The sequence below is a fragment of the Scomber scombrus genome, chromosome 1 (assembly GCF_963691925.1).
Source record: "Scomber scombrus chromosome 1, fScoSco1.1, whole genome shotgun sequence".
Taxonomy (NCBI): domain Eukaryota; kingdom Metazoa; phylum Chordata; class Actinopteri; order Scombriformes; family Scombridae; genus Scomber; species Scomber scombrus.
The window spans coordinates 34,874,422-35,018,600 of NC_084970.1; the positions used below are offsets into that span (position 1 = coordinate 34,874,422).

At 39.0% G+C, this 144,179-nt stretch overlaps 6 protein-coding genes across 7 annotated transcripts; 4 read left to right on the forward strand and 2 right to left on the reverse strand.

The window, feature by feature from the left end:
• The first annotated feature begins 923 nt into the window (after positions 1–923).
• Positions 924–25,901, forward strand: jph3a (junctophilin 3a). The gene is made up of 5 exons (XM_062417002.1): positions 924–1,293; positions 17,573–18,353; positions 19,245–19,369; positions 22,653–23,899; positions 25,821–25,901. Exons 1-5 carry the CDS (start codon positions 987–989, stop codon positions 25,899–25,901), a joined length of 2,541 nt encoding a protein of 846 aa, XP_062272986.1. The 5' UTR covers positions 924–986.
• Positions 25,902–34,213: 8,312 nt separating this feature from the next.
• LOC134004231 (zinc finger protein 319) lies at positions 34,214–38,326 on the forward strand. The gene is made up of 2 exons (XM_062443827.1): positions 34,214–34,479; positions 35,528–38,326. Exon 2 carries the CDS (start codon positions 35,683–35,685, stop codon positions 37,450–37,452), a length of 1,770 nt encoding a protein of 589 aa, XP_062299811.1. The 5' UTR covers positions 34,214–34,479; positions 35,528–35,682; the 3' UTR covers positions 37,453–38,326.
• Positions 38,327–44,330: 6,004 nt separating this feature from the next.
• On the forward strand, positions 44,331–58,548 carry LOC134005338 (casein kinase II subunit alpha'-like). Its single transcript, XM_062444614.1, has 13 exons — positions 44,331–44,523; positions 47,254–47,630; positions 50,023–50,134; positions 50,864–50,965; positions 51,189–51,239; positions 51,430–51,489; positions 52,687–52,770; positions 53,422–53,532; positions 53,672–53,773; positions 55,164–55,264; positions 56,190–56,338; positions 56,985–57,072; positions 58,025–58,548. Exons 2-12 carry the CDS (start codon positions 47,524–47,526, stop codon positions 57,056–57,058), a joined length of 1,053 nt encoding a protein of 350 aa, XP_062300598.1. The 5' UTR covers positions 44,331–44,523; positions 47,254–47,523; the 3' UTR covers positions 57,059–57,072; positions 58,025–58,548.
• Positions 58,549–67,540: 8,992 nt separating this feature from the next.
• On the reverse strand, positions 67,541–83,747 carry kiaa0895l. 2 transcript variants are annotated; one of them, XM_062420193.1, is made up of 7 exons: positions 83,575–83,747; positions 78,556–79,331; positions 78,313–78,456; positions 73,676–73,808; positions 70,485–70,790; positions 69,293–69,390; positions 67,541–67,749 (listed from the first exon to the last, which is right to left on the reverse strand). In XM_062420193.1, the coding sequence occupies exons 2-7, from the start codon at positions 79,291–79,293 to the stop codon at positions 67,588–67,590; spliced, it is 1,581 nt and encodes a 526-aa protein (XP_062276177.1). In that variant the 5' UTR covers positions 79,294–79,331; positions 83,575–83,747; the 3' UTR covers positions 67,541–67,587. The 2 variants fall into 2 exon arrangements, with proteins under 2 accessions (XP_062276177.1, XP_062276097.1); XM_062420113.1 differs by lacking the exon at positions 83,575–83,747 and having other exon boundaries at positions 78,556–79,438.
• Positions 83,748–100,717: 16,970 nt separating this feature from the next.
• LOC133978723 (beta-1,3-galactosyltransferase 1) lies at positions 100,718–102,678 on the forward strand. The gene is made up of 2 exons (XM_062417027.1): positions 100,718–100,823; positions 101,111–102,678. Exons 1-2 carry the CDS (start codon positions 100,789–100,791, stop codon positions 102,357–102,359), a joined length of 1,284 nt encoding a protein of 427 aa, XP_062273011.1. The 5' UTR covers positions 100,718–100,788; the 3' UTR covers positions 102,360–102,678.
• Positions 102,679–113,625: 10,947 nt separating this feature from the next.
• On the reverse strand, positions 113,626–115,420 carry LOC133996619 (interleukin-17F-like). The gene is made up of 3 exons (XM_062436258.1): positions 115,346–115,420; positions 115,017–115,255; positions 113,626–113,985 (listed from the first exon to the last, which is right to left on the reverse strand). Exons 1-3 carry the CDS (start codon positions 115,418–115,420, stop codon positions 113,751–113,753), a joined length of 549 nt encoding a protein of 182 aa, XP_062292242.1. The 3' UTR covers positions 113,626–113,750.
• Positions 115,421–144,179: the final 28,759 nt, after the last annotated feature.

Genomic DNA, 144,179 nt, shown 5'->3' on the forward strand with positions numbered 1-144,179 from the left:
GAGAGGAGAGAGGAGCCTCATCTTTAGATCACAGCAGAGCACACAGACAGAGAGAGAGGAGGGAGAAGAAGAAGAAGAAGAAGAAGGAGAAGGAGAAGAAAAAGAGGAGGAGGAGAGATATTCACACTCCGTTATGTCTTTTGAGGTGTGTGTCGCTGATGTGCTTATGGATGTGTGTGTCTGCTCGTAGCCTGGATCGCTCGTTTCCAGGCCAAGCTATAAGAGAAATATCCTCAACTTCTACTGCTCCTCTTCTTTTTTTTCTCTCTCTCTCTTTTTTTTCTAATGGCGTACCAGCGCGGTAGCATCCCTGCCCCTGTGTGCCTCTCTGTGTGCCGGTGCGGCAGGGATGTTGGGATGCTGTAATGTCTGATTGAGTTGAGCTTGGTCGCCGCCGCTGCTGCTGCTGCCGTTGCCACTATCATCGCCGCCGCCGTCGCCGCCACTGTGTGGGCCTCTGGGACTGCTGGAAAAAGCCTAGGCCTCGCTTGTCTGGAGCACCCCGCTTGCACGGCCGAGGCAGGCAGGCGACTGGCCGGCTCGCAAGGCTGCGTGGAGCAGGAAGGTGGAGGAGGAAGTGGAGGAGGAGGAGGATGAGAAGCACTCTGAGCCTGCATGCCATGGGAAGCAGCATGCACGGCAGCTGCGTTCGTCACTCCAGACCCTCCGATGAGGCTTACATTGCTTCTACCATCGTAAGGTGATGCACTTCGGGCCCGCGTCCTGCTGTCTGGAGCCGGTATTTTCACCACATCCTAAACTAACAGGAGGAAGGGAAGAGTCTGGGGGGGGCCTGCAGCTCCATGCTACCTGATTCAGACGAGGCCTCCTCCCTCCGTGCTGCTCCTGAGTGAACCAGGCCCTTGTTTTTTCTTTTTCTTGACGTTCTAAGATTTGCCTAAACCTGTTTCATGCATGTCCACTGAGGCAGGTTTGACTTTGATGACGGGGGGTCGTACTGCGGGGGGTGGAGCAGGGTAAGGCCCATGGCAGAGGGGTGTGGCACGGGGCCCAGGGTCAGGGGGAGTACGCGGGGGCCTGGAGCCACGGCTTCGAGGTCCTGGGCGTGTACACGTGGCCCAGCGGAACAGCTACCAGGGCACCTGGGCGCAGGGCAAGCGGCATGGCATCGGGGTGGAGAGCAAGGGCCGCTGGAGTACAGAGGGGAGTGGACGCAGGGGTTCAAAGGTCGCTACGGGCAGCTGGAGAGCACGGCCAGCGGCGCCCGCTACGAGGGGACGTGGAGCAACGGTCTGCAGGATGGATATGGCACTGAAACCTACTCTGATGGAGGTAAGAAACACCTCCTCTGCTTTTAATCTCACTCAGTTTAAGTTCAGATTCACACCTGAAACTGAAAGCCGAAAAACACCCTCCTCCCTCCTCCCTCCCTCCTCCCTCGCTCCTCGCTCCTTTAACTGATTCTCAGGCTGCAAGTGGAGCAACTTGCTTACAGAGCCTCCACCGTAGGCTACATAAATAACATGTAGGTCACATCCACGCGCATATATCAGAGAGGCGAGACGATCACAGGGAGAGCTTCACCTTCAGGCCACGCCGCTCGCATCTGCTGACCAATCACTGCTCGTCAATACACGTTCCCTGTTAAAATCGGGAGGCGATCGGAGCATTTTTTCCCCTCTATCAGCTGATATTCTTAAAATGTCTTCAGCTTGAGCTTCACTCAACGGTGACACCAGGTTCATTTTGCCTCATTTTTATCTATTTTTTTCTCCACTTTTATTAATTTCCTGTCTGTGTTTTCTCTGTGAAGCACTTTCAATCAACTTTTACTGCTTTTAAATGTGCTCGATATCAATAAAATCACTCAATTTAGTCTAATGATCAGCTTATTAACGATGTGGGACGTGAGTCTAATATTAGAAATTAAACCGAGCTCTGTTTTGTTTGTTTTTTGGAGACACATCTATACAAACACACCTTCACCCCCCCCCCCCCCTCCTCCATCTCCATCTCTCTCATCCCCTCTGCATCACACTCTCCGTGCTGCCATGGTAACGGGAGACAGCAGGTCAGCGTGTCACTAGAGACAAGCTCGCGCGGCTGTCTTGCTCTCTGATTGGCTGTCCTGCTCTGTCAGTCTCGTGTTTTTTCTTTTTTCTTTTTCCCCCTCCTCCTTCTCCTTCTCTCCTCTCCTCACTTCGGGGGCTTTTAATCTAGGCCGTTTGATAAGCGATGCTGCAGGAACCCGGATGATGGAAAGCGAGGTCAATACGGGATGCAGGTGGGATGAAAACACGACGGGAGCGCGCGTGTGTGTGTGTGTGTGTGTGTCGGTGCTGCATTGAATGGTTGTTTACCGGCTCCCAGCGCGCGCATTATTAAGGCTCCCCGTGCTGTTTTAACACGAGAGTCTAAAAATAAATGTTAAAAAAAAAATACAGCGATGTTGAGCAGAGGAAAACATGAGAAATATAAAAAATAAAAAAAGACTGCGTCACGCGACAGCTCTGCTCCTTCTCTCTTCCGCTCACGTGGAAGACCGCCGACAGATGAATGTAGCACGCACGAGCTGACACATTTTCCACAACCCAATAAATGTGCAGCAGGCCTGTCAACAGAACAAGTGTTCATTAAAAAATGATCATCACCTGATATAAGGATCATGTTTAGAGGCCGGGTCTGTTTCAGCACCGCGGACAGCTCCTGGTCCTGGTTTGTTAGTTTCTGGAGCCTTAAAGAGCTCGATGTGAATCACTGAGATGATTTAGAGGGAAAATATTAATTTAGCAAAAAGCAAAATAAAAGAAATAAAGATGTTAAAGTTGAGTTTGTTTAGTCTGGACAGCCATGGAATAAATACACAGATCATTTACTGACATTAAAGGAGCAATACAACAAAAATACTTCATTATAAGTAAAAGTCATGCTTGATGTAGTATGCAGTATTACAGTAAAAGTACTGCAGTATTATGAGTGATGTAGTATGCAGTATTACAGTAAAAGTACTGCAGTATTATGAGGGATGTAGTATGCAGTATTACAGTAAAAGTACTGCAGTATTATGAGCGATGTAGTATGCAGTATTACAGTAAAAGTACTGCAGTATTATGAGCGATGTAGTATGCAGTATTACAGTAAAAGTACTGCAGTATTATGAGTGATGTAGTATGCAGTATTACAGTAAAAGTACTGCAGTATTATGAGCGATGTAGTATGCAGTATTACAGTAAAAGTACTGCAGTATTATGAGTGATGTAGTATGCAGTATTACAGTAAAAGTAGTGGTTTGGTCCTCTGACTGATATATTATTATTATGACATCATTAGATTATTAATAGTGAAGCATCAGTGTCAGAGCAGCATGTTACTGTTGTAGCTGCTGGAGGTGGAGCTAGTTTACACTACTTTATATACAGTTAGCTAGTTTAGTCCAGTGGTTCCCAACCTAGGGGTGGGGCCCCTCCAAAGGGTCAGCAGATAAATGTGAGGGGTGGTGAGATGATTAATGGGAGAGGAAAGAAGAAAAAACTAAGTTCTGATACACAAATGTGTTTTCAGTTTTTTGGACTTTTTCTCTAATCTTTGATTTTTGCTGAAATATTGGATCATTTGAACATTTATTGAAATGAAACCATGTGAGAAGTTTAGAGGTTTAAATCACTATTTGGTGGATCTGTTAACAACTCATAGACATCTGAAATGTGAGCCTGACTACACACTGCTTTTTTGGTTTCATCTTTCACAATGTGTTGTATTTTAAAAGCTTGTTATATTATCCATTGTGTCAAATCTTCATCTGAAAAGTTACTAAAGCTGTCAAATAAATGTAGTGGAGTAGAAAGTACAATATAATATTTCCCTCTGGCATGTAGAAAGTAGCATCACATGGAAATACTACAGTAAAGTAAAAGTGTGAAAATAGTATTTAAGTTAAATTATACCTATATTTTAGAACTGCGCCTGTATGTTTGATTTCAGCACCACGGTCAGCTCCGTCTCTAATCTGAACTAATCACTGATTCTAAGCAGGTTTTCAGTCTGTAGTTTGTTCACACTGCTGGAAAAATGACAATAAAATATACTCCAAAAAACCTGCAGCAGCAATATGAGCGATTTTTATTTTAGTTGTGCTTTAGTTGAGGGGGACTATTTTCTCACAATGCAATGCACAAAAGAAAAGAAGGGAGCTGCAAAAGATTCAAATAAATTGCAGGTGATGGCAAGACAGTTAATAAAATACTAAGGAAAACAAAAGTTCAACTCTACATTATTTATATATTGATTTATAAGAAACCTCTGAGCTTATAATAAGGTTTAAAGTCTAATAAGTAAAAGTGTATTTTAAAGTCTTGGACATTTCAATAGAAGGGGAGAATCGTATATCGCAGCAGTATAGAGAACGATATTTAATTGGCAATCAGGCAAAACAGTAAATTATGTTCATTTTATTAATATATCTGATATATTAAATAATCAGTACATTAAAATGCTGCATGCAGTTAGTATGTAGTAAAGAAATGGGGCACAGGAAGTGTCCCATTTCTTTACTACATACTAATTATATTCTGGTTTTTAAAATATAGTGTGCTCTTACTGGCATGGCCGAATTAACTCATTAGGGGGGCCTCGGGGCAAAAAAGGAGCGGCCCATATCTCTGATTACCCTCCATACCTCCACCTCCACCTCCACCCATCCCCCACATTCATCCAGCTCTCTCTCTGTGAAGTGTGAATGCAACATGTTGCTTTTTAAGGCTCCATTTACACCTCATTTTAACATGTGACCTGTATATATTTTTAACTAGTGCTCGACTATGCAGATGTAGCTTTACATGCATGCTCGATGATGGCGTATCTCTTAGATTTATTCTAGGTGACAGTTTAAGGACCATCATTTTTTTTGTCCTCTATGAGAAAGTGGGGTGGACATCATCTACCACTTATCTGTCTTATTATTTATAAAGCCATCCTAAATAAGATACCATTTTATTTAGTCTTATTTAAGACTTAGAACTATATGCCTCGTTCACAATAATGCATTACACAGACTTACAGGCCTCTTTATTAGCTCTGCTTTAAATTCTACATTTATGACGTTTATACATTTTCAGTTTTTCTTAACATTGTCCTAAAAAGGTGATAATTCTACTTTATGTTTATTATCGGAGTCGCATTAAGTGGTGGTAACGTACTGGGGTTCATTATATTGAATGGTGCCTCCCTTCATGTATGTTAATGGAGAGGACAATATATAATGCAACCTAATACACCACCATCACCCATTGTGACCTCAATAATAAACATAAAGTAGAGTCTTCATCATCTTCCTGACAATGTCAACAAGAACTGAAAATGTATAAACGTCATAAGTGTAGAATTTAAAGCAGAGCTGTTTGAATTGGATTGAATTAGTTTGCACAGGTGTTCCTAATAAAGAAGCCGGTGAGTGTTCATCCCACAACACAAAACGCTGCTCCTGAAAGGTGGAATAAGCTTAACCTTTGTGTCGTCCTACCGGGTCAAATTGACCCCGTCTGTTTTGACTGTTCCTTCTTTCCTCCCTTCCTTCCTTCCTTCCTTCCTTCCTTCCTTCCTTCCTTCCTTCCTTCCTTCCTTCCTTCCTTCCTTCCTTCCTTCCGTCTGTCCTTCCTCCCTCCCTCCCTCCCTCTTTCTTTGCTCCCTCCTCCTTCCATACTTCTTTCCTTCCTTCCTTCCTTCCTTCCATCTGTCCTTCCTCCCTCCCTCCCTCCTTCCCTCTTTCTTTCCTCACTTCGTTCCTTCTCTCATTACTTCCTTCCTCTTTTCCTCCTTCCTTCCTTCCTTCCTCCCTTCCTCCCTTCCTCCGTCTTTCTTTAATTTTTCCTTTGTTCTTCCCCTCCTTCCCTCTTTCTTTGCTCCCTCCTCCTTCATTACTTCTTTCCTCACTTCCCTCCTTACTCCTTTCCTTCCTTCCTTCCTTCCTTCTCTCGTTACTTCCTTCCTCCCTCCTTACTCCTTTCCTTCTTTCCTTCCTTCCTTCCTCCCTCCTTACTCCTTTCCTTCTTTCCTTCCTTTCTTTGACTCGAGGACAACAGGAGGGTTAATGACTCCCTTAAATTAGACACATTTTTATCACTAGTGCATTTTAAGAAGTTTTTCTTAATTGTGACTGTTTTGATCCCATGTAATGTCTTTTTTTCTGTTTTGTTTTGCATTTTTTAAGTAATTTCGTCTTGTATCTCTTTGTATTAGATTGTCGATTTTACCCTTTTATTATGTGGTGGTTTTAGTTGTGTATATTTCAGGGTACCATTGGACAATGAGAGCTTGCTTTGCTGCTGTCAGTTGATTTCTATCCAGATACATTACCTAGATAATGATCCACTGGTCTTTGCATTTACTACTCCATCTTTCGGCCTCTCTTGTTTGGGGTCGCTACAGCAGATCGTCCGTTTGTCTCGAGCCCATTTTAAGATTCATACAACGAATGGTTGAGTTTTTCTTAATTGTTGCTGCTTTGATCCTGTGTAATCTTGTTTTTTTCCCTATTCTTTAAGTCATTAGTATGAGCTTTGCTGTCAGTTGATTTCCGCCGGCTAAAATAAAAGCTATCTATCTGCCCATCTAGATACATTACCTAGATAATGACATCTGATCTATGGGTCTTTGCATCTACTAATTCTTCTTCTTTTGGCTGCTCCCATCTGTTTCCATCTCTTCCTGTCCTCTACATCTTCTTCTGTTGCACTAACCACCTGCATGTCTTCCCTCAGTGTAATCCATAAACCTTCCTCTTTGGCCTGGCAGCTCCATCTTTAGCATTCATCTCCCAGTATAAGCAGCTGCTCTCCTCTTTTCCTCTCTCACACATGTCAAAACCATCTCAATCTCTCTTCTCTCTCTCTCTCTCTCTCTCTCTCTCTCTCTCTCTCTCTCTCTCTCTCTCTCTCTCTCTCTGTCTCTCGCCTGAGCTGGACGGTCCTAATTCCTAATCATGTCCCTTCCTCGTCACTCCAAATGAAAATCTTAGCATCTTCAACTTCAGCTCCTCCTCCTGTCACTATCACTGATCTCACTACATCTCTTGTAAACCTTCACTTTCACTCTTGCTTTATCTGCAACCTTCCTGTCGCAGATCATTCCTGACAGTCTCCTCCACCCTGCGCTGCGCTGCTCTCTCTTCTTCACGCCCTTTTGAATTGAACATTTGACCCCACGAGTATTTAAACTCCTCCACCTTCCCCCCTCCTCTCCTCCTTGTTGCACCCTTCCAACCATTCCTCTGTCTGTCTCTGTCCCCTCCCATTCACACATTTCATTCTTCCACCTCTCTTGGCTCTCCTCCACCTGCTCCCTACTCTCATTATATATCACAGCGTCATCTGCAAACATTATAAACCACAGAGACTCCTGCTTAATTTAGTCCGTCAACGTCTGACATCTCCTCTCAATTTAGCTTCCACGACTCTTTTCCAATAACTTTACGCTGTGGCTGATCAACTTTATGCTTTATTTTACCCGTACACTTCCTCTCTCACCCCTCAGGCATCCTCTCACTTTCCAAAGATCGTGTTAAATAGTCTAGTTAAGAACTCTACTGCTCTCATGCATCCACATTTATGTCTTTATGTTATGGCTGTCCCATCCGTACCTGGACCTGTAACTGATGAAATATTGAGGATTGTTAAATTTTGTTCCGAGCGTTTTCTATTTTAACGGTCGCAGCTTCTCCAGCTATTACGGTAAATGTTGAAAGGCTCTCGGAAACTCACAGACCACTGTGCATAGCCAATCTTCTAACGTGACACTAATCAGCCAATCAAATCCATGCATTCGGACATGTGGAGAGACTCGACTGTCAGTGAGATAAACACGGAGAAAAGAGTTAATATGTGTTGTTTTGTTATAAAGTTATTAGATGTGAAATTAAGTGAATGGTTTAAGTTTAAGTTTAGAAGCAAAAAGGGATTCATTTTATTGTCACTTTATTCAAGAAGCACAATCAAAAGCTTTCTGTAATGCACGTTATTTTAAAATTCCATCTTTATTTGATATAAGAAAAGAAAATGTATTTATCTTACTCTTATATTATTCTTATTTTAATTATTTCATTATTTATTTGAATCCCACCAGTTCAGTGTAAATACTAAAAAATGAATTCTACTGTATTTATTGAACAGTCTACAATCTAGCCACTAGACAAGATGCTGATGTAACTACAATGCTACTTCAAGGTACTGAAAAATAACACGGACATTATGATTTTCCAGACCTTCACTTGAGGAAATGTTCACAAATTGGACTTCAGGGAATTTTAATTGAATACCTCTGATCTCGACCAACCGCCTTTCCACTTTTCATCCTCTTCATAGATTCCTCTGCGCTAATCCACCACACTTCTTGATTCACTATACCAACATTATCCAATCTTCTCTCTCTCTCTCTCTCTCTCTTTTTTCTTCACTCATCATCCCCTTCAAAGTACTTCTTCCACCCTCTCAACACGCTCTTATTTCCATCTCCTTCATCACCCTAAACCTGCTGCACATCCTTCCCAGCTCAGTCTCTCTGTCTAGCTAATCGGCACCGGTCCTTTCCTCCTTCATTAGTGTCCAACCTCTCAGACAACTCATCATACACCCTTTCCTTAGGGCCTTCATCTCCTTGCACTCACGTCTACTTTTCTTCATCTCTCTGGCTATCTCACTTCTTCTTCTTCTGTATCCCTTTCCTGTACATCCTCATTCCACCACAGAGTCTTCTAATCTTCCTTCCTCTGTCCAGATTACACATCGACTACCTTCTTTGCTTTCTTCCTCACCTCTTTTGCATGAGTCACTCTCACTACCACCCGGCACTTGTCTTAAATCCTTTCCTGAACTCAAACTCAAATTTTCCTTTTTTCAACTTCCACCATTTGATCCTTGGCTTTACCTTCATTCCCTTCCTCTTCTGGGTCTCCAAGTTCATCCTACCAACCACTATCTGATGCTGCTGCCTAGAAGTCTCCAGTCTCTTTCAGATTGCACCTCCTGCATAAGACATTGTCCACCTGGGTGCACTTTCTCCTCCACCCTTCTCCCTTTTTTTTGAAATACATATTCACCACAGTCATCCTTTCCATCCTTGTTTTGCAAAGCCACCACCCTCTCTCCTTCCGCATTCCAACTCCTCATCTCCTCCTCTGTTATCCTAACAAATCAAATGAAGTTCGCTCCGATCATCACTCTCCATCATTTCATCCAACTCACTCCAAAACTCTTCTTTCTCTTCCATCTCCCACTTAACTTTCAGAAGCATTTGTACTTGACAACCTTCATCCTCAAACCTTCAATATCCAGCTTCTGTCTTCACCTCCAACACACTCTGGACCTCTACCTCTTTCCCCTCCGATCCCCGCCATGGTAGACCAGTTTGAACCCACCTCCTATCATCCTGGTCTTCTTCCCCTTCCCCCTTGGTCTTTATGCACAGACAGCATATCTATCTTCCTTCTTTCCATCATATCAACCAGCTCTCTAACCTTCACACTCCTACCCTTCCTGCCTCCTAACATACCTTCCCCCCCTTTCTCCTTCTCCTTTGTGTAACAATAGCATAGTTACCGTTGGCAGCTGTTGCTAGCTCAAGCCTCGACCAGTATAGACATGTGATTTATGATCTGCAGATTGGATTTGGCGTAGATTTTAAGACAGATGCTGTTCCTGATGCAACCCTGCCTATGTTTCCAAGCTTGGGATCTGCACTAATAACGTCTTTGCATTTAAACCGGGTGTTAAAATGCATTCTCGACATTATGAGTGGATCTTTTTCAATCTGGCCAATCCAGTCGTTTTCAGCTCACAATGCAACCTGTGATTTCCTTATCCAAATATCCAGATACAAATCTTATTTAAACAGCAGGTGTAAATAGGATATAAGTGCCCTTTAAGTACAGTATAAAGCCTCAAGAGCCTTCAGCCACATAAACCAGCAGAACCTCTCTCCTATAACACTACTTGTCCCCATGCTTTCCTTTATTGGATAACTCTTAGACTCTATTAAATAGTAATATACAACAATATAAATGTGGATAAAGGTTTTAAAGGTCTTAAGCTCTTCTTAAATCTTGTCTTCATTTTGAAACAAATGCCCGATGGTGGTGAAACATCTCCAGGAACACTGAATATGTAACAGCAAAGCAGATTTCTTTTTTCAATTTTTGTGCATCTGATACGCATTTTTATATATGCAAATGTGCAAATTTGACCTGTGTTAATTTAAAAAGAATTCAAAATCTGCATTAAAACATGTTTTATTCATCATATTATATAAAATGTTCTCCTGGACCATAAAATAGTGATTATGAATGTCTTTTTTCCTTCCATAAATAAATAGATTACACTTTGTTCACTCTGCCAGCTTCATTAAGGATTAATCAAACATTTATTAAAGACTGATGGGGAATTTATGAATGTGAATTGGTGTAGAGAATAATTATGAGTCATAATATGAGCAGTATGTAAAGGGTTGAAAATGATTATATATTACATACTGTACACTGTTATATTATGTTTACGACATGTTAAAGTTGATTTAGGATTCTGGGATGTTGAAAACAGAAAAAAAGTACAAGAAATACACACAATAGTCGAGGCAGAGAGAAGATGATACACAGACATTTAAAGAAGAAAAAAGAAGAAACAAAGATAGATCTTGCATAGAGCATAGCCTCAAAATTTGAGACTGGGCGGCTGTGGCTCAGAATGTAGGAGGTAGTCGTCCTGTAATCAGAAAGTTGGTGGTTTGATCCCTGACTCCTCCTTTCATTGTTTTGTCAGTGTGTGTGTGTGTGTGTGTGTGTGTGTGTGTGTGTGTGTGTGTGTGTGTGTGTGTGTGTGTGTGTGTGTGTGTGTGTGTGTGTGTGTGTGTGTGTGTGTGTGTGTGTGTGAATGGGCGACTGAGCAGCAGACACATTTGGATATTGACGCAGCCATTTACCATCCACCTCACTGTGTCTACTGTTGGTTTCAGCACCATGGACAGCTCTGTCAATCTGTAGCTATGTCCCAGTTATAATAATAATAATAATAATAATAATAATAACGTTATTTATATAGCACCTTTTAAAAAGAGAGTTTACAAAGAGCTTTGACAGACGAAGCAAAGGCATACAACACAGAGAGCAGTAACAAGGCCGACATTAATAAGATGAAAATACAATGAGGAGATGATGAAAAAGGTCAAATTAAAAGTGAAATTAAAATTAAATTAAATTAAAGTAAAATAAAATAAATAAAAATAAAAATAAAAATAAAAATAAAAATAAAAATAAAAATAAAAATAAAAATAAAAATAAAAATAAAAATAAAAATAAATTAAAAATAAAATAAAATAAATAAAAAAATAAAATAAAGAATAATTAAACAAAAATAAAATAAAAATAAAAAGTAAGATAAAAACTAAAATAAACTAAAATAAACACTAAAATAAAACAAAATAAATTAAATAAGAACCAGAATAAAATAAAAATATTCTAGTTCAGTTATTATACTACTACTAATACTTTATATAATACTACATAATATTACTAATACTACTCAGTAGCTACTACATTTTATAGTGTACTGTTTTTGCAGGTTTACAAGAAATCAGTGTACTTAAGCTTTTTGAAATAACAGGAAATGATGCAAATATGAAAATGTCGATCAAACTGCATATTTGTGAATTACAAATTAATGTAAACTATTTAATACTTAATAATTATTGTTTTCTTGGATCCAGTATGTGGTTTAGAGTAGCTCTTTGTTGTTCCCATTGAAGTCAAAGTCAATGAAATGACCACAGAAACATAAATTTAGCTGCTTCAGTGTAAATGTCAGAGCAGCGAGTCTCACAGTGACTGAGAACAGTTAAGTTATTGAATCTTTTTAACAGTTTTTATCTGAAACAGGCTGTAAGCTTCTCGGAGAACAGCAGGAACACTGAGAGCCTGTCGACTGCCCATTCATTCGTTTATTGATGGAGCCAACACCCAAAATTGTGTCATTTCCTGCAGAGTAATCTCCACATCCATTTATCTAAAGGCTGTAATTGTACGATTACTAGGCTGCATGTTCCCGGCCCTCCGACAGAGCAGATCATTGATATTTATCCACATGTGAAGCATAATTGCAGGAAATGCTCGTAACGGAGACATCGGGGGTGAGGCGTCGGACATAAGACATCCGTACCTGAGAAACTGATCCATTTATTTTCATTCAGCAGTCGTGTTGTTGAGCGTAGTTTGGAAAGAGCCACGTGAGGTCCCTGTTTAACATCACATTTATGATCTGTGTGATGTTAAATGAAGTTGGTTATATGACAAAAGAAGCAAAAGATTTCATGATTATTCGACTGACTGGATGATGTCATGTGTCGAGCTAATTTTCCGCATGATGAAATATTAAGTTTGTTGTCTGTAATGATCTTTAACCCTCCTGTTGTCCTCGAGTCAAGGAAGGAAGGGAGGAAGGAAGGGAGGGAGGAAAGAAAGGAAAGTAAGGAAGGAAGGACGGAGGAAAGAAGGAAGGAAGGAAGGTAGGAGGGAGGGAGGAAAGAAAGACAGAGGAAAGAAGGAAGGGAGGAAGGAAAGAAGGAGGGAGGGAGGAAGGAAGAAAGGGGGAGGAAGGAAAGTAAGGAAGGAGGGAGGGAGAGAGAAAGGAAAGAAAGACAGAGGAAAGAAGGAAGGGAGGAAGGAAGAAAGGGGGAGGAAGGAAGGAAGGACAGAGGAAAGAAGGAAGGGAGGAAAGGAAAAAAAAGAGGCATTTTGTTTCCATTTTTGTTTACAGTGGGCCACATTAGGAAACGTCTGGCTAAAGGAAATGTGTATATGGTGTTTTTACAGCTCTAAAATGTAATAATATGTCATATTTGACCCTGAACAGTATGTAAGGGTTAAATCAAAGTTCAGTCCTTTCTCTTTTTTTCCTTCTTTTTCACATCTCGCCTTTCTTTTGATTGACTTTTTAACTTTCAGACACCTCGTTTGATCGATGAGCCCGCTGAGTTTTCCTTTCCTTTTTTACACTGAGTCAGTCGTACTTGCAGGTTGAGTCCAGGCTGCAGACTGAAGAGCAGGCAGACAGCTGTTAAAACGCCTCTCATGACATTAAACTCACCTCACAGCTGCAGGAGAAAAACCACTGCCGAGCTCTCCTGTAAATGAAACTAATGAGTCACGGGTTGAGCAGGGAGAGAGACGACTGAAATATGAAACCCGGGATCTGCTTCACCTCTTGCTCTGTCCTGCTCGGGGATTTGAGGAGAGGATGGAGGGTATAAGACAGAGATCTCTTCTCTACAGCAGCTAAGTTGCTCAGGGGAGCTCTCCTCCTTCCTGGAGGTCTGGGTGTCGATTGCAGTTTTTTTCATGCAGACAGAGACGAGGACGGGAGGGGGAGGACATGATATTTAGCTCCTTACCATTCACAGAAGTTTTAAAGAGAATTGACAAAGGATCTTTTTTAAATGAGTTTTTTGTGTCCATGTGGTTTAGTTTAAATTTAAAGGGGTTCAAATGTGAAAATAAACGTATGAATAACTTGCACACATTCTTTTTTTATGGACCCAGCATCAAATTTCTGCTTTTAATCCATTTAGAGAGAATATATTAGAGGATTATGGCAAAAATGTCTAAGTGGTGTAACCATAAAAACTTTGTACCAAATAATTCAACTTGCTTAAAAACTGTAAATTCTCAATAAAACACCATATCAACTAGTTTGGCATGATCTTACATTATAACTTTATATTAAATAAAGGTAATGGAATACAATTGTTCTAAATATTACATTTACTCTGGTAACCATGGAGATCAGGAAACATTTGAAGTCATTATTAGTATAAGTCCACTTAAATACACTGTAGGTGATACAATATGTAATATTTATCATTCTTTTGTGGTTACACCATTTGACATTTTCAGCATTCAGTCTTACTTTTGATTAAAAAATGGTGCAAATGTCATTTCAAATGATATAAAACCAACAAAAATACAAAATGTACATTTTAACAAACCTGATGCTGCTTTTAAGACTTTTTTAAAGATATTTTTGAACTACTCATCTTTCCATCCCTTATTTATCACTGACCCATATACTGTATGTAGTCCTCTCTTCCACTGTGCTGTACTGTGTTAGTTTGTCTTCTTCACACCCCCACCTGCCAAATCTTAACAGCTCAGGGATAAAGACATCAGATTCACTCGATAAATGCTTGTGCTCGGCCAGTTTTAGAAAGTACACATGTACTTTTCTGCAGTATAAGAAATGCCAAACATCTTGTGGTATTCTGGGTTTATTTCAAGTCGTTTCTTTGATCATTTATTTCCACAGCTTGTATTGTTGTGCCAATATGCTTCAGTCTGGTGTTGAAATATTTCAGAGCGATTTCATTCCTGGTATTGTTTAGCAACCACATAAACATTTAAACACAAAAAAACTAGAAGAAAAACTAGATAGATGAATGCAAATTGATCCCACGGTCAATTTTAAAGAGTTAAAACACAAAGACTAATATTACACAGACGCATTAACAGATCTGAGCACTCTGAGATAATAAAACATCCCTTTGTGGCTTTTACTGGTTTTTATAGCTTTGTTAAATTTTATGTTTTTGTTTTTATTGAAGAAGCAACGTCAATGCAGTGTTGTACTGCCCGAGAATAAACATGAACATTCGTGATGAGCTCTGCTAGTTTGAAAATGATGTATGAAAAAAAAAAAAAAAAAGCTGAAATGATGATGAAAAATGACTCTCAGTCTGGATTAGGAGCTGAGATCTCTGGCAAGTCAAAGTTAGTTTCTGCCAACTGGAGTAAAGTCAAAAACGCTGCAGCACAGCAATCAGGCCCAAAAGAGCCTCTCCAGCTGTGACACATGTGCAACAAAAACCTCTGAAATCCTGCAGACTGAGAGAGAGAGAGACCGACAGAGATACTTTGAAATTTATGATGCTGAAACAAGACTGCAGAGACACAACCCGAAGGATAGGAAAGGCCCCAAACGTTACAGGTTAGATTCTTAAGTACTGTTATGTTTTGATAATAAGCTGTTAGGTATCTGATTCAGTGCTGCTCATTTATAAGGTTGAGCCAAGCCCCATGATAGTTATATTATAAGTGATGTCACATGGTAAAAAGGTTTGTGTGTCACTATGGCAACGATAGCCGGTTTCATGTCGGCACGCTGGGTCAAAATATGTCAAGTTCACGATGTACAGTCATGCATTTATTACCTGTTATTAGCACTTCTAAGAGTGTTTTATGATTGAGTTAAAATGTGCAAGGCCTGGTGTAGCTTCCTGTAGGTTTTCACAATAAAAGCATCCTCTAGCCAGTTCAGCAGTGGGAGGATTTAATTTGAAACTGTAAATAGCACGAAGTCTTAATCTATCATTAGCGGTAACTAATCATAAGCATCTTATTACTTCCTGAAATCATATTATTATCATAATTATTATTAGTTATTATTATAGTTAATTCAATAGAGGACAGATGCAATATGTACATCGACTGTCTGATGCAAGTATCACAGTGTTTATAGCTAATGCTCATTTCAGACACCTTTCCTTAGAAGGGCTTTTGTGAAAGTCAGAGATGAACATATTTAACCCTTTTCATGCATAGCAGTCTCTACAGTGAGTGGACAGATATTCAAAAGCTGTTTTCTTATATATGCATAATGATGGAGTTTGATGGCTAGTTGGACTTCAGGCACCACAGTGACTTTTTTGGTTGTAAATCAGTTGTTACGTAATGTTATGTAATGTAATTTGATGAAGAAATCACCCAGTTGAGCTCCACCTGAAACCCAGCCAGAACCCACTTGAAGTCCATATGTGCAAACACAGGTGGGGAAACCATGGAAACCCACTTGGGAACCATATTTGCAGCCCAAATTTAACCCTCATGGGACCCACAAGGACACGCTGGCTGGTTTCTTTTTCATTGGTTATCCAATATATTGATCAGAGTTATATCAGTTAACAGTAAAGAAACCAAAACCAGCTGTAAATGAGGCCAAACCAAGCGGGGAGTTCCTGTCCTCTGAAATTATGCCAACGCGGAAGTAACTTAAAACTGCATTCTATCAAAAGGCCACCAGGGGGCGACCGTTTTGGTGTCAAAAGGACTTCCGTCTCTATACAAGTCAATGGAGAATTCACCAACTTCTCACTTGATTTCTAACCTCAGTAAACGTTTTCAAAATGTGTTTATGGTCTCAATCGCTAGTTTAAAGCCTTCTTCAATGCAGTATGATGTTCATTTGTGAAATTTTGGCCTCCCTGATTTTATATGTGACGATAAAGCAGGGTATGCATTAGGGCGTGGCTACGTCGTGATTGATAGGTTGATTGGTTCACAGGTTCAGGAGGGCGCCTCATGCTCCTCTTGATGCCCATATAAGTAGAATCCGTGTTTTTATTTTTCCCAGCATGCATCTGAAATTTTCAAGATGGTGCTGCTCAGATCCGAAACTATTCGCTTCCAAGCAGCAGTCCACAAACCAATGGGTGACGTCAGGGATGTTACGTCCATTTTATATACAGTCCATGGGCCAAACACAAAGAAATCCTGACCTGCAATTAAAAATCTTCTGGTGCTGCTCATTTAAAAAAAGACCTGACGATTGCACAACATTTCACCTGTGTGGCCATTTTGTTGTTTTGCCTCCTCCTCCTTCTCCTCATCATCATCGTCATTATCATCGTCATCATCACCGGTGACTGCATGAGTCCTGCTCACTGTCTGCATCTCCTGCCGTGAGGAAAACCAGGTCCAGGTCCAGTCCCTGTGACTCACTGAGTGAATGCAGTTCATTAGGAAGCAGTATTCCCTCGTTACAGATGAGACGTCTCAACATTCAACCAATCCTCCACTGTTTAAAGTTTATTTATCTATTGTTATGTTTCTCTGACTGCCACTGTGTCACATTTTTAATTTCAGTTTTTATGGTTTGGATTGTTCCAGCAGAATATTATCATCATTATTTTAACACGATCACTCTATAACAAGCTATTTTTCATGTTATGACTTATTTTCTATTTATTACGAGACCAAATTATTCAGTTTTTGTGAAAACATTTATCTTCCTCCTGACAACAACATCTCACTTATCTCTTATGTATCATAAAACTGTTCCCATTATGATGAGTCACTCAGCAATTAATACTTTGTGAATGACACATCTGTTGTCATGGTCGCAGTAGTTTGGGTCAGACTAGAAATAACTTTTATCAAAACAAGTCTAATTTTAGTTAAGTTTGAAATAAAATCATAAAATCATTTTAAACAATATTTAAAACAAACACTGAGAGGAGCACGATAAGCTGCAGCAGATGTAACTGAGAAGTCCAACCAGTAAAACATCACAAACCTTTCATCCCTCCATCTTTCCAGCTGTTCTTTAATTCATCTTTCTCTTCATATTGTAACTAAAAGCTCATTTATTTGACCCTTCAATGACCTGAAATACATCACATTAAGAAGGTGATGATTTCATTCATGAGGGAACCGCTGACCGTTGATGTTCAATAAAAACAAGGAGAAAACTCCCATGAGCCTTTGTCAGATGTCTCCCTCTGACTCTCGTCTTTCTCTGTGTTTCAGGAACCTACCAAGGCCAGTGGCTGGGTGGGATGCGTCATGGATATGGCGTGCGGCAGAGTGTGCCGTACGGCATGGCGGCCGTCATTCTCTTCCCTCTGCGAACATCCATAAACTCCCTGCGCTCCGAGCACAGCCAAGGCCCTCCCGCTGCGCTGGAGGACGGCTCGGCCACCACCCCCACAGACGGGGTGGTGGCCGGGCTGGCCGGCAGCCCCGTGGGTCGAGGAGGGTTCGCTCTGACTGCTCCGAGTGAGGCCGAACGGCAGAGGAAGAGGAAAGGCCGCTTTCGCCAGTCCATCCTGAGCGGCCTGAAGCTACGGCGCTCCGAGTCTAAAAGCTCTCTGGCCAGTCAGCTCAGCAAGCAGAGCTCCTTCTGCAGCGAGGCGGGCATGAGCACCGTCAGCTCTGCAGCCTCTGACATCCACTCCAACGCCAGCGAGAGTGAACAGGGCGCCCCCGTGGACGCCACTGTCACAGAAATGTACGCTGGCGAGTGGCGGAGTGACCAGAGGGCTGGCTGGGGCATCAGTCGGCGCTCGGACGGCCTGCATTATGCAGGTGAGTGGTCGGCGAACAAGAGGCACGGATATGGGTGCACCACCTTCCCCGATGGCACCAAAGAGGAAGGAAAGTACAAGCAGAACGTGCTGGTGAGCGGCAAACGCAAGAACCTGATTCCACTGAGGGCCAGTAAGATCAGAGAGAAGGTGGACCGAGCTGTGGAGGCTGCTGAGAAGGCCGCAGGCATCGCCAAGCAGAAAGCACAGATCGCCATGTCGAGGTGAGACTTTACAGCCGGTGATGTATGGACTAATTTCTGTGTCAAATCTACCTTTGTGTCGTCCTCCCGGGTCAAATTGACCACGTCTGTTTTGACTGTTCCTTCTTCCCTCCCTTCCTTCCTTCCGTCTGTCCTTCCTCCCTCCCTCCTTCTCTCTTTCTTTCCTTCCTCTATCTTTCCTCACTTCCTTCTTTCCTCCCTCATCCCCTTTTCTCCTTCCTTCCTCCCTCCCTCCTTATTTCCTTCCTTTCCTTCCTCCCTCCCTTCTTACCTCTCTACCTCCTTCTCTCTTTGTTTCCTCCCCCCTACCTTCCCCCCTTCCTTCTTTCCTGTCTTTCTTTCCTCCCTCCCTCCTTCTTTCCTCCCTCCCTCCTACCTTCCTTGCTTCATTCTTTCCTCTGTCCTTCCTTCCTTTCCTGCCTCTCTTCCTTCTTTCTTTTCCTCCCTTCCTTCCTTCCTTCCTCCTTTCCTTCCTTCCTTCCGTCCTTCCTCCTTTCCGTCCTTCTTCCTTCCTTCCTCCCTTCCTTCCTTCCTTCCTCCCTCCTTTCCTTCCTTCTTCCTCCCTTCCTTTCTTGACTCAAAGACAACAGGAGGGTTAATTAAACTTCTTTATTCCATATCGGCCCATTTTCTTCTTTTAAAATTCACCCACTGAAACCTCGAAAAACAAGAAAACAAACTAAACCAACACATTAAATGCTTCAAAAATGTTCCATATTAGAGTTTACTGACTATCTAAGCTTAAATAAATTAAACAAATCTCCTGGATGTGATTTTAAACGTGTAAGGCTGGGGTGTAATTGTGAGTCTGAACAACATACTGTAGCTCCAGAGTCGATAATAACCTTTAAAGGCTGTTTTCACTGCAGCGTTTCTACCTGTCCTGTTCAGGATGAGCCACGCTCGTGGGAAGGCGGAGGCAGCTGAAGGAGTGGCGCAGACGGCCATGGAGGAGTGTCGACTGGCCCGGATAGCTGCCAAAGAGCTTTCTCCCTCTTTTCACATCTATGGAAACGGTGAGTGGACAAACGGAGGCAAGAGCGTATTGCATTTTTAAATTATGGTATATTTCAGCTTTCACACACATGCTGGACAGTGTCTGTTTTTTATTACATTGAGACTTCATCAGCGACACATCAGGCAATAAAAACGTCAGATAAACAAATGAAGAGACAAAAATACAACAAAATCTTTTTTCTTTTCTTGTGTCATCAGACAGACTCATGTGTGTTATATAATATTAATAATAATAACTGTATTTATATAGCAGCTGTCATACAAGAAATGCAGCTCAGAAGAAGGACCTAAAAGGAGCATAAAGTAATGTATAGAAAGAAAATAAAAAGAAACATTAATGAAATACAAGATGGAAAATAAAAATAGCAATAATTTTAAAGCCTGTAGGTTATATACTGTTTAAATCCTTTACATGGAAATCAATTTAAAATAATTTAAACTTAACTGAGTATTAAGTTAATAAATGTGCAAATGTTCAGTTTGCAGGTTTTAAACACAGTAAATGAGCTCTTCGTGAGTCCAAAACTTCCTGTTTATGATCAACAGAATGTGTAAAATTTGGAGTTTATTAATGATCATACTAAAAGTCATGATTATAATAATAGTGATAAGTGTGATAGCTCTTATCCTGCAATGTTTTAATTCAAAAGCTGTTTTCATTTAGTTGTTTTTGCCATTTAGTGGCAGCAGAATCAGTTATAAACATTAACATATCATCAGCATATACAATTATTCTGCCTGATTATGTTGTTGTCTTTTTGTCCCTCATTATTTTAATTTAATTCAATTCTGTTTGTCTTGTCTTAAGTTTTTAGGAGAGGTCTTTGCTTCTAGCTTCCCTACTCACAGACATCCGTTCATTTTAAATTCATGTTCAGCCGAGTACACGAATAGTTAAAAATGCTTTTATATGTGAATGTCTTTGAGTCGTATTTCTGTCCACCTGCTGAATATAAGTCCAATTTTCACTGCCTTTTAACTCTGTTTTTTTTTTTTGCTCTCTACCAACTACTGAGGGAAATATCTGGCTCTTTAGCTGTTAAATGCTCCACTATGTTCTCCAGTTAGTCTCCAGCTAACTGTGTCTATTTGGACGCTGCACAGTAGGGGTTTTTTTGGAGCTTTTTTCACTCACTGTTGGCTTACCTGATACTTGACAGAAATGCTAACTCATTACACTCCATTTCCATTTTCTGTCTGACATTGTCTCAACCATACAGACAATCTGGGCAAATGCCAAATGGTCCTTGAGCAGAAAGGGACACTTAATGATAAAAGAAAAATAATGATGGCTGCTTGTTGTAAACCTAGTATGTCCAAAACTGAATATGGAGTAATGAAGCTTCCACCATCAACAGCAGTGTGATCCAGTTAAGATAAAAGTTGTTTAAAAAGAAAATTAAGACTGTTTTATTTGCCACTTTGATGGCTAGGAACGTGATCATTGATTAGCAGGTCACAATGCACTGTGGTTAGGTTGTATCAACTATAGTATTGGGGGGAAAAATGTTCAAGTAAAGGAAAATGGACAACTAAAAGTCTAGCAGGACCTCCAAAAGAAAGAAAAACTAAAAGAAAAGGAAGAGACAGAAGCTGCAGCAAGTCCAGTAAATAAATAGCTTTTTCAAAAAGGTTAAAAATGAAGAACAGGAGGTTGGAATATATATTATTTATATATAAATTACGTAAATTAGTTTTAGCTCATCTGTTTTTTAACATAACAGCAGAATCACAAACCTTCTCATATTACAGCAGAGCACTAAAATATGTGTCTGAGATGAGAGACAGACAATGCAGAGCCAAAAGCTTTTATTCTCTTTTTGTTTCCGGCACACAGCTTTTGACAGCGTTTGACATCAGCTTGACAACTTGCTTTAGCCCTGCTGTGATGCTGATTGGCTGATTGTTATTCCCCCCGCGGCTCTCACTGGATCGATCGTTTTTTTATTTCAACCGAGAAAACTGCTGTTTCATGTCATGATGCCAGACCAGTATCAGCCAACTCGAGTGGAGTGTGCAGATTCAAAGGTCTGGACCCAGAGAGAAAGCTGCCTGCTGCTGCTGCTGCTGAGAATTTAGTTGATTAGAAAGTGAACAGAATGGTAAAAAGCTGCAGGTCGTAAAAAATTAAATAAAACGAAGAGCTGAAAGATTGTAAAATGCTTCATAGAGTTGAGGAGAGCTGTAAGGTTGGGTGATATTTCTCTGTGGTTTCATCTCTAACAGTGAAACCTCATTTCATCAATTATTAATATAAAACTATTGATTAGTGCAGCTTTAAAGTTATCCACTATTATAGTCGTTATTCTGCGAGTTCATATATAAATATTATAGCTAAAACATGAAAAACTAAATTATGTAACTTAACTCAAGGATTGAAGGATTTTATTGTCATTCACCAAGTCTGGGTGATTGTAATAACAACAATATGATATATTAGAAAATACAGAACATCTACATAATGAGTCAGTAAATAAATGAGTAAATAAAGTAAAAAGATAAAGAAATAAAGTGAGCAGTGCAGCATACTATAAAAAAAAAATGCCCAGAGGGATACAATAAATAATTAAAATCATGATAAAAGTATAATAAAAAAGTATAAAAAGTAAACCAAAGTGATGCTTTCTACTACTGTAAGTCATCAGCTACAGTACTGTTTGTGTAATTATGTCATACTTCTAGAAAGGTAGTAGCTCACATTCAGAAATATATTTGTACCTCACCGTTGATCCCTCACTCTCTAATATTTGGTTAAAGATCTTATACAACAACGGATTTACTTTATTGCCAAATTTCTATCCAGGTTGTGCTATTAGTCGTAAACCTAAATGAAAAAAAAATAACACACATGCACTCATTATCTTAATTTTAAATCTGCATGAAAGCATGTATAAGTATCTGGGCTTTTACAGATTTAATAAAAATATATAAAGTATGTGTAGTTACGGTGCTAGGCTCAGTGTTTTTCATTCATATTTTGATCTCATTATAAACAGCAAACTACAGAGGATTAGTGTCTGGAATTTAAGTGTGTTCACTTCCGTAATCCTTTCTGAGCCAACTGTACAAGATTCAGTTTGTTTCCCTCCTTTTGTTACTCTGCATGCTAATAACACTGCAACACACACACACACACACACACACACACACACACACACACACACACACACACACACACACACACACACACACACACACACACACACACTGTAGGTCTGATGGGCTCGATGTGGATTGCTGCCAGATCACTTCATTGGTGCTACTCTCTGACTGTTTTCATAGGGCTCGAGTGTCAGAGGCCCAAGCACCAGGACGCCAAGGACAAAGACCACGAGGTCATCTCCACGGGAACAGACAGTCCGGAGCTGTGCACGCCGGACACCACGCCGCCTGTAATAACACCTGATCTCAGCCCCGTGCTGAGCGTACCCACCTCGCCCCCCCACAGCCCGCAAAAGCACGCCCATCGCCCCAGAAATGCTTGCTTCATGCGTCAGAGCGCCGTGGACGATCAGGGCGGGGCCGAGATCCAGGTGCTGGTGGAGGGGCGGGGTATGGATCTGCCAAGGGGAGGGGCGAACAATTGGACTGATGACATGTATCCGGACCGAGGAGGCAGCAGCCGCTCCACCACACCCTCCCTCCTGGAGGAGCAAGAGGGCCAAATTAACGGCCACGAGCAAGCCCCTCTGTCCAACCACAAACCACGGGAGAAATCCTCGTCCAATCACAAGTCCCGGGAGCACGCTTCCTCCTACAGAACGTGGGAGCACTCCATGTCCAACCAAAAGCCCTCCAAGCATGCCTCTTCCAATCACAAGTCGAGGGAGTACTCGTCGTCCAATCACAAAACATGGGATCATTCTTCCGCCAATCACAAGGCCTGCGAGCATGCCTCTTCCAACTACAAGCCGCAGGTGCACATTTTATCCAATCACAAGGCCTTGGAACATAACATGTCCAATCACAAGACTTCTGAGCATGCTTCTTCCAATCACAAGTCCCAAGATTATATCTCCTCCAATCACAATGCAAAGGACCACGTCTCTTCTAGTTACAACCCTCGAGAGCATGTCTACTCCAACCACCATCCAAAGCAGCACAACCCATCCAACCACAAGCTTAACGAGCATGCTGTAATTGACCAAAGGCTAGATGGCCTCACCGGGGGCTGGACTGCTGAAAGCACCCTTAGGTGGAGCCCTGCCCACTCGCGCCTCACGGAGCAGGACGAGGAGCGGATGAATGACTATACGGTTGATATGAGGCTACAGTGTCCAGACTCGCAGTCGTCTCGGGGGTTGGGTCAGGACTCTCCGGCCCCCAAGAACAACAGGCTGCGATCCCGTGGCCTCCGGCCGGTCAGAGAAGGTTCCATGGACTCTGTACAGATGCTGGACAACCTGAATGTGGGGGCAGAGCTGGAGGAGTGGCCGCTGCACAGGGACCTCACCCTCTCCCCTCCCCTTAAGTCTCAGCCCATCACTCTGGAGCAGGAAGGAGAGCATCTCACCCTCAAATCAAACTCAGTAAGTCTTCTGCACACTTTCTATCTTTCCTTACATTTTTGACTGATGACAATAACAAAAGAATTGAGGATAATTTTCCAACAGAGCACACTGATAAGCATGAGAGTGAAGCAAGAGGGAATACTAATTTCTAACTATGCCACAAAGTGAAAGCCAAATTTAGACAAAAAGGAAACGTGGTCAGCAGGGTGTAAAGAATCAGGCTGGTGATTTCAATATAATCCTTATTGTCAACAAATCTCATGTGCGGAGACAGACAACAATGAACCGATCTACTAACAAGTATTGTGTGTGTATCCAAACCCTGATATATCCTACTCCTCTGTGTCGTAGACCACTGTTTTCCAAAAACGATTAAAAGCACTGAGTGACATGTTCCTGCATTACGAAGAGTTTGGTCATGTTAGTTTGATTAGAAACGGCTCTAAAAGACTAATAACAATGATCATGTTTTCAATCTCCAGAGAGTAGTTCTGTGTAAATCAAATGCTACTGAGCATTTGCAAGGATGCTTCTCTATTTACAGCTTCATTACCTTGTTGTGCTACATATCACAACCTCCTGACTTCATTTTACATTTCTAAAATGACTGTAGTTTGCTTAAAAGCTGCTAAAAACTACAGCTCTCTTGTACAAATTTAATAGTGCAGCAGTGCCATTACTTACACCATCATTAACTTGGTTAAAACTCACCAGCCATTATTTCACCTTTTTAGTCTTAATCTCTGCTATCTAAAAATATTGGTCTAAGGTTTATGGGAAATGGTGTTTGTTAAAGGCCTCAGAAACAATGTAATTAACAATATTAAATTGACTGTCTTTGCCTAAACATATGGAGCGAACAACATGACCTACTGTTGAGAAAGGTTCTTTTTCCAAGGCTGGATTTTGAGTTATTTACATTACTCTGGATGTCAGTGGGATTATGAGTGAGGTTTTCTTGCCCAGATGAACTTCAGGTCTCTAGATGTTACTTAATAAAAAGATCAAATGAAGCTGCAGCAAGTATTAACCCTGTAAAGCCCGAACCATCAAATAATTGCCAGAACATTGTAATTCTTTGAAACTGAAGTGTTTATCGGACCTTCTGACAAATAATTGAAAAACAACAATTGCATATATGAGGGTTTTTTTGTATCATATTTGATGCAATTTATTTTTCATAAAATTTTTTTTAAACCAATAAAAAACACTGAATACATCATGTTTAAAGCCCTTACAGGTCATGCATAAAGCATCACATCACCACCTACTAAATGTTTAGTATACTGTTTTTCTTTCAAACAAACAATAACATACAGAATATAACATTTTTAAGCCCTTAAAGGTCCTGCATAGAGCTCATATCACCCACAACATGAAATAATGCAATACAATGACAGCTGACAGATTTACAGATAAATGAGCTTCTATACCTGCTGTATCTAATCTGATACACACATTTTCAACAGGAATTTACCATAAAATAAGCTACAAAATATTTAGTAATTCAACATTGCAACAATCCAGTTATTATCCTTATTGAAGTATCAGTAATTATTTGAATGTTTTTCTTACCTTAACTTTTTCAAAACTGGCAAAAAAATATCCAGGCCTCTAAATTGTGGCTCACTCATTGACGACGTTCAAATAAACGGTCCCCTGGTGGTTTATCTGTGTACTACATGTATCTGATCGTATACGCCAGGTTTTTATACTGATTATGTAAAGCTCTCTAAAACCCATGCATTAAATATGATTCACTTGGCATTATAGGGTTAGGGAGATATGTTTATCACACATACTTAATCACTTTTTATTAGCCATCTGATGTTTTTTGGGTTGCAGTAATGTGATCTTTGACTTCAGATACTTTACATGCATGCTTTTTTGTGCTGAACTTGACTAATGTCTTTCTTTTTTCCTCTCTTGTCTCCTACAGGGCTCCAGCTCTATTCTGGTGGTTATGGTCATTTTACTCAATATTGGAGTAGCCATTCTTTTCATTCACTTCTTTATTTAAGCTTATACAGGTATGATCTACTAAGACTTATTGATAACTACGGTATATTATATTATTACTTACTGAGACGGACATTCTGCCTATTTCGACTGGAGCCCACAGCCCGAGTGACGGACAGAGCAGAGCCTTTCTATTGTTGCTACTGGTCTTTTCACCTCTGTTTTGAAGCCCATTTGAGTTTCTAATGCGAGCCGCTGTTCCTTTTTCAAAATGCTTACGTTGAGCTTGCAACCATAGGAAAGGAGAGGTGATTGATTAAAGAGTCACAAGAAAGTACAGAGCGCAGCTTTAAACTATAGTGTGGTGTATCGGTACACACATGCATGGATAATGATACACGGACTGGAGATGGCACAGGCAGTTTTGCCCATTTTTCCACCACTCTAGTCAAAAAAATATAGCAACCTTTGTTTCTTGGTTATCATGAGAAATATTGAACATGCTAACCAAGAGCATGGCACCAACACTCCATCCTCAACCACACAGACAACATCCCCTTCCTTTTTTGCCTTTTAACCCTTTCCCCCGCCTTTCAGTCCCATCCACCAGTCTCCAACCCTTATTCGCACTATGCGCTACATACAAAACTATGCTGCAAGAGTAGATCCATTTTAAAGGGCTCCGTCATTATTCTTTTCTTCTTCTTTTTTCTTTTTCTTTTTTCACTAAGAACTTCACAAACACACGCAACCATTGCATGAGGCTGTGTGGGGTTTTAAAAGTGCATTTTCTATCCCTTTAACATCACTGTTCTGTCTTCATTTATATGCACTCCTTCCTGATTATCACCTTCTTGTCACTTTGGCAACCTGTTGGCAGAAATTTGAAAATCAGCGCCATGCCACACGCCACCACCATCACACAACGCCACTTCACCTCCAAAACCAAATCACAGGAATCTGACCGCGAATCAGATTCACGTTTGATCGATGAGCGAAATCAAACGTTTAATCCACCAACACGCTCCGAGACCCCCCCATCTCCACTCGAGTCAGAGTCTCGAAGAACTATCCTGAATTTTATTGTGAAGTGAAGTGGATTTTCATGTCGACCCCCTTCCCACCACACACATTCGCACGCAAAACAAAGACGAAAAAAAAACAAAAAACGAACAAAAAAAACACATACTACACATTTAACTGCTGACATACTGAGGAGGATTCAGCCTTGCCCCTTTGTACAGCCTTGAGACTGTTATGTTATAACCACTAATTCTACTATATATGTGTATGTGTCATTATTATTATTCCAAGTTTGTTACTTTTTTGCAGTTTGCAAGACAGAGAGAATGCTGAGTGCCTCGTATTTATTCATTTTTCCGTCTCAAATTTATTTAACCCCCCCAAAAAACCCCAGACTCTCGATAAAACACCCCACGTGGGCAGGCTAAGAGGAGACGAATAACCTTCAACATTAAAGAAAGGTGACCCCCAACCCCCTATCCTTCTCCACCTTCCCTCTTCCCCCACCCTCCCTTCCCCCTTCCCCTGACACACTCCCCTCTTCACCCTGAAATGGCATGCACTGTTTTGTCTCTCTCTCTCTCTCTCTCTCTCTCTCTCTCCCAGTCCCCCTTTTGGACCAGTCAAAAAGGGAAAATGGGGTTTCTAACGGTGTCATTTCCAGACACTTTTTTTTGGGCCGGATGAGATTTTTTTCAGCATGTTTGTTTAGCCTGCTCAAATCTGGTGTCAGTTTGTGAGTTTCTCCCTCTCGTCTCTTTTATCCAGCAACACAAGGCTAAGTGAGACAATGGAGAGCAGTGTAAAATAAACGCTAGCTTTTAACTCTCAGTGGATACCGAAAAATGTCCTGAGTTTAATGAATGATATAAAAAGAAACTCTCTCTGCTACTGTATGTTTTATACTTCGCACCCAGTGGCATCATCATGTTGTGACATCATTGCATGCCCGAGCATGCTTTTTCTTACTCTTTGGTTTATGAGGTTGTTTCGAACTTAATGTGGAGAAAATAATGAAATGTTTGAAATTAATGAGTTTGGTGTGGTTATTGCTGCAGTCTCCCCCTTCTTTTTTTCTTTTCATCAAATGACTCAGTTTCATAAAAGAGGTGATGAAAACTATACGTATTGCAGCATGAGAAATGGTAAAAATATGGTGAAATAAACTGAAACCAGGAGTTTAGGCGCCTTTTTACACCTGGTATTAAAATGCAATTCTCATTTGATCAGGTGTGCTCACATAGTGATGGTGTCTGACAGCCCATTACTCCCAAAGCCCAACAGTTTGAAAAACTTCCCATTGGACCAAAAGCCCATTAGTCTGAAGGTCAGTTACCCTGAAAACAAAAGCCCACTGCTCCAAAAGCCCAATGCTCTTTATTCACCTTTAATGTCTTAGTTTATTTTGACGTGCAACCACAAGGACACCTTTTACAAAATGGTCATTCTTTTAGTAAGAAAATTGGCTAAAAATGTCAAGGATTTTAAAAGTAGATCAATTAAATTACAGAATACAATATACAATGTGATACTTACACCTTACCTATTGAAATTCCTCAGTTTGACCAGATATCTCCTAGTAATCTGCATCATTAAGCTTCAGCAGCATTACAAAGGAGCCAACTAATTCATATGAATAGGTATAATGTTAAAAAAAAAAGCACTTGTGAGAATGTCATGTGTCCTTCACCAGAAATGAAACGTTTCTTTTATTTATCTTTTAATGTGATCCAACAGCTGTCAGGTGATTATGACAAGCAAGTTGGCTAATACCAATCAAAACAACCTGATCATCATTGTAGTTTTGCTCAGTGTAATGGAGAAAACAAACCAGAACAGGAAAGCGCTGTGTTTGGCCAACTGCATCTCACTAAAGCCAATGGCAGTTATCCAAATTGCCATGGATTTCTGCACGCATTTCCGTAGCCTGCCATGCATTAGGTACAGACCCAGAAAGGCACAATTCCTTTGCTCACCTCTATAAGCTCTGCCAAAAGTGGAAATATCAGCCTGATGACCGACTATTGGGCAGTTTGATCTGAATTACCAGCAGCAGTGAACTCTCAAAGTAATTTATTATGCGCTATGATCGGTTCTCAATACCTTTAAGGTATTGACTGAAATAAATCATCGATACCAAGTAGTATCGAAACGTCTCACGTCAAACGATACCTGCAATTGATCCTTTTTGCACTTTCATGACTTTCATTTGCCAGAGTATAGGTCTATGCACATACACATGGATTTATAAGTGAGTGGTGGCATATTATGCAATTAAATGCTTCTATTCACATAATGGGTATCGAATTAGGTACTCAATTGGTATCGGTATCACTTTAACGGTACTTAGATTGGTACTGGTATTGTAATTCTTTTAATGATACCCAGCTCTAGTCAGTACCTGCCTGTATCAACCAACCATTTCGCTGGTCAACAAATATATAACCCAGTGGTACTGCTTTACCCAGGTACACAGCATGCATTATCACAAATTGCTAGTATGGCCTCAGGGGAACTTTTGAATGTGCCATCAATGTATCTTGGCATCTTCTGAGCCTGTAAAAACTCTTATCTGTACCAAAAATTATGGTGTGTTCGGTTCCCAGTTGAAAATTGAACTGGAATGCCACCCGAAGTTGGATTTCTGAGTTGGAAGGGCCCCCTTTAAAATCAGTTCCACGCCATGTCTCAGCCAACTCATTTTCAATAAGCACCTAATTCACACTATGTGGTATCAGGGGGTAAATGTGAGGCACGTTTCCTGTCCGGTTCTCATATTCTTCATCAGCTGAGGTGAGTTTATTATACAGTGGCCAGCCAGGAGCGTGCATCTGACGCTCAGGCCACACATGTGCGTACTGTAAATGTGGGTTGTTTCAAGCTATGAGAGATTTTCTGCAATCATGGAACATTTTGGGATTGGATAGTAAAGGTTTGATCTTCTTTTTCAGGATTCGGGAAGTACACAAACATTTTCTTGACAGGACAGGAGGGAATTTTAAATCTGGATTATGTTTATTTGTAAGAAATAGAAAGTCTGAGTCCTAAATGACTCTCTATTCACTATATAGTGCTCTACATTTACCCTCTGCCATTTAATTTGTGTGTGTAAATAGAACCACTATATTTTGACCTCAAATATTTAACCATGGAACAAAAAAGGAGCATCCATGTCATGTACACTACTTTCTGCCAAGAATCCCACAATGCAATACTCTACAATTTAAAGATGTGAAAACTACTATCACGTGACTCTACAGCAGACGGTGACAACACAAAATAATGACAGGTAGTATGTGTACAAAATCTTAATTTGCTGCTTACTACTGGTTGAACTATTTAGTGTTTATTATACAGGGATTAATGAATGATTGAATAAAGGGGTGATTTCAGACACAGCCAATATTTCTCCAATATTTCCTGGCTGTTTGGAAGCTATTAGGCACCTTGGATCAAGATAAGAGATAAATATAAGAAGATCTTTCTGGTGAAGTAGAGACACAAGTGCAGCCCATCCTCACAAGGCAAAAACAATATTATATTATAAAAAGAACTAGCTTGAATGAAGAACAAATAAAATTGTTTGTAGATGTTCTGAGTGGCTGTTATAGGTATAGTTTCACTACGGTGATTGAAAAGTGACAAATAGTTATGTTATGATATTTTTAAAAAGAGAGTCTGAGAAGTTTAAACCACTACGCCTGGCCAATCTTTGCATGACGTGGGTGTAAAGGTGAGATTGTTGGTTTCAGAAGGTTATAGAAATTGTCTAAAGTCACAAAGGTGTTGGGCAGCAGGCTTCAGACGTTGACCATCCAACAAGCATCTCTGTTGACGTATAGTGGTGCCTTCATAGTTCCTACAGCAGCTTAGAGGGGCTTTGTCATTTCACTGTAAACATACGTTTTACATTTGCTGAAATGATTCATGCTGTCTGTGTTTTTTTATTGGGACGACATTGTCTCAATTACATTTACTGCTTTGTTCAACAACAAAAGAAAAATCTGCTTATAAACTCTAAAATAACCCAAAACTTTGCCTGAGTGTTGCACAATAATTACAACCATATGACATATTTTTCTCCAAGAAACTTCCAGGGAATCAACAACATTGTGAAATAAAGCTTTATCCTTTTTTTTTTTTTTTAACTTCCCAACATGAAGGTCTGAATGCTGTTTCAAAGCCCTTCTCGGCACTGCCAGAAATACAGCTCCGGTGGGAAAATACAGGGTTTAAAAAAAAAAGAAAAGGTGCAGGTATTTAACTATAGAAGATACTAAAAACCCCCAAAAGTCCCAGAATAAATCCCGAGGATAAAACCTCCGCAGAGGCAGCTACAGCTCTGCCTGTGACGTGATGTAAATCTATCTAATCTTAAAATATCTCAGATTGTATTTGCTCACTGTGGCAAATGTAATGTTACTGTTTTTATTAGTTATTCAACTTAAACTTGAGGAAGTGCCTCATATTCACTCAAGACTAAAACAAGAGTCAATAAAGGACAGGTTCCTGTTTTTAAATATTATAAGTCACAAATATCTGAAAGAAACCGTTTAAACAGTGCATTAAAATACTTAAATTACAGTTTCAGTTATGAGTGGCAAGCGAAAAGGTTCAAGCCAATATGAGAATATTAAGATAAGCCTGTCATTATTAAAACAAGTCAATTTTTGTTTAGTGTTAATTAATTAGTGTTTTCTGGCATGTTTTCATCTCTTCAGCACTTCTGCCTCCACAAAATGTAACACTTTAATTTCAGCTGATTGGAAACATTGAGTAAGTATAATAAATAATACCATAAATATTTGGACACCTAGTTTTATGGAGTACAGAATATTAATATTATTGGCAGTGATCAAATCTTAATGGCTAAATTAACCGTAATCATTTAAGGTTAATATAGCTTGTTTTAAAGTATCACTGGGTTATATTTAAGTAACACTGGGTTAATATAATTATATCTTCAGTTTTAACAACTTTTGTAACTAATATAAAACTTTAACATGAGATCCGACTCAGTGCTGACATTAAACATTAGTCAGACAATGTGATGTTAAAGATGAGCTTGTTTTTTATGATGATTTTGTGTTTTGCAATAAAGTAACTGTGCTGTGACCTTGTTATCCTGAGTGGGAAGGAGTTGAAAAATGACTGGACCCTCACCTCTTATTGGACCCTCTCTATCGTCAAGTTATTGTTCACAGGAAATAAACATCTTGTGTTCAACAGCTGTACTGAATAATGGAGGTAAGTGAAGGCAGCCCGCTCACATCGATCAAACCACTGAGCTCTGATTAAAGAGACACTGTAAAAAAAAAAAAGTGCTGCATGAAAATAAAGATTTTATCATTGAAACACGAAGACAAGACCCAACAGACAGACTAACTTTACAACATGTGTTCTCTCAAATGAATCCATCCTACAGTATAGAAACAACTGAGATGTACTCCACATCAGCTTAACTAACTAAAAAGCAGAATAACAAGAAAATTAGATCATACATCTGTAAAATATCAAATTTTGATTTAGTTTATAACTCAACAGGAAGACTGTGCTCATTGGAAATCTGTCAAACAAATAAAAGTGATCCCTCTAGCCTCTAGCCAATGAAACTGTAGTTTCCAGTTAGGTTGAAACCTCAGAGGTCCTTCAGTCAGGCTTTGCTTTATCATTCAAATAAAGACTCGCCCTTTACTTCAAGGTGTGTGAGGATTTCCACAGCGAAACATCTATAAGGACAGGTTTACAGTTTTTCAAGTCTCCCTTTAATCAACAATCAGGAGCCCAAATGAACATTAAACCTGTTTTTCTTGCTGTAATCATTCCTCCTGTTCATACTGACCATTAAAAGATCTCTTTATAATGCTCTTACAATGGAAGTGATGGAGGACAAAATCCACAATCCTCCTTCTGTGCTAAAATGCATTTAAAAGTTTATCTGAAGCTAATATGAAGCTTCCTATTGTTCAACAGGAGAAAAATTGTTTTTGAGTGAATTTTCACGCTTGTGATTCTGAATCCAAGATCAAATAATACAATAATAAGGCTACAGACTGACACCGGGTGAAACAGCGCCCCCTACTGTCACATTTAATACATATAATTACCTAATATCTCACCAGCTTGTGTTTGTTTGAATGCATTTCCAACAAACTGTAGGAGCCATATTAAAAGTAACTAAAGCTGTCAAATAAATGTAGTGGAGTAGAAAGTAGAGAAGACAAGATATACACACTGCTTTTCATAAGAAGGTAAAATATTAAAATTAACTGTATGGGAGCATATCTGCACCTTTATTCAAATGGCAATGCATTATGCAAAATGGCAATTCAATGTACAATTTTGTCATGCAATTTGAAAACCTTAAGCTTACCCTTACATCTATACACCGGGTGAAACAGCGCCCCCTACTGTTAGATTTAATACATATGCCTAATGTCTGTCTAAGATCTTACTAGCTTGCTTTAACCTTGAATGCATTTTTAACAAACTGGGAGCCATCTTAAAAGTAACTAAAACTGTCAAATAAATTTAGTGGAGTAGAAATTACAATATTTCCCTCTGTAATGTAATGGAGTAGAGTCAGTGTTTACATCTACACACTGGGTGAAACAGCGCCCCCTACTGTCATATTTAATACATATAATTTCCTAATAACTCACCAGCTTGTGTTTGTTTAAATGCATTTCTCTTAAAAGTAACTAAACTGTCAAATAAATGTAATGGAGTAAAAACTAGAAAAGATAATATATTTTTAATAAACTGCATGTTAGAGGAGAAGAAAGTCAGTGTTTACATGCACACACTGGGTGAAACAGCGCCCCCTACTGTCACATTTAATACATATGTCTAATATCTGTTTAATATCTCACCAGCTTGTGTTTGTTTGAATGCATTTCCAAAAGCCCTGGAGCCATCTTAAAAGTAACCAAAACTGTCAAATAAATATAGTTGAGTAGAAAGAAGAGAAGATTAAATATTTAAATAAACTGCAGTTTAGAGGAGAAGAGAGTCAGTGTTTACATGCATACACCGGGTGAAACAGCGCCCCCTATTGGCACATTTAATACATATAATTTCCTAATATCCTACCAGCTCTCTTTCACCTTTTGTGTTTGTTTAAATGCATTTCTCTTAAAAGTGACTAAAGCTGTCAAATAAATACAGAGGAGTAGAAAGTAGAGAAGATCAAATATTAAAATAAACTGCATGTTAGAGAGTCAGTGTTTACATGCACAAACAGGGTGAAACAGCGCCCCCTACTGGCACATTTAATACATATAATTTCCTAATATCCTACCAGCTCGCTTTCACCTCTTGTGTTTATCTGAATGCATTTCTAACAACTCTACTAGCTTGTTTTTTTCCCCTTATCCTATCCTTCCACCTTCTACCTAACATCTCCGTGCTTCTCCTCTCCTGCTCGGCTGCAGCGGGGAGGCAGCTCAGCTCTCTGCGTGGCGGCTTCCGGTGTCCGTCCGTCTGCAGGAGGATGGCGTCCGGCTTCACCCAACACATCCCCTCCACCTCCACCACCAGTCCTCCATAGCCCCCTAAAACACACACCGAAGATTGTCGACTCCAAGGGATTTTGATGCAAAAAAAAGGAAGCTCGGGTGAGTTGTGTTATTTTGTAGAGGAGGTGTGTTTTTTTTATGTATGTGTGTATGTGTGTGTGTGTATATATATGTGTGTGTGTGCAGATGTGAGAGGCTCAGTGTGTTGCAGGAGGCCCAAAGTCTGATCTGAGGTCCGTTTATAAGGCTTTCATGGTGATAGACTCCGGTTAATTCCTGGATGTTTTTTCCCCTTTTTTTGACCTTGTTGTAAATCACCTGGTTGATTCCTGCAGCTCATTGTGACACACAACCAACATGTGTACTATTTACATTTGCATTTATATCTCTAATGTGCAGAAAAAAGAAGCTGTAGTCGTTTTAAAAAAGGAAGTCCGGTTGTTTTAGCTGCAGAAGCTAATGTCGGTGTAGCCAACTACATCCTGCAATAGAAACTAAACCCATTAAAACACATTATATAAACTACTATCGCTATTAATGAATGTGTATGGAGCATTTATATCAGCGTCGTTGTTAATGTTTAACAGATTAAACTGATAAATTGAGCCCCAGTTAAAGCTAAAATGCTAGGTGCTCAGATTTGCATTTCAGGAAATAGACCGAGCCCGATTCTGCTTTTTTTTTCTCTCTCCCTTGATGGAGCTCTGCAGCTAAGGGGGGTTTTCTTATTAAGGATGTGTACATGTCACCATTATTATGTGCATTTTAGATAATATGTTATATTATAATATTTACACATTATTGAATTTTTTTGACATGAATCGAGATATGCTTTTTTTTTTTTTTCTTGCTCCAGCTGAGCTTTAGCTGGTCGACTTTTTAATTCCTCCACTCATCACATTATAAGCAAACAGACACATTAATCTGACAGTAGATAACTTTACTGTGAAGTTACATTCACACCGGGCTGAGATGAAGCCAGTAGACAGTAATGTTTATAAGCTGGTGTTTCTGTTTGTTTCAGTGACATTAACACTGGATAATGTTTGGAAACAGCAGCTCTGCACTTTCACATCCTGCAAAAAAATGCAACATCTCATTTATTTTCTGTTTACTGAGTTGTTTTTGTTGTTGTTTTTTCCTGCAGGTGTTTACGGCTATCTCTAAGGACGTGTGTAATCACAGAAAAAGCAGTCGGCTCCTCTCTCTGTGTGTTTTCTGGTCAGTCTTTAAAAACCACATCCATCGTCTTAAGTTGGGTACAGAAACTCCCCACACATCTCCTGCGTACTGAATCCCTGCATGCGAAGTGGAAGGATGACGGAGGCGTGGCAGCAACAGCATGCAGTGGCTCCACCTTCTGTAGTGCACACGCTCCCCCCAGGGGCCGACAACGCTCTGGGCTGCACTGTGTACGGAGTCGTCCTGCAGCCAGATACCTTGCAGCAAACCCAGCATGGCCAGCAGCACGCTGTGCAAGCCCAGCAGCCCTCCTTGCAGGTAGGGGGCGAGAGAGGGCACAAGTGTGGAGCCTGTGGCCATGACATATCTCACCTGGCCAACCCTCATGAGCATCAGTGCATGGTGAACCAAGACCGATCCTTCCAGTGCACGCAGTGTATGAAGATCTTCAGCCAGGCGACGGACCTCCTGGAGCATCAGTGTGTGCAGGTGGAGCAGAAGCCGTTCGTGTGCGGCGTGTGTAAGATGGGCTTCTCGTTGCTCACATCTTTGGCGCAGCATCACAACTCGCACGGCAACGGCAACAACCCGATGAAGTGCTCCATCTGTGAGAAAACCTACCGACCCGGCTCTGGAAACGTCACCCCAACCTCGTCGGCTGCCAACCCCCAGCAGCCCTCCACCGGTGAGACGTCCGGTGGCGGTGCGGCGATGAGTGCCTCGTCTCCTCCTACGTTTGAGGCCTCTTCACCCGACAGGCCATACAAGTGCTCCGTGTGCCATAAATCCTTCCGGCATTTGTCAGAGCTGACCCGCCACGAAAGAGTACACACTGGTGAAAAGCCATACAAATGTGACACATGTGATAAAAGCTTCAGCCAGTCTTCGCATCTGGCGCACCACCAGCGCACGCACAGTTCTGAGCGGCCGTACAAGTGCGCTGTGTGCGAGAAGAGCTTCAAGCACCGCTCTCACCTCGTACGGCACATGTACGCTCATTCGGGTGAGCACCTTTTCAAGTGCAATTTGTGTGAGATGCACTTTAAGGAGTCGTCTGAGCTCTTGCACCATCAATGCCAGCCAGAAGGGGAACGGCCTTTCCGCTGTGGCTCCTGCGGAAAGAGCTTCAAGCGCCCGTCTGACCTGCGGCAGCATGAACGCACCCACTCAGAGGAGCGACCTTTCCAGTGCGAGGAGTGCCAGATGAGCTTCAAACAGCAGTACGCCCTCGTACGCCACCGGCGCACTCACAAAAACCCGGCCGATCGCCCTTTTAAGTGTAACCTGTGCGATAAAGGGTTTCTGCAGCCATCCCACCTGCTTTACCACCAGCAGGTCCACGGCATGGAAAGTCTGTTCAAGTGTGCGTCCTGCCAGAAGTCGTTCAGCCAATCGGGAGAACTGCTGCGGCACAAATGTGGCGGCGAAGTGGAAAAGCCCTACAAGTGTGACGTGTGCGGCAAAGGTTACAAAAAGAATTCAACGCTGCAACGCCACCAAAACTCGCACTGCACAGAGAAGCCGCTGAAGTGCTCGCTGTGCGACAAGCGCTTCGTGTCGTCCTCCGAGTTCGTTCAGCACCGCTGCGACCCGACCCGCGAGAAGCCGCTGAAGTGTCCCGATTGTGAAAAGCGCTTCAGGTATTCGTCCGAGCTGCAGCGCCACCGCCGCGTTCACACCGGGGAGAAACCTTTCAAGTGCGCCAGCTGCGACAAGAGTTTCAAGCAGCGCGAGCACCTGGCCAAGCATCAGAGCGTGCACTCGCGGGAGACGCAGTTTAAGTGTGTGTGGTGCGGCGAGCGTTTTGTCGACCTCACAGCGCTGCAGGAGCACACGGTGCAGCACACCGCTGAAGGGGAGAGTTTCCCCGAAGCTCCCTGCATCCCATGAATCGCACTGCTCTGTCAACCGACAGGGCAGCAAATATGACATTCGCCCTGAAAGCAACGTGTGCCAGCCTCCGCTCTCCCATTTCTAGTTTCTAACATGCACCTGCTAATTATGTTTAATAATTTTTAGTAAGTTAAGACTTAAATCATCCTCATTGTTCTTTGAGTAAAAGGCAGAACACCCTAAATCGATAGGAGGGATTAGGATCCCTTTATTTAGTTTCAAACTATAAAAAACTTGAACAGAACTGAATGAAAAAAGGCTTGTGATGTACAAATGTGGCAAGATCATGATTTTGTTTAGTACTGAGTGTGGGACCTTCTTCTGTGGTTGCATGTGATCGTCTGTTTTTGTAACTGTTGATTCTGTTGTTGAGAAAGTCGGCGAGAACCTTTCAGACAGTCGTCAGATACGTACGTGCGGGTGTGTGCTCATGTGTAAGCTCCTCTAAAAATCCATGTGCCTTTTTTTTTTTTTTACCGATCACTCATTTTTTTGTGCGTTTATTTTTTTGTTGTTAAAATTTTCACATCCAGTAAAAACCTGGAAAGAAAAGAAAAAAACAACCGTTCTCCCATCCGTTACACAGCGGCTGGCTCGTGCAGCAGTATCTTTTACAACATTACTTAGATCCTTAGGTAGTTATCATCTGTTTGTGCATGAATATTTATCACACTTTAATATCACTATTGTATTATAGGTTTGGTTTATTTAGGAAAAAAACATCCTAAGAAGAAGAAGAAAAAAGAAAAAAGTGGATTTGTGAAAAATGTATAGCCTGTGTCCTATGAAATCTGTGTCGTTGCATCTTTGTATTAAAACAAATGACGTCTATAGGTAACTAACCCGTACCTATCGAGTCATACAAACACTTGACCTGTGCAATAGAACATGCACAATGTAATATTTATGACTACTGATTAATGGCATAGTCTACTCTGTTATTATAGATTGTGTGTATATGCTTATGTAAAACATTGAAAACTGTATAGTGCTTATGTTACCTGCTTTTGTATTCACTATGAATGAATGCTTGCTATTTTGCGAGCACTTTTAGTTTCACTTGGAGTTGGATTACATGAAAGTTTAACCCGAGGAAGAAGAAGAAGAAGAAAAAAAAAAACTTCATTATAAGCATTATATTTCTCACTTTTGCCACAAATTAGCCGCATTAGTTACTGTGCGATAGATTTAAAATAAGTAATTTTATTTTTTGTTTTGTGGAAGATTTGGCCTTGTTAATAATCCTCACAGGATTCAAACCTCCTCCTGGTCCAGACTTCAGCAGATTTTTATCCCAATAGCCTCAAAGTTGCAACTTATGTGTTGTTTCATGCCGGGGAGGAACGGAGGGAGGGAGGGAGAGAGGGAGGGGGAAATGTGTGTACTTTTAGTTTACTGTGTGGATTTCTATATTCTGTACAATCTTTGCAGTATATTTAAAAAAAAGAAAGGAAATCACGGACAAAGGGAATAACAGTGTGTGAGGGAGGGAGGGAGGGAGGGGGGGGATGGGGGACGGAGGACGGAGACTGTGTGTTGAAGTCCTGGTGAGTCTGCTTCAAAAAGCCTCCGATGTGACATGAGGAGGAGGAGGAGGAGGAAGGAAGGAGTGTAAATGAGCGTTGGATTTACACATATGGATATCAATATAGACTCCTGTTCATACTGTATACAGACAAGTAAAATAAACCACCCTTATGGAAACGAAGGTGTACATTGTTTTTATCACAGCTCATTCAGATTGTTTTCGGCTGTCTGGGCTGTAAACGATTTTTTTTTTTTTTTAAAGTAGTTTAAAATAATGCTTCTCACTCGTTCCTAAAGTCTTCATATTGCCTGCAACTATTTTGATAATCATTTAAGATCATTTTAAACCTTACAAACTGTTCATATTTTACACCTTTGCAGTGTGTTCAACAGCACAGATCTATTTAAAAAATGTTCCTCCCCCTACCTCCCTCCCTTCCTTCTTTCCTCTGTCCTTCCTTCCTCCCTTCCTCTTTTCCTTTCTCCCTTTCTCCCTCCCTCCTTCCTTCCTTCTTTCCTCCATCCTTCCTTTCCTTCCTCCTTCCTTCCTTCCTTCTTTCCTCCGTTCTTCATTCCTTCATTTCCTTCCTCCCTTCCTTCCTTCTTCCCTCCTTTCCTTCCTTCTTCCTCCCTTCCATCCTTCCTTCCTTGACTCGAGGACAACAGGAGGGTTAATGGAGCTGTGGGTTTTATTGTATAACCATTAGAGTCATCAGTCTTCACTGCTACATCATAAAAATAAATCCTCATAACTATCTTATTAAAACTATTATTCATTTCACTAAAACACACGTCAATAGATACAGAACAGCATGTAAGGGTTAAGCAACAAATGCCGAATATATGATGGGTTCAGATTCTTCTTGCTCTTCTTTGTCATTACATTATAGTCAACTGACTATGTTTTAGAGTGTTTATTGGATATAAAACAGACTATTTAATGACACCACTTTGTGCTCTAGGATGTCGTGAGAGACATTTTAATCTATTTGATTTTTTTTAGACAAAACAAATAATTCATAGTTACTTTACTGCTGTTGATTCAGTTTTGAGAAAGAAAGGCTGCAAAATTGGACAATTACTGGAGCTGATCTTAACCTCCCTATTAAGGCTGGGTATCAGTACCAAGTAGTATCGGAACCGTCTCCCGTCAAATGATACCTGCAATCAATCCTTTTCTCACAGTGTCCTGAAGTCTTCATAATACAACAATTATTCAACTAGTTCAACAGAAACTAATTAATTGATTATCTGTTTTGATAATTAATTAATCATTAATTTAAAGAAGCCAAATATTTGATGGATCCAGGTTCTTAAACGTGAGAACTTACTGCTCTTATTGATTATTACATGATAGTAAACTGACTACTTTTAGGGTGTCACGCTGTTTATTGGACATAAAACAATATTAACGAGAGACATTTTTCATTCTTTTTTATTTATTTTTTACGACAAAACTAATAATTGACAGTTACCCACAGCTCTAATTCAGTTTTGAGAAAGAAAGGCAGAAAATTTTCACAATTACGGAAATAAATCGATACCAAGTAGTATTGAAACGTCTCCCGTCAAACGATACCTGCAATCGATCCTTTTTGCACCCAGACCTAGAAAATATGACTTTTTATACGGACTTACTCGCAGCCAATCAACACAAGCGTTCTTGGATTTAATGAGGTGTGTGATTGGCCGGCTGCCATGTGGAGGAGTTGTGGTTTAATGCTTCTATTCACATGATGGGTATTGAATGAAATACTCAGTTGGTATCCGTATCACTTTAAGAGTTCTTGGATTGATACAATTATTCAATTAGTTCAACAAAAAAATTAACCTGCAACTATTTTGATAATCGATTAATCATTTTAGGTAATTTTAAGCAAAAAAAAGCCAAATATTTGATGGGTTCAGATCATTAAACATGAGAATTTAATGCTCTTCTTGATTACTTACATAGCGCCAAATCACAACACACAACACATTACACATAGATTTGATTATTATGTGATAGTAACTGATTAGTCTGACTGTTAATAACACCACTTTGTGCTCTAGGATGTCATTAGAGACATGTTTCACTGTTTTCTGATGTTTTTTCATTTATTTTGTTTAGACAAAACAAATAATCGACAGTTATTCACAGCTCTAACTCAGTTTTAAGAATAAAAAGCAACACATTTTGACAATTACCCATCCTTCCTAAGAGGTTATGACAAAAATCCCCAATCAATAGCACAAAATGAGTCTTATAGCAGCTTGTCAGAGTATTATTAAAAGCTGCGAGGGGACTCCTTTGGACAGTCACACATAATATTCAAACCTTGGCAGCAGCACTGTTGATTTATGCTATTAACAGATTTGGACCAAACCTCTCTGGGAGCCTTCAAACAACTCAGATCATCAGAACATCAGATCACTTTGTAATCTGAAATGAGCAGACACAGGTACACCATATGCTCTCAGCCCTGTAAACTGTACTAAACAGACAAAGAAAGGCAAGAAGGCAAATTTAAAATGACATTTAAATAGGTTTAAAATGAAGCTAAAATAGAATAAGACAGATAAAACAGGAGAAGAAAAAGTTACAGTGCAGTGTGAGGCATTAACAGCAGAATTTAGATGGAATAAAAAGCAGCAGCAAACAGAAAAGTCTTCGAGTTTTAAAAGAACTGAGAGTCTTTTGGGAGTTTCTACCATTACAGATGGGTACAAAACCACCCGGAGCAGTACCAGCACAGTCCAGATCTACCCTGATCTGGACCAGAAGGTGTAGAGCTCTGTGTGTCTGCTAAACATTAACCACATATTTGATCATTTGGCCTCATTATCAAACTTAAAATGCAAATACAAAACAAGACTGCAGAGCCATGAGGAAGACTTTTTAAAGAGAGAGGAAGGCTGGTTTCATCTTTAACAATGTGTTGTATTTTAAAAAGCTTGTTATATTATCCATTGTGTCAAATCTTCATCTGAAAAGTAACTAAAGCTGTCAAATAAATGTAGTGGAGTAGAAAGTACAATATTTCCCTCTGAGATGTAGAAAGTAGAATCACATGGAAATACTAGATGTGTTTAACTGTCAGTTTAGCAAAAATATTGATGTAAGACAAACAAAAAGTAAATATGTAAGACCTGAGTTTATTCATCTGTACATCTATACAGTGATACACCACCCCTCACATTTATCTGCTGACCCTTTGGAGGGGCCCCACCCCTAGGTTGGGAACCACTGGACTAAACTAGCTAACTGTATATAAAGTAGTGTAAACTAGCTCCACCTCCAGCAGCTACAACAGTAACATGCTGCTCTAACACTGATGCTTCACTATTAATAATCTAATGATGTCATAATAATAATATATCAGTCAGAGGACCAAACCACTACTTTACTGTAATACTGCATACTACATCACTCATAATACTGCAGTACTTTTACTGTAATACTGCATACTACATCACTCATAATACTGCAGTACTTTTACTGTAATACTGCATACTACATCACTCATAATACTGCAGTACTTTTACTGTAATACTGCATACTACATCACTCATAATACTGCAGTAGTTTTTCTGTAATACTGCATACTACATCACTCATTATACTGCAGTACTTTTACTGTAATACTGCATACTACATCATTCATAATACTGCAGTACTTTTACTGTAATACTGCATACTACATCACTCATAATACTGCAGTAGTTTTACTGTAATACTGCATACTACATCACTCATTATACTGCAGTACTTTTACTGTAATACTGCATACTACATCATTCATAATACTGCAGTACTTTTACTGTAATACTGCATACTACATCGCTCATAATACTGCAGTACTTTTACTGTAATACTGCAGTACTTTTACTGTAATACTGCATACTACATCACTCATAATACTGCAGTACTTTTACTGTAATACTACATACTACATCACTCATTATACTGCAGTACTTTTACTGTAATACTGCATACTACTTTACTGTAATACTGCATACTACATCACTCATAATACTGCAGTACTTTTACTGTAATACTGCATACTACATCGCTCATAATACTGCAGTACTTTACTGTAATACTGCATACTACATCACTCATAATACTGCAGTACTTTTACTGTAATACTGCATACTACATGACTCATAATACTGCAGTACTTTTACTGTAATACTGCATACTACATCATTCATAATACTGCAGTACTTTTACTGTAATACTGCATACTACATCGCTCATAATACTGCAGTACTTTTACTGTAATACTGCAGTACTTTTACTGTAATACTGCATACTACATCACTCATTATACTGCAGTACTTTTACTGTAATACTGCATACTACTTTACTGTAATACTGCATACTACTTTACTGTAATACTGCATACTACATCACTCATAATACTGCAGTACTTTTACTGTAATACTGCATACTACATCGCTCATAATACTGCAGTACTTTACTGTAATACTGCATACTACATCACTCATAATACTGCAGTACTTTTACTGTAATACTGCATACTACATGACTCATAATACTGCAGTACTTTTACTGTAATACTGCATACTACATCGCTCGTAATACTGCAGTACTTTACTGTAATACTGCATACTACATCACTCATAATACTGCAGTACTTTTACTGTAATACTGCATACTACATCACTCATAATACTGCAGTACTTTTACTGTAATACTGCATACTACATCGCTCATAATACTGCAGTACTTTTACTGTAATACTGCATACTACATCACTCATAATACTGCAGTACTTTTACTGTAATACTGCATACTACATCACTCATAATACTGCAGTACTTTTACTGTAATACTGCATACTACATCACTCATAATACCGCAGTACTTTTACCGTAATACTGCATACTACATCGCTCATAATACTGCAGTACTTTTACCGTAATACTGCATACTACATCACTCATAATACTGCATACTACATCACTCATAATACTGCATACTACATCACTCATAATACTGCAGTACTTTTACTGTAATACTGCATACTACATCACTCATAATACTGCAGTACTTTTAACGGAATACTGCATACTACATCACTCATAATACTGCAGTACTTTTACTGTAATACTTTAACTACATCACTCATAATACTGCAGTACTTATGTGGAGTGTAAGTATAAAATAGCATAACATATAAATACTAAGGTAAACCACAAGTACCTCAAAATTATCTTAGTTACTTTGCATCACTGTGTTATTTCACGTCACAGTCGGTTATTAATCGATCATTAATCGATCATTAGCCGGTTATGGATTTTCAGGTCACCGAGCTATTTGATTCACTTCCGGGTGATGTTTACCGCAGAAAGGAAGATCCTCCTGTTTTCTTTGCTATAAAATCTAAAAACCTCTGCTGCTAGATGTCTCACCACCACCATATCTAATCTGGATTAATTGGACATCATCATCACACACAGTATCTCTAACCCTGAGAGGAGGAAGAGGAGGGAACAGTGAGGAAGAGGAGGCTGCTGCTGCGGAGCTAAGACGAGGTTAGCCGGCTAACTTTAACCCTTAAACATTTCACTCTTTCACTATTTCTACTGGGATTAACTGTGTTTTATCGACACACATTTAATGTACACAATCATGCGAATCTAACCATATATATGTTTATGTATCTTGCTACTTTCTTTTTTATAATTTTGATGTTTTTATTCATGCTAAGTGAAGCTAGGTTAATAAGCTAGCTGTGTGCAGGGGTCGGAAAAGATGAAGGAATTAGAGGTTTTAATTTGGAGATAGCTTTATAGGAATAGGTAAATAATATGTATAAATGTTTGTATAATGTTAAAATGTTTTTTAGGTTTGTATAACAGTAGGTTTTGGTGGGTGGGAATGGCCCCGGGGACAGAAATCATCATTAATAGTATTGATAAAAGAGCTAAATCTGACAGGGAGACGAAATATAACGTAACACCTGTTAAACTAGTGTTTTATTAGATCTTATATTTTACACCAGTGTGGGACAGATGGGACAAATCTTAAATGCATTATTTTTTTTCATCCAGATGTTGGTTTAGATGTAAGAAAAACAGCAAAATGTGACATAATTTCTGTCACTAATCTGCCACTGAAGCATATTTAACAAGCTGCAACCAGCATGTGTTTAGTATTTTCCCCTAAAAATAAAATTTCAAAATCATAATTTGATTACCAGAATAGTTGTTTGGTAATTTGTTTAATTTTTAGATTGGTAAAATAGTAGGTTTTGGTGGGTGGAAAGGGCCCTGGGGAGCCTGTGTCGTGACAGAAATTATCATTCATAGTTTTGATAAAAGAGGTGATTCTGACTGGGAGACGAAATTAAACATAACACCTGTTAAACTACTGTTTTATTCTGCATGTGTTTAAAGAGATATTTTACACCAGTGTGGGACAGATGTGACAAATCTTAAATATATTGTGTTTTTTGTCATCCAGATGTTGGTTTAGATGTAAGAACAGCAGCAAAATTTCACTTTTTTCTGTCACAAATTTGAAACTTTGGCACATTTTACAAGCTGCAACCAGCATGTATTTAGTATTTATCCTTAATTCTTTTTTTTATTTAGTTTATTTCTAACATGTGAATAAAAAAAAAGAGAAAAACATTATCAGACAAAATGAAAAGACATGCACCAGTCAAAGACAAATTAAGGAATGAAAGAAAAACAAAACAACAACAATAAACATAATTCCTCTATTCCAAATCATCATCCCAATTATAAGACGTAATTAGTAAGTAATCATGACACCTATAATGACAAGAAATGGCCATGATGATAATGACAACAACAACAAAACAATAATACAATAATTTCATCACTTTCACGGTTCATGGAAAATCCATCCAGATTGGACAAGTTTAAATGTACTGTGTTTTTTTAATTTTTTTTAATTTTTTTTTAGCAGAGCTGCAACGATTAGTCAATTATTGGCAGCTATTATTGATAGTTGATATAATTTTTCTAGATGAAATGCCCAAAATTTGCAGGCTGCAGCTTCTCAAATGTGAGGATTTGATGCTTTTTCTTTGTCATACATATTACTAAACTAATATCTTTGGGTTTTTATTTAAATGTTTGGATATTTTATTGGTAAAACGATGAATTAAACCATTAACTATTATCGTTTAGATTGCGGCCTAGCATAATAATTTAGTCCTGCTATGAATAAGTTTAACAGAGTAGTCGATGAGCAGAAGATGACTCAACAACTATTTTAATAATCAATCATTTTAAGAAATAAATACTCAAACGTGAATATTTTTATCTAGTCTTCTTTTATACTAAATGTGTTTATTGGTTGTGGATTGTTTCTGTCGGGACATTTAAGAACATCATCTTGAGCTTTAGGAAACATTTATTAACATTTTATAGACCCATTAATCAAGAAAATCATTGACATATTAATTGATAATGAAGATAATTGCAAGTTCCAGCCTTAATGATGGTAATAATCTAGTGTGAGTGTAATAAATAGTGTTTTCAGAGTGGAGAAAAAGCAGTGAAATCACACTAAACTCTGTTCTCATAATAAAATATGTTCCCAGACTTGGAAACTGGGTTTTAAAGAGTCTCCATGATGATGTAGTCCAGGTCTGACAGCTGGACCTGGTCTGTTGTAGTCTGGAAGCCATCTACCCTGTTGTTGCATCCTTTTATTTGCATTTCTCTCCTGAGCCTCTCCTCTTTCTCCCCCCTCTCTCTTTCTCTCTCTCCTCTTTCTCTCTCCTGTCCTCTTTCTCCCTCCTCTCTCTCTCTCTCCTCTCCTCTTTATCCCTCCTCTCTCTTTCTCTCTCTCCTCTTTCTCTCTCCTCTCTTTCTCTCTCCTCTCTTCTTTCTCCCTCCTCTCTCTCTCCTGTCCTCTTTCTCCCTCCTCTCTTTCTCTCTCCTCTCCTCTTTCTCCCTCCTCTCTCTCTCCTGTCCTCTTTCTCCCTCCTCTCTCTCTCTCCCCTCCTCTTTCTCCCTCCTCTCTTCCTCTCTCCTCTCTTCTTTCTCCCTCCTCTCTCTCTCTAACTCTCTCTCTCTCACTCCTCTCCTCTTTCTCCCTCCTCTCTTTCTCTCTCGTCTCTTCTTTCTCCCTCCTCTCTCTCTCTAACTCTCTCTCTCTCCTCTCCTCTTTCCCCCTCCTCTCTCTCTCCTGTCCTCTTTCTCCCTCCTCTCTCTTTCTCCTCTCCTCTTTCTCCCTCCTCTCTCTCTCTCTAACTCTCTCTCTCCTCTCATCTTGTCTTCCTGCAGCTGGCGGGTCTTCATCCCTTCCTGCCTAACTTCCTCCTCAGGGGCTTCACGCACTCCGTCATCGTCGCGCTCTCCGTCTGCACCACAGCTGCGTCAGACCGGCCTGACGCCTTTCATCACAAAGCACAAGCAGCCAAAGCCAATGGTAAGCACGGCATAGAGGTCTTAGAGCCGCATATTCTGGAGAGTCGCTGCTCCGCCTTCCAGTACCGGGCCGAGAGGTATTCAGCGCAAGGCCGAGGTCCTCGACACGGAGCCTCAAAGCTAGCGATGCCCGGATCAACGCCGGCCAGCAGTAAGGCTCGGGTGTACACCGATGTCAACACACAGAAGAACAGAGAATACTGGGACTATGACGCACACGTGCCAAACTGGAGGTAAAGCCACAGTCCTCCTTCTGTGCCTTAAAAAAAAAAAAGTATTTAAAAGTTGATTCAGTGGTCACAAATGAGTCAAATCTTCATCTTCTATGTTTCAACATTACAGTGTTTTTAATGCCAAAGTCTTTTTGTTACTATACTTCCACCACAGCTCAACAGGGAAACACTCAGAGGGAATCTGATGCTAAAAAGACTGTAAATGTGTCAGATATCACTTGATATGACTAACTCAGACTGATGAAGCTCAATAGAAGCTGATCATCTACTTTAAATGCATTTAGTTCACTTATACACAGTTAAAATGCAAGTACAGGAAGATAAAGATACAAACACATAGAGATTAAGGGCGCACTCACACTAGGGCCAGTTGGATGTCCCCCCTCCCCTGTCCCCCGCTGGCCCGCACTCACATTACCTCAAACCCAAGTGTACTCAAGCACGGTTGCGCAAAAACATATAGACAGTTTATTCTCATAAAACATGCACAGGTGTGTGTTCGCGTGCTGTGCGCCGGTAAAACAACACAACCGATCAATTAACACAACGCACTATGATTAAAAAGTGCAAGCTTGTTCTTCTGAGTCATGCCTGTGTAATATGCAGTACTAGATACTAGATAAAAAAAGAGTAAAAGCAGAAGTAATGATTCAACTCTTTACTCCAGTAAAAGTAAGACTTAGTTTAATGACTTAGAAGTCGCCAAATGACTTGATGAATTTCGTTTATATAATGCAGATTTGTAAAATATTACTTTTATGAGGGTCACAGTCACAGACAATAAACTTAGCATTTCATAATTGTGGTAGCAGCGGTGCAGCAGATGTAATGAAGTCCACGCAGCACGCTGGATGCAAACTAATATTAAGCCTATAGCCTTTTCATTATAATGTCGATGGACATAAATTGAGTTCTTTTGCCTTAATAATGATACAATAATACACAAAAAATGGTTGGATTGGGAACCCATACATACATAATGTCTCCACGTTGCATTTAGTGTTGCTTGTGAAATGACCAGGGCTCAGCTAGTGTTGCCTTTTAAAAATCGTCGATTTCCCGGGATTCCCTGGAAAATTGGCTTCTTTTCCCGGCATTTAAAATGTCTTATTTTCGGGAAAAATATGAATCCCTAGTGCGCATGCGAGACCAAGTGTACTGTACTCAAGCACGGTACACTTGCACTCACACTAGCCAAATAATCCGGATTTTAGGGGGCAAACGTACGATTGCCTAGTGTGAGTACGCCCTAAATGATTTATCATTGCTTTTTTTCCATCAATGGGACATTAATAAGCAACGTTTTACAGATAAATTCATTGTTTTTAGTCAGAATCTTTCACACAAGTGCTTCACATGAATAAAACAAATCTAAACATTAAATCATTGAGGTAGAAGCAAGAAAAACTATTAAAAAACAGATTAAAACTAAAAAATATATAAAAGGAAAAACATAAGCGGTACATTTAGTCATCTTTTTCAAACATCATTGATTCCAGCTTTTTTTAAAAACAAAGATTTACATTTCTTCTCTGTATTATATTCTTCTACATAAAGTTTCTTTAACTATATTTTTTACTATCATTGTTTTTATTGCTTGTTCACTTATTATTTCTTCTTCTTTATTCTTTTTATCGATGCTTTTTCTATTTTTACTATCCAGTTGCTGCTGTAATACCATCGTGGGACTAATAAAGGATTATCTTATCTTTTAAATGTAATACTTGAGTAATTGAAGCGATTTGTAATCATCAACTTCAATCAATCAATAAAATAAAATCCAATCCAACTTTATTTGTTAAGTACTTTAAAACAACCACAGTGGACCAACGTGCTGTACAGAAGAATAAATAAAGATATAACAGCTGACATGAGGCATAAAATTACATATAAAATAAATAAAAATACTTAAAATATGAGTTAAAATAATAGCCATACAATAAAAACAGTCAAATCAAATCAAAAAGTTAAAAAAAAGATTGATAAAAAATGTTTTAAAAATAAAAAAAAGTGGGTAAAACCAGAAATATTAGGAGTTAAAGAGTAAAAATAATAAAGTAAAACAGACATATAAGGTGAGTTATGAAGAAGAAAATAATAAAATAGAATAAACAGAATTAACTGAATAATCCCAAGTAGTAAAACAGGCTAAAATAGAAAACAAAAGACATTAATACATAAAATACAATTCAATTGAAAGCCAGATTTAACAGACTATAAAACACAAACTTGGAAAAATGTGTGAACTCCTCCTTTAATAATAATAAATTGCTGCACTGTTGTTATATAAAATGTTGAAACTTCTCCTACATTCCAAACATGTGTTATTAAATGTTGTTTTCTCTCTTCTTCTTCTTCTTCTTTCTTCCACTCTTTTCTTTTTTCTCTCCAGCAATCAAGACAACTATCAGTTGGTGCGTAAGTTGGGTCGAGGGAAGTACAGCGAAGTATTCGAGGCCATAAATGTGACCAACAATGAAAAAGTGGTGGTGAAAATCCTCAAAGTGAGTCCTTTTATTTCTTAGTTATTTTTGTGGTATGTGCTTATGATGTTGGTGGTGATTATAGTTCATGTTTACGTCTACCTTTTTGAAGTTTGCTCCATTTTGTAGGTTTTTGCAGCATAATTATCGTCACAACATTCAACTTCAGACTGTTGAGTTTGAGTTTATTTATTTCCAACATGAGAATAAAAACAGATGAAAAAAAACAGATGAATAAAAACATCTCTTTTCCTTTCTCCTTCCCTCCCTCCTCTCTTTCTTTCCTCCCTCCTTTCTTCCTTCCTTCCTTTCTCCTTTCCTTCCTTCTTCCTTCCTCCTTTCCTTCCTTCCTCCCTCCCTCCTTTCCTTCCTTCTTCCTCCCTTCCTTCTTCCTCCCTTCCTCCCTCCTTTCCTTCCTTCTTCCTCCCTTCCTTCCTTGACTAGAGGACAACAGGAGGTTAAATGACTGTGTGGACACACTGTGGATTTTATCCTCCATCACTTTACATTGAAAACACATTTGAAGGAGATCATTTAATAGTCAGTATGAACAGGAGGAATGATTACAGAGAGGGAGAACTGAGAAATTAACCTTTTCTTTAAAGAAGCAACAACCAACTCCAAATACTTGCCTTTTAGTGTGTGTGTGTGTGTGTGTGTGTGTGTGTGTGAGCGTTATATAGTGAAGAGTTTGTTTTTTTCCTGCAGTATATTAACAGATCCACGCTGTGTTAAACTTTTCTCCCGCAGCCCGTCAAGAAGAAGAAGATCAAACGTGAAATTAAGATTCTTGAAAACTTGCGCGGCGGGACCAACATCATCCGCCTGGTGGACACGGTCAAAGACCCGGTGGTGAGTGGAGACTCCTGCGGGTCACTTCCGCTGCATGTCGGCACGCAAGCAGTTGTAATCCAGTCCATGCTTGTAACTGTGTGTGTGTGTGTGTGTGTGTGTGTGTGTGTGTGTGTGTGTGTGTGTGTGTGTGTGTGTGTGTGTGTGTGTGTGTGTGATAAAGATCTCCACCTACCTGCTGTTCTCCTGAGTTTTAAGCCTCGTGTTTGTCCTCTCTTCGCAGTCCAGAACACCAGCGCTTGTCTTTGAGTGCATCAATAACACAGATTTTAAGGTACTTTTTGTTAGTTTGGCCGAATTTCATACAATCACAACTACCAGCAAGTTTTACCATTCATGCACCAGGCATCAATATCCATTATTAATACAATGCATAACCCTGCAGTTACTGTAGTACATGTATGGAGAAATGTCCGCCGATGTCATGTGATCAACCTTTCATACGTCTTCCATCTGTCCCACAGGAGCTTTACCAGAAGCTGACAGACTATGATATCCGTTACTACATGTATGAGCTGCTCAAGGTAAAAAAAAAAAAAATCTTCTTTTTCTTCTGTTTATTTTATTTAAACGGATTTATTCACCACTTTTTAACTCAGACAACGAAATCCTGATGTCGATATATTGGCTGATAATGTGACATATGGGTAAATGATGGTTTTGTGTTCATGTGGTTTAGTCAAATTTAAAGGGGTTAAAATGTGAAAATAAACGTATGAATAATTTGCACACATTCTTTTTTTGTGGACCCAGCATCAAATTTCTGCTTTTAATCCATTTTGAGAGAATATATTAGAGGATTATGGTAAAAATGTCTAAGTGGTGTAACCATAAAAACTTTGTACCAAATAATTCAACTTGCTTAAAAACAGTAAATTGTCAATAAAACACCATATCAACTAGTTTGGCATGATCTTACATTATAACTTTTATATTAAATAAAGGTAATGGAATACAACTGTTCTAAATATTACATTTCATCTGGTAACCATGGAGACCAGGAAACATTTGAAGTCATTATTAGTATAAGTCCACTTAAATACACTGTAGATGATAAAATATGTAATATAAATCATTATTTTGTGGTTACACCATTTGACATTTTCAGGAGCATTCAGTCTTACTTATGGTTAAAAAATGATGCAAATGTCATTTCAAATGATATAAAACCAACAAAAATACTAAATGTACATTTAAACAAACCTGATGCTGCTTTTAAAACTATTTTAAAGATATTGTTGAATTGCTCATCTTGCCAACCCTTATATGTCACTGACCCTCATAAAGATTATACACATAACCACATTTTTTCTCATGTGGTTATCAAAACACTTTACATAAAGATATGTAATTGAGGCTGTGATATTTTACAGGTTAATAATAAACTTTATTGTGTAAAATTAATAATTTGACTGTTGTTCAGACAAAACAAATAATATTAAAATAAGTCACCTTCAGCTCTGGATTGGTCATTTCCCCCCCCCAACACCATTTAAAGAATAAACGATGAATCGAATCAGAAACATAACTGAATGTTTGATTGATAATGAAAATAAGAATAACCTGAACCAACGTATGATGATGTCTCGATGGATCAGAACAGATCGACTCTGTGCAGAATCTATAAGACACCATCAACTAGTGATGCACATTTAAAACCAACACAGAGCAGATGATGCTTATTAATGAACTGAATGTGTCTCTTGTCTGATATCTTGCAGGCTCTGGACTACTGTCACAGTATGGGCATCATGCACAGGGACGTGAAGCCCCACAATGTGATGATCGACCACCAGATGAGAAAGGTACGGTTTTGCACACTGGGGTTAAAACCATAGACTGTATATAAGAAATGGACGTAACATCCGTGACGTCACCCATTGGTTTGTGGACTGCTGCTCGGAAGCCAATAGTATCGGATCTGAGCAGCGCCATCTTGAAAATTTCAGGTGCATGCTGGGAAAAATAAAAACAGGGATTCTACTTATATGGGTATCAGGAGGAGCATGAGGCACCCTCCTGAACCTGTGAACCAATCAACCTGTCAATCACGACGTAGCCACGCCCTAATGCATACCCTGCTTTATCGTCAAATATAAAATCAGGGAGGCCAAAATGTCCCAAATGAACATCATACTGCATTGAAAAAGGCTTTAAACTAGCGATTGAGACCATAAACACATTTTGAAAACGTTTACTGAGGTTAGAAATCAAGTGAGAAGTTGGTGAATTCTCCATTGACTTGTATAGAGACGGAAGTCCTTTTGACACCAAAATGGTCGCCCCCTGGTGGCCTTTTGATAGAATGCAGTTTTAAGTTACTTCCACGTTGGCCTCAGGAAAGAAGGAACAGTCAAAACAGACGGGGTCAATGACCCGGGAGGACGACACGAAGGTTAAAAAAGTTCTAAAAAGGTTTTAAATGAGGTTTTATAAAGTGTGTTTTCTCTCCACAGCTGCGTCTTATAGATTGGGGTTTGGCAGAATTTTACCATCCTGCTCAGGAATACAACGTGAGGGTCGCCTCTCGCTATTTCAAAGGCCCGGAGCTGCTAGTGGACTATCAGGTACCGAAACACAAACACTTCCCTGATGTCTTATCTTCATTTTAAATCACCATCATCATCATCATCATCATCATCATCATCATCATCATCCTCATCCTCACTGTATGACTCATCCTTTGTTTCTCCCCCCCCTCAACAGATGTATGACTATAGTTTGGACATGTGGAGTCTAGGCTGTATGTTGGCCAGCATGATCTTTCTGAAGGAACCTTTTTTTCATGGCCAGGACAACTATGACCAGGTAACGTGTCCGATACTGATCCATCTTTCCTCTCAATGGAAGATTACAAAAATGATGCTGGCACTAAAATCAAAAAACTTCAGATTGGGACAGAAATCAGGGAGTTGAAAAGTCTTTAAAAGTATTCAGTTTCCTTAAAAAAGTATTAAAACGTCTTATTATTTATAATTACTAGCGTCTGACCAATAGTGGATTTATTAGCCGATAATCTCATAAATACAGAATATATCCATAAATATCCACATTATTTGCAGGCAGCCAGGAAATGTTGTACATCTGTAAACTACACTTTTTATTTACAATTATTTTTTTATCATCAATTAATCTGACAATGACTGTCTTTAATATAAAATATCATATATATCAGATAATAAATAAAAGCTGAAAAAAAGCTTTAACCTTCGTGTCGTCCTCTTGGGTCAAATTAAGGAAGGAATAAAAGGAATGTGAGATATATAAATGATGTTTTAAATGACATATTAGACTTAATAATTGCAATAAACGGAATGTGAGATGTATAAACGGAATGTGAGATATATAAACGGAATGTGAGATGTATAAACGGAATGAGAGATGTATAAACGGAATGTGAGATATATAAACGGAATGAGATATATAAACGGAATGTGAGATGTATAAACGGAATGAGAGATGTATAAACGGAATGTGAGATATATAAACGGAATGAGAGATGTATAAACGGAATGAGAGATGTATAAACGGAATGTGAGATATATAAACGGAATGAGATGTATAAACGGAATGAGAGATGTATAAACGGAATGAGAGATGTATAAACGGAATGTGAGATGTATAAACGGAATGAGAGATGTATAAACGGAATGTGAGATATATAAACGGAATGAGATGTATAAACGGAATGAGAGATATATAAACGGAATGAGAGATATATAAACGGAATGCGAGATGTATAAACGGAATGAGATGTATAAACGGAATGAGAGATATATAAACGGAATGCGAGATGTATCAATGGAATGAGATGTATAAACGGAATGAGATGTATAAACGGAATGCGAGATATATAAACGGAATGAGATGTATAAACGGAATGCGAGATATATAAACGGAATGAGATATATAAACGGAATGAGAGATGTATAAATGGAATGAGAGATATATAAACGGAATGAGATTTATAAACAATGGAATGTGAGATATAAACGGAATGTGAGATGTAAAAACGGAATGTGAGAATATAAATGATGTATTAAATGACATATTAGACTTAATAATAGCAATAAAAGGAAAGTGAGATATATAAATGATGTATTAAATGACATATTAGACTTAATAATAGCAATAAAAGGAGTGTGAGATATATAAATGATGTATTAAATGTTGCTTTTTATCTTGTTTTTTGTCCCAGCTGGTGCGCATCGCTAAGGTCCTGGGCACCGACGAGCTTTTCGGCTACCTGCACAAATATCACATAGAACTGGACACTCGTTTCAAAGACCTGCTGGGACAGTGAGTATCAGCGGCGGGAAGGGAAGATAAAAGTGATGCTGTAACGGAGGCGTCGTTTTTTTCCTCAAATGACGTTTTATGATCAGAAACTCATTTAACCTTCCTGTCGTCCTCCCGGGTCAAATTTACCCCGTCTGTTTTGACTGTTCCTTCTTTCCTTCTGTCCTCCCTCCCTCCCTCCTTCTCTCTTTCTTTCCTTCCTCTCTCTTTCCTCCCTTCCTTGTCCTTCCTCCCTCCCTCCTTCTCTCCTTCCCTCCTTCCTTCCTTCCTTCTTTCCTCCCTCCCCCCTACCTTCCTTCTTTCCTCTGTACTTCTTTCCTTCCTCCCTCTTTTCCTTTCTCCCTCCCTCCCTTTCTTCCTCCCTCCTACCTTCCTCTGTCCTCCCTTCTTCCTTTCCTTCTTTTGTTTCCTCCCTTCCTTTCTTCCTTCCTCATTACTCCCTTCCTTTCCTTTTTTCCTTCCTCCCTTCTTCCTTCCTCCCTCTTTCCTTCCTTCCTCCCTCCTTTCCTTCCTTCTTCCTCCCTTCCTACCTTGACTTGAGGACAACAGGAGGGTTAAATGTATTCAAACCTTCTGCTTTTCGCACATAGAGCCGTAAAATGATCTTCATTGTTAGAGGAGCTCAGCGTGTTAACAAATTAGCTTCAATTTGAATTTCAAACATAAACAAACACAAATCTAACTGAAGAGAAAGAAAAGTGCTGCATGTGGAAACAAATTTACCTGTTGTCCTCATTCATACACACCTTTTTGTGCCACCTAGTGGTAGAATAAGCACATTACAGCAGATGATGATAATAGATAGAAAGAACATTTTAAAACATCAAAACAAATATAATAATAACTTTATTTGTATTATATAATAATTCTTATATAATAAAACTAGAATTAATTAAAATCTGGGGTTTTTTTGTGTGTTTTTCAGACAAACACGGAAGCGTTGGGAGCAGTTCATCCAGACGGAGAACCAGCACCTGGTGAGTCCGGAGGCTCTGGACCTGCTGGACAAGCTGCTGCGCTACGATCACCAACAGAGGCTGACAGCAGTCGAGGCCATGCAGCACCCGTACTTCTGTGAGTCGCACCTGAAAAACAACTCATTAAATATGAGAAATGGAGCATAGACCTTTTATCTCATTTATATTCTTTTTTTTTTTTAGATTGTGTTAATATGTGTGTAAGTGAATTAAATCCATCACCAGTGGAGGGGGGTGTTATTTTCGTGACATTAATTCGTACGTGAATTTATCTTATTGACGTCCGTAAAAACCGGTCGCAGTCTATATCTTTTAAAGGTTTATTTAAATACACCAGTCACTTTTCATTTATAAACACAGATGTTTCTACTCCAAAACTTTCTCAATTTACTTTTATGTGAAACACAATAAAGACAAAAAATTAGACTTATGCATGCAAGTAAGAAAAAGAATGATATAAATTGAAATTATAAAGTAAAATAAGCGAAAATAAGACAAAAGGTTTATTAAAAGTTACGGTAAAAAAAGAAAACATTTTTTACAAATACAATAAAATAGAATAAAAAGTAAATAAATAGTTCTCATTTCCTCCAAACTCTTGTCAAACGCTTGTCTTGCTACATTAGGTAGCGAGCCGCTGTTGTTGCAGATAAGCTGACCGTGTGTCGTTAATGTGAATGAATTTGTCCTTTAACTGATGATGATGTAGATGAAATTGACGGTGAGTGTTTTTTACCTCTCAGATCCTGTGGTGAAGGAACACGCAAACGCCAACACAGACGGCACAAAGGCAATAAGCAGCTCGAATGCAACATGATAACCAGAGAGCAGGTAAATACACACAGTGTTGTTTCCCCCCGAATCTCTACATCTCTGTAACTCTTATAGATTTAAATAAAAAAAAGTTATATTCAATAGTTTGGTCAGCTTTTTGCTCATAAACAGATTCTCTCCTCTTCTTAACTGAGTTCTCAGCCTTAAAACAACAGTCAGGACCCTAAATGAACATTAAAGCTGTTTTTCTTGCTGTAATGATTCCTCCTGTTCATACTGACCATTAGAAGATCCCTTCATAATGCTCTTACAATGGAAGTGATGGAGGACTAAATCCACAGTCCTCCTTCTGTGTAAAAAAAAAAGAAGAAGTATTTAAAAGTTGATCTGAAGCTAATATGAAGCTTCAGTCGGCCAAATTAGTCAAATCTTCATCTTCTATGTTTCAACGTTACAGTGTTTTTAGTACCAAAGTCTTTTTGTTCCTATACTTCCACCACAGCTCAACAGGGAAACACTAAGAGGGAATTTGATACTAAAAAGACTGTAAATGTGTCAGATATCACTTGATATGACTAACTCAGACTGATGAAGCTCAATAGAAGCTGATCATCTACTTTTAAATGTGGATTTTGCCCCCCTATCACTTACAGTTAAAGCACACTCTAGAAGGAGATTTTTTAATAGTCAGTATGAACAGGAGGAATGATTACAGCGAGGGAAACCTCTTTAGACACCTGACATGCAGGGCAAAACCAAAAGTGTCCCCAAGGGGGCGCTGGAGGGTTACAGATGAGGCTGTGTGAGGTTAAGTGGAGTCAGAAGTCTTTCTCACAGTCATAACTCAGTCAGATCTGATAGCACAGGCGTGAACCACATTATTAAACTTCCTGAGGATATAATTTATCTCTGATGTCCATCAGCAATAAACCTCCATTAATGCACTTTGGTTGAATTTGTATTTTTTTGACCCTAACTTTTCTGTGTTTTCTCTCTCCTCTCTGTTCAGGAAGAATCTTTGTTACCTCAACTTGTGACCTTTTCGTGGCAGAAACCTCTGTCTCCACATCAACAGCCATACTGGAGCAAGATGTCAATTTTTGCAGCATATAAAAAAAACAAACAAACAAGCACGGATTTAAAAAACTCATCCCAACATAAAAAAGCCCAGGGAATCTTTAAACGCTGCTCGATCCGAGTCACAGATGAATCGGGTCTGAAATCAGATCTGACTCCCCCTCTCCTTCTCCTCCTCCTCTTCCTCCTCCTCCACCTGTTCCTCCTTCCTCATCCTCCTCTTCCTCCCAACATCTCCCTCAACCTGTTTTTAAAATGAGCAAAGTGACTGTTGGATCCGTTATCGAGCCGGTGTCGTGCTGTACAGACGTTTGTCCGTCATTACGACACGGCGGTGACCTGAGATCCAGTTCCAGGTATTAGCACTGAGTGACATGGAGGCTCTTTTCTGCTATGGATTGAACAAAAGCTATATTGAAAGAGAATAAACCATTTTTATTTAAAAAAACAAAAACAAAAAAAGTGTGTGTTGAAGTGTTATTTCCTCATGATTGTGTTTCTGGTCTTAATTTACAGTAATGTGTGAATTAGCTGGACTGACCTTTTAAGCTTTCTCTGGTTTCCCTTTTATTTAATGTCAGATAGCGTAAAAAACAATGTATAAGACGCATCTTTAAGTCAATATTTTATCATTTAAAAGTGAGGTGTGTGCGTCTTATACACCGATATATTAGCCCGAGTAAACTCATGCTATCATTCGAGCGACATTCCACTTCGCTCAGAAAGTTAGCATGGCCACCAAGACAAAATCTTCACCTGAGATAGGGAACCAATCACAGAACGGGGGAGGCGGGCTCAAGATGATGACGACTGTAGAGCGACTCTGTTTACATCCAGCATGGCGGCCACGGAGCTGCAGCAACCGTTCCAAGCAGCAGTAGATTGTGTGCTGAATAAACTGGAAGGCAAAAACTTACGCTACATGATTTCCTTCATAAAAATGATTTGTTGGCGCTGCTCCCTACAGGCTCTGAATACGTCATTGTGTATCGTTGATATGATTGGCTGTAAGTTTGTCAAGTAGTGTACAGAAGCATATGATCGACATTTGTTGATCCCGCCTCAAATACGAGGAAATGAACGGCTCCTCGCCAGACTTCCAGTGTGTCCTATTCACCAGTAAAATACAGAGAGGTTGGATCTGAATGTGATTATAGGAATGTAAAAGGCCGTCCACACTAAGAACAATAACTATAACTATAAAGATAACGATGTGAGCGTCCACACCTATGAACTATAACGTTATATAAACAGCACTGCACTGCACGCTCCAGCTAATGATGGCATTGAATTGAATTACAGACCAAACTGACACAACTCGGGTGCAGTAATCTATTTGAGCACAGCGACAGCTCTGATGAAGAGTTTTTAGGACTCAGTGAGCAAACAGCTACACACTGTATTAACCCTCCTGTTGTCCTCGAGTCAAGGAAGGATGGAAGAAAGGAAAGGAGAGAGGAAAGAAAGAAGGAGGGAGGGAGAAAGGAAAAGAGGAAGGAAGGAAGCTAGGGGGGAGGAAAGAAGAAGGAAAGGAAGGAAGGAAACGAGGGAGGAAGGAAGGAAAAAGGGATGGATGGAGGAAGGAAGGGAGGAAAGAGGAAGGATAGAAAGAAGGAGGAAGGAAGGAAGGAAAGAAAGAAGGAGGGAGGGAGAAAGGAAAAGAGGAAGGAAGGAAGCTAGGGGGGAGGAAAGAAAGAAGGAAAGGAAGGAAGGAAAGGAGGGAGGGAGGAAGGAAGGGAGGAAAGAGGAAGGATAGAAAGAGAAGGAGGGAGGAAGGAAGGACAGACGGAAGGAAGGAAAGGAAAGGAACAGTCAAAAGAGACAGGGTCAATTTGACCCAGGAGGACGACACAAAGGTTAAATATATAAAGTTACTGTGTTCTTTTAAAAGGTTCAATTGAAACTCAGCCTAACCTGAACCCAGTCTGAGTTAATATACCGGAACCAGTTCAGTTAAATCATTACCGGACCATTAACCATTAACCCAACACACTGTTTCAGGTGTAATATGGGTGTTTTAATTGTGTTTCTAATAAAAGTAAATTGAGAACGTTTTGGAATATAAACATATGTTTATAAATGAATAACTACTGGTGCATTCAGATAAACCAGTCTTTAATAGAAAAAGTGTTTTCCCAGTATGACAATCCTCAAAATAGACTCATAAACCGTTTTTGTTTTACGGTACCTGTGTGTTCGCTACTAGGAGTGTAAATCACAAGTTTCTTCACGATATTCAATGGACAACGATTCGATGTTGGCCGATATCACAAAGTCGGCCGATATATGATTTAGATTCAGGAGCCGGAGATCGATATGAGACGATATCACATGCTGATTAAACACAATCAGTTTCGTTCATATCAAATCACAAAAAGCAACTAAAATATCATTTTTATGACATTTTTATTTCTGAGCTCAACCAGAAATTTAAATGGAAAATTTACCTATTCTTATTTTAATATATAAATAGACCTCCTGTTCACTATAAAGCATCACATTTTGATATATTGAGCTTTAAAAATGTTCACATCCTATAAAAGAAAAACGGATAGAACATTAATTTACTGTTTTTATACATTAAAACAGGATTTTTGCTTCTCTATAAAAACTGTGGAGGGATAAACAGACGAGCAGCAGCAGCACATTTCAGACAGTTTATAGACGGTCTGAAGCATCTGATGATAATAATGATAATAAATAATAATAATAATAAACACATTTCAGACAGTTTATTGACGGTCTGAAGCATCTGATGATAATAATGATAATAAATAATAATAATAATAAACACATTTCAGACAGTTTATTGACGGTCTGAAGCATCTGATGATAATAATGATAATAAATAATAATAATAATAAACACATTTCAGACAGTTTATTGACGGTCTGAAGCATCTGATGATAATAATGATAATAAATAATAATAATAAACATATCAGTTTATAGTCTGAGGCATCTGATGATAGACTCGTCTCTATAATCCAGCTGCTGACGTGTCGCAGCAGTGAAACTCGTCGCTCTTGTGGTTTTTATTTTATTTTTTAAAGGATAACATCACCATGGCAACGCTTACGTTTTGTTTGGGAGGTTTGTGCACTCGGACCGAGACTGACGTGCCGGGGCAATTCAAAAGTAAACAACAAAATAAAGATTTATTTTTAATGTTATCAATTGAATCTAGACTGATACACTGTCTGACCTTTTAAAAAGGAACTTATTCAGCGTTTTCTGGTTTCCTGGTTATTTATGTGCTGTTATATCAGATATCTGCGTTAGCTACACATGGTCAGTGACCGCTCATCTCAAATGGCCACCTGCTTTGTAGCCATTGTCGTTAAGGTTGTTCACGTTGTGCTAATTTTGGGAACAGTTTGTTACGTGTTATTTAGTCACAACAGAGGAAGTGTTACCGTCCAGATTTCTACATGTTTGTTTTAACTTGTGGTAAAGTGTGAAATCTGTTATCTTATCTGGCTTTTTACAGGAACCCGTTCATCTTTATCTGGTTTCCTGTTGTCCAACTGCTCGTCTCGATTGCCCGTAAATGGCTTCCTGCCAGCCTTCGTTGCTAATGTTGTTAATTTATTTATTTATTTAGTCTGAAGTTTCATTTCCTCACCAAAGAAAAAAAAGAAGTGACATTTTTTACTTACCATTTATTATCAATGGAGGCCAGACTGCCATGTTCCTGTTCTTGATTTGGAGTAAAGTCTGAATCCGCTGCTGGACAGTGGGCGACCTCGTCTGGCCTTAAAAAAGGGAACTTTCCTGTTATTTATGTAAAGTTAAATTAGATGTCTGTGTTAGCTAGACGTGGTCAACGTTTCAAAACTTGAGGTGAACATGCGTAATAATCCTTGCTGCAAGTCAAAAGTCTCTATATGGGTTTTTTTCTACTTTATTGAAGAGCTGATGTCTGTTCTGTAGTCTGTGTCAATAAGGTTTTTCATGTTGTGCTGTTTGTGGTCAGTTTGACACGTAATATCTTCACAATAGAGGAAATGAAAATTTTAATTTCAGTCAATTTTCAGTCGAGTCCAGACTGTTTCTGTTTCAGGGTGAATCCATTAGCTTTTCTGGCCTTTAAAAGAAAAACATATTCAGCTTTTTCTGGTTTCCTGCTATTTATGTACTGTTGCATCAGATATGTGTGTTAGCTACACATGGTCAACGCTTCAAAGTCTGTGTTTTCCTTATTTAAGAGCTGATGTCTGATTATCTCAAATGCCCTAAAACCTTTAAAAAGGTATTGACTGAAATAAATCGATACCAAGTAGTATTAAAACATCTCCCATCAAACGATACCTGCAATCGATCCTTTTTGCACCCAGAGCTAGAAAATATGACTATTTGTGTGGACTTGCTCACAGCCAATCAATGCAAGCATGTATGCATAATGCAACATTTGATTGGTCCACTGCCACAGCAGCTACAACCCGTCTGTGGTGGTGAATTTGAGTTAGCGCGCTTAGCAGTTCAGCGGCCAAGATGCCACCTAAACACTCTAAAGTGAGTCTACACTACACGCCTGTTACACCAGATAAAAGACAGAGACCTAAATGTGTTAATGGGTATCTAATGAAGTAGTCAGTATCAGTATCACTTTAAAGGTATTCGGATTGGTACTGTTATATCATCATTTTTTTAAATGATACCCAACCCTAACATGCACAGATGTATTTGAGAAGTTGATATTTCAAGTAAAGCAGAAGAAGAAAAAAAGTGGAAAAGTACAAAATTTCTCCAACAGTTGAGATATTTCAGTTTGGATCTAAGTGGCGACTAAAAATACTATAAGGGTCTGATTTATTAAGATCCCAAATAGTGGGTACTAAATTGCGTGCACAGTTGCAATAGATTGCATGTTTAGTTTGCGTGCATTTTGCAGGTGATCTACTAAAAATAACTGTAAATGAAAACAGGTGCAGACAGCAGTATTTAAAGGAGTTTTGTGTCTTAATGGAGAGTTTGGACGAGCAGAAAGCTGCAAGCGCAAAATGAAATGTGATCAGGTTCTAGTGGAAGAGGTTAACTAATATATTGAGTTATAACAAAAACTAATATTACCAGAAAAACCAACATATGGGAGAGTATTAGAGATGAAGTCAATGCTGTTAGTAAAACCAAAAATATTAACATAAGTGGAAAACATCCGTCCTGTGTGTATTCTGTCATTGTGTCTCCGTCTCCATAGTAACAGCTGGTTGATACCGGTCCTTCAAAGGTATTATTTATAGACACAGTTACCGTCAGCAACATTACCTTCAGGTTTGGTAAATCACAATGCGTGTGCTAAATAACATATTTGCATTTTCTCCTCCCTGTATTTTGCACACTGGGGTTAAAACGCCTCATATTACATTCATAATGGCAAACTACTAAATGGACAGCGCTTACTATCTTTTAGCACAGTTGAAAGACGCAAGCTTCAGTGCGCTGCGTTAGTAGATCAGCTTGCAAATTTTTTGCAGGTGATGTCAAGTTCTGCACACATTTTTATACACACAAACCTTTAGTAAATCAGGCCCTATGTGTCTTTAATGTCAGAGTAGGGTGCAGGTATCCAATTTTCCTACAAGATACAAGTAAATTGTCAAAAGAACTCTTCATAGTTTAACAGTCATAAGTCAGTAATAAAGTGGTGTTAATATAAATATCGTCCAGGCTCATTAAGAACTTTTGGTCAGTTTTTTGACATCTCCAATAAGAGCGACATGATCCGAGTTCACTGTAACTGGCATTTAAAAGAAGATGAAGGTGCAATAAAGTCAAAATAAATAAAAAGTCTGTTAGATGGTTTTTCGGTGCGTCATGAATCAGAAGCGGAGACTTCATCAAGTGTGTGTACTTTTTAATAAATAAACTGGAAATTCAAGGTGTTTTCCAGAACATAAAACACTTGTGCAACATTCGTGCGTTACAAATAGGTGCATTCGTTTCGGCGAATCCCGGCGGAGGTTTCGTCGTCACCGCTCGGGTTTGAAAGCCGATGAGGTCAGCAGACGACAACCTGCCCAAATTTAAAACACATCTGCTTACCAAATGGCTAAAATTGTAAACATTTTCCTTCTGTTTTTTTTTCTTTTCTTTTTCTTCAATTATTACACGTTAAATCTGTTGTTTTTCAAAATGCATCACAGATATTCAGAGTTCACATTTTGGTCAAGTGTTTTTTCTTTAAAGTTAAAAACTGGGGCCGGCTGTGATGCTTCGCTCACATCCTCTGTGCCTTGACCTGGATTGTTGTTGTTTTTTTAGGTTTTTTTTGCGGCTTGGCCCAAAATGAATGCCCTGACTTGACATCTGAAGTCTCGAAAAACAGTAAAAAGCAGCTTACAAACACACGGCTAGCTACAGCAGATGAGCTCGACACCCATCGAAGGCACGAAGCCACAACACCCCCAACTTCCTCCTCGGCCAGTGACCGACACAGTGACTGGCCGAGTTTGGCTGCTAATCGAAGAGCCCAACAGTGGATTAACGACGCCACTTGGCACTTTATCTAAATGTTAAAGGAGTAGTTTGACATTTTGGACGATAATCTTAATATCTTTCTTGCCGAGTTAGATGAGAAGATTGATACGCCACACATATCTATATGTTAAATATACACAGCAGGGTCTGAAATGAGCAGAATACACCTAAAATATGTAGAATTAAACCTTCGTAATATAAAAAGTTAAAGGCTAAAATAGGCTTTGCAAAGTTTGTCCTGGATTTTGCTGTTGTATTCAAAGTGCGACTCGTTAATATCTAAGCATTAAATGGGTAAAAATATAATCTGTAACTGATTATTACCATTAATTATTACCATTAAATGTTCTTGCATTATAAATTCAACTGTCATTGAATATATTGGTCTGTCACACAAAACAGACATACAGGATTATCGAATAAATTATCGAAAATGCCCCTTAAAACTTATATTCTATGAGGGGGGAAAAAAGCCAATGTAAACTATTCTGATGTACAGCCAGCAGCCAGTTAGCTTAGCTTTAGCATAAAGACTAGAAATAAGAGAAAACAGCTGTTCTGAGATGTAAAAAAAAAACCTTATTATCATTAAATTCTCATTAATATTCTCCTTTATTATCTATTTTATTATTATTATTGCTCTGCATGCTTTTAAATAATCTCAATAACTTTTGTCATTCTAAGCAGATGTTTGGTAATTTAGTTTTAACATTATCGCAACAAACGTTGTGTAGTTTGAGGTTTAGTGTTTTATTTTATTCTGGGAAATGTAAAATGTGTAAAATGTGTAAAAATGTGTAAAATGTTGACCATTTTAACTATTTAATTCTTCAATGTTAAACAGCTCAGATTTTACCAAGCTAACGTTACTTTTGTCAATTGGTTGATTTTGGCAAGCTAACGCAACTGATTAACTTGTTGCGGAAATAGTGAATAATTTCTAGTGTTGACCATTAATTAAGCGTTTGTAGTTTATCTTATGAAACTAAACTCTGAACATACATTATTCTGCACGGTGAAGCTCAAACATTCAAACGTACGTAGCCCTGTCTTAATAATTATCGACTTATCGTACATTAACGTAATTATCAGCATCATCATGTCTATATATGGACTTATCGTATGATACATGGACATGACCTTTGACCTCAGTAGCTAAGAGGCTATTCATGTCACATTGGTTAAGTGAGTAGTGTCCTCCATTCCTCACTGTGCTCGTCCTGAGTGGAGACTGCAGAAGAATTAAAGGTAAATAACTCTGTCCCCAACCATAATGACAGTCCCACTCCCCCTTTACATTATTATACTATTATATTATCATTATATCGGTGGTATAAAAATGATCTTTAAATGACAATAATATCATTTATCGCGATTATTTCTGAGACAATATATCGTCCAATAAGAGTAGTTATTGTGACAGGTCTACACTAGCTTAGCAAGCATAGCAACCGTAACTACCCAACAGTAAAAGTAGTTATCATGACAGGACTTCTCGTGAAAAGAGTCATATTTTTGAATGAATCATTAATTATAGTCCCAGTCGCTGAATTCAGGCCCTCTAATACATTTTTTATCTACTTCCAAAATGTACTTGTGTTCCTTTTATCATGTTGATTTTGCGATTTTGTTCTCCTGTGGCTAATTTACTACTAAGCAACCTAATCCCCCCCACCTCTTTACATTATTATTATTATATTATCGATATTATATTGACGATAATATCGTTTATTGCGATTATTTCTGAGACAATATATCGTCCAATAAAAGTAGTTATCGTGACAAGAAGAAAAATATATTAACCTCTTTAAATTAAGAGTATCGAGTATCTCTGTTACTAAAGCTTCATCATCTGAAAATCTAAAAGGCTAACAGGCTTTTCGTGCCATGTTACGGTTGCTAAGCTACGATATGTTAATTGCTGTTCGGGGTTTTATTTCAACTGTTGATTTTACTTTTTTTAAACAGTTTCTTTCCTTCTAGCCTCTCTGCTTGCTCCAGCTACATACTGAACAATCAGATATATGACAGCGATTAACGATCCTCTCATCTAAAAAAAATCGGCAAGAAATCGAATAAGCGTGCGTCCTAATAAAATAAAGAGTCAAACTATTCCTTTAACTGTTGCAAAAGAAAGTTTGGTTGCTGCGCAGAGAGGGGGGGGGGGGGAGCTCGGGTGGACGGGTCACATCACATCACAGTAGCTTTTACTGATATCCAAAAGACCACCAAGGACACGATTAAGACAGCTGATTATCTTCTTAGTAACACTGATATTTTTTTAATACTTGACTGAGTCCACTGGCACTTGATATTTTAAAGATTCATGGCCTCAGTTATCATTCCCCCCCACCCCGTCAAAGAAGAGTTTTGAGATGGTGTGTCCTTGGTGTCCTTTTTTCTTAAAAAAATGCAAACAATCTAAGGCATTAAAACAATGGCGTCTACAAAAAGGAGTAAAAGGTATAAAGCTAATACCAGAGAGACATTCAGTTTTGTTTGCTCGAAAGTAAAAAAAAAAAAAAAAAAAACTTAAATAATTGCATAAATAAAGCGAAAGTGGTTATGAATGTTTTTTGAATCTGTACGTGACATGTTAGCGTTGTCCTGTACAGGCGTTTGAATGCAGTGATTATGTATGAGTCTACATATATAATGTTGGTTACATCGTAGAGTATTGAGGTAACTTCATAGTGGGAGTAAAAGGGGAGGTTAGGGGGGTTTTTTGGAGGAGGAGAGGAGAGGGGGGGGGGGGGGGAGCACTTGTACTTGGCTCTGTGAAAAAGCCACATAGACATGCACTGGACAAGAGTGAAAATGTAGATAGAGGTGTTAGTGTGTACGTCCCTTTTTGTTTGTTATCATTCAAGTTTTACAAAAAAATCGCTCAAATAAAGCATTGATAATACTGATATTTTTTAAGTGATATATCAAGGAAGGGGGGGGGGGGGGAGGAGGGGGGGGGGGCACCATATGATACAGTCCGTGTACCGGCGTTTCCTCTGGTAAAGGAGGTTCAAGGTAGCAGTTCTTGCAGCGACGAATCGTCCAGTTCGTTTACGGCGACGATGTGATCCAGGTGTTGCAGGTAACGCACCGGGTCTCGCATGAAGTGCGGGATTCTGGTCCGGGTGAGCACGGCCAGGTGTCGCAGCCTCTCTACGTCTTCGAAAGACACCTGCGCAGGTAAAGACGGATGTTTTATCAGTGGAGGCGAAGAGGAAATAAAAAACTCCCGGTCAGATTATGATGGAGGGTTTCAGTTTTTATTGTTTTTTTTCTGTAAAATATCAGAAAATAACAAAAAATGCCCATTATGTAATGATCCAAAACCCAAATATATTTAATATCCCATCATATACGATACAGAAAGACATTAACCCTCCTGTTGTCCCTCGAGTCAAGGAAGGAAGGGAGGAAGAAGGAAGGAAGGAAAGTAGGAAGGAAGGGAGGAAGGAAAGTAGGGAAGAAGGAAGGAAGAAAGGAAGAAAATGAGGGAGGAAGGAAGGGAGGAAAGGAAAGAAGGAAAGGAAGGAAGGTAGGAGGGAGGGAGGAAAGAAGGAAGGAGGGATGAAAGGAGAAAGGAAAAGAGGAAGGAAAGGAGGGAAGGAAGGACAGAGGAAAGAAGGACAGAAGGAAGGAAGGAAGGAAGGAAGGAAGGAAGGAGGGAGGGAGGAAAGAAGGACAAAAGGAAGGAAGGAAGAAAGGGGGATGGAGGAAGGAAGGGAGGAAAGAGAGAAGGAGGGAGGGAGGGAGGAACGACAGACAGAAGGAAGGAAGGGAGGAAAGAAGGAACAGTCAAAACAATTTGACCCGAGAGGACGACACGAAGGTTAAATCATCACATTTGAGAAGCTAAAACCATCAATGTTTTGATATATTTGCTTTTTAGCCTGTTTTACAACTTGGAGTTCTATTTTTTTTATTGTATTTTTTATTAATTTCCTGATTGTTTTGCTCTTTCGTAATCCAACTTTTATGTCTGATTTTACTTCATCACATTTCCTCTTTAGTCGTTTTATTATTTTATTTCATTTTCCTTATAACACCCCTCCTAACATTTATGGTTTTACCCAATTTATTCTTATTATTTCATCACCTTTTATTTTATTTGGGTATTCTTAATTTGTACATTTTTATTCTCACTGCTGATTCATGAGCGTTATGACAGTGTTTCCTCACTTCCTGTTTCTTCTTCCCATTTTAAATTGGGCCGTGGGGGTGAAAAGGTGGCGTTTGAAACTTTAAGACAGAGAGAGATAGATAGATAGATAGATAGATAGATAGATAGATAGATAGATAGATAGATAGACAGATAGACAGATAGATAGATAGATAGATAGATAGATAGATAGATAGATAGATAGATGGATTGATTGATAGATTGATAGATTACAGCAGCTACATCCACACAATGTAGCCACACTTAACATCACATAGAAACACAACTGTAACTATCCAATGGAAAAAACTTATTACTAAAAATACCCAAATATTGCACTAATAAAACAAATATATAATAAATATGTAATATACAATATTACATATTACACAAACTCAGTGTGCAAAAGGTGCCGGTCCTTTTTAACATTTTATTTGATATTTGTTGTGACCATTCCTAGAAATTCACGGTGCATTTAGTAATACTGTTGAAACACCTCGTTATAGAAATAAAGTTTACTTCCTGAGCTGTGTGTTAAAATAGGGTTTAAATCACTCACCTTGCCTAAGGAGGTCAACATCTTGAAGTCGATGTTCCTTCTGTGCCGAAGAATCCGGAGGATCCCGTCCAGGTAGACCTGATCTTTACTGAAGCAACCTGGAGCAGAAACACGCAGCATACAGGAGGCATGAAAATACGTCATGACGTGCTGGGCAAATTATTACAGTGTTTGAAAGAGATTTTTAACGTGAAGAAAAGGTTTGTTTTATATACTGAGCTGATAGAATGAGAAAATTTATCTCAGTGCCTTAAAACGGGCTCTTTCACAGTTTCTTAGTTTATTATTAACTGATTTTGTGCAGAATAAGATGCTGATTGAGCAATTTTAAGTTATTAACAAATCAAGATGCAACTTTCATTTTCTGCATGTTTAAGTTTGCATGCTGCGTTGGTCTTCACGTTAATCTGACGGCACTCATTCGTGAGTTCTGCGTAGAAGTTACTCAGAGGTTTAATCAGACATGAGACCGACGTATTAAATTAAAGTAAAGACATTCATGTCTGACAGAGGCTTAAAAGCAGACCAGACCACATCTAGTGACAATCTAACATTTTCTCTACAGCCGAGTTACCTTTGTATCACTATTCACAATGTGGGTGTGGTTGTGTGTACTTGTGTTACTCAAGTTTCAGGTCTTGTTTAAATTCAATGTTTAGATTCCTTTTATTGTCATTGTATAGAATACAACGAAATTCAAAACCCAAGGCAGAGAACGGAGCTCAATTTAATGATGGAAACACGACTGTATCCAGGTATTCCTCATGTTTTGGGGACTCGTCTCCTTTATGGGGACAAACAGCAACTCTCCTTATTACAAATCATTCATTTTAGGGTGAAGACTTTGTGTAAAGTTAAGTTTGTATTAAGGTTAGGGTTGGAGTTAGACACGTGGTGGTTATGGTTATGATTAATGTCCTCTGAAGTGATGGAAACATGAATGTGTGTGTGTGTGCGTGCTTGTTTTACTCATGTTTTGGGGACATAAATAATACAGTGACATGTGGGGACTCACCAAAAAGCAAGTCCACATAACGTAAATCATTAATTTTAGGCTGAATACTTGGCTTAAGGTTAAGGTTATATTAGGTAATGATTGGAGTTAGGCATGGTTAAGGTCAATGTAATGTCGGGAAACGTGTGTGTGTGTGTGTGTGTGTGTGTGTGTGTGTGTGTGTGTGTGTGATTTCACCAGGCTGCGAGGTGTCCGTCTGTCCCCTTTTGGCTCGCAGACAGTACTCCCAGCGGACGTCCGGGTCCTGGACGAAGCGTGAGATGTGACTGAAGAGCTGGCTGAAGCTCATGCTGGTGGCGTGATAAACCGTGTAGTACAGCAGAGCCGCACGCCACAGGTAGGGCTGTTTCCGTAGCAACACGCTGTGCAGGCTGGCCAGACCCTCCTCGGTGGGGTTGGCCGGTTTGAGGCCGTACTGCTTCCTGCCTTCTGTGGTTGCCCACTGCTGCAGATTATTGTTCACTCCTCGTAGATAATGTGTGCCTGAAGAGACGACAAACTTAAATTAATAGAGTAATATTTAACCCTTACATACTATTAACCATCCTGTTGTCCTCGAGGCAAGGACGGAAGGAAGGAAGGAAGGAGGAAGGAAAGGAGGTAAGGAAGGAAGGAAGGAAATGAGGAAAGGAAGGAAGGATGGAGGAAATAAGGAAGGAAGGAAAGACCGAAGGAAAGAAGGAGTGAGAGAGGAAAGAAGGAAGGAACGGAGGAAGGAAAGGAAGGAAAGAAGGAAGGTAGGAGGGAGGGAGGGAAGAAGGAAAGGAAGGTAGGAGGGAGGAAGGAAAGGACTCTTGTATTCTGCATATTTTGGGGGTATTTATAGACTTTATCAGGTCAGTTTTTCCCCGCTGCAGATGTCTGAACCGACCCAGATAATAATCTCCCGTCTGACAGCAGAGTATCAAAACAGAAAATGAAATACGTCAGTGGAGGAAAAATGCAATAATCAAGCTACAGTGTTTTATTTGTTTTTATGTAGCAGGAAGCTGGAACCTCAAACACAATAAATACTTTACCTTCCTCGTCTCACTAATGCAACGTTTGTTTGATGTCGTGCCGTTCAACCTCACCTCCTTTAAACAAACACACACCCTTCACTATTGACTCTACCTGTTGCCACATCTCATTGCATTATGTTTAAGCTCTATGTTACAATATAGTCTTTTTTATTTGCCTTCGAACTGTATCTCCCCCTCTCTCTTTTATGAAGGCTTGGAGCTAAATACACTATGTGTGAGAAAAAGTAGACCCACATTATGTGACTGTTGGGGCATTAATCTGCTGCTCTCACACGCTCCACTCGTTAGTCAGACTTTACTCCAGATGTTGGGGCCCAAGAACATCAATGACCAGAATACTGACCATTAGAAGATCCCTTCATAATGCTCTTACAATGGAAGTGATGGAGGACTAAATCCACAGTCCTCCTTCTGTGAAAAAAATAAATGTGGAAATATGAAGCTTCAGTCGTCCAAAATGAGTCAAATCTTCATCTTCTATGTGTCAACGTTACAGTGTTTTTAGTGGCAAAGTATTTTTGTTACTATACTTCCACCACAGCTCAACAGGGAAACACTAAGAGGGAATTTGATGCTAAAAAGACTTTAAATGTGTCAGATATCTACTTGATATCACCAGGCGGGGAGTTCCGGTCCTCTGAAATGAGGCCAACGCGGAAGTAACTTAAAACTGCATTCTATCAAAAGGCCACCAGGGGGCGACCGTTTTGGTGTCAAAAGGACTTCCGTCTCTATACAAGTCAATGGAGAATTCACCAACTTCTCACTTGATTTCTAACCTCAGTAAACGTTTTCAAAATGTGTTTATGGTCTCAATCGCTAGTTTAAAGCCTTCTTCAATGCAGTATGATGTTCATTTGGGACATTTTGGCCTCCCTGATTTTATATGTGACGATAAAGCAGGGTATGCATTAGGGCGTGGCTACGTCGTGATTGACAGGTTGATTGGTTCACAGGTTCAGGAGGGCGCCTCTTGCTCCTCCTGATGCCCATATAAGTAGAATCCGTGTTTTTATTTTTCCCAGCATGCACCTGAAATTTTCAAGATGGCGCTGCCCAGATCCGATACTATTGGCCTCCGAGCAGCAGTCCACAAACCAATGGGTGACGTCATGGATGTTACGTCCATTTCTTATATACAGTCTATGGATATGACTAACTCAGACTGCTGAAGCCGAATATAAGCTTCACGTCTACTTTTAAATGTGGTATGGCACTAAATCACTGTGTGGAATTAGGTTTGTTTGCAGTCATTCAACTACACTTAATCCTCAGACAATCAGTAGGTGGGGGAGGTTTTTCGGATTGTCTGGTATTGCGACATGAGCCACATTTACAGCCTTTGCAGCATCAAATTCCCTCTTAGTGTTTCCCTGTTGAGCTGTGATGGAAGTATAGTAACAAAAAGACTTCACTCATTTACTCTCTTCTTTCTTTCTTTACCTTTCTTTCTTCCTCATCTTTCTTTCTTCCTCCTAATCTTTCTTTCGTCCTCCTCTTTCTTCCTCTTCTTTGTTTCTTTCTGTGCTTCTTTCATTCTCTCTTTCTTTCCCTCTTTCTTTCCTCCTTATTCTTTCCTCCTTCCGTTTTTTCCCTCTTCTCTTTCTTTCTACATCTTTCTCCACCTTTTTCTCTTTCTTTCCTCCTCCTCTTGTTCTTTCTTCCTCTTCTTTGTTTCTTTCTGTGCTCCTCTTGTTCATTTTATTTCTTTCTTTATCTTTCCTAATCTTTCTTTCTTTGCTTCTTTCATTCTCTCTTTCCTCCTTCCTCCTTATTCTTACCTCCTTCCTCCCTTTTCTTTCTTTCGCTTTTTCCCTCTTCTTTCATCTTTCTCCACCTTTTTTTTTCTTTCCTCCTCTCGTTCTTTCTTCCTCTTCTTTGTTTCTTTCTGTGCTCCTCTTCTTGTTCATTTTCTTTATTTCTTTATCTTTCCTCATCTTTCTTTCTTTGCTTCTTTCATTCTCTTTCTTTCTTTCTTCCTCCTTATTCTTTCCTCCCTTTTCTTTCTCTCTTTTTCCCCTCTTCTCTTTCTTTCTTCATCTTTCTCCTCCTTTTTCTTTCTTTGTTTTCTTTTCTTTGTTTTGGACGGCTGAAGCTTCAGATCAACTTTTAAATACTTACCTAACCCTTTATTTACTCAGGAGGAGGACATTGGATTTAGTCCTCCATCACTTCCATTGTAAGTTTATTATGAAGGGATCTTCTAATGGTCAGTATGAACAGGAGGAATCATTACAGCAAGATTTAAGACCTACTTACACTTTAATGTACATTTCTAAAAAAAAAAAAAAAAAAAAAAATGAACCCATCCTTTATTACCGTAACTATATGAATATCTGATCCCACCTATTTCATGTCTCAGCATCCCCTCCAGCCAGTGCTGTCGAGCTCCGGCCAGGTTGATGGTCAGAGTGGGACGACTGTTCTCCACCACCATCACGGCCTGAGACAGCAGCTCGTCAGACAGGCGCACCACAACCTGGACACACACACACACACACACACACACACACACAAAGCAACCTCAGCATCATCAAGTTACAGTCTTTCTCTCGGCTGGTGGAATGAATCTGAGCACCCAGATGGAGAAGCTGTGACAATACATGACATGAAACACCAGTGCAAACATAAAGGACATCATCATCATCATCATCATCATCATATTCATGATTGACAGTTTAAACAGAGACAGTTCCTTCATCTTTGTATGAATCCATTGTATTGTATTGTATTGTATTGTATTGTATTGTATTCATTGCACTAACGCCATAATAACAGCTCAAACTAACAGATCAAATAACTTCCCACCTTAGGAAAGCAGAAACGTTTCCGCATCGCTGCTACTGTTTTTATTAACGGTTTTACAGCCGTTTTATAGGTTTGGGCTCCGTCTCAGGTCTGTGTGTCAATATGTCCGATAGCTGAGTGTACACGACTCTGAGGTGGGTTCAGATTTTATAAATTGACTGTTCCTTCTTTCCTCCCATCCTTCCTTCCTTCCTTCCTTCCTTCCGTCTGTCCTTCCTCCCTCCCTCTCTTTCTTTCCTTCCTCTCTCTTTCCTCGCTTCCTTCCTTCCTTCCTTCCTTCTTTCGTCTGTCCTTCTTTCCTTCCTTCCTTCCTCTTTTCCTTTCTCCCTCCCTCCCTCCCTGATTCCTTCTTTCCCCCTTTCGTCCTTCCTTCCTCCCTCCCTCCTTTCCTTCCTTCCTCCTTTCCTTCCTTCTTCCTCCTTTCCTCCCTTCTTTCCTCCCTACCTCTATTTCTTTCCTTCCTCTCTCTTTCCTCGCTTCCTTCTTTCGTCTGTCCTTCTTTCCTTCCTTCCTTCCTCTTTTCCTTTGACCCTCCCTCCCTCCTTCCTTCCCCCTTTCTTCCTTCCTTCCTCCCTTCCATCCCTCCCTCCTTTCCTTCCTTCTTCCTCCCTTCTTCCTTCCTCCTGTCCTTCCTTCCTTCCTCCCTCCCTCTCTTTCTTTCCTTCCTCTCTCTTTCCTCGCTTCCTTCTTTCGTCTGTCCTTCTTTCCTTTGACCCTCCCTCCCTCCTTCCTTCCCCCTTTCTTCCTCCCTTCCATCCTTCCTTCATCCCTCCCTCCCTCCCTCCCTCCCTCCCTCCCTCCTTCCCTCCTTTCCCCTTCTTTCTTCCTCCCTTCCTTCTTCCTTCCTCCTGTCCTTCCTTCCTTCCTCCCTCCCTCCTTTCCTTCCTTCTGCCTTCCTCTTGTCCTTCCTTCCTTCCTTCCTTGACTCGAGGAAAACAGGAGGGTTAAAATGTGAAAATAAACGTATGAATAATTTGCACACACTGTTTTTGTGGACCCAGCATCAAATTTCTGCTTTTAATCCATTTTGAGAGAATATATTAGAGGATTATGGTAAAAATGTCTAAGTGGTGTAACCATAAAAACTTTGTACCAAATAATTCAACTTGCTTAAAAACAGTAAATTGTCAATAAAACACCATATCAACTAGTTTGGCATGATCTTACATTATAACTTTATATTAAATAAAGGTAATGGAATACAATTGTTCTAAATATTACATTCCATCTGGTAACCATGGAGATCAGGAAACATTTGAAGTCATTATTAGTATAAGTCCACTTAAATACACTGTAGGTGATAAAATATGTAATATTTATCATTCTTTTGTGGTTACACCATTTGACATTTTCAGGAGCATTCAGTCTTACTTTTGGTAAAAATGGTGCAAATATCATTTCAAATGATATAAAACCAACAAAAATACTAAATGTACATTTTAACAAACCTGATGCTGCTTTTAAGACTATTTTTAAGATATTTTTAAATTGCTCCTCTTGCCAACCCTTATTTATCACTGACTCATATATCAGTTTAACGGCTGTAACTGGACTGAGATTAGCCTCCTGAATTTACAACCAAACTGTTGTAAAAATTTGGATTTATTTCCTCCGCGGCCTCTGTGATCATCGAGCAGTCTGACGAAGCAGAGTGAAAACAAACAAACAAGAGAGACATCTGCAGAGTGAAACAGGTGAGAGAGCAACGGATATGTGATTAGATTAAGTAAACATCACATTAAGATATGAATGGACAGTACTGTTCTTCCAGCTGAATTTATAACCTTTTTTTTTATTTTTTTTTTTAAATGACTTGATGCTACTTCAAATATTACTGGGAAAACTGCAGAAGGAAATAAGCCACCGCTGACTGTCCCTGTAACACGATGCCTGAGTAGCTGCAGCTCACTGATTGGCTCTTTCAATGATAATCATGAAGCTTGTATCTGCTAATTAACCTTTGTGTCGTCCTCCCGGGTCAATTTGACCCTGTCCGTTTTGGACGTTCCTTCTTTCCTTCCTTCCGTCTGTCCGTCCTCCCTCCTTCTCTCTTTCTTTCCTCCCCATATTTTTGTAGAGACCGTTTGACTCAAATTGTCCTCAGGTCAAATTTATGAAATGTTTTTGAAATGTTTTCATTTAACCTTTGTGTCGTCCTCCCGGGTCAAATTGACCCCGTCTGTTTTGACTGTTCCTTCTTTCCTCCCTTCCTTCCTTCCGTCTGTCCTTCCTCCCTCCATCCTTCTGTTTCTTTCCTTCCTCTCTTTCCACCCTCCATCCCCCTTTTTTCCTTCCTTCTGTCCTTCCTTCCCTTTCTCCCTCCTACCTTCCTCCCTCCCTCCCTCCTTTCCTTCCTTCCTTCCTCCCTCCTTCCATCCTCCTTTCCTTCCCTCCCTCCCTCTATATGTCTAAAAATCTGTATTTTTGATGTAAAAAGTTAAATAAAAACCATAATGGCTGCAAATTCTTATATTTATATTTCTTATATCTCCATATTTTTTTTAGGTTTTGAACTCGTCTTCTTCAGCAGGAGGAGGAAAGTTTCTCTTAAGCTCACCTTAAAATCGTTATTTTATTATCAAACTTTAAAAAGCTTGATAATAAAATAACAATTATTCGACTGATCGATGAATTCTTTCAGCTGCAGTAATGTGCTGATTCTTTTTTGTTTTGGCCTTTTCACAGACACCTGCAGTGAGGGGTGAGTCTAGGGACACACACACACACACACACACTAGACCACTCCCATTGCTTTGTTGTTAGGGGGAGGAGACCCTTGTTTGCTTTCTACTGGAGCGTCGTATCAGGTGACGGCAGAGTCAACATCCTGCTCGGCGCATTAACTAAAACTAACAAACCTTCACTCATAATTCAGCAGCAACACTATGAATGTTTTACCGTCCTCACTGAGTGCTCGCTTCTCTTTCAGAAGAACAATTAAACGTTTCGGCCGAAGCTTTGAAGCATTCGAGGTGCTGTTTGAGGACCTGATTCCTGATGATGTGTTTATTTACTGGGTGGTGAATCTGCTGGTAACTCCCTAAATGTGTGTTTTAAATTAAGACCTGAAACAACCCAGACAGTAAGTATTTGGACAGTTTATCATGTTTTATTCTCCAGGCTCTGTCCTTGTTTATGTCTGTATAGAAATAACTGTGTGGGAGATAAAGTCCTTTTAACACATGGTGCCCAAAGTTTAGAGGTTCAAAAGTAATAGGACAGTTAACATGAAGTCAAATAAAGTCATTATATTTATGGGTTAATGATGTTTTTTTGTGTCCATGTGGTATAGTTTAAATATAAAGGGGTTAAAATGTGAAAATGAACGTATGAATAACTTGCACACATTCTTTTTTTGTGGACCCAGCATCAAATTTCTGCTTTTAATCCATTTTGAGAGAATATATTAGAGGATTATGGTAAAAATGTCTAAGTGGTGTAACCATAAAAACTTTGTACCAAATAATTCAACTTGCTTAAAAACAGTAAATTGTCAATAAAACACCATATCAACTAGTTTGGCATGATCTTACATTATAACTTTTATATTAAATAAAGGTAATGGAATACAATTGTTCTAAATATTACATTTCATCTGGTAACCATGGAGATCAGGAAACATTTGAAGTCATTATTAGTATAAGTCCACTTAAATACACTGTAGGTGATAAAATATGTAATATGTATCATTCTGTTGTGGTTACACCTTTCTTTTTCTTTCTTTCCTCCTACTTCTTGTTCTTTCTTTCTTTCCTTTTTTCTTTCTTTCTTTCTCTTCTAGGAGGATATAATATGTAATATGTATCATTCTTTTGTGGTTACACCATTTGACATTTTCAGGAGCATTCAGTCTTACTTTTGGTTAAAAAATGGTGCAAATGTCATTTCAAATGATATAAAACCAACAAAAATACTAAATGTACATTTAAACAAACCTGGTGCTGCTTACAAGTCTAATTTTACAGATATATTTGAATTGCTCACCTTGCTAACTCTTATTTGTCACTGACCTTTATAATTTTGCGGATAATCTTAAAATCTATTTTTATTTTGTTATTGTCTTTCTGTATATGATGAAAAACTGTAAATAACAAAACTAAAGGGCGATTTTCTTCTCATATGATGTGAACCTACACAAATTAAAGACTGATTATGAAGCAGCAGCCTGAGCTCACCTCTCCCACGCAGCCTTCTTTCTGCAGGTATTTACGCACAGCAGCCCAGACTTGACTTTTAGGGAGCACGTTGCCACCCGTCACCTCCTCGAAGTTCTCATAGGAGTCAAACTTCTTCAGGACGCACTCCATGATCCCGACCGCCTGCAGCACGACAGAAACATCACCACCATCATCATCATCATCATCATCACCATCATGTGAACTCACAGGTAGATTCTCGGGTCTTTGATCTTGACGTACCTGTTCGAGGAAGAGGCCCGAGCCCTCTCTGTAATTCTCCAGCACGCTCCTCGGCTCAGGCTGAGAGTATTCAAACTGCGGCTCGTACTTGTAGTCCGACTGGAAGAAAGCCCGCTTCTCCTGCTCCAAGTTCAGAGGCCGCAGGGCGACCAGCAGACAGGGCCTGGCGGATCCGGGCATCGTCGTGCTCCTCATCGTCGTGCTCCCCATCCCCTTACCTATGTGTGGCAGGGACGTGGCCGGTCGCATTTGGCCCCTGCCGGCTCGGAGCCCCAGGGAGTAGTTGACGGAGCAGGTGCTCTCGCTGCGGCGCATCCAGCCGCCCGCTCCCAGGCTGGGGCTGGTAAGGCTGCGAGCCGGAGGCGACGGGGCCGCCGAACCGCTGCGCCAAGGAGGCTGCACAATCCGCCTGTCTGCCATCTGCTCCTGGGACCCCCGCAGTCGCTGGGGCGTCATCTCCAGGCTGAGAGGGCGGCGGAGGGGCGGTCTGGGTGTGGCGCCAGCTTTTAATGACGATGACCTCCTCTCTACTACCTGGCCGCTGTTCGTCTGGGTCGGAAGTCCGTTGTGGGACACTTTCTCCTTCTCTTTCTCCTTCTTGGCGACATTGCTCCTTCTGGCCGGTGGTCTGGGATTCGTGGCAGTGGTTTTGGGGACTCGGTTGCCCGGTTCCCTGCTGCTCCCGACACTCTTACCCTCAACCTGATCCATGAAGACTTCCCCTGAGTCCAACACCATCACCACGCCTCAGACTGCACCTAGCTCCGGCCCCGACTCTAAGAACAGAGAAGAAAGATGAACGTCAACAACTCCAAGAGGACACCAGAGTAGAGCTGGGCGATACGGGCAGAATCAATACCTTGATATCGATATTTTGACAATATTATAGGGATGTCTATCAGTTCTTTCACAAAATATTTACACAATGAGATGTTTGATAAATAATCATCAGTAATGTGGATAAAATAACTTAATGGATAAAGGCAGATAATAGAACAGCCTGTTAAGCTCAGAAAGTTACATCTTTAGTGTAATGCAGCCTTTAAAAGCAAGAAAAGACACTTATTCCATATCACGATATCGATATAATATCGATTTATTGTCCAGCCCTACTGCAGAGTCCTCTAGCTGTCCCTCTCTCCCTTTCTTTGGGTTTTTGTTGTAATGAGAAAAAAACTTCGCTTTTACAAAAAAATGAAAAAATATGAGGAGAACCTGCCTGGACCTTTACACGTATAAAACACTCCAGACTTGTCACACTTTGTGCCATCTTCTTCTAATATGAGGCATTTGTTTAGTTTGCAGCACTCGACCTTTACAGACACGACAGCAGGCAGTTATGGCGCTTTTCCACTATTCAGTTCTAGCACGACTCAACTCTGTTTTTTTGCGTTTCCATCAGGGATAGTACCTGGTACCTGGTACTTTTTTAGTATCTGCTCTGGCGAGGTTCCAAGCGAGCCGAGCCAATACTGACGTCAACAGACTGCCGGCCACTGATTGGTCAGAGCGCGCACAAATCCAAACAAAACGCAAGCGGCACCATGGCAACGGCTAGGAAAAGCAAAAGTCTTTGAAGATATAATGAAACATGAGCAGCTTTCTTTTCCCACAGAAACTAAAAAGCACAACTCTAAAAAGAGCGACAAGTTTCACTTTCAGTTTAAACTAGAAACTTAAACTTAATGAATTTATGTGGCACTTGATAGTGAACAGGAGGTCTATTTATATTTTAAAAAAAGAATCATTTAAAGGTCTGGTTGAGCTTTAGAAATAACAACATCAAATGATATTTCACTTGTTTTTTGTGATTTGATATAAATGTTAGCTCCTGAATCGGATCGAACCTTGGCAAAGAATCGTTATATTATCATGAATAAACTTGTGATTTACACCCTTTACTTCAAAAACCAGCTGCTCTGGAGTGTTCCTGACACTGCCACATTACATTTTGGGAGTGATTCAGACATTTTAATGGATCCAACGTGGGAAGAGGTGAATATATACTGCTTTTCTTTCTGCTGGTGCTAGTGGTGAGTGGGTGAGGGTGAAAAGAGAAAGCAAAAATGGGGGTTGACATCAGTGATTTGCTTGCTTTTAATGCGATTAGAGCTGGCTGAGAAAACGATGGACAGCAGCTGGGCAGCGTGTCAAGAGTTAGTGTCAGACTGTCTGTGATAGTGGTGGAGACAGAGACAGAGACACAGAGAGAGACAGAGAGAGAGACACAGAGAGAGACAGAGACACAGAGAGAGAGAAAGAGAGAGAGAGAGAGACAGAGACAGAGAGGGAGACAGAGAGACAGAGAGAGAGAGACAGAGAGAGAGACATAGAGAGAGACAGAGACACAGAGAGAGAGAGAGAGAGAGAGAGAGAGACAGAGACAGAGAGGGAGACAGAGAGACAGAGAGAGAGAGACAGAGAGAGAGACATAGAGAGAGACAGAGAGAGAGAGAGAGAAACAGACACAGAGAGAGAGACAGAGAGACAGAGAGAGAGAGACAGAGAGAGAGAGAGAGACACAGAGACACAGAGAGAGACAGACAGAGACACAGACACAGACACAGAGACAGAGAGAGAGAGACACAGAGAGAGAGACATAGAGAGAGACAGAGACACAGAGAGAGAGAGAGAGAGAGAGAGAGAGACAGAGACAGAGAGAGAGACAGAGAGACAGAGAGAGAGAGACAGAGAGAGACACAGAGACACAGAGACACAGGCAACAGGAAAGCTGGACTGTCCATGATGAGTAAAGAGTCTGTGATGAACATAAAGACACCAGGGGCCCGTTTCAGAAAGCAGGTTTAGTGAAAACGCTAGTTTAGTTAGTTGACCCTGAGATGAGGGAAACTCTGGTTTTTCGGTTTCACAAAGCCAGTTCAGCTTAACTCTGAGTCAGTTACCATGGCAACATACTCCGTGAACCTAACCTGCTCGCTGGCAGGTTTTCTTCAACTAACCCTGAGTTTATCCTCCTTTTTAACTGAAGCCTGTAGACTGAAGGAGCTGTCAGACATTTCTTAAAGAGTTAGTTAATATTGAAGCACAAATACGAAGTCGGAGGGTGATCAGACCCCACTGGGATGTTTTATCATTCTCTAATGATGTTTTATCTGAACAATATTCTCAGCCCTCGTATCGTCTGTACGACACATCGTGGACATGCTCTCAGTTCAGAACAAGTTTTGTGTTGCACTTTGTTTTTTTCTTTGCCAATGGCAGTTTTATATGTAACATCTGTGACGCTGAGCATGTTACCAAGGCAACAGTCTGTCAGGCTGTCAGACACGTAATATTTGAAAGTTATTGATAGCCAAGTGGTTACTGCGCATGCCTCATAACGACAGTGTCCCTGGTTCGATTCCAGCGAGGACCTGCGATTCCTGCAGGTCTTTCCCTGTTTCCTGTCAACCTTTATACCAGCTAATGTTAAATTAAGGTGAAAGGGCCCAAACATAAATCTTAAAAAAAAGAAAAAATAAATGTGACTCTTGCACTGAAACGTTTAAACTTTTGTTGTGTTGTATGTATAAAGGCATTTAGGTGTTGCTTTCAAATATACAATATTAAATACTGGCAGTGTTGGGATGGCTGAAAATTTGACTTTCTTTTTTGCTTATTAGATTTCAATAACTACTGAAATATATCACATGTTGAATGTACCACTGAATGCTGTTTAATGAGGGCAGAGCAGGCTAAACAACATCACAATTGCTTGTAATGAAATTATACCTGACTTGTTTGAGCTATATTTTTATATTTCATATTCAGTTGCTGCCAAGTAGGCCTGCGTTTTGTACCTGTTGGGGTCTGCATGAATATTAAATGTGCCACGCACAAACACACATAATATAAATGTTGAATAAGTGGACGACTCGAGACAAAACTTTTTTTTTTTTTCATTAATACTCACACATTGACTCGGTTGGTAATTTTCTGCCACGTCAGCTCTTTTGCTGCAGCTACTGTATTGCTTTTTTTCTTAAGTATATTCTCATCATCTGCATTCATTCATTAATATTTCTAACTCCACTGGGGAGAAGTAGGAGGACTGAGCCCTTTGTTTCACCTGTTGCCATGGTGACTCCTGTTATCTGTGTTCCATTGATGAGGGCTTGGTATCTCCTCATGCACGAGCTTCACTCAGAGTTACTTTGACTCAGAGTTGATTGATTATCACCTGTTCTGAAAACGAAAACTCTTGAGTTTGACAGCTCAGAGTCGGTCAACCTAGAGTTAAGGTTTTAACTCAGAGTTAGTTAAACCTGCTTCCTGAAACAGGCCCCAGAACAAACATCTGACACACGGTTTGCAGTGATGAACATAAAAGAACAAACATCTAACACACAGCTTGCAGTGATGAACATAAAAGAACAAACATCTAACACACAGTTTGCAGTGATGAACATAAAAGAACAAACATCTAACACACAGTTTGCAGTGATGAACATAAAAGAACAAACATCTAACACACAGTTTGCAGTGATGAACATAAAAGAACAAACATCTAACACACAGTTTGCAGTGATGAACATAAAAGAACAAACATCTAACACACAGTTTGCAGTGATGAACACAAAAGAACAAACATCTAACACACAGTTTGCAGTGATGAACACAAAAGAACAAACATCTAACACACAGTTTGCAGTGATGAACATAAAAGAACAAACATCTAACACACAGTTTGCAGTGATGAACATAAAAGAATAAACATCTAACACACAGTTTGCAGTGATGAACATAAAAGAACAAACATCTAACACACAGTTTGCAGTGATGAACATAAAAGAACAAACATCTAACACACAGTTTGCAGTGATGAACATAAAAGAACAAACATCTAACACACAGTTTGCAGTGATGAACACAAAAGAACAAACATCTAACACACAGTTTGCAGTGATGAACACAAAGACACCAGAACAAACATCTGACCACAGTTTGCAGTGATTTTTTTCTCCTCTAAATTAAACACAAACATCAAAATAAACATGATAAAGTGTCAGTAACACTCACCAGCAGCTCTTCCAGGGAGGATCTTTTCATGGACTCATGTCGGCTGCAGCTCCACACAGACTGAGCAGAGGGGGGAGCTGCTTGGTTGTCTCTGGGCCGGAGGATGGAGATGATATGCGGGTAACTGTGCAGCGTGCAGCGGGGCCTCAGGCTACTGCCCGGGCCGGCCAGGAAACAGAGTTGTGTTGGAAGTTATGACGCGTTACGCCGGATACGACGTAATTACGTACACATTCGATTTTTCTTTTTTTTTCATTCAAATAAGCTTTATTTATCACTTACGTACACATTCGACGGCGTGGTGGTGGTGACCTCATTACGTCAGGTGGCCCCAGTTCACCTTAAATGTTATGGATGCTATCTCTGCTCAGATTTGTATGTTATTTAAAATATTATTCAATATATATTGTTGAACGTAGCTGACAACACAGTGGACAATATATATATATATATATATATATATATATATATATATATATATAGCCTACATAGTGTTTGTTTTTTGTTTTTTTGTTGTTGTTTTTTTTTAATTTCCCCTATTTTATTAGTTTTGATTATCAGCATTTTTTAATATACTGTACTATTTTGAGCCATTGCTACAAAATTTAATTTGTCTATCTATCTATCTATCTATCTATCTATCTATCTATCTATCTATCTATCTATCTATCTATCTATCTATCTATCTATCTATCTATCTATCTATCTATCTATCTATCTATCTATCTGTCTGTCTATCTATCTATCTATCTATCAATCTATCTATATCCATCTTTCTGTCTATCTATCTATCTATCTATCTATCTATCTATCTATCTATCTATCTATCTATCTATCTATCTATCTATCTATCTATCTATCTATCTATCTATCATGTGTGTGTGTTTATTGTATATACACATATACATATATACCTATCGCTCCTTTACACACTTTAGATGAAGGAGTCTGTCACTGAAGGAGCTCTAGTGTGGTCAGAGTGTCCCTCATGAGCCGGGAGTCATTGTTCCTCAGATAAGAGAAGACAGCTTAGCCATCGTTGTCCTCTCTCCCACCACCTCCACCGGGTTGAGGGGGAATCCCAGGACAGAGCTGGCCTTCTTCATCAGTTCGTCTCGTCTCTTCCTGTCCACGGCCGACATGCTGCTGCTCCAGTAGACCCCATAAAGATGTCTGATGCCACCACAGTGTCATTGAAGGTCCTCAGGAGAGCCCACCGCACACCAAAAACACCTCAGTCTCCTGAGCAGGTAGAGTCTGCTCTGACTTTAGTGCAATATTCAGACTACTTAATGTGAAATACTACTTATTTTATTTATTTATTTTATGATTGTTTATGTGGTCTATCCTACTGGTTGTTTTTTATTGTTTGTGTTGTCGACTACTGAGCATTTGTTTCAGATGTAGCTCTCCAAATCTCGTTGTATATTCTTGTACAATGGCAATAAAGGCCTTCTATTCTATTCTATACCCTTCATATAAAGTGCATTGGTGTTGTCAGTCAAGTCGAAGATGTCTGCGGAAATCCACCACCAGCTCTTTGGTCTTCCCCGCGTTTAATGCTACTTTATACTTTAGTTACTTTTCAGATGAAGATTTCATAATAATAACGTATTTTACAAAGCACTCAAAGACATCTTACAAGACACATCAATCATCATAACATCAGCAAGCACTGAAGTGGAAGTTAGTACAATGGTACAATAGATAAACATGATTAATGTGATCATATAGTCAGTGTGAGACAGATTTAAAGGTGGAGTGCAAATATCTGGTAGGAGGAAGTTCCAAAGGTTGGGGGCAGATTGGCTGAGGGCTCTTGACCTCATGATAGAGCAGAGAGCTGGAGGGTGTGTAGAGAGATATGACGGTGAGAGGTTATGAAGGGCCTTGATAGTGAGGAGCAGAATCTTAAAGTCAATATGGGATTTGGTAGCGAGCCAATGAAGTTGATTTGACACAATGGATAATATAACAAGCTTTTATTAAAATATAACACATTGTTAAAGATGCTAAAGCAGTGTGTAGTCAGGCTCACATCTCAGATGTCTATGAGTTGTTAACAGCTCCACCAAATAGTGAGTTTTCCCTCTAAACTTCTCACATGGTTTCATTTCAATAAATGTTCAAATGATCCAATATTTCAGCAAAAATCAAAGATTAGAGAAAAAGTCCCAAAAACTGAAAACACATTTGTGTATCAGAACTTTTTTCTTCTTTCCTCTCCCATTAATCATCTCACCACCCCTCACATTTATCTGCTGACCCTTTGGAGGGGCCCCACCCCTAGGTTGGGAACCACTGGACTAAACTAGCTAACTGTATATAAAGTAGTGTAAACTAGCTCCACCTCCAGCAGCTACAACAGTAACATGCTGCTCTAACACTGATGCTTCACTATTAATAATCTAATGATGTCATAATAATAATATATCAGTCAGAGGACCAAACCACTACTTTTACTGTAATACTGCATACTACATCACTCATAATACTGCAGTACTTTTACTGTAATACTGCATACTACATCACTCATAATACTGCAGTACTTTTAATGCAATACTGCATACTACATCGCTCATAATACTGCAGTACTTTTACTGTAATACTGCATACTACATCGCTCATAATACTGCAGTACTTTTACCGTAATACTGCATACTACATCACTCATAATACTGCAGTACTTTTACTATAATACTTTAACTACATCACTCATAATACTGCAGTACTTTTACTGTAATACTGCATACTACATCACTCATAATACTGCAGTACTTTTACTGTAATACTGCATACTACATCGCTCATAATACTGCAGTACTTTTACTGTAATACTGCATACTACATCGCTCATAATACTGCAGTATTTTTACTGTAATACTGCATACTACATCGCTCATAATACTGCAGTACTTTTACTGTAATACTGCATACTACATCGCTCATAATACTGCAGTATTTTTACTGTAATACTGCATACTACATCACTATAATACTGCAGTACTTTTACTGTAATACTGCATACTACATCACTCATAATACTGCAGAACTTTTACTGTAATACTGCATACTACATCGCTCATAATACTGCAGTACTTTTATTTGTAATGGAGTATTTCTACCTTACTCTATTAGTACTTTCCCTGAAATAAAGCATCAGAGTACTTCAGTATGTATTTATGCATATCTATCCTTCTCTGTATCATCACCAGTGAATTTCAGACGCATTTACATCTTTAACCCTCCTGTTGTCCTCGAGTCAAGGAAGAAGGAAGGAAGGGAGGGAGGAAGGAAGGAAAGAAGGAAGGAGGGAAGGAAAGAAGGAGGGAGGGAGGAAAGAAGGACAGAAGGAAAGAGAGAAGGAGGGAGGGAGGACAGACGGAAGGAAGGAAGGAAAGGAAGAAGGAAGGAGGGAAGGAAAGAAGGAAGGAAGGAGGGAGGGAGGAAGGAAAGAAAGAAAGAGGCCTGAACCTGTATTTCTAGGATTCATATATATTTAGTAGTTAAGTTAGTTTGAATTGTTCTGGTAGAAACAGAATTTAATTTCAATGTATGTGAGTACTGATATTAATAATAATAATATTGAATCATTATCTTGATTCAGCAATCTCAAACCCTCTGTTAGCCCTCGTGCTTTCAACTTCACATCGTGTTATATGTGTGTGTACAGACTGCAGAGTTGTGTTCACGCATCTCTGCTCTCCATCTGTCACTGTCAGACATGCAAACACACGCACACTTTAACCACATCACACAAATACAAGTTAATGTGTTTGGAGTGTTATCTGCTTCATGGCGTCAGACAGCAGCACCAGAGCCTTTCATTGTGGTAAGTAGTGTAAACAACATATGAATTAACATATATTGAAATAAACTACTATAAACTTCTGCTTATTTTAACTATGACTAACATTCTTATAAAGCAACATTTATCTCTCATTTGAAAATGTATTCATTAGTTCATGTAGATTTTGGAATATAAAATAAAGATATTTGATGAATAAAGTGGGTTTAATTGGTACTGTGACTCTATTTAAGCTCCATGTGTGCTCCAAATAAGCTCACATCATGATTTATTTACTAAATATAAAAAAATATTGATTTCAAAGAATTAAAAACAGCAATATATGTATTCAGTAACATGTTAAATATTAAAAAATGAGGAAAAAACCCTCCTGAGTAAAATCTTAAAGGTCTGACTTCAGAAGTAACCCCTTTTTTTAATAAAAAAAAATAAAGTTGAAATAAAGTTTTAAAAAAAAGAATAGTAAAAAGTAAAAATAAAGTTAAAAAAATCAAATAAAATTAATTAAACAAATTTTTAAAAAAAATAAATAAAGTAAAAACTTAAATAAAAATAAAGTAAAAAAAATAAAATAAAAAATGAAGTAAAAAAATAAAATAAAAATGAAGTAAAAATAAAGTTTAAAAAAATAAAAAATGTAGTAAAAAATAAAAACATTAATTAGAAAAATATATATGAATACATTTGGATAACATAAATTTTTCTTAGTTTTAATACAGTATAAAGACTCAAAAATAATATTTTATTTCAATTTAAAATTATTTAAATGATGCGGTTGTTTTTGATATTGTTGCTTTGTGGATATGAAATTTACCTAACAAAATTTAAATAAATAATAATTAAAAAATAAAGAGCCCCAAAAACAGCAATAAGAGAAATAATCAATATGATGGAAAATAAAGAATAGAAACATGTTTATTTTTTTTAAGATTAATAAACAATCACCTAATGAGTGTAAAAATGTGACTGTCAGTGTCGTGACCCAACGCTGTTAATAATCCGACAAGCAGCTTAAAGCGTCCTGTTTTAAAGGTCTGTCCACGTCACCTGCTGTAAACACGAGACACCTGTGAATGAAGCCGGCGCTGGCGAGAGTAAAATAAACACAAGCAACACACCTTTCCGCACAAGGAGTTTGACTTTTGTCCCCTTGTGTGTTGCGGATGGGGGAGGGTGTCAAACAGGTGTCAGGTGTTTTACTGCCTCACCTTTGCAACCACTGTTTTTTTTATCCAGTGCCAGGCAGCCTGAGGGACTCAACCACTCCACTGAGTCTCTTTATCCTCATAACTGAACAGTCCCGTGGTGGTTTAAAGAAGCTCCCAGTTGGTGCCCATGATAAGAAAGAAGTGTGACTGGGTGTTGTGAAGCTCTCAGAGGTCAATTTAAACCTGACAAACCTGTTTTCTAAAGTTTCAGGTTTATTTTATTTATACAGCTCTGTATAAAGCAAACAGCACTGAGGTTCTTCAGAAAAAGGCAAAGCACAGACATGCATGAAAGGAGCTTACATTTAAAAAAGAACTAAGGTAAGTTAAAGTCAAATTTAAAGATATCAGATGACAAATAAAACAGATCTTTATTTGCCTCTTAAAATTACTAACAGAGTCAGCCTGTCCAAAGTAAAGTAAAATGTAAAAATTAAGTTTAAAAAATTAAGTTTAAAAAATTAAGTTAAAAAATAAAGTACAAAATAAAAGTAAAGTTAAAAAAATAAAGTAAAATAATAAAGTAAAAAATAAATAGAAAATAAAGTAAAATAATAAAGTAAAAAATAAATAGAAAATAAAGTAAAAAATAAAAGATAAATAGAAAATAAAGTAAAAAATGAAATAAAAATTAAGTTAAAAAATAAAGTAAAAAATAAATAGAAAAGAAAGTAAAAAAAGAAAAGAAAAATTAAGCAAATAATAAAAACATAAATTAAAAAAATATATTCTGAATTAATTTGGATAACATCAAATTTTCTTATTTTTTATACAGTATAAAGACTCAAAATAATATTTTATTTCAATTAAAAATTATTTAAATGATGCGTTGTTTTTGATATTGTATTCACAAAGGCAGGGCACAGACCTGCATAAAAGGAGCTTACATTTAAAAAATAACTAAGTTAAGTTAAAGTCAAATTTAAAGAAATCAGATGACAAATTAAACAGATCTTTATTTGCCTCTTAAAATTACTAACAGACTCAGCCTGTCCAAAGGCCTCTGGCAGGCTGTTCCAGGCTCTCCCTCCTTTTCCCTCATCTTTAACCCTCCTGTTGTCCTCTGGTCAAGGAAGGACAGGAGGAAAGAAGGAAAGAAAGAAGGAAGGAAGGAAGGAAGGAAGGAAAGAAGGAAGGAAGGAAGGAAAGGAGTAAGGAGGGAGGTAGGATTGAAAGGAAGGAAGGAAGGAAGGAAGGAAGGAAGGAAGGAAGGAAGGAAGGAAGGAAGGAAGAAAGGAAGGAAGGAAGGAAGGAAGGAAAGAAAGGAGTAAGGATGGAGGAAGGAAGGAAGGAATGAAGGAAGGAAGGAAAGGAGGAAGGAAGGAGGAAGGAAGGAAGGAAGGAAGGAAGGAGGAAGGAAGGAAGGAAGGAAAGGAGTAAGGAGGGAAGGAGGAAGGAAGGAAGGAAGGAATGAAGGAAAGGAGTAAGGAGGGAGGAAGGAAAGAAGGAAGGAAGGAAGGAAGGAAGGAAAGGAGGAAGGAAGGAGTAAGGAAGGAAAGGAGGAATGAAGGAGGAAGGAAGGAAGGAAAGGAGTAAGGAGGGAGGTAGGATTGAAAGGAAGGAAGGAAGGAAGGAAGGAAGGAAGGAAGGAAGGAAGGAAAGGAGTAAGGATGGAGGAAGGAAGGAAGGAAGGAAGGAAGGAAGGAAAGGAGGAAGGAAGGAAGGAAGGAGGAAGGAAGGAAGGAAGGAAGGAAGGAAGGAAGGAAGGAAGGAAGGAAGGAAGGAAGGAAGGAAGGAAGGAAGGAAGGAAAGAAAGAACAGTCAAAAGAGATGGGGTCAATTTGACCAGGGAGGACAACAGGAGGGTTAAAGGCACATTGGAGCTATTATATTATATGTCCTATAATATCTGATATTTCTCTGAGCAATAGATCTGCACATTAAAGCATTTGAGGGGAAACTTGTGTTAATCGAACAACGATATATAAACTGGAAAGTAATGTTGACGGTTGTTGAGAGTTTTACTCATTTTCCAGTGACAGTGGAGTTCTTCTTATGTTAAAGTACAACCAGTAAACCTTTCAAGAGTCTCCCCAAAAAAATATAAAACAGGGACCTATGCTGCAGGTCTTTCCCCTCTTTCTCCCTCCCTGTTTCCTGTCAGCATATCTATCTATCTATGAAGGCAAAAAAGCCCAAAATAAATGTTAAAAACAATCAGTTGGAGATGTGGCCGAAGCTTTTGCCACAAAGCAGTGTGACATCATCTGGTAAGGCGCTGCAATGGCCAAATCAAACACATGAAAGCTGACATTCCTGGTTTACTTAATAACATGAACATTTTAATCCTACCATTAATCATAATACAATGATACAATTATACAATGATTGCACCTGTGATAAATCTGTTGTAAAGGGTTTCCACAAAGTCTGTTTACAATAAAAAAAAAAATCATTACAAAAGCAATCAATGAGATATGTTAATCAGATTTGTTCTATGTACTCAGTGGTTATCAAAGTTTTTAATCACATTGCATTTGTGTATCGTGTATGGAACAAAGATACGGGACATCAACGACCTGAAGCAAAAGATCACTGATGCCATTGCCTCCATTGATGAGGCTTTTGGCGCTTTTCCACTACACAGTTCTAGCACTACTCGACTCGACTCGTTGCGGTACCAGGAACCTTTTCCATTATAAAAAAGTACGTCCTCAACGTGGGCGGGATCATCATAGCACGGCTCCACGAAACTCCCATGACTTCGTTTTATACGCGACACAAAACACATAAACAATGGAGGACATGGAGGCAGTGGTGTACTTGCTGCTGTATGAGGCTTTCTGTCTCACACATTAAGCAAGAAAATTGAGCCGTACGGATGTAACTATGGTAACGCTGCTGCCGGTATTTAAAAATGCCAGGTTTGATTCTTGTGTCGGACATCGTGCTCATGACTCTTCCAGCGACAACTCTTCTGACCAATCAGCGGCCGGCAGTCTGTTGACGTCACATTTTAGTATCGGCTTGGCTCGCTTGGAACCTCACCAGAGCAGGTACTAAAAAAGTACCAGGTACCAGGTACTATCCCTAGTGGAAATTTAAAAAAACCCGAGTCGAGTCGAGTCGAGCCGAGTCATTCTGGAACTGTGTAGTGGAAAAGCGCCATTTGCTACAGCCAACATGGCAAGAAATCGAGTACCGTCTTGATGCTTCGTGCAACTACTGATGCCCATATAGAGGCGTATTAAATGATTACAATTCCACAGATGTGTCTATTCATTTGCTTTTGTAATAAATGTGTTAAATTGTAAAGAGACTTTATGGAAACCCTGTATGATACATTCTCTATAAACTTTTGTTTGAACTCTCTGGATCATATTTCATGTCTCACCGGTTCCTAAAAACAAAAACACCCCTATCGAATGAAGACCTGTTTTCGGTCTGAACTCGCAGACAAGATCCAGGAAAGAAGGAATTCTGGTTTTAGTGACAGATGTGTGAGTTTGAAGGTTCACCAAATGCGGAAACACTGCACAGTGGTTTATCACAAAAGGATTTTACAACTTTGGTTGACAATCACAGCAATCTCAAGGTTTATGTAGTAATATGAAGTTTATGCTATGAAGTAATCTACCATCAGTGAGCACCTTGGTGGAAATCTCCTCACATTGCAGTAAAAGTTCATCTACTTCTGTTTTTATGGCCTGATTTAAACCTCCTGTTGTCCTCGAGTCAAGGAAGGAAGGGAGGAAGGAAAGAAAGAAAGGAGGGAGGAAGGAAGGAAGGATGGAAGAAGGAAGGAAAGGAGGGAGGAAGGAAGGAAGGAAGGAAGGGAGGAAGGAAGAAGGAAGGAAAAGAGGGAAGAAGGAAGGGAGGAAGGAAGAAGGAAGGAAAAGAGGGAGGAAGGAAGGAGGGAAGGAAGAAGGAAGGAAAAGAGGGAGGAAGGAAGGAAGGAAGGAGGGAAGGAAGGAAGGAAGGAAAGGAGGGAGGAAGGGAGGAAAGGAAATAAGGAAAGGAAGGAAGAACGGAGGAAAGAAGGAAGGAAGGAAGGAAGGTAGGAGGGAAGGGGGAAAGAAGGAAGGAGGGAGGGAGGGAGAAAGGAAAAGAGGGAGGAAGGAAAGAAGGACAGAGGAAAGAAGGAAGGGAGGAAGGTAGGGGGAGGAAAGAAAGAGAGAAGGAGGGAGGGAGGAAGGAAAGGAAGGAAGGAAGGAGGGAAGGAAAGAAGGAGGGAGGGAGGAAGGAAGGACAGAAGGAAGGAAGAAAGGGGGATGGAGGAAGGAAAGAAGGAAGGGAGGAAAGAGAGAGGAAGGAAAGAAAGAGAGAAGGAGGAGAGGGAGGAAGGACAGACGGAAGGAAGGAAGGGAGGAAAGAAGGAACAGTCAAAACAGACGGGGTCAATTTGACCCGGGAGGACGACACAACATTTTTGAGTCAACACCTGTTTCATGCCTTGGTGAAACCCTCAGGAGGGTTAATCAAAATGAATGATTAACCCTAATGTTAGGTGCATTCAATGTAAGCAATCAGATAAAAACCTTTATGACGCTTTGCTCCACCTTCAATAAACTCAGTCACGATCTTGACTCTGAAAAGTCGGACGCCGTCACGCATGCCGACAAAGCAGAAGTCTTGTGATGACGCTCACTTGAGGTTGAACCTGTTACTGTGAAGAATGTCAACACCAACCTCGCCGTGGGAATGATTAACTTTTGATCTTAAACATGGTTAACGGCTGTGCCTTCTACTGATTTTTAAAAGGTAAACTGTGGAGGATTTTACAACAAAGAAAAAAGCAATGTATAGACTCACACAAGAATAATCCCTCTTAATGATCACCTATGACCCACAGTGGCTGTCAGGAATGTGTTTTTATTTTGCTTTAGAAAAGATAAGCTATACCTCAAAGAACAAGATTGATATGTTTTGGAATATATGGAAGGTCTTCTGTAATTTCCTTGAAAAATGATATGGAAGTAGACGGCTGGAATGAAGAGTTGATCTGGGGATTTATTTATTTTTTATTTATTATCATTTTTTAAATTTTTTTATTTGTATTTATTTATTTTTTATTTATTATCATTTTTATTTATTTATTATTTTTATTTTTGTATTTTTTATTTTTATTATCTTTATTTATTCATTATTTGTATTTATTTTAATTTATTTTTTATTATTATTATATTGTTTTTAATTTATATTTTTATTTATTTGTTTTTAATTTATTATCATTTTTATTTATGTATTATTTGTATTTATTTTTAATTTATTATTATTTTTATTTATTTATTATTTGTATTTATTTATTTTTAATTTATTATTATTATTATATATTTTTTAATTTATATTTTTATTAATTTATTTACTTATTTTGTCACAGTTAATTGTATTTATTATTTTAGTTTGATTATCATTATCATTGCTACTATATTTACCTATATGTGCCTTCTTATTCTGTATTGTTCTCTGTAAAACTAACAAAAACTAATAAAAATGTAAAAAAAACAACCTATGACCAACTAGAGGTGTGTGGTGGTGTATTTATCTGCAGACACTTTGCCCTTTGACTGGACTTTATTGTTATCATGTCTGAGCCTCGACCTTTGGGCAATGGGTTTATAGCGCCCAAGCTAACAACTAATAACTAATAATGTGCAGGGTGTGAGTTTTTTCTTCCTTGTATTTCAGTGCTTCTACCCTTTTCTCCGTCGTTCTCCTCTGCTGAGTGCTGCTCCTCACCGTCATGCAAACATGCACAGCAGAGACTGGGTGTGTCTCTTTCTGCTTTAAAACATAATCACTATGAAGCAATCAGAAAATGAACGTTTTTTTATGAGTCAGAGTCTGATTTACAGCCTCGTCTCAGCAGCACTTCTTCTTTCTCTTTTCATTCCCTCTCTAGCTCACTCGAATATCGATGCTATCTCTCTCTCTCTCTCTCTCTCTCTCTCTCTCTTTCTCTCTCTCTCTCTCTCTCTCTCTCTCTCTTATTCCTTGGGAAGAGGAACTAAGTTTGATTGCTCTACGATTACAAACTGACAACAACAGTGTATTGTATCTTTCACAACAGTTTGGGTGATGCATAAAACCGTTACAGCTGTTCTAAAGAAACTAAGCATTCATGCGTTCAACCAAGAAAAGTTGGCAATTATTGACTTTGCTATGCTTGTCGAGCTATAGTGCTAGTGTAATTCTTCTGCAGTCTCCACTCAGGACGAGCACAGTGAGGAATGGAGGACACTACTCACTTAGCCAATGTGACATGAATAGCCTCTTAGCTGCTCATGTGATACTGAGGTCAAAGGTCATGTCCATGTATCATTATGATAAGTCCATATATAGACATGATGATGCTGATAATTACGTTAATGTACGATAAGTCGATAATTATTATGACAGGGCTACGCTAGTGTTTGTCGCACATGTGCAGTTTACGATGATAACAGTGGTAGATTTTCCACTCGGACCAGCTGAAAGCTCCAGAAAAAGCAACCAATCAGTTTAGAGTATTTTGTCAAACTTTTTGAATGATCAGAGTAACGCTTTATTTTACAGGTTCAGTCGTTTCTTATAATTATCTAAAAAAAGAACAGACCTGTTACCGTGACTTCATTGGCAGGTTCCTGAAAAATTAAGTCAGTGTTCTTATTTAATAAAAAGTAAAGAAAAAATGTACTTACTCCTAATAAAAATTACTTCCAATTAAGTTCTTGAGTGTTTTACTTAGTTTGCCTTCTACTGAGAGAGAGTTTGAAGCATAAAACCGTTGCAGCTATTTTAATCAAATAAATCGTCTAGGTGTACCACTATAGAAAGTAGACAATAATTAACTAGTACCTACTTACTTAAGTAGACAGTTTAAGTGTTCAGGAATGTCAGCTTTCACGTGTTTGATTTGGCCATTGCAGCGCCTTATCAGGTGATGTCACACTGCTTTGTGGCAAAAGCTTGGGCCACATCTTCAACTGTTTGTTTTCTTGAGATTCATTTTGAGCTTTTTTTGCCTTTATTCACATAGTAACTGGCAGATATGCTGACAGGAAACAGGGAGAGAGAGGGGGAAATGACTTGACAGCTACATAGAGTATGTGGTATTGTGGTAAGACTGAGACGAAAGGTGAAAAGTTAGCATCCTTAGCGGTTTTAGACCCATGTGGAAGACATCGGAAATAAACAAACAGCATTGCTCTTGTATGTGTACCTTCTTTCTAACTTTATGTTCCTCAATTATTCTCTTGGCCTTATTCTTACAGCATGTTAAAGTCAATATGTAGATCAAAATAGAACTAATATGAAGTATACCTGACACTGGCAACGTACGACTGACGCCAGATCAGACCTGGTCAGGTGAAATGTAATAGCACACTATGAGGAAAAGCAGATAGGAGTACAAAATCTCATGGCCTCAAACCTAATTCAAATACACAGCTGCTCAGATATCTTATTTCTGCATCGACTATGCAAATAATCAATAAAGATTAAGTTTCAAATACAAGGAACAATACAAAAGGAATAAAAAAAGACATATAAAGCTATTAACAATATAAAGAAGTATGTAAACTTCATACCACAATAATGTTTTCAATGAAGAACTGTAGTCTCCCTCTAATGCATAATTTCCTGCCCATCCTGCTCTAACAACGTTAATGTCTCTGATAAACAAAGATGCAATCAGTACTTTCCGAATGAGATGGGACACTCCTAGTCTTCCATTCGAACTGATGAGTTGTACAGTTTTAGCGGAGTCTGAGATGTTCAGAAATGGTCTTTCTACTTCTCTTTGCTCACATTCACAGACATCCACCAACTAGCCCTTTTTTCCCGTTGTGTTCAGAGTTGTGTAGGATTGCAAGCCGAAGAGATACAGGAAATATTACGTCAGTGAAAGTCGTCGTCAAGACTCCGGATAAATGGTCTGGATAAGAAACTGGACAACCTCAGGAGTCCGTGGACAACAGGAGACAGGAGAGAAGGGAGGACACTCTCATCCAACACCAGAAACCATGTTGGAACAAAGACCGAGGTTACCCAACACATACCAGCAACTGATATCAGATGATGACAACTGAACCATCACCATCTGCTGAGCAAGCATGATGTGTTGGAAGCTCAAGAGGAAGCGGGTAAGAAAAGGCCAAGAGCTCAACTATATTTCTTAATACTTAAATGCTGTGTTTATATTTATCATTATATATCATATCATTCTACAAATGTGGTTTTTGTTAAGGTGTTTAATGACAACCCTGTGTCCCAAAACGCTGCCTGGATTATGTTCACAGGTAATGAAACAGGCGTTATATTTATATTTCATATCACTCTGAAGACAATGAAAGCACTTCGGTGCAGCGTAGTGAAAGATGATGGTGTGGCTTAAATATTAATAAACATATTGTGCTTCAAATCACTTTTTTTCGGTATTAAACCACAATCTCTTTGTAACCTTAACCAAGTGCTGCCAGGTCCTAAACGTATCCATGAAAAGGTGTAGTATTGCTGTGGTTTCTTCTGGTGGATTTTGTGCAGCAAGATCGGATATTTTGGTGGGAAAAACAGACCGAAGTATGTTGTACGTTTTGCAGCGTGCTAAAAATGTTATTTGACAACATTTCCTCATTATGGTGAGAGAAAATGTGATTCAGTAGCGTTACGATTTCTGGAAAAACGCTTTTGCTGTTGCAATCGGGTCGTGTTTGAATGACACTGCTCATTTGAAACTATTCACTTACCAGGCAGCAGTAGCCTACAGGTTAGAGAAGTGGGTTTAAAAGGTAACTTGAGGGATTAAACAGGTGGGGTCACTGAAAGAGCAGTGTTTGCCGCACCCTCATCAACACAATTGAGGCGCCCCTAAGCAAAGCCCTTAAACCTTTGTAGGTCACACCAAGAAAGCGCCATTTAAAATATAATTTCTTTGCTTTTCCCCCCTCATTGAGCCTAAATTTTATGTTTTACAGACCTTTACAGACCTCATTCAGATCTCAGTTGTTTAAAACCTTTTTTTAAAAACATGTTAGAGACTCATTCTTTTCGTTTACAAGATGAAAAACTTCAAAAATGTCTCCAGCAGGATCTCTTATGCAGGATTCGGGAGTTTTGTTTTGTAAACATGGGGATTATTTAGATAGATAGATAGATAGATGGATGGATGGATAGGTAGGTAGGTAGGTAGGTAGACAGACAGACAGACAGACAGACAGATAGATAGATAGATAGATAGATAGATAGATAGATAGATAGATAGATAGATAGACAGATAGATAGATAGATAGATAGATACTTTATTGTCCCCAAAGGGAAATTTGTCTTGGACTCTAAGTGCTGAGACAGCTGCCGCCATAGTTAAAAAGAACAAAGAGTAAAAGTAAATTTGCACATTTGCAGAATAATAACTGATACAATGCTACCTGTTGCCTCAATAAATACATAAATATAATAAGTACACATATTGCACATTCCCACAAATTTCCGTACAAGGTAACAAGGTATTTAGTAGAATTACAATTTTAAAACACATTTTACAATAAAGAACTTCATACTAACCATGCACTGTAAAAGTCCCAAACATAAGCAGAGCAAAAGCCACAGGGAACATTATCTCTGTGATCCACGATGGTCTGAGTAGAGGATGATACCGCATTACGCGTGTAGCGGGTGCACGTACACGCACTTCACACACACATTAAACTTAAAAATTTGGCAGGGATGTTTGTTTCACACTGTGTCACTCCCAAAGACTCGCATTTATGAGAGAGCTTGAGTTGATAACAGCTTGATGACGCGTACATTACTGCTCTCCAATGATATGACTGTGTGTGCCTAACGTGTTGACCTGACATTGGGTCACTGGTCACCGAACACTTTTAATACTGAATGCGTCAAAGAAAACTCAGACTCAGACACATCCAGTAAGCCAGGCGCTGTTTCATCAGAGGTTTTAACTGAGAATGTTACAACACCGTGAATTGCGCAGCACCCACTATCTGCTCGGTTGGATTTCTACCTAATCTGTGCTAATCTGCAGCTGAGAGCAACAGTGCAGATGTACGTCACAGCTGCTGAAACAATAAGTGAGTCTCCAAACTGAAAAAAGGGCTCTGTGCATTTACGCACACGGCACAGCAGTGGTAACTTCATTAACACCACATCGATCTGGATCTAATGTAAATAAATGTAATGTTGCACATTTACACAGATCAGCTGTTACACACAGACTCAGGTTTATATACGTGGGATTGTTTGTAATTTTGTCAATGAGATGTTTTAATTCTATAGAAAGTGCTTGGGGTCAGCTCTATGTTCCCACAGGGTTAGGGTTATATTTTACAACTATTATACAAAAAGACAGCCCAATCAGGACAGCGTTGTGCCCGCCCCAGTGCTTAATTTGTAAATTATTGCTCATGAGGGACTTTCACTCGTAGCCTCACAGAGGTACCAGGACACCACACATGTCTGTGGATGTGGGAAAATAGGGTCTACATTTTAATAATTTCTTAGAAACGTGGGAACATAGAGCTGTGGGAACATAGACACGCTCCCGTATATTTGGTATTGCAATAATCCTAGTAAGTAACGGAAAGTAATCAAGTTACTTCAATATTGTGGTACTTGGATTACGTTACTGACTACATTTTTTAAACAGGTAAATAGTAACTGTATCAGAATACAATTTTAAAGTAACCCTCCCAACCCTGCTCTTATGTCAGCAGTGACACTAGCAAAACCTGTATCTATAGCAACCATAGAACAACCTGTATCTATAGCAACCATAATACAATCTGATGGTCTGTCTTTGCATTACATACTTCATACAAGTGGTAAAGATTGCCCTAAAAGTTTGAGTTACATAGATTTTGTTTTTGACCAGATATCACGACATAAAGTGACGTCTACCAAACGGTTGAGCAGACCTACAAATGGTTAACGCCAAAACGGCAAAAAATATACTGTATAGTAAAAGTAAAGTACTGTGCAGCTTGGAACTAATAAGTATTTTCTATTACTTTTAGCCATTCTAGTCATGTGTTTCTATGAGTCAGTCGGTCTGCCACTTTGGTCCAAACCAAAATATCATATAACAACTTTTGAATTGATTACCATTACATTTTGTACAGACATTCATGTTCTCCAGAAGATAAATCCCGGCCGACTCTGGTCATCCCTTTGACTTTTTCCTCTAGTGCCAGTTGTGGGTTTTAGTGTCTCAACAACCATTGGATATAGATTGCCTTTAAATTATAGCAAAATATATTCAAGCTCCCTTATTTACACATTTATGAATGAAAACCAGAAAACATTACAGCCTCGGATGTACTTTCTGTTCAAAGCTAGATACCAATTGTACCATGTAAACATTACATCTGCTTATCATTAGTATGTTAGTATTGTTACTTTGAAAAAGGTGATTATGCTGTTGTTAGCATTTAGCTCAAAGCAACTCTACTGTATACAACCTCACACAACACCTGCTGTGGCTATAGTCTTATTTACATGTAGCTAAGATCCACTGCATTTTTTTTTTTTACAGGTACTAATCTGACACGCAAAACCTTTTAGGAGCTCATAAAACAATGTGTTGTTATACAGTATATAAAACTACCTGACAGGTTACAGGGTACTCTGCACAGTATTTTCATGTGTATGACTTTAAAGGTAATTAAAGTCCAACAAAATATTAAAATGTTGTGCAATAAATGCACATTCTCAGTCCTGAAACAGATGAAAGCTGTAAATGTGAACACCTAGATGTTAACCGTCTGCCAATTTCCATTGAATTAGTAATCCATTTCTCATCACCCTCCCCCGACTTACCCTTCCTTTAAAAAGCACAAGCAAATCCGTCAGTTGTGATAAAGAGGCAACAAGCACAACTGACAAAAGCCTCAGGAGGAGTTTTAGCTTTTCATTGGTCCAGAGAAGAAAAACCCCCAGGAGAGTCAGAGGAGGAGCAACCCAAGGTGTGGCTCATGTGCAGGTAAAAAAAAAACCTACCTAAGTGCCATGGTTATTTGATCTAAGCAGGCGCTGTGGTGACACAGTATGAGTCAGAGACAAGTGGCTGGGAGTTATGCGCAAAATCATTTTTTAAAGTAGTCTTTGTTGCTCCAATTTTCCGTTGGTACTGAAAGGTGAAAGTCACACTTAACTGCAACTGAAGTCCTGTCATTCATTTTTCAGTGGAGCAACATCCTGTAACAGTTTTTCCGTTACATATGGGAAGGGACAACAACCCACATCTATAGACCGGAGAGTGTCAACATGCCAGACATCGGCTTTGGTAAAAGACGACAAAGGTGTGTATGCTTTTTTTTTAATTAAGTAAAATAATTTCCAGCATGACAGTTGAACAAGGAAGCAGAAAAGGGGAAGAAAGACACAGTTTATGTTTAAATATGTCTCAAGAGTTGTGTGTGGGGGGAAGAAAATATGAATATGAAAGATAAGAAGCTAAAACATGATAGTGTGTAATGTGCTGTAAAATAGTACGCCTGTATACATATTACAACATGCGCTGGTGAAAAAAAGTGTCTTATGTTACTTTGAAAGCAAAAACGCTGTTAATGCATGTCTGTTTTTACAGCCTGTCTGAGCAGCTTCTTCCTGCTCCTAACCAGACACTGAAACCGGCAGACAGCAAAAAACGCTGTAGGTGTCAGTGTTTTTTCTTCATTCTGGTCATGACTGTGGTTCTGTTTTTTTCTAACACAAACTTAAAGGAAATTGCAAATGACTTCATGAAACACAACACTACGACAAAATGGTTAAATTCATTTAAAAGTCAGAGCAGCAATTACGTCTCTCCCAGTGTGAGTGATTCCAGACGCAGCACTCCCACACCTGAACTGACCTCTGGATTTACAAATAAGGAAATCTCGAATGATGTTCTTCAATCTGAGAATATCACTTTGAAAATATCAAGAAAAATAAATAACACAATTGTGACAAATGAAACAGACTCCGTTGTGATTCAGCAGGAAACTGTGAAGCCTTATGTATCTCCAGGACCATACTACGTGGAATACCCATACAAGTACCACTATATTATAAATGAGCCAAAGAAATGTGAGGAGCAGAAACCTTTTCTGGTTCTGATGGTTCCTGTTGCGCCCCACAACGTAGAGCATCGCAAAATCGTCCGCAGCACCTGGGGAGGCGAAAGCAACATAGAGGGCAAAACGGTCAAGCTGTTCTTCCTGCTTGGGATGCACAACGGAGTCGGAGTCCAAGCGCAGGTGCTGCAGGAGAGCATAGAGCATCATGACCTGATCCAGAGCAACTTTGTGGACTGCTACAAGAACCTGACCATCAAGACCATGGTGATGCTGGAGTGGCTGGACTCTTACTGCTCCGGCGCTTCGTACGCCATGAAAGTGGATTCAGACACCTTCGTAAATCTGCCCCTTCTCATCAGGATGTTGCGTAACGCTCCAAAAGAGCACTACCTGACCGGACTCGTGACGCAAAACGCTCAAGTCCTGAGAGATCCCACAAGTAAGTGGTTCATGCCCTGGAGCGTTTACCCTGATCAACACTACCCTACATATGCTTTAGGCCTGGGCTACGTTTTGTCTTTAGACCTCCCTAGAAAGCTAATTGAAGCATCCAGAGATATTAAAGCTCTTTACATTGAAGATGTGTATTTGGGGTTATGTATGAAAAAATTGAACATCTCTCCCACCAACCCTCCAAAATGGAATTATTTTAATAGTGATAGATATTTGCATTACAATCGCTGTATTTTCTCCAAGTTAATAGTCTGCTTGACAACTGAACATGCTGACCGATTGTGGCTCTGGAAAGACTATAAAAAACCAGGACCATACTGCTGATCTTTAAAAAGAAAAAAGGGGGAAAAAAGAGGATATTATGACAAAAAGAAGGATTTACTTAATATATTGATACTCATTTTAAAATATGAGTCCTAAATAAAATAAAAAAAGTTTAATAAATCCTAACAACCTGCTGATTATTATCACTGAGATTTTTTTTTAAAATTATTACAATTTATGACGGAGGGAGAGTGCAACTGTAGATGCTTGGTAATATTAGCACCGTATTGAAATAACACTGAAAAAATGTGCATATTTGTATATATATATATATATTTTTTAAATCGCCTAATGTAAGGATTTAAATGTTTTTGTACATGAGAAGATATTTACAAGCTTTTCCTCAATGGCAAAGCTCACAGTTTGACATTTAACACCAGCATTTCTCAACCTTCTGTGAAGGCTGATGTACCTGTTTAGTTTGAAAGTCAAATTCAAATTCAAACTAGGGCTGAACAGTTTTTTTTAAACATATCTAAATTGTTTGTTATTTATGACTGATATCGCAATTTTGACACGAGGGAATGATAACGTTTACATTATTATTGTCTTTTTAATTGAAAAACATTAAATGGTCTAGTTTGTAGAATACGGCATGCAGGCAAGGACATCGCTGCAACTTGACATACTTCATTTAAAATGTGACTTTATTAACACATTTCACCTTTAACCCTTTACATACTGTTCATATTCTGACTCATAAATAGTCTCTTCAACAATTCACATTCAGAAATTCCCTATTAGTCATAAATAAAGGTTTATTTAATCCTTAATGAAGCTGTCAGAGAGCAAACTGAGCGTAATGTTTTTTTTAATAGAAAAAAAGACACAATCACTATATAATGATCCAGTAGAACTTTTTATAGAATATGAAGAATACGACATATTTGAAGGCTGATTTATGGATGTTGTAATAAACAGAAAGGAACATTTGTACATTTGCATAAACAAAAATGTGTATCAGCTGCACAAAAATTAAAATTTCCGTTTTTGTATATTCAGGATCACATTAGGAAAAGTCCACCTTAGAAGAAATGTGTAAAGCTATTGTTAAGTGTTTACAGCTATCAAAATGTTAAAACGGGTCAAATTTCACCCTGAAAAGTATGTAAATGGTTAACAAATATCCCCCTGCGATTTTGAAAATTGCAGTGGGCAATATTAAGATTTTAATAAGATTTCGATGAATTGTTCAGCCCTAGTTCTTGTACATCAAGAGCAACTCTATTTTATGTCTGAGTCCAATTAACAGGACAAAATTAATGCTGTTTTCTTGCCAATTTTTGAGAGAAATGACATAATAATAGTGATATTGGGTCATAAAAAGGAAAAGAAAGCCAACTGTAGTCCCTGTTTTAGAGTTTATCACCTTCTCTGCCTTCATGAGGTGTTTGGCAGTATAGGAGTGTTATAAATACATATATATATTTGTAATTTTTAAAAAAAATTAAAGAAATGAAGTAGAAGGTGTTGTTGAGCATGTAGCAGGTTTCTTCCTCGTCACATACTGTAATCTGAATAACTGAGTGCACTGTGCCTTTCATATGGCTCTTCTGTTTAAGACACGTCACCACAACCAGGAAACGAAGGGAGGAGTTGGCCTGCAGAAACTGTAACATTTTTAAATATTTATCTGTGTGGTGACACTGCTGTGTTTTTGTATTTAAACGGTTTGACACTAAAGTAACAGGATCGATTATTTCAGCTGCCCCAGACTAATCACAAATCTCTACACATTTATACTTGAACATTAATAATTGGGACATTTATGGATTAGTTTTATATGCAGTTACTTTGCATATCCAATATTTTTCTAAATAAAATCCCTGCTCTCACAGCTCTGCCACAAGTTGATTACAACATCCAGTAACAACACAATCATTTATTATTTAAGTTTATATATATTGTTTTATTTTTAAACCAGTTTCCATTGTAAAAAAAAAACAACTACTGATAATAAAGTTAAAGAAGGATTTTAAATGGTTAAGAAACGAGTGAGTTTATGTGATGAAGAGTTAATACAGCTGGAATCCTGTGATCTCTATTTATTATAGAGAATATAATTATATTAAGATAATTATTATGTATATTTACATATTGTAATATATAATCAATAATGATAAATTATAAATAAGAATGGCAGCAACAGTTGCATCTAAACAAAGAAGAATAGCAGTTTTTTAATCATTTGTTACACCACACAGTGTTTTTATATCACACATTTCATCTAATGGTTATTTTCTAATTTATGTATTTTGATATAAAGATATAAATTTTCTAATCATTGTAAATTGCTACTGAGCACGCTGTTATATCTTATAATGTGTGATTTTGCAGACAGGCAGTCACCTTCAGTAGAAGTCACTACAACCACTGATGGCAAAATCTATTTATGTTTCCAGTGAATGAAAGAATGAATGAAAGAGTTTTTATTAGTTTAATTCACTTTAACTGCCAGCTGGTTTACATTCAGGTAAAAGGTGAAAACCTCTCTGCTCCTACATGGTGACCGATGTGTCTCACAAAGGGACATTTTCTCCCCCTGTTGTCATGCAGCGACACCAAGTGGACATTTCATTAACTGCAACAGAATAAGCATCACACTGTGAGGTCTTTATTAAAATGTTGAGTTTTTTTGTACATTGGTTATTCATGTGTGCAATAAATGTCTTATAATTTTGATTTGTTTGTTCAGTAACATGCAATATTGTCTTAACTTTACTCGTTTTAGGGTATCTATTGTAGGTGGTGATGTCATATTTGTAATAATGTAAAAAATATTAAATTTAAATATTTTTATAAAACACTCTAGTGACAGCGTTGTGTGTTGATTGTTTGTTGTGTGTTAATTTCAAGGTAACATGAGGCTCAGCTGTGATTTAAAGAGGACATATTCTGCACATTTACAGGTCAATATTTTTATTCTGGGGCTCTACTGGAATATATTTACATGATTTCAAGTCAAAAACTCCTTACTTATCTTCTACTGGCTCTTTATGCATCTTCTTCAGGTCAGCCTCTGTCTGAAACAAGACGTTTTAGCTCCTGTCTCTTTAAAATAAATTGGCTTATAACATTTTAAAAAAAACAAAAACAGTATATTGAACACCTTATTCAAAAATACTTATTTAGTAATGTCAGTGGGATTGGATTTCTTCTTAAATGCTTCAACTGTTCTATAAACAAATTACATTATTAAACTAATTTTCACAAACAGGCACTTGAAGCATAAGTCAGATTTCAGTTTATTCAGAAATAGTTTGATGTTAATACTACTTTAGTTCAACCACTTTTATATGAAAACAGGTTATTACTGTCTTATTATTTGGGGAATTTGTGAAAAAGTCTATATTATCTGTTATACCAAAATAAAATGTATGTGTTTAATGATATTTTAAACGTTGCTTTACATGTTATGTCTCTTTATTGGTGATAAAATGTCCTAAATAAAAAATGTTTTAAAAGTAGTATAAATACAGAATATCCTTATAGAGAGTAATGTTACCTGTTAGTGTAAATGTTGGGTTTTCTATTCATGGTGACTTGAATTGTAAAAAAAGATAACAAACCAGTTTAGTTTAAAATATTACACATAATATATCCTGTAAAGCAACAAGTGGAAAGGTTTAAACTAAAGTGGGTGTGCTCTCATCAAAGGCGTAAAGCACTTCCTCTATACTCATTGAAACTACTGTTATCTTCAAACCTTTTCTTTTTCATCAGTGTGAGAAAAAAGAAAAGGTTGCTCACATCCTGTTTTGATACAATGGGGTTACCCAAGCGGCCCACGCACATGGCAACCGGCCCGCAGGGATTTCTCCTGGTGCTCCCGATGGGCGGCCGACTATGTGCACACTGATTGCGCCCCCTGGTGGCTGTTTGTATGATGTGCTTTGACTTTTGCTGTTCATTGCCTGCTGGCTTGTGATTTGCCTGCACACCCTTAACCTTCGTGTCGTCCTCCCGGGTCAAATTGACCCCGTCTGTTTTGACTGTTCTTTCTTTCCTCCCTTCCTTCCATCTGTCCTTCATCCCTCCTTCCTTCTCTCCTTCTTTCCTTCCTCTCTCTTTCCTCCTTTCCTTATTTCCTCCCTCCATCCCCTTTTATTCTTCCTTCCTCCCTCTCTCCTTCTTTCCTTCCTTCCTTTCCTTTCCTTTCCTTCCTCCCTTCCTCCCTCCCTCCTTCTCTCTTTCTTTCCACCCCCTACCTTCCCCCCTTCCTTCTTTCCTCTGTCCTTCTTCTTTTCCTTTCTCCCTCCCTCCCTCCCTCCTTCCTTCTTTCCTCCCTCCCTCCTACCTTCCTTCCTTCCTTCTTTCCTCCATCCTTCCTTACTTCCTTTCCTTCTTTCCTTTCCTCCCTTCCTTCCTCCCTCCTTCTTTCCTTCCCTCCCTCCTTCTTTCCTCCCTCCCTCCCTCCTTCCATCCTTTCCTTCTTTCTTCCTCCCTTCCTTCCTTGACTCGAGGACAACAGGAGGGTTAAAAAAATGTCAGAAATGTTTAGTTATTATTGTGAATTCTGCGGTCTAAACAAAGACACAATTTTTACCTTGATTTTAATGACCAAAATAAATTCAACTAAATACACATATATAAATAAAGTAAATAATCACATGTCCTTGTTTTCTTCATCTCCATTAGAAATAGTGACAAACCAAAAGGGAAAAATAAAAGTGAAAATATATAAATAAAGCAGTTTCTGACTGAAAAGATGAAGGCTGAAGCATTTGCTTATAACGCTGACCCTTTCTTACATTAGTCATTCAAATAGGTCCCTATGTAAATAACAAAACACAAGACATCTACAATAATTGCCTATATATACATAATGCACATACAATAATACAGTGAAAATATACACATATATGCCCTACACTTATTTCCTTATATATAAAGAACCTTATGTTTCCATTGTATGTATACTGAAATATTTTATTTTGCAAAATAACTCAATAGACAGGAACGTTATACACCGCATGCACTGTTGCACATTTGATGAATTAATGATTTTAACTGCACTCGGATAAAAACTGTTGATGATTCATCTCATGGACATGCATCACCTTCGAGAGGGCAGTAGTGTGAATGTAAAAGGCTTCATGTTCTTCATTGTATTTTAGAGCCGGGGTTAGTCATGGAAGGTGGTGTGGCACAACTGGACTGTGAATGGGCAGGATATGTCAGAAGGAAGTGACGGATCAGAAAGTGAGATGGGGATTGAATTTGGTGGCGGGAGAGATGATGTTTAGTATTATAGTATTATAGAATCAAACAGTAGTAGACGTAAGCGCAAAAAAACAAATGCAACAAAGAGATATATCGAATTCTGATAAGACACTGACAGTGAGCAAAGGACAGTGGCAATGGAAGGGGAGAGAGAAGAATATAAAGTATCATTAAACTTACCCAAGACGAAGCATCATTTGGTGGGTGGAATCCAATTTAGTTGACAAAGATAATAAACAGAATGCTGGGTGAGATTAAAAGTGCAAAAGTGTTGCAGAATGGATCGCTGTTAGTGGTTTGTGGGGAATACCGACAGCTATCAAGGACCAAAAAAGAGAATTTGATAGGAGCCGAAATGATTGAGGCAAACCGTCTAAGGACTACTAGAAATTGGGAAAAATGTGATGTCTGTTATGATAAAGCTTGATGAGACAAAGCTGCCGGACAGAGTATTTATAGGATACATCAGTTATGAAGTTAGGCCCGATGTCCCGCCACCACTGAGATGCTTTAAATGTCAAACATATGGCCACGTAGCAGCAGTTTTCCAAAGCAAGCAGAGCTGTGGAAGACGTGAAGGAGAGCATGAATTTGGGAAATGTGAAGCAGGAGCTAAACTCAAATGTTGCAACTGTGGGGGAGAACATGACTCTGCTTATCGCGTGTGACAGTAAAAGAGCAGCAGAGGTACATCGGGTCAAGATCGATTTTGCAAACTGTTCATTCATTGGACGAGCCCTTTTCTCCCTTTCCCAGCAGGCCTTCGCTCCATTCCACATTTTAAGAACAAACAAAGAAAATAATATATTGCAGTTATAATTCATAACAGTAGCAGTTATAAATCAAGGAGTTGATTTAAGTTGCAATATTGGTGATAAGAAAGAACTAGACACCAAGAATGACCATGACTGAAAAATTAACAGCAAGAAAGCAGTATAAATACATCATGGATTACACTGAACTATTGTATAAATTCTGGTCTTATTTTTGATCTTGGTATTTGAAAAATCCTGGCTATGGCCTTGCCTCTGTGGGAGATGTGTGCAGGACAGCGGCCTCACAGCGCTGTGGGAGATGAGTGCAGGAGGGTGCTGTGTCAGTCAAACTAAGACAGGCAACCAAGCGGGGAGTTCTGGTCCTCTGAAATGAGGCCAACGCGGAAGTAATTTAAACTGCATTATATCAAAAGGCCACCAGGGGGCGACCGTTTTGGTGTCAAAAGGACTTCCGTCTCTATACAAGTCAATGGAGAACTCACCAACTTCTCACTTGATTTCTAACCTCAGTAAACGTTTTCAAAATGTGTTTATGGTCTCAATCGCTAGTTTAAAGCCTTCTTCAATGCAGTATGATGTTCATTTGGGAAATTTTGGCATCCCTGATTTTATATGTGACAATAAAGCAGGGTATGCTTTAGGGCGTGGCTACGTCGTGATTGACAGGTTGATTGGTTCACAGGTTCAGGAGGGCGCCTCATGCTCCTCCTGATGCCCATATAAGTAGAATCCATGTTTTTATTTTTCCCAGTATGCACCTGAAATTTTCAAGATGGCGATGCTCAGTCCGAGAGACAAACTGTATAAACATGGACAATGTAGCACCAGCACCACATTACATTGTAGTGCTTTGAAAGTGGCACTTTTTAGTGTACAAGGACTTTCTCACCAGTTTATGTAACACTTGCAACCTTTTATGTTCATGTAAAACTGTGTTTCATCTGATACGAGATAAAGAATTATGTATGAACTGATTTTTTTGCCTATGACTAAAATGGTATTGGATGTTTGAGAGAGAAAAGGAGCAAAACAGAAAAAGAAAAATGCAGATTCAATATGATCTGTTTTGACAAATTTTATATTTTCCCAAGAGTAACATTTAGTTTATTTACTTTATAGGTTAGTATGTTTAGTCGATGTTTTTATGTATTTGTAGTTTCACAACTAAATTTCACAATTTAATATGAACATTGATAGCATGTTTCCTGTTTAATATAGTTTGATGTGTTCTCTTTATTTATACTGAAAGACATGCAAAGGTAATTTTGAGCTAATAATGCAGTACTAAAGGGTTGTATCTTTTAGTTTCCAATTGATGGAAAGGAAAGGACATAGAATTGTATTATATGTTGAACAAAATGTCAGTGTATTTATTCCCTTAAAGGTATATTAGTTTGCAGACAGAATAAACAACTGGCGCAAATCATACAAAAGCACAGTTTTGGAACAGCTAAAATGTTCGCCTTCAGGCTGCCTTTTAGATGATCAATTAGACAGCAACAAGTCATGTTTTAGGCTGCGTTCAGACTGCAAGCCAAAATCCGATTTTTAGCCAATCTAAATTGTAATCAGATGGCTCTTATGAAGTCTGAACAGTCATAAATCACATGAAATCCGATTCTTGCAAACCAGATCGAAACCACCTTTGGGAGGTAGTTTCAAATCACATTTGGACAGATGTGTCTGAGTCTGAAGAGCTCCAAACACTCAAATCAGTTTTGACTGTCTGTGACGTCTTTCTACGTCTCTACTCTACATAACTCTATGCGACACCAGGCCTGTGATTATTGGAGTTGGTTGGTCAATATCATTTTGCTAGAAACAGTAAAATGGTGAATACATCAGAGTAAAATAAATTATGATGTGTCTCCAAAAATGAGTGGTGTAAAAGCTAAAAAATACACTCTCTCTGCTCTGAAACATTAATCAAGGTTTCGACTATTGATGCTTTTTAAACAGATCTGTGGTTCAAAATTTGGTATACACACCGGGTTATATTTGACCCAGAGCATACTGCGAGGGTGTAGAATATGAACAGTATGTAAGGGTTCAGTATGCATGTGATTGCTTAGTTTAGGTGATAGAGATACAATACAAAAAAGGACAAATGATTGAACATTTTTTACTTGCTTAAATTTTTTAATAAACAGTTAAGAAAAGAACATGGACAGAGTTGAACAAATGTTTCAAAGGAGATGAGCGGCAACATGGGAGTGAATGAGGCTCGTTTGTGCTTTCACAATGTACATAAGACAAAACTGTGCTGAGGGGTAAGTCATTTTAATTGCCTCATATTAATGTCATTATCCCCCTGAATTTATGTCTCAAGATGGAGAATTACAAAAAAATAAAATATAAAATTTTTAAAAAATCATAAAATGTCAAACACTTTGACAATTAGATTAATAAATCTAATTGTCACTTTTTTTCTTCTTCTTGTTTTACATTCAGTAGATGTCTACAATCACAGTTAGCTGTTAAAATACAGATTAATACAATTGCACCCTTACAGTGATCAGATCTATATTACTCTATTATCGATCACAAAAAAAAAAAATATAAATAAAATTATATAAAATATATATATATTTATTTTTAAATTAGACTCCAGGTCCATTTAAAAAGATACAAACAAATGAGGTTTACTTCATAATAAACACATTATTTCAGCAAATTCAAATACTCAATGAGGAGTTTGATGCTTTATATTGTTGTTTTTTAGGTTAATACAACTTGTGTGAGACTCACACATATAATTTGCATGTCCCTTATACTGTCCTACTTTAAAGGAATCATTTCACATTTTTGGAAAATACGCTTATTGGTTTGCTTGGCGAGAGTTACACGCAAGCAGCAACTACCTGACTTTAGGCTGAGGCCAATGTGGAAGTACCTGAAAGTGCCACCGACTGACTCTCATTCAACAAGCATCAAATTCTCTGCAGAAACATTAAGTCAATTACTTTTTTGAACAAGTCATTCTGGTCTCAATCTCCAAATTCAGGCCCTCTAATACGTTTGCTGGTGGTCATTTTGGAAATTATTGCTCCATTAATAAGATTTACAGTGCCTATAAAAAGTATTCACCCAACTCAAAAAACAACTCTTTACTGTCAACGTGAAAATAGATTTCTGCAAAGTAATGTCAATTAATCGGTCCACTCACTGGTTGATCAGTATTCCTGCTACAATTACACGATGAAGACAAAAGAACATGCCAAGAAACTCCAAGAAAAGGTTATTAAGGTAAGTATGGGATGGATACAAAAATAACTCACAAGTCACTGAACATGGAGCTCAGTTAAATCCATCATTAAGAAATGGAAGGAATATGGCACATGTGTAAATCTGCGTAGTGCAGGCCGTCCTCTCAAACTGAGTGACTTTGTGAAGGAGACTGATGAAGGAAGCCACCAAGACACCTGTGATGTCTCTGAAGGAGTTAAAAGCTTCAGCAGCTGAGGTGGGAAAGACTCTGCATAGAACTGTTGCTTTATGGGAGAGTGGCAAAGATAAAGCCACTGTTGAAGAAAACTCATATTAAATCTTGACTAAAGTTCACCCAAAGACATTTGGGAGACTCTCAGGTCAACTGGAAGAAGGTTATTTGGTCTGATGAGACCAAATTGGAGCTTTTTGGCATCAGACTGGACGCTATGTTTGGCAGACACCAAACACTGTGTGTCACCACAAACACACCATCCCAGCGTGAAGCATGATGGTGGCAGCATCATGCTGTGGGGATGCTTCTTGGCAGCACGCCCTGGGAGGCTTGTAAAGTTGGAGGGTAAAATCAATACAGCAAAATATCGCTAAATCCTGGAGGGCAATCTGATTCAGTCTGCAAGAGAAGATTTATTTTCCAGAAAGGCAATGAACTAAAGCATACAGCGAAAGGTGAATGTTCTGGAGTGGTCGAGTCAAAGCCCAGACCTCAATCCAATGGAGACAGAGCTTGAGCAGTTCTGCAAAGAATAATGGAGTAAAGTTGCAGTGTCGAGATGTGCAAGTCTGATTGAGACCTATCCACACAGACTCAGTGATGTGATTGCTTGATCTACTAAATACTGACTTCAAGGGGGTGAATATGTATGCAATCACTTATTTTACATTATACATTTTTAATTAATTGATATAACTTTGTAGAAATCTGTTTTTACTTTGACATTAAAGAGTTAATTTCTGTAAATGTAAATGGGAAAACATTTTATAGGCACTGTAACTTTGAATAAATGGTATTTTTTTATCTCTTCTTTTAACTTTCGGCATGAAAGCAAATATGCATATTTCCTATAATGTCAGTCTGTTCCTTTAATTGTTCACTTCTAGCTGCCAGCTGTTGTGGCATGGAATGAACATGTAATAATGCTTAGCTTTTTAGCTTTTATTCACATTTTTCAGTAAGTGTGAATTACAAAATCTAAAAAATAAAACGTAAAAAAATGTAAGCGATTAGTGTTTTAAGGTATTTTGTTGCTATCGTGTGTACACATCTATCCATCTCTTTTCAACATTAATTACTGTGTCATGTACGCACTCGAGGCAAAGTGCGGAAAAGGTGCATAGGTTGAATTTTTAAGAAGTAGTAGTAGTAGTAGTAGTGTGGAAGCGCATTGGATCAGCGTCACGTTGAAAGGTGATACTGATCCTTTTTTCCTTTTTCTGATATAGCAGCAATACACTTCCTTAAGGTAGCAGAGAAATAATTAGTTGATTAGTTGCTTGCTATTTTGGTATTTTCTTCACTGTTGGTCAGAGAGTTGCGGTTGGGAGCATGACTTTAGGCTTTGGTAAGTTCACTACACTATTTGTACTGTTTTTTTTTGCTTCTATGATTCAGTATTTCTCACTGGACCCTTCCTACACTTTGAACCCTTTGTGAGTTTAATGTAAATCGAAATATTAACGTTGAGTTAAATGTTAAGTCAAAGTCTACAGCCATGGTAGCGGCTCTGTTCTGTACTGAGGTACAACGACTTTACTCTACAACTTTAGCAGGAGGGAATATCATTAGTTTTGCAGGTATTTGGTCATAAACCAAAGTATTGGACAGATTTTGTCCCCTGATGATGTCGCTAGATGAAAAGTGAGGAGATGATCAAAGTTATTATGATTCATCCTGAGGGTATCATTAATGCCTCTACCGAATTTGAATGCAATCAATCAAATAGTTGTTGAAGCATTTGAGTTATAATACATCAGTGTCAACCTCATGATGGTGTCAGATTATCACCAATGTCAGATCAAATGAAGAAGCACCTCAACCCATCAAATTCATGCTGGTGCTCGTAACCTAACTGCTAACTGCTTGACCACCAATGTCTGGACAAGATTTTAAGTAAATGATTTAGTGGTGGTTATGTTTAGATTCTATATGAAGTCAGAAAATTCATTAGGATGAGTTGGGCACAACACAAGTGCAGGCCACGGGGATCAATATAAACTCTGTTTTGAACACATATTTATCTGGGTCATGTGGGCACCGAGACTTCCTCAGGACCATCAGCGAAGCTTTCACAGGCACAGAGTTGTAGTCATGTTTTTCACGCTGGTTGATGATGCAGCCCCGGCAAAGGCACTTGGCAACGGCGATCTTATTCGGGATCCGGTTATTATCGGTGTCAATGCTGAAGGACGCAATCAGACAGAACAGATATCAGCAGCTCACAAAGGTAATCAATACAGCAACCAATCACAAAGAGTTTGTCTCCTTAACTTTCTGCTGCAGCAGCATTTCTTCTGTTCTCTCAGTCTCTCAGTATTTTAACTAAAGGTGTCTTGAATAGGATTTAAGATGGTAATGGTAATTGTATTATGTGTTATTAATTGTTTTCTTCTGCTACCTTTTAAAATTTGTATTTAAAAGCAAATTTGAAAAGTGTTATATAAATTATGTTTTGTTTTTTTAAACTTCAGGATTTAGATACGTTTATATTATTATACTGCACTGTACTGCATTGCTTTTACTCAAGTGAAATATTGAATACAGGAATTTCACTTATAATGAGTAATATTTATACACACCTCGGAGAAGATGGTGGTGGGTAAAAACATGGTTTTCTTATAAAATATATTTATTTTATAAACTACTGAGCAGTATATGAAGTAGTTTTTATTAACTTTTCCACGATCTGCAACTGTAATAATAATCATCCAGTAATATAATATAATAAATGATTTGCCTTAGTACTGGAATAGTTACTAAATACATGTATTTAAGTACTGTACATATTGTAAGTATGTACATCTTATCCTATTTTATACTTCTAGCTACTTCACTAAATCTTAGAGTCAAATATTGTATTTTTAGTCCACCACATTCAGTTGATCGCTATAGTTACTAATTCAATATTTCACATCCTAAATATGATTTTCTTTAAAAACTACCCAACAAAATATAATACTCATGAACTTCTACTGTAATACTTTAACTAAATCACTCATAATACTTATGTACTTTAACTACATCACTCATAATACTTATGTACTTTTACGACATCACTCATAATACTTATGAACTAATGGAGTATCAGTATATTGCTGCATTGGTACTTTTAATTAAAATCTGAATTTGAACATTAGGGATTTCTGCTGAGCTATGAGAGCGATTAGCGTTTTTGTCCCTCTGCAGCCTCCATACATGCATGTTGTACCTTACCTGTACTTCCATGGGGCCAGGGCGCGTTGGTGCGGCTCTCCTATCATCTCTTTGGCTGCCTGCTTGCAGGTGTGTGAGTCCTTAAGAGATGCAGAGGCAGGCGGCTGCGGCATGTTCATGTGCCATGTCCGATTAAACTCCTTCATGCTGATGCAGGTGGTGCAGGTGGAGTTCCCAGTGGCTGGGGCTGTAGAAGAAGTCTGCATGTTGAGCAACAGCAGAGCAGAGCAAAGGGGGATCTGTAGACATGTAAGAACAAAACGTGTTAAAGAAAACCAAAACTCAGCTGTGATCTGTGGAGTAAATAAAGTGTGCTCCCTCTGCTGTACAGTCGTAGTACCGTTTGCAGACTGAACCACATCATCTTGAACACGGACAGTTTTGAATGAGTCCAGAATCTCCATTGAAGCCTGTATATATAGTATCTTGAATAAGGTGTGTGTACCCAGCTGCTGCCGTAGCTTTTTGTTCGGGGGATCCTTAAAATCAGAAGAGTATTTCCTTCTCGGAATCACAGCTTCTGCCAGAGCTCACACTCACTAACCCCGCCTCCTGCTGGGTGATGTGTGTCATAGAAATATTTCTGTGATATGAAAACCTCCAAAATAAATCATTACATTTTAAATACTGCTTTAACTGATATTAGAGGGATTATTTTGTACTTTATCCTCAGTAGTGCTCTAATAGGTAAGTCTTCATTGTTCATGGCAGAGTTTCTCAAACTTTTTCAGGTCAGGGTCCCCTAAATGGACACACATTAGACAACAGACCCCCATTTGATAAGACTTTTGCTTCTAGATCTTTTATTACATCGAGAGTGTATGAACCAAAATAACCAAAATAATTATATATTATGTCATTGTGTTACTCATGGATGCAGTTATAGTGAAAATAATGTATTCCCCTGTTTGCTAGGGACACCCTGAAATCACCCAAAGGACACTTGGGGTCCCCGGATAACTATTATAACTATTTATTTAGTACAGTATTTTTAACATAAGGTCTCCTATGAAGACATATTCTATATTATTACAGTTTCATATCATACTTTCATTCATTATCTGTTTATATACTATAATCCAGTTATGGATGCTTCACAGGAGCAATTTAAAAAATGAAATGTTTGTATATGGCTTATGAATCATAAATTAAGGGTTGGTTAAAGATTATTTCCGGCATCAAGTTTTATTGAACAATTAAACATATCTATGATTCTGTTTATTTGACATAATAATGATTTTAACTCTATTTGTTAGTCATGTAACATGAACAGATGCAATACAATGTGCTTCATAAAACGGAAGGAAATAAAACACAAGACAGACAGATGCAAAATAGAAACATTAAAAATACAACTGAAAGATTAACAGTGTCTCAAATGTGATTATTTACTGTTTTTTTTTCTTTGTCATCCTTGATTATAAACTGAATATCTTTAGGTTTTGGACTGTTGTGCTGACAAAAGAAGGTGTAGCTATATACATATGTCAGCTTGGTTTCTTGGAGAGATGCATTTTTCACTACTGAAGAAAATAAGCAGAATTATGCTTATTCATAATGTTTTATTTTGGGATTGGAGATTATGATGAAATAAATACGTAACAATTCACAAAGCACCGCCCAGAAGAAACCCGGAACACTTTTTTTGCTCTTTGTGTCCTCCCACCCTTTGTAATGTGGTGACTAGTATCGCTTTTGATATGCACACATGTTTCCATGGCAGCGACAGCAAATAAACAATATCATGTGGCCCGGTGAGCATAACACACTTTTGGTGTGATTCAACATGAAACTGTCTCCTCCCCCTCCTGAACTGGCCAGATATAAAAGTGTGCAACCTATATTTAGAAACACAGCTTTCAGCTTTTTCACTTACAGAACTTCCTGGTTGGATTAACCTTGTGACTCAAGTCTAAAGGAGAAGTAAATTTAAAAGATATATCTCCTTGAGCTTTCTAAACTGTTTTAAGATTTTAATCAATCAATCAATCAAACTAACTTTATTTTTAAAGCGCTTTTCATACATTCAAAGTGCTTTATATAGTAAAGAAAAACAGAAATGTTATCATAACTCTCATGAATCTGCAGTAAGGAAACACCAGAGTAAGGATAAAGATGTCAAAAATTAAGAATACCCAAATGAAATAAAAGGTAATAAAAGATTAATACAATTATAATAAGGGGACGTAAAGTCAAACATAAACCCTTGAACTTTTTTATTCTCTTTTAAAACTTTATTTTTATAGCACTTTCATTTTGTACATGGTGATGCAACATAAAGTGAGGAAATGCTGTCATAACTCTCATGAATCTGCAGTGACGAAACCCTAAAGATAAAAATGTAAAAGGCAAGGCAGCTTTATTTTATATAGTGCATTTCATACCCAGGGACAACTCGATGTGCTTTACATAAAAACAAACATTTAGCAGTGAGAATTGGAAACAAAGAACATAGAAACATACAATTAAAAAAACAAAAAACCCAATAATAGTAAACAATTGGAAACATTAAAACAAACAAGAAAAAACAATTAAAAAAATTAAGAATGCTAAAATAAAATAAAAGGTAATAAAATACAGTCACTATTAAATAAAGTGTGTAAAACCAGAAATGTGCGGAGGGGGTATTGAAAGGAAAGAGAACAGTAAAGTAAAACCAGACGTAAAAGGTTGGTTATGAAGAGGAAAACAATCAGGAAATAAAATAGAATTTAAATAAAAAGGATTGTCCAAGTAGTAAAACAGGCTCTAAAAACATCATATAAAAGAGAGACTAATAAATAAAATACAGTTCAATTGAAAGCCAGAATAAAAAGGTATCTACACTCTCTGCTGCCCTTATGTTTTCAGGACGGCTGCGGACTGTAGTAATAAAATGATGCCTCCCTGTAGGGTGTTTGTACTTTATCTCTACTGTGCTATATCTTTTAAAATGAAGAAGGACGTCTACATCTTAAGTTATCAGAGAAAAAAGCTGAATGAATATTAACAGCCCCTCTGGAAGTCCAGAGCAGTGTTGGACAAGTGCTGATTTGTTTTAACCATGAAACTGATCTGTTCACCGTTTTACCGGTTTTGAGCAGCAGGATACAAAAGTACCCAGATTTCTCTTTTCTGTGACTGTTTAAATTGGACGGAAGATCGGTGGCTCAGAGCATGAGCAACACCTAACAGTGCCCTCAGAGTAGCAAGGCTACATAGTTCTTCCATGACCTAATGAATACCAAATGCGTTTGGCAGGGTATTCAAGCTATTACAGGCTATAAAAAGCTCTTAAACCTCCCAAAATAGCGATTTAACTTGTTTACAACAAGCTAAATGGGTTAAGGCACTTAACAACAAGTTATTTCTCATCCTGATAAGCAGGCACTTCGTTTCGACACAGAGGATGTCTGAAGGACCCTGCGTAGAGTGAACTCACACAAAGCAGCAGACCCTAATAACATACCAAGACAGGGGCTCAGGGAATGTGTGACCAGCTGGCTCGGGTTCTCACAGACATTCATCTTGTCGACATCTCATTGAATCAGGCTATTGTAACATCATGTTTCGAGACAGTCCAAGAAATCCACAATGATTAAATGTTAATCGCCCCGTAGCACTCACTCCCATGATGATGAATTGCTTTGAGAGGCTGGTAAAGGGGAATGTATTTCTTTGGACTTCAGCTCAGCGTTCAATACCATTATCCCACAGCATTCTCCCTGAGCACCGGCTCCCCTCAGGGCTGCATGCTGACTCCACTGCTGTTCCCTCTGATTACCGACCACTGCTGCTCCAGGTCCACTACTTATCACATCTGGAAGTATGCGGACGACACAACGGTAGTGGGCCTCATCCGGGACGACAATGACCTGGCCTGCAGAGAAGAGGTGAATCAACTGGTGGACTGGTGCAACACAAACAACCCGGCCCTGAATGTGGAAAAAACAAAGGAGATCATTGTTGACTACAGGAGGAGCTGGCTCAGTCACACACCACTCCTCATCAACAACAACAGGGCAGTAAAGGTAGTCGGGAGCCTGCAGTGCTTCCTCCATTGGGACTTTACCTCCTCCCATCCAGGACATTGCAAAAAAAAAAGAAGCGATGCCTGTTCAGAGCTCACAACATCATCAGAGACACCTCCCACCCCCACCATGGATTGTTCTCCCTGCTGGCCTCTGGGAATACCTTCTGCAGCCTTCATAGCAGAACGGCCAGATTCTGCAACAGCTTCTTCCCTCATAGCCATCAGATTGTTGAATTCCTAGTAATCCCCTACAGACTACTGCCGTGCAATTATACTTATGCAAATGTATAATATATATATATTAGGGATGCTCGTTATTGACTTTCCTGCCGATATCCGATATTCCCCAACTCTTAATTTCAGATACCGATATCACCCGATATTTGCAGGCTTTTTACACCAAAACTATTACTGTAGGTAACAACATAACATATCTCCTACTGTTGAATTAACACATTATGCCTTATTTTATTGTGATGCCTCACTGGATGCAAACATAAATGCAACATGGCTTTCTACATGTAAACACTGTCTGTGCAAAATAAGAGAACAACTTGAATTTAAGTTATGGAAAAAAGTGCCAACATGTCACTGCCATATTTATTATGCTGCTTTGCAGTCATTGCAATTTACAAATTTACTATCCGTAGCACACACTTGGAAATAGTTCCAAACCACAGACATAAGCCCCGTTTCTGGAGGCAGGACCTTTTATAAGAACGTCCTCTCACTCGCTCCTCTCAGCTGTTGTGTCTCCAGCAGAGTAGGACCCAGATGAAATTCAGAAATGCTGAAGCCTACAGAACAAACATTGGTTATAAAAACCCGATACTGATACTTCCCGATATTACATTTTTAAGTAAATATCGGAGGGCCGATAATATCGGACATCCCTAATATATATATATATATATATATATATATATATATATAAATAGATATATGTGTGTGTATATAATAAATATATATATGTACACATCATTTTTATTTTGTTTTAATTTCCCCAGTTTTATTATTTATAATATCTGCACTATTTTGAGCCATTGCTATGAAATTTCGTTTGGATGTTCACTGTATAGTGTACAATCTGAATGATCTCTTATCTCTAGTCTTTTTGACCACTCAAAGTGCTTTTACACTACATGTCACATTAACCCATTCACACACACATTCATACACTGATGGCAGAGTGCCAACCTGCTCATCAGGAGGGAGACTAACCATTCAAACACTCAGGAACTGAACCACCAGTTCCAATTGGCGGACGATCTGTTTCACCTCCTGAGCCACAGCCACCCCCGACTGTAATGTTCAAGCAAGTAGGTAAAAACACCTGTTCAATCTAATTAAATCCAATAACAACAGCTCTGCTTTAAATTCTACTTTTATGAAGTTTATACATTTTCGTTTTTTGTGATAGTGGTGATAATTTTACTTTATGTTTGTTACTGAGGTCATACTATGTGGTGGTGGTGTGCCCTAATATTTTGCCCTCCTCATCTATATCAACAGAATGGACAAAATATTATGAACAGCATTCAATATACAAATGAACGCCCTTCCTTCCCCGTCATCCCGCTGGCAGGCAACATCATTTGTCCGAGTGGTTGAGGGTTAAGCCAACCTCACCACCGTAGGACCGGATGCTCGGTCAGCTATAGGCGGGGCACGGGACTGGAAGCTGCTAGCTGACTTGGGCCAGAAGCTCTGCTTCCCAGCTGAGATTGCGTCTACCAACCTGCAACCAGACCTTGTCATGTGGTCAGCCTCCCTCAAGCATGTCTACATCATTGAGCTCACGGTGCCCTGGGAGAGTCGAGTGGAGGAGGCCTGTGAGCGGAAGAGGCTGAGGTACGCTGAGCTTGCAGCCGATGTGCAGCAACTGGGCTGGAGAGTAGGCTGCAGAGGATTAGTAGCCACCTCAACATCCAGGCTATTTAGGGAGATGGGAGTGCGAGGGAAGGCCCACCGGCAGGCAGTCAAAGACCTCTCCAGAGCTGCGGAAAAGGGGAGTCAGTAGCTGTGGATGAAGAGGAAGGACTCCCCCTGGGTTCTCAAATGAGTCGATGGCATCTAGGGGGTCAACCTGGGACGCTGGGATTCACTGCTGAACCCTCTGGAGGTGTCGTGGGTCTATCAGCGAAACACCCAAGAAGGAGGGCGCCCACTTGATAACCCAAGGATGCCATCACTCACTTGACCTTCCCACAGAGTCTCATTGGTGCCTCAAGCACGTATGTAATAGGGGATATCAACATGTAGTCCAACACAACGGATCTACAGTTGAAACCAGAAGTTTACATACACTGTATAAAAAGACACATAACCCTTTTTTTCTCACTGTCTGACATTATATCAGACGAAACCTTTCCTGTTTTTAGTCAGTTCGGATTACCAAAATTATTTATATTTGCTTAATGCCAGAATAATAATTTAAAAAAATGTAGGCGATTTTTTATTACTTTCTTCAAAGGGTTGGAGGTTAGGGTTAGGGTTAGGGTTTTAGATATCCTTCCACAAGCTTCTCACGATAGTTTGCTGGAATTTTGGCCCATTTCCTCCTGACAGAAATGGTGCGTGTAACTGAGCCAGGTTTGTAGGCCGCCTTGCTCGCACACGCCTTTTCAGCTCTGTCCACACATTCTTTATAGGATTAAGATCAGCAACATGATGCTGCCACCCCTGTACTTCACAGTTGGGATGTTCTCAGGCTTGCCAGCTTCCCCCTTTTTCCTCCAAAAGTAATGATGGTCATTATGGCCAAACAGTTCAATTTTAGTTTCTCAGACCACAGGACATGTCATCTCTCCTGTAATCTGGCTTTTTTATGTTGCTTTTGGAGTAATGGCTTCTTCCTTGCTGAGTGGCCTTTCAGCCCATGTTGATACAGGACTCGTTTCACTGTGGATGATGACACTCTCTTACCAGTTTCAGCCAGCATCTTCACAAGGTCTTTTGCTTTTGTTCTGGGGTTGATACGCACATTTCGCGCCAAAGCACGTTCATCTCTGGGACACAGAACCCATCTCCTTCCTGAGCGGTATGATGGATGGACATTCCCATGGTGTTTATACTAACGTATAATTATTTGAACAAATGAACTTGGCACCTTCAGGCATCTGGAAATTGTACCCAAGGATGAGCCAGACTTGTGGAAGTCCACAATTCTCTTCGTGATATCTTGGCTGATTTCTTTTGATTTCCGCATGATGTCACACACACAGGAAGCAGTTTGTTTGAAGTGTGCCTTAAAATAAATCCACAGGCGTGCCTCTAATTAACTCAAATCAGAAGCTTCCAAACCCATGACATCATCATCTGGGCTTTCCCAAATTGTTTAAAGGCATAGTAATCTAAGGCTGCGTTCACACTGCAGGCAAATCTGATTCAAATCTGATTCCTTCTCAAATCTGATTTTTAGGCCTGACTGTCCACACTGTTTTTAGCAAGTGTCCAAATCGGATTTGGCTCTGTTCAGACTGAGCCACATTAATGACCAATCTGACAGGTTGCTGTGGCAACGTCGTCGGAGCGGAGGCGTCATCTAGCGTGTATTGTGTGATGTCATATAATTGCGACAGCGACAGTAACAACAAACCCTCGAGCTTCGCTTGAACGGAGCCATCTCCCCAATGATTAAGAATTTGGTTTCGTCCTCTGTCCAAGGACTGATGTTTTCGACGTCCTCCATTGCCTCCATTGATATCAGCTAGAAACAACAACTGGAATAAGCGCGGGTCTGGTGTCGCATAGAGTGACGTGTAGAGACGTAGAGAGACGTCACGGACAGTCAAATCCGATTTGAGTGTTTGGAGCTGTTCAGACTCAGACACATCTGTCCAAATGCGATTTGAAACTACCTCCCAAAGGTGGTTTCGATCTGGTTTGCAAAAATCAGATTTCATGTAATTTATGACTGTTCAGACTTCATAAGAGCCATCTGGTTCCAATCTAGATTGGCTAAAAATAGGATTTGGGCTTGCAGTGTGAACGCAGCCTTAGTGTATGTAAACTTCTAACTTTGAAAAAGTAATAAAAAATTGTTTAAAAAATTCTCTCTCTCATTATTCTGGCATTTAGCAAATATAAATAATTTTTGCAATCCTAACTGACCTAAAACAGGATATAAAGTCAGACAGTGAGAAAAAAAAGGTTATATGTCTTTTTATACAGTGTATGTAAACTTCTGGTTTCAACTGTAAATGAACTCCAGTAAACCATAACTTCCCACTATGACCTCAGTAATAAAGAATTAATGGCAGAATTGTTGTATTGGATTGAATTAGACTGCACAAGTGTACTTAATGAAGAGGCCAGTGATTGCATTACACGCATACATACTTCCTTTTTTTAGGGTTTTTTGTTTGTTCTCTGTAAACAGATCTGGAAAGATGTAATGAGTGCAAACCCACAAACAACCATGTGAAATGAAATCATCAAAATCATTGTCTCCACTCCCAACTATCACTGAATCATCAACCCCTGAGACTCAAGCCCCAAAGACTCATTGCAATGGTGACATGTATTTGACCATATTTAACTCATCATGAACAGAAATGAAGCAATAATATGACATAACGATCAGTTATTTATGCAGCTCTGTAATGTTTTGGGAGTTTTGATGCTTTTTAATTTATTTATTTTTCATCAATAAAAAATGTTGAGGTTTAAATGTGTACAAGTGGATAAATAGTTGTTACTTAGCAGCTGTTGATGGTTTAACGCTGATATTTTAAAGGCTGTTAAGTCAAGAAATACATTTTTTCACCACATACAGGAAATCTAGGGATGATCAGTGGATATTAAAAAAAACTTTAAAATGAGGTGAATCGAATGATATAGAAAGCCAAGACGGATGAGTGATTAATGAGAAGGTAGCAGAGAGTAAGAAAAACCCACGAAAACTAGATGGAGGAGGAGGAGGAGGAGATGGTTTTAGGATTTGTAACAAGGTAATTAATTATAAAGGACATCAACTATTCATGCTGTAAAGACTTGGTGCTTTTTACTCACTAGCTTAGCAGCTGTTGTTGAACTGTTGTTAATAAACAACCTTAAAAGCCACTTAATAACCCTTCTAAATCAAAAGGTCATTATAACATTTCCCAGCAGATTTTTTTTACGATACAACACCAAAGTCATCACTCCCTGCATAACTTGTATAATAAACATGTCCATTGAACAGGGGAATTTTCCCCTTGAATTAAAACTTACAAGAGTAACCCCTCTATACAAAAAGGGAAGCAAATTAGAACGTGGTAAATATCGTCCTGTCTCCGTGCTGCATTATCAAAAGGTCATAGAAAGGGTCGTATTTATAGTCACGCAATCATCTGTTTGAATTCCCATCTAGTTATGCAATTAGAACATTTATTTACTATGCTGTGCACACACACTTGCAGGGAAATGACACCTATTTTTTTTCCCTATCTAGTTTCAGAAAATCCCTTTTTTACCGATACTTGTCTGATACTTGTCTAACAGATCACACCAGGAAAGAAGTAGTGTAAAAACTGGTGTATAATGGCGCTTTTCCACTACACAGTTCCAGCACGACTCGCCTCGGGTTTTTTTGCGTTTCCACTAGGGAAAGTACCTGGTACCTGGTACTTTTTTAGTACCTGCTCTGGTGAGGTTCCAAGCGAGCCAAGCCGATACTAAATGTGACGTCAACAGACTGCCGGCCACTGATTGGTCAGAAGAGTTGTCGCTGGAAGAGTCATGAGCCGTCCCACACAAGAATCAAACCTGGCATTTTTAAATACCGGCAGCAGCGTTACCATAGTTACAGCCATACGGCTCAATTTTCTTGCTTTGTGTGAGACAGAAAGCCTCAAACAGCAGCAAGTACACCACTGCCTCAATGTCCTCCATTGTTTATGTGTTTTGTGTCGCGTATAAAACGAAGTCACGGCAGTTTCGCGGAGCCGTGCTATGACGACCCCGCCCACGTTGAGTAGGTACTTTTTTGTGATGGAAAAGGTTCCTGGTACCGTACCGAGTCGAGGCGAGTCGTGCTGGAACTGTGTAGTGGAAAAGCGACATAAGTCGCAGTCTATTTTGGGGGGTGTCATGCTGGGAAAAACACTTTTTCTATTAAAGACTGGTTTATCTGAATGCACCAGTAGTTATTAATTTATAAACACATATGTTTATACTCCAAAACGTTCTCAATTGACTTTTATTAGAAACACAATTATGCCACACATATTACACCTGAAACAGTGTGTCGGGTTAATGGTTACTGGTTAATGGTCCGGTAATGATTTAACTGAACTGGTTCCGGTATATTAACTCAGACTGGGTTCAGGTTAGGCTGAGTTTCCATTAAACCTTTTAAAAGAACACAGTAACTTTACATATTTAATACAGTGTGTAGCTGTTTGCTCACTGAGTCCCAAAAACTCTTCATCGGAGCTGTCGCTGTGTGTGAATAGACTACTGCACCCGAGTCGCGCTTCAACATCAGTTTGGTCTGTAAATACTGAAACATCACAGCAACTAGTGTCTGAAATACTTCTGATCAACACAATCACTCTTCTGTTCAGCATTAACAGCATTAACAGGTCTATTTTCATTAGCTGCAGACACAGCTGGAGCGTGCAGCACATGCTTGACAACACTGTTTATAGGACGTGGAGGTGTGGACGCTCACATCGTTATCTTTATAGTTATAGTTATTGTTCTTAGTGTGGACGGCCTTTTACATTCCTATAATCACATACAGATCCAACCTCTCTCTGTATTTTACTGGTAATAGGACACACTGGTGTATAAGACGCATTTCATTAAAGGTGCGTCTTATACGTATATATATATACACACGTATAATATTGTATTATTACGGTAGATGTGGTGAAAGTTTTGCAGTTTTTGTTTCTCTATGTAGGTCTGTCACAATAATAATAATAATAATAATCGACTTGTCTATATATAGAATTATCATATGATACATGGACATGACCTTTGACCTCAGTACTGTCACAATTCACATTAGCAGCTAAGAGGCTATTCATGTCACATTGGCATTCAATTCCACTGTTACGCTGATGATACCCAACTCTATCTTTCCACTAAGCCTTCTTCCACTCTGCCACCCATCGCCCTATCGGACTGCTTACTGGAAATTAAATCATGGCTCTCACTCAACTTTCTTAAACTCAACGGCGAAAAAACTGAGGTCCTCCTCATTGGTACCAGATCTACCCTAGCAACACTCAACACTTTCTCCATGTCCATCGACAATTCCACTGTTCCTACATCCCCTCAGGTAAAGAGCCTGGGTGTCATCCTGGACAGCACATTATCTTTCGAAGCCCACATCAATTATGATACTCGAACTGCATACTTCCATCTACGTAACATCAATCGTCTCCGTCCCTCACTTTCACCAACCTGCACCGCTATCCTGGTAAACACCCTGATCACATCCCGTCTGGACTACTGTAACTCTCTCCTCTTTGGTCTTCAGCGGAAATCTCTTCACAAACTCCAGCTGGTACAGAACGCAGCCGCTCGTATCATAACCAGAACTCCCTCTATTGAACACATCACTCCTCACTTACATGATCCTTCACAACCTGGCACCATCATACCTCTCGGAACTGATTCACATCTACACACCTTCCCGAACTCTCCGATCCTCCTCCGCCAACCAGCTCTTTGTCCCATCTGCCAACTTAACTACCACCATAGGGTCAAGAGCTTTCAGCCGATCTGCCCCCCGCCTTTGGAACTCTCTCCCACCAGACATTTGCACTTCGGACTCTGTCTCCACCTTTAAATCCCGCCTGAAAACGCACCTATTCAGAGCGGCATACTCTGTCTCACAGTCTAGGGGTGCCTAGGGCATAACGTGAATGAGCCCCCGTCTTCCCCAAATCCCAAATAGCCACGAGCCAAATTTGTTTGGGTATAAGGAAAAATGTATTTATACAAATTAATAACTAAACTTATAGATATATAATATAAACTTCAGGGTGGACCAAGGCCAAAATAACAAATAAAACAATCCTATCTAAAAAGTAAGAAAATAGCCCTAAGAAAACAAATTACAAATCTTACCTCCCTATCTAAGTAAAACAAGAGAAAAAAGGGTAAACAAAACTGGCAGTCCACCCTTACTTCTCACAAATTAAACTATCAACTATATGCAACATCCAACAAGACAGAACGGCAGTGTTGCCGGTTTCTGAGAGGAGGAGGACGGGGAAATGCCTGCTGCCACCCGATGGCCGCCATCTTGGCTCCTTTTGTAGTGGTTGGTTCCCGGCTGCAGCCAACCACAGGCCAGGGCTCGAACCTCGTCCACCAATCATCCCCACGTCCTGGCACACTCATATATACATGTCAAAAAAGAAAAAGGCACAGGGCACACAAGCACACATAGCAGACCGAACAAAAACTATAATGACCACAGTCATAACACTAACTATGCAATCACGTTCTTGTTTATTTGTTGCACTGATGCACTTTATAGTCACATTTATTTATTCTTTATCTTTGCACTAAATGTTACCTGATTTATATTGTTTGATGTACTGTTGTCGTGTTTTATGTGCTTTGTAAGGTGTCCGTGAGTGCTTTGAAAGGCGCCTTTAAATAAAATGCATTATTATTATTATTATTATTAAGTGAGTCGTGTCCTCCATTCCTCACTGTGCTCGTCCTGAGTGGAGACTGCAGAAGAATTAAAGGTCAATAACTCTTTTCCTGCCCCATATTACTCACTCATACTTACAATACAGACACGACAGGACTACACCCAAAAGAGCACAATGACAATAAGCTCCCGGGCTCTATTATGTTTTATCCTTTTTACAACTACTGTACAAATTTATGATGCCTCCATGTTACTTATTTATTTATCTATGCCATATATCTTTTATATTGCCAATAAAGAATTTCAATTGTGCTGACACACAATCATTTTTCCGACTGTGTTACTGTTAGTGTCTCTGCTGCTCACTGCTCAGTTAACTTTGTTATATTCTTCATTTCTGTGGAAAATTATCCATTGTGCACTTAAGCATACGTTTGGTTTAAAACACTCCTTGTTTTCCCTTCTTTCAGCAACCTCTTGCTAATTTTACATCTGCTTGCTACTTTTGCTCTTTCCTTAGCTTCACAGTTAGTTTTGCTTAGTGATTAGCCATGGCTTCTGTATCTTCTTCTCAGATGTTCAGCTACTCTTCTGCCTCCTTTAACGATAGTGGTACTTGCCTGGGCCTGGGACGAGATAATCTTAGATGGGCCCCCTCGCGCCCGGATGTCTCCTTTTCCCCTAGCTCTTCCTCTCCTCTGCTCTTCCTCTCCTCTGCTCTTCCTCTCCTGTTCCTCTCCTCTGCTCTTCCTCTCCTATTCCTCTCCTCTGCGCTTCCTCTCCTATTCCTCTCCTCTGCTCTTCCTCTCCTGTTCTTCTCCTCTGCTCTGCAGGATCACTGAAATTAAGTGTCTGATCAGTCTCTGATCCATCCTGCTCAGACTCTCCGCTCCGGGGCAGCAGGCCCCTCCCGCATCACTGTGACTATGTCCCTCCACCGGGGCAGCGGGCCCCTCCCGCATCACTGTGACTATGTCCCTCCACCGGGGCAGCAGGCCCCTCCCGCATCACTGTGACTATGTCCCTCCACCGAGGCAGCAGGCCCCTCCCGCATCACTGTGACTATGTCCCTCAACCGGGGCAGCGGGCCCCTCCCGCATCACTGTGACTATGTCCCTTAACCGGGGCAGCAGGCCCCTCCCGCATCACTGTGACTATGTCCCTCAACCGGGGCAGCGGGCCCCTCCCGCATCACTCTCTTTGTCACCTGACTGCAGCTGGATCTCTCTCCTCTCGAGCTCAACTGTTTCTGTCAAAGATTACGTGTTGTGTCAGGCTTTTATACAAGCTAATGGACGTTAACATTAGAGCTGACCTGTTAGGTTACGTTACAAGGCTGGTAAACGTTGGCTGTTTCTTACCTTGTTCTAAGTTGACTTAACTAGTTTCAGCTTCACTGTCAACACCTTTTTTCAATTATTTGTTTAAAAAATCTCTAAGGCCTCTATTTTCTTCTCCTCTTCTCTTTCCTTTTCTGAGCACTGAACTTTGATGACAACATTGTTTCTTGAAATAGTGGTCAAGAACCAATCTGTTCCACAACCTCACTCCCCCCTCAGATTATAACCCCCAACTCTGTATATTGTTTATTGCTTTGTACATGATTTGTGCTGTTTGAAAATGAACGAGGTCTGTGAGTTGTAATGTTTTTGATTTTAAGAATAGTTAATTTGTGTGATCTCTATAACCGGTATTATGTGTTATTATTATGGCTCTTTTCTGCAGTATGGATAATGGTTGTATTGTTCATGTGTAAGTATTGCCCCAAACCTCTGCACAGTAATGTAAATATGGTAAGATCAGTGAACAGTAGAGAATGTGGAGTGATTTGTGATCCAGAATGTGCTTTGCTTTACTCAGAACTGAAATGCTTATTGATAGTTTGCTTTGTATATGTTTTATCTGATTGATTATTAATTAAGGTTTCATTCCATTTAGGTTTAAGAGAGCCAGGTTCTTGCTTTTGCTCCTCCCTCCTTCCTTCCTCCTTTCATTCCTTCTTCCTTCCCTCCTTGCTCCCTCCTTTCCTTCCTTCTTCCTTCCTTCCTCCCTCCTTTCCTTCCTTCTTCCATCCTTCCTCCCTCCTTTCCTTCCTTCCTTCCCTCCTTCCTCCCTCCCTCCCTCCTTTCCTTCCTTCTTCCTTCCTTCCTTCCTTCCTTCCTCCCTCCCTCCTTCCTTCCTTCCTCCCACCCTCCTTCCTTCCTTCTTCCTTCCTTCCTTCCTCCCTCCCTTCCTTCCTTGACTTGAGGACAACAGGAGGGTTAAAGTGCCTTGAGATGATTTTGTTGTGATTTGGCGCTATAAAAATAAAGATTGATTGATTGATTGATTGATAGTGTACCGTCCTCCTGGTCCACATGCCGAGTTTTTATCAAATTTAGTCCTCAGTACAGACAAAGCAATTATAGTAGGTGACTTTAATATTCATGTGGAAATTTCCCTCAAAATCCTTTTTTTTATCAGACCATTATTTAATAACTTTTGAATTCCTGTTACTGGATTATACGCCATTAGACAAACATGTTCTTACTAAATGTCTGTCTAAATTTAAGGAAGAACTTCCATCTGTACTGAATTCAATACCATGTCTCAATATAACAGAGATTTCTTATTCTGATTTCAGATTCTGATTTTTAACAGAAGAAGATAATAAAACAACAGAGAACAGCTCAACAACTGCTGTTAAACCTGACATATATTACTGACAGATTTTCTCCAATTGATCTTACAAAACTAACTTCACTGGTTATTTCATCCAAACCATCAACCTGTCTCTTAGACTTGAGTCCAACTTGGCTTCTTAAGGAAGTCTTTCCCTCAGTGAGCACTTCTTTAATAGATATGATCAATCTTTCTTTAGTGACAGGATATGTACCACAGTCCTTTAAAGTAGCTGTAATTAAACCACTTCTTAAGAAGCCTACTCTTGATTCAGAGGTTTTAGCCAACTATAGACCTTTATTTAACCTCCCCTTTCTTTCCAAGATCTTTGAGAAATCAGTTACCAATCAGCTGTGTGACTTCATTGTTATGTGGACAATACTCAATTATATCTATCAATAAAACCAGATGAATCCAAATAGTTAACTCTACTACAAACATGCCTTAAGGCCATAAAGGCCTGGATGCCGTGCAACTAAACTGAAGACATGTGCTTGGCCCCAAACACCTTAGAAAACACATTATCTAATCATATAACCACTCTGGATGACATTACTAAAGGAAGAAGAAAGGGAAATCGAATCAAGCAGCTTCTCTATTTTTACTGTTTTGTGATTGCTTATTTCTTTTATTAATAAATAACAAATTGTACATTTTAAATTTTATTTTTTATTTTTTAATTAATCAGAGTTGTAACAGGGTAGGCGTAATAAGCTATGCTTCAGCCTATGCCTTTTCGGTCCAAATTTTCTTTTTCTGTTTACTTATTGTTTATTCTGATTGATGTTTTTTCTTTATTTACTTTTTTCTTTCTGGTTTGTAACCTTTCTTTTAATGACATGATTGACTGAAATAAACTAACTAACTAAACTAAACTAACTCTTATGCATTTGTTACTTCTAGGCTGGGCTATTGTAATTCATTGTTATCAGGCCGCCCTAACACTTCTCTCAAGACTTTCCAGCTGCACGCGTACTGACAAAACCGAAAAAAGAGATCCATTTGAGCCTCGCTGCATTGGCCTGCTGTAAAATCCTGTATAGAATTTAAAACCCTTCTCCTCACTTTCAAAGCTCTTAATGGACAGGCTCCATCATATCTGAAAGAGCTCATAGTACCTTATGTACCTACTACAACACTGCGTTCCCAGCATGCAGGCCTACTGGAACAGCTCCCAGTTTATGCTGCTATAGGCTTAGATTGCTGGGAGACTCCCATGATACACTGAGCTCCTTTCTCTTCTCTCTTCCTCCCCCTCTCTCTCTGTCTATCTATATCCATCAACATTAATGTGCTAATAATGCATTCACTAACTTAAACTTCTTCCCCAGAGTTCTCTGTGCTCTCGTCTCACAGGTTATAGACATCGGGATGACCGGTTCCTGTCCTGGACCTACTATTTTCTATGTTGAATTTTAAAATGTGCTTCTCCCTCTCCCTCTCATCCCCAGCCGGCCGACAGATGTCCTCCTGCTTACAGCCCGGTTCTGCCAGAGGTTTGTCCCCTCTAGAGCCAAGAGCTTGCTCATGTGGAAATGTTTGGTCTTCCCAAACCAGACAGTTGTAAATGTGCAGCAGACAGACTCGATGACTATGGTGTTAAACTGGAACTGCAGCTTCTGAGGCACGCTGATTTTTAAAATTGTTTTACATGGTGCAGGAAATAAACCTCTGCTGGGCCGGGAAGGAGTTGGAAGGAGATGTGTTTTTTATTGAGGTCATAGTGGGTGATGGTGGTGTATTTGGGTGCATTATATTGACTGGTGTTCTTAATATTTTGCCCCTCTCATGTATGTTAATGGAGTGGACAAATACCACCATCAACCACTACGACCTCAGTAATAAACATAAAGTAGAGTTATCATCTTCCTGACAATGTAAACAAAAACTGAAAATGTATAAACTTCATAAATGTAGAATTTAAAGCAGAACTGTTATATTGGATTGAATTAGATTGCACATGTGTTCCTTATAAAGAGGCCAGTGAGTGTATTTCTATCAGGGGAGGCAAGTTATTAAAAAAGAAAGATATTTTAATACAATGCGATGACCAAAGTCTAGACAAGTCTTGGGTGGAGATAGCTGTATGTCAGACTGAAGTAGAGAGATAGAGGCATATTTAACCCTCCTGTTGTCCTCGAGTCAAGGAAGGAAGGGAAGGAAGGAGGGAGGAAAGTAAGGAAGGAAGGAAGGAAAAGAGGCTCATAGGCAACAGGTCAAAAAGAGATGCCGGGTATTGGAGCGTGTCGTGGATGTGGTGAAAGTGTTAGGGAAGAGGGGGCTGAGCTACAGACATGCAGAGAATGAGGCAGCCTACACATTGGATGATGACACTATTGACCATGGGAACTTTTTGGAACTCGTCCTTTTATTAGGAAAATATGATGTCTGCCTAAAAGAGCACCTTGATGATTGTATTGAAAAGAGCAAAGAATTACACAAATCCAGTGGAACAAAAGGTCGAGGGTCTCTTATCACTCTTCTATCCAAAACTACAGTGAATACAGTAATTGATACAATTGGGCACCTCATTCAAGACTGCATTTCAAGCGATGTACAGAAAGCTGGAATGTTCTCCATTCAGCTGGACACAACACAAGACATAAGCTCTCAAGATCAGTGTTCAATAATTTTAAGATATGTTACTGACAATGTGCACGAGAGGCTTGTTGCCTTAGTGAGGTGTGAGGCATCCACTGGGCAATACTTTGTGAACTTGGTCTCAGATGTCTTGGACCATCTGAAGCTAGACAAAGACATGGGGCATCAAATATGCAAGGCCATTATAAAGGATTTTCAGCACTGATGACCTCTCAGTCACCCACTCATGTCCATGTCTGGTGCTATGCACATGTTCTTAATCTTGTGCTGTCTGACACAACGCAAACTGTCATCGAGAGTGGATCACTGTTCAGTCTACTAAACAACATTGCTGTATTCATCAAGGACTCCTATCACAGGGTCAATCTGTGGGAGAACCAAGCACAAGATAAGAGCCACTGACGCCTCTCTCCAATTGGGGAGACAAGTTGGTGGTCCAAACATGATGCTCTCAAAAAAGTGTTTGGACATTTTGGGAGACCACAGAATGGTTTGTTCACAGATATAGTCCTGACACTGGCAGCCATAAAAGACAAAGATCATGAAAAAGCAACTGTACGTGCTAAAGCATGTGGTTTCAAAGAGGGCCTCTTGAAATATGAGACCATATTAACAGCTCAGATATTCCTGAGAATATTTAAGCAAACAACACCCCTGTCTAAATACCTCCAGACAGAAGGCATGGATATCCTTTCGGCCCACCGTATGGTGATTGCCACGCAAGAGGGCCTGAAAAGCATTTCCAGAGATTTTAAAAGTGTGAAAGCAGCTGCAGACACTTTTGTGCGGTGGACAAAAGAGAATATTGAGAAAAGAGACTATTTATTTTCTCTCTCCCTCTCTCTCTCTCTCTCTCTTTCTTTCTCTCTCTCTCTCTCTCTCTCTCTTAAGGATTTGTCCAAGGAGTTCAAAGGCCTTCTTTATTCAGCACTTAATCTGGAAAACAGTGATAATCAGATCAAATAACCATGTCTATTATTACTCATTCTCTCTGCCTCATACATGTGTCATCATCCCTCTTAAGTTTTCAGTTTCTACACTGCTATTTTTATCTTGAAGATTGACCAATAATTAAATCTCTCTCTCTCTCTCTCTCTCTCTCTCTCTCTCTCTCTCTCTCTCTCTCTCTCTCTCTCTCTCTCTCTCTCTCAATCAAGCAATCAATCTTTATTTGTATAGCGCCAAATCACAACCAAGTTATCTCAAGGCACTTTACACATAGAGCAGGTCTAAACCGTACTCTTCAGGTTTTAATTTTAAAGAGACCCAACATTCCCACATGAGCAAGCACTTAGCGACAAAAAACTCCCTTTTAAAAGGAGATACCTCAGGCAGAACCAGGCTCAAAGTGGGAGTACATCTGCCTCGACCGGTTGGGGTAGAGAGGAGAGAGAGCAAGAATAGGAGAGAGCGAGAAGCACATAGAAAATAAACATTGAAGCTAGAAGGTCCGGGACTGGAATCTGTCATCCAGACGGGTACAGGACCAGATTACCTGTGAGACGAGAAAGCACAGACAACTCCGGGGAAGAAGTGTAGGTTACTGAATGCATTAATAGTACATGAATGTTAATGGATATAGATGGATGGATAGAGAGAGAGAGGAGGAGAGAGGAGCTCAGTGCATCATGGAGGTAGGAGTCCCCCGGCAGTCTAAGCCTATAGCAGCATAAACTAGGAGCTGGCTAACTATAAGCTTTATCAAAAAGGAACGTTTTAAGCCTATTCTTAAAAGTAGAGAGGGTGTCTGCCCTCCGGACCGAATCTGAAAGATGTTTCCACAGGAGAGGAGCCTGAAAACTGAAGGCTCTTGTAGTGTATTATTTGAATCTACAGGCTTCTTCGTGAGTCACACAATGTACATTCCAGCCCACTGGGCTGGGGAGCGCCTTTTAAGGTAAAAGATCTATAGCAAGAGATAAACAGAACCCTGTAAGAGGTTCTGTGTTTATAGAAACTGTATGGTCAGAGGAATCCCATATGCTGTTCTGTGTGTTGTATGACATTAGATGACGTCAATTTAATAGGGGTATAAAAGTAACTGTTCAGACGACATTGAGGGAGAGATATCATAAGAGCTGCATTATTGGAAGGGACCTGAACAGCTTAATTTGAACATTGAGATTCTCCCGCTGTGTTCAGACAGTGTATTTGATTTGTTAATAAAGAAAACTAAAAAGGAACAGAGACGTGAGTCTATAGTCATTCTCCTTCACCCTGGGCCGTGTTTACTATATTCACGACACTCTGCCTCCCATTCTACTTTTAGAGATAACTAGGTACCACAAGTAGGCCTGCATGCTGGGAGCGCAGTGTTCTAGTAGGTACATAAGGTACTATAAGCTCTTTAAGATATGATGGAGCCTGACCAGTAAGAGCTTTAAAAGTAAGGAGAAGGATTTTAAATTCTATTCTTGATTTTACGGGAAGCCAATGCAGTGAAGCTAAAATAGGAGTAATGTGATCTCTCTTTCTAGTTTTTGTCAGAACGTGTGCAGCTGCATTCTGGACCAGTTGGAGAGCCTTTAAAGACTTGTTAGGACAGCCAGATAATAATGAATTGCAATAATCCAGCCTAGAAGTAATTTTTGAAATATTACGCAGATGAAAATAGGCAGACCTTGAAATGTGTTTTATGTGGGAATTAAAGGACAGATCCTGGTCAAATATAACTCCTAGGTTCCTTACAGTAGTACTGGAGGCCAAAGTAATGCCATCCAGAGTAGTTATATCATTAGATAATGTGTTTCTGAGGTGTTTAGGGCCAAGCACAATAACTTCAGTTTTTTCTGAGTTTAATAGCAGGAAGTTACAGGTCATCCAGGCCTTTATATCCTTAATACATGTTTGTAGTTTAGTTAACTGGTTGATTGCATGAGGGTTTATTGATAGATATAATTGAGTGTCATCTGCATAACAATGAAAATGTATTGAGTGTTTCCGAATGATATTACCTAAAGGAAGAATATATAAGGAGAATAGTATTGGTCCAAGCACTGAACCCTGAGGAACACCGTGTCTAACTTTTGTTTGCATAGAGGATTTATCATTAACATTTACAAACTGAAATCTATCTGACAGATAGGATTTAAACCAGTTTAATGCTGTTCCTTTAATACCAATTAAATGTTCAAGTCTCTTTAACAGGATTTGATGATCAATAGTATCGACGGCAGCACTACGATCTAACAGGACGAGGACAGAGAGAAGTCCATTATCTGATGAAGTTAAGAGGTCATTTGTAACTTTTACCAGTGCAGTTTCTGTACTATGATGAGCTCTAAATCCAGACTGAAAATCCTCAAATAAGCTGTTATTATTTAGAAAGTTACACAGCTGATTAGCAACTGCTTTCTCGAGGATCTTAGAGAGAAAGGGGAGGTTCGATATGGGCCTATAGTTGGCTAAAACCTCTGAATCAAGAGTAGGCTTCTTAAGAAGTGGTTTAATGACAGCTACTTTAAAGGACTGTGGGACATATCCTGTCACTAAAGACAGATTGATCATATCTAATAAGGAAGTGCTAACAGAGGGAAAGACTTCCTTAAGCAGCCTAGTTGGAATCGGGTCTAAGAGACAGGTTGATGGTTTGGAAAAGATCAGTGAAGTTAGTTATATAAGGTCTACTGGAGAGAAACAGTCTAGATAAATATCAGGTTTAACAGCAGTTTCTAAGTTTCCTATGTTAAAGGATGAATCAGTGCTTATTGAGGGCATTATTGTGTCCCTAATAGTTAAGATTTTATCATTAAAGAAACTCATGAAGTTATCACTACTGAGAGTTAAAGGAATACATGGATCAGTAGTGTTATGACTCTTTGTCAGTTTAGCCAAAGTGCTGAAAAGAAACCTTGGACTATTTTTATTCTCCTCTATTAGAGATGAATAGTAGGCAGCTCTGGTGTTACGGAGGGCTTTCTTATATGTTTTAAGACTGTCTTGCCAGGTTAGGTGAGATTCTTCTGATTTAGTGGAACGCCATATTCTTTCTAGTTTTCGTAAAATTTGTTTTAATTGTCGAGTTTGGGAATTATACCAAGGAGCTGTTTTCTGTTATTTTATTACCTTCTTTTTTAAAGGAGCGATGGAGTCCAGAGTTGTTCTCAGTAAGTCTGCAGCGCTATCAACAATACAGTCAATCTGGGGGGAACTGAAATCAGAATAAGTCATCTCCGTTGTATTGATACATGGCATTGAGCTCAACATTGATGGAACTATTTCTTTAAATTCAGTGACAGCACCGTCAGACAGACATCTAGTAAGAACATGTCTGTCCAATGGTGTATAGTCCCGTAATAAAAATTCAAATGTTATTAAGTAATGGTCTGATAAAGAAGGATTATGAGGGAAAACTATTAAATGTTCAACTTCAATACCATGTCAGAACAAGGTCGAGGGTGTGGTTGTAACAGTGAGTTGGCTCATTCACATTTTGAGAGAAGCCAATTGAATCTCAATAGTTCAAGAGTTGAAAGCAGAGTTCAAGAGTTGAAAGTACATTCAGGAGTTCAGCTACATTCATCCTTTTTGACTGGGTGAGTTCACAATGAGTACTACTCTTGGAAGAGTTAGCATCTGATCCATCAACACATAGGCACACAAGAGTTGCACAGTTGGTATACACATTCAAGAGACCGAAAAGGTGTGCGTTATCGAATGTGGTAGGCCGGTCTGGTCCAAAATGCCAGGGCCGATTTTTTGTCCCAGTCCGCCCCTGGTGATAGGTGACAACTTGAATTAAGACTACGCCCCCTTGGACATTGACAACCAGGAAATAGATGAGCGTGGATGAGAGAGAGAGAGAAAGCTGGAAGAGTTATAAAATAGAGTCTTCCTGACTGAACTTTCACTCAGCTTCAGTCCAGCTAACAGACGTAGGCTCCATCTGGAAAAAAAGTGTTATCCAGAAAGCCAGACAGGTCATTGGTCATCCCCACCACATCCTCAGTCAGAAGCCCCCCTGAGGAAGACAAACTGACATGCAAATTCATTTATTCCTTCGGCCATCAGGCTTTTAAATGCTGCTGACGGCTAAATGAACACAGGCCACGCATTGTAAACCTGAGAGCCCTAATGTGTATATTTCTATTACTGTTACTTGCTGCTAGCTCCAGTTGCCCATGCCAACCTGTGGTACTGACAGAGTGGAGGCTGTATGTGTTTTTTTGTTTGTTTTTGTTTTTGTTTTGTTTATTAGTTACCCTATTTAAAATGTAATAAGTAATGTAACTATTTCAATTACTTAATCTAAGTAATGTAACTTATTACATTTGATGACTTTTCTAATTTTCTAACCAATGTTTTCAGCTGTTAGGGTAAGTGTTCCTTCCTTCCTCCCTCCCTCCCTCCTTCCTCCCTCCCTTCCTTCCTTCCTTCCTTCCTAAGATCTAAGTTCAGCTGTTAGGGTAAGTGTTCCCATTAAGCACCAAAATCTAAGTCCAGCTGTTTTTCATTGATACTGACATGATTTATAAGGGAGATCATTTCTTATAAAGCAACATTTATCTCTCATTTAAAATGTATTCATTAGTTCATGTAGATATTGGAATATGAAATTAGCCAAAGTGCTGAAAAGAAACCTTGGACTATTTTTAGTCTCCTCTATTAGAGATGAATAGTAGGCAGCTCTAGTGTTACGGAAGGCTTTCTTATATGTTTTAAGACTGTCTTGCCAGGTTAGGTGAGATTCTTCTAATTTAGTGGAACGCCATATTCTTTCTAGTTTTCATAAAATTTGTTTTAATTGTCGAGTTTGGGAATTATACCAAGGAGCTGTTTTCTGTTATTTTATTACCTTCTTTTTTAAAGGAGCGATGGAGTCCAGAGTTGTTCTCAGTAAGTCTGCAGCGCTATCAACAATACAGTCAATCTGGGGGGAACCGAAATCAGAATAAGTCATCTCTGTTGTATTGATACATGGCATTGAGCTCAACATTGATGGAACTATTTCTTTAAATTCAGTGACAGCACCGTCAGACAGACATCTAGTAAGAACATGTCTGTCCAATGGTGTATAGTCCCGTAATAAAAATTCAAATGTTATTAAGTAATGGTCTGATAAAGAAGGATTATGAGGGAAAACTATTAAATGTTCAACTTCAATACCATGTCAGAACAAGGTTGAGGGTGTGGTTGTGACAGTGAGTTGGCTCATTCACATTTTGAGAGAAGTCAATTGAATCTCAATAGTTCAAGAGTTGAAAGCAGAGTTCAAGAGTTGAAAGTACATTCAGGAGTTCAGCTACATTCATCCTTTTTGACTGGGTGAGTTCACAATGAGTACTACTCTTGGAAGAGTTAGCATCTGATCCATCAACACATAGGCACACAAGAGTTGCACAGTTGGTATACACATTCAAGAGACCGAAAAGGTGTGCGTTATCGAATGTGGTAGGCCGGTCTGGTCCAAAATGCCAGGGCCGATTTTTTGTCCCAGTCCGCCCCTGGTGATAGGTGACAACTTGAATTAAGACTACGCCCCCTTGGACATTGACAACCAGGAAATAGATGAGCGTGGATGAGAGAGAGAGAGAAAGCTGGAAGAGTTATAAAATAGAGTCTTCCTGACTGAACTTTCACTCAGCTTCAGTCCAGCTAACAGACGTAGGCTCCATCTGGAAAAAAAGAGTTATCCAGAAAGCCAGACAGGTCATTGGTCATCCCCACCACATCCTCAGTCAGAAGCCCCCCTGAGGAAGACAAACTGACATGCAAATTCATTTATTCCTTCGGCCATCAGGCTTTTAAATGCTGCTGACGGCTAAATGAACACAGGCCACGCATTGTAAACCTGAGAGCCCTAATGTGTATATTTCTATTACTGTTACTTGCTGCTAGCTCCAGTTGCCCATGCCAACCTGTGGTACTGACAGAGTGGAGGCTGTATGTGTTTTTTTGTTTGTTTTTGTTTTTGTTTTGTTTATTAGTTACCCTATTTAAAATGTAATAAGTAATGTAACTATTTCAATTACTTAATCTAAGTAATGTAACTTATTACATTTGATGACTTTTCTAATTTTCTAACCAATGTTTTCAGCTGTTAGGGTAAGTGTTCCTTCCTTCCTCCCTCCCTCCCTCCTTCCTCCCTCCCTTCCTTCCTTCCTTCCTTCCTAAGATCTAAGTTCAGCTGTTAGGGTAAGTGTTCCCATTAAGCACCAAAATCTAAGTCCAGCTGTTTTTCATTGATACTGACATGATTTATAAGGGAGATCATTTCTTATAAAGCAACATTTATCTCTCATTTAAAATGTATTCATTAGTTCATGTAGATATTGGAATATGAAATTAGCCAAAGTGCTGAAAAGAAACCTTGGACTATTTTTAGTCTCCTCTATTAGAGATGAATAGTAGGCAGCTCTAGTGTTACGGAAGGCTTTCTTATATGTTTTAAGACTGTCTTGCCAGGTTAGGTGAGATTCTTCTAATTTAGTGGAACGCCATATTCTTTCTAGTTTTCATAAAATTTGTTTTAATTGTCGAGTTTGGGAATTATACCAAGGAGCTGTTTTCTGTTATTTTATTACCTTCTTTTTTAAAGGAGCGATGGAGTCCAGAGTTGTTCTCAGTAAGTCTGCAGCGCTATCAACAATACAGTCAATCTGGGGGGAACCGAAATCAGAATAAGTCATCTCTGTTGTATTGATACATGGCATTGAGCTCAACATTGATGGAACTATTTCTTTAAATTCAGTGACAGCACCGTCAGACAGACATCTAGTAAGAACATGTCTGTCCAATGGTGTATAGTCCCGTAATAAAAATTCAAATGTTATTAAGTAATGGTCTGATAAAGAAGGATTATGAGGGAAAACTATTAAATGTTCAACTTCAATACCATGTCAGAACAAGGTTGAGGGTGTGGTTGTGACAGTGAGTTGGCTCATTCACATTTTGAGAGAAGTCAATTGAATCTCAATAGTTCAAGAGTTGAAAGCAGAGTTCAAGAGTTGAAAGTACATTCAGGAGTTCAGCTACATTCATCCTTTTTGACTGGGTGAGTTCACAATGAGTACTACTCTTGGAAGAGTTAGCATCTGATCCATCAACACATAGGCACACAAGAGTTGCACAGTTGGTATACACATTCAAGAGACCGAAAAGGTGTGCGTTATCGAATGTGGTAGGCCGGTCTGGTCCAAAATGCCAGGGCCGATTTTTTGTCCCAGTCCGCCCCTGGTGATAGGTGACAACTTGAATTAAGACTACGCCCCCTTGGACATTGACAACCAGGAAATAGATGAGCGTGGATGAGAGAGAGAGAGAAAGCTGGAAGAGTTATAAAATAGAGTCTTCCTGACTGAACTTTCACTCAGCTTCAGTCCAGCTAACAGACGTAGGCTCCATCTGGAAAAAAAGAGTTATCCAGAAAGCCAGACAGGTCATTGGTCATCCCCACCACATCCTCAGTCAGAAGCCCCCCTGAGGAAGACAAACTGACATGCAAATTCATTTATTCCTTCGGCCATCAGGCTTTTAAATGCTGCTGACAGCTAAATGAACACAGGCCACACATTGTAAACCTGAGAGCCCTAATGTGTATATTTCTATTACTGTTACTTGCTGCTAGCTCCAGTTGCCCATGCCAACCTGTGGTACTGACAGAGTGGAGGCTGTATGTGTTTTTTTGTTTGTTTTTGTTTTTGTTTTGTTTACTAGTTACCCTGTTTAAAATGTAATAAGTAATGTAACTATTTCAATTACTTAATCAAAGTAATGTAACTTATTACATTTGATGACTTTTCTAATTTTCTAACCAATGTTTTCAGCTGTTAGGGTAAGTGTTCCTTCCTTCCTTCCTTCCTCCCTCCCTCCTTTCTCCCTCCCTCCTTCCTCCCTCCCTTCCTTCCTTCCTTCCTTCCTTCCTTCCTTCCTTCCTTCCTTCCTTCCTTCGATCTAAGTTCAGCTGTTAGGGTAAATGTTCCCATTAAGCACCAAAATCTAAGTCCAGCTGTTTTTCATGGATACTGACATGATTTATAAGGGAGATCATTTCTTATAAAGCAACATTTATCTCTCATGTGAAAATGTATTCATTAGTTCATGTAGATTTTGGAATATAAAATAAAGATATTTGATGAATAAAGTGGGTTTAATTGGTACTATTTAAGCCCATGTGTTCTCCAAATAAGCCCACATCATGATTTATTTATAAAATATAAAACAATATTGATTTCAAATAATTAAAAACAGCAATATATGTATTCAGTAACATGTTAAATATTAAAATATAAGGGAAAACCCCTCCTGAGCAAAATCCTAAACGTCTGACTTCAGATGTAACCTCCTTTATAATCATCAACATTTTCATCAGTAAGTTAAATTTAATACACATTTCTTGTCAGTAAATTAAATTACGCAACACTGTTGTAACTAGTTACTCCCCAACACTGTTTATAGAGTATGGTATTGCGGAGGTCAATTTGCAGGAGTTAGAGGGAGAGTGTATGTGCAGAGATCTGTAGCTCTGCCTGTCTTTGTATATAATGTTCACTTGGGTGTGTGCAAGTCAGTCTCTCTTTTTCTGTACAGAATTAAAGAACTCCTTTTCCATAAGTCATATAAGTCTGTGAATTGTCATGCTGGGCCTTTGTGATGAAGGTCGATATCTATATCATGTTTATTGAATTCCCTGTAATGCTACTTAGTGAATACATCTGGTTATGATTCTGTAAACACTTGATTGAACAGCGAGGAACAGGAGGAAAAGTCAGAGCATCATTATGTTATTAATAGCTGGTGGACCCAAAATCCCAGAAAATACAATATAACCATGCACAAAAACCTCTTAATACACAGACTGTCATAAATCAAACTGTCTCAGAATCACACAAAGTTAAAGTGCTCATACTGAGCAAACACAGCATATAAATTAATCATCAATGAATGAACTAACCTTGACCTGGGCAACAGAAGCACAACACAAAAAAACCCTCAAAAAACACGAAGCAGTCCAAACCATGTGTGCATGACACATCTTCATTATTAGCATGAATCCTTTAATCCAGAAGAGATATGCAGAGCTCAACTCCTACACCTTCAAAACTCTGAGTCACATTGAGCTTTTTTATGTGTTAGTGGATATTTTCCACTCTGACATCGTCTTGTAATGCAGCTGTGCGCATGCACTGTTGTAAAAACTCTCTCAGTTATTGCCCTCAGCAGTGACCAGGGATTCAAGTTCTAAAAGGCCATATATATGCACAAGTCAATTTCCAAATATCAATAAATTGTTAAAATAGTGTTGGAAGCAAGCAGACCATTACTGCATCTAAATTACTGAGTTAAGTTGTAACAAATGAAGCTTATCGAAAGTTCAGACAGGAAGACAGACCTTTTTGTATGAGCACATCATAGTTTTATTTCTCATTCTTTAGTCATCCTGATGCTTCTTACAGCTCATACTGATCTCTGTCAAAGCTCATATTTTCCTTGCTGTTATTTCTGGAGCATCAATTGACACATCAGCTGTTAACATCACCTGGTCAAGTCTAACCAATAGCACGGTGACCCATCTTCATTGTCAGCCTATCATATTGCACCTGCCTATTTAAATGTTCTCCCTCTCTGCTCAGGTGCTCTCTTAATGCTGTTTTGTGCGACCCACCACCTCCCCATCACCACCCAGTCTTCAGATTCCTCAAAGCAACACTTCAACTTCATCAGCCCGATCAGTTTCAGCCTTAAGATGACTCGTTGTGATTTGGCCCAAGATTGATTGATCGAAGTCGTCAGCCACCACCAGTGTCTGGACTTCATGGGGGGGATCTATCATGCTGATGCTCAGGACTTACATCCTTCGATTCAAAAATTCTCCCTGCAGAGTCCAAGCACCAAAGACTATGACAATACCTAGTCATTAATATCATCTGCATAATAAACATATTTTACTTTATCTCTGGTCTCTCCTGATTGAACTCTTCATCGATGCGTCTGTCTCTGAAACACCTGCGTGCAATTTAAAAGTACACAACAGCAACATTATTATGCTGGTTTTGGTTGGTTCAATGTAAGAAAGCAAAGTGTTTTTTTTAAGGCTATGATGATCTCTGTATTAAAGAGCTGTATGTTTCACCTCGGGTGGAGCTAAGCCCTTAGTCTGTGCTGCTCACACAGAGACAGTGAACCAGGTGAAAACTGGAGGTGACGACTCGTTATAAAAAAAAGATTCACTTTAATTGTCATTCTTATGCAGGTACATACAAACGAAATACTGTTTCACAAGTTAAAAACACTTTAAAAGAGAACAGTGCAATAATTAACATTCAAATTGTCAGTAGTCTAACAGCAG

Coding starts and splice junctions, on each gene's coding strand:
- jph3a (XM_062417002.1), top strand. CDS start 987: ATGGCAGAGGGGTGTGGCACGGGGCCCAGGGTCAGGGGGAGTACGCGG. Junction 18,354..19,244: donor GCACAGATCGCCATGTCGAG/GTGAGACTTTAC, acceptor TGTCCTGTTCAG/GATGAGCCACGCTCGTGGGA. Junction 19,370..22,652: donor TTTTCACATCTATGGAAACG/GTGAGTGGACAA, acceptor CTGTTTTCATAG/GGCTCGAGTGTCAGAGGCCC.
- LOC133978723 (XM_062417027.1), top strand. CDS start 100,789: ATGCCAGACATCGGCTTTGGTAAAAGACGACAAAG. Junction 100,824..101,110: donor TTTGGTAAAAGACGACAAAG/GTGTGTATGCTT, acceptor CTGTTTTTACAG/CCTGTCTGAGCAGCTTCTTC.
- LOC134005338 (XM_062444614.1), top strand. CDS start 47,524: ATGCCCGGATCAACGCCGGCCAGCAGTAAGGCTCGGGTGTACACCGAT. Junction 50,135..50,863: donor TGGTGGTGAAAATCCTCAAA/GTGAGTCCTTTT, acceptor TTTCTCCCGCAG/CCCGTCAAGAAGAAGAAGAT. Junction 52,771..53,421: donor TCGACCACCAGATGAGAAAG/GTACGGTTTTGC, acceptor TTCTCTCCACAG/CTGCGTCTTATAGATTGGGG.
- LOC133996619 (XM_062436258.1), bottom strand. CDS start 115,420: ATGGAGATTCTGGACTCATTCAAAACTGTCCGTGTTCAAGATGATGTG. Junction 115,256..115,345: donor CTGCAAACGGTACTACGACT/GTACAGCAGAGG, acceptor ACATGTCTACAG/ATCCCCCTTTGCTCTGCTCT. Junction 113,986..115,016: donor CTGGCCCCATGGAAGTACAG/GTAAGGTACAAC, acceptor TGCGTCCTTCAG/CATTGACACCGATAATAACC.
- kiaa0895l (XM_062420193.1), bottom strand. CDS start 79,293: ATGGTGTTGGACTCAGGGGAAGTCTTCATGGATCAGGTTGAGGGTAAG. Junction 78,457..78,555: donor CGGGCCTCTTCCTCGAACAG/GTACGTCAAGAT, acceptor GTCGTGCTGCAG/GCGGTCGGGATCATGGAGTG. Junction 70,791..73,675: donor GATGCTGAGACATGAAATAG/GTGGGATCAGAT, acceptor TCGTCTCTTCAG/GCACACATTATCTACGAGGA.
- LOC134004231 (XM_062443827.1), top strand. CDS start 35,683: ATGCGAAGTGGAAGGATGACGGAGGCGTGGCAGCAACAGCATGCAGTG.